Below are 144,179 nucleotides of genomic sequence, written 5' to 3' on the forward strand. Positions count from 1 at the left end.
AAACCATGAATAGTGCTCTACGAGCATATTGTATGGAATACTCTGAAGATTGGGACAAAGGGATTCCATTTGTATTGTTTGCCACTAGGGATACTCCCAATGAGTCCAGTGATCTTAGTCCATTTGAGTTGTATGGTTATCAAGTTCTAGTTTTGTTACCCCTACCTCAGGAACCGCGGAAGGATACGTTTAGTGGAACATATCAGGTGGTAAAGAAAGGTAACGATGTAAGCTACCTTAATAGCACACCTGATAATAGGAAAACTGAGTAGGTCACATTAATATGCTCAAGAAGTACAATTCCCGTGACGCAAGTCAGTCAGTAGCCGTGGCTAGCACAGCAGTACATCATGTAGAGGAAAGTGGTAAGCTGTCCACTACATGTACTGAGTCCAAAGAGCCAGGTAGCATTCATGTTAACTTGTTAAATCCTAAGATGGATAACTCAGATGTGTTGAGCTATTTAGATGAAATGTTAAGTCATCTTGCTTAAAGTAAGAGAGAAGATATTTGTAAGCTGCTCAAGACTTATCCTAAAAAACGTTCGGATATATTAGGTTGTTAATGCTGCAGTACATGATGTAGATGGAGGAGGGGCTGTATCTATCAAACAGCGCTCCTACAGAATTAACCCTACAAAGTTAAAGCTCGTTAACCAAGAAATACAGTACATGTGAGACAACGGGATTATAGAGCCTAGCCAAAGTGACCTGTGTTCACCAAGTGTAGTTATCCCTAAGCCCGATGGTTCTATACACGTGTGTGGATTACAGAAAGATCAATGCTGTAACCGAAACGGATTTTTATCCTATTTCTCGTACTAAAGATCGCTTTGATAGAGTCGGAAATGCCAAGTTTGCATGATCAGATAGTTGTCAGTCAGCTCTTGACAAGTTAAAGGGCATTCTATCTAACCCTCCTATTTCGACAGCTCCAAATTTTATCCGTCCTTTTAAGATGGCAGTGGACGATAGTGGCATCTGAGTAGGAGCTGTTTAGCTCCCTGAAGAAAAGGATATGATAGAACAGCCTGTGAGCTACTTCTGTAGAAAGTTAAATAAACTTCAAAAGAATTATTCCACCATAGAGAGGGAGACATTAGGCCTTGTGTTGGCTGTACAGCACTTCGAGGTGTATTTGACCAGTTGTTCTGGTAATGTCAATGTGTATACTGATCACAGCCCTTTGGTGTTCTTAGAGAAGGTTAACAACAAAAATCACTATTACGATGGTGTTTGAACTTACAGCCTTATGCTGTGGAAATTGTACATATTGCTGGTGAGGATAACATTGTGGTAGAGCTTGATTGACATATATGCATGTATGTTTCTTTGTATATGTACATATATCTCTTGTAACATCATTTTGTCATTTTTGTATGTATGTGCTATATTCTGTGATTGTAAAGATCACCGTACTTATGCAAAGCTACCTTTTCTTAGGGCGGGGCGTTGGGAGAGGAAGTGTTACGAACTCCGTCCTTAAATATTGTATTATATTTTTTATTTGTTCTGGAGTCAGTGTCTGACCTACATTTTTCCTTTTGTGTACGTTATAGCCTGCGCTGTAATTCCATCGACCCTTCTCGAGGCATCGGTGTTTATCTGTTCAGTGTCATTGTATATAGCGAATAAATTCTGGAACTATGTATTGCCGTTGTAAGCCATCCAGAGTTTTATTTACGTTAGTCTATAAATATGAGCGGTGAAGATGTAAAGTTAGAAGTCATTTCTTCAAGTCCACTTGAGAGTCATATTTACTGCCAAGGATTCTACCGGGTTTGGAACTATCGGTTGTCATGCCATCATTCATCATATGTACTCCATTTTCTGCACAGAGCCCGTTGTGATTTTTTCACCACTTGCTATATTTTTTGAGAGTTATTTTGGAGCTCATTTTGGAGCTCATTTATTGCCTCTTTGTGCGATTATGTACATTTTATCCCAGTTCACCCTGAAAGTAACTTTGTGTGTATCTCCGAGGAATGAAACATACATCGCCAGCTCGGTATCACGAACGCTACTGTCAACCTGTCCGGCCTGAGACGTTACACCTTCACAGGCAGTTTGGGAAATAAACCATCTTCAGGGTGCCGTGTCCACTTCAGCTTGTCTTCATGTCATCCATCGATTGGGGAATTCCTCTTGACTATGGATTCTATATTTACGTGGACATACTTGCCTTTGGAAGCCGGAATATTCCATCCGGATTTAGACGCTGTCATCAGTGAGATATTATATATTTTGTAATTATTTGTATTGTGTTGGTATATTATTGTCAGCTGTATTATTTGTCTACTTTGTTAAAATATATGTACTGAACTTATTCAAGCGTCTTGGTGTTTGTTTGATCTTGTGTAAGGCCTATCGCCCAAAGTGCCACCCGACGGATATACCGTTTGGATATTTGGATAAACTAGTGGATAAAGCCTATTCCTGATTCCGGATTAATTCGATGTTAGGAAAGTATTAATTGGTTAGATAGATGAAAGTGGAATCCGTCGTCATTCACGGTACGATTATGACGGGCCATCTGTTTGGGTGCAGGACAGGTAATTACGGACTATGACAATCATGCCGGGAGTACCCCAGATCTCTTTGATATTGACAGATTGTTTCGTTCACGCAATCAGATTGAAGCATATCGTTTTCAATTTTTTTCTTTGTAGTTGTAATGGTGTGTAAGATTTTATTATGTACCAGGGGGATTGAAAATCGACCATTACTTCCTGGTTCGAAATGTCGTTGCCTAGTTTGTTAATTAGCGTGTTATGCCGAAATCTGAGTATTTTTGTAGGGAATGAAAATGACCAAATAGGATGTAATTGTCTGTCTCTAAGACACTGCGTAATGTTGTAGAGTATAGTGGTGGATACAAGTACATAGTATGCCATGGAAACTTTCCCACGACAAGGGGAAATACTCGCTCTCAAAATATGACAATATATAGGTTAAGCGAGTTCTATATCTCGTCAGGGAACAGTTTCCAGTAATGCTGTCAATTCCGTATGTGAACAAGACTTAAAACACAAACTCGCTGCTCTGGAAGAACTGCTTAGTGGTTACAGACACTGATGTTTTGAGTAGAGAAATTTTCCAGGCGATGGTTTTCTATGTCTACCATTTCTACTGCAGCAAGTGTTAGTGTTGGTTCTTCCAATACAAGGTGACCTTACGGATGAATCTTCTTCCCATAAGCTGACTTAAATCGTGCAAGCTTTGTTAAACTTTGGGAATTGAAATTTACTACATCGTTACTGAGAAGTGTAACAAGATTTTTCCCGGAAACTTCAAGCTTTATTAATCTCTTCCAGTTGATATTTAGTGCAGTATTAACGGCAAGTGGAAGGTGATTTTTTTAGGCAAGAACTAATTTCTTCCAGGCACGGTAGCTCCACTGCCACTTGAGTGGTTTAGGTCTAACCTAAAGTGAATGATTGGAGCGATAAAATGAATCGGTGCATCTGTTATTGACAAATGAATGCACCGGCAAATTAATGCAACAATAAATTAATGTACCAGCGATGGCTGTAGTTTTCGAAGTGGTAATGATCGACCGTTCAAGAAAATCTCAATAAGAAATACTCATTGCAAATACCAATGATGAAAAATGGAGAAACGAAAACGACGTGGTACATGTGGCTCTAGTTAGTAACGAGAGTAAGGACGTCCATCCATGGTTTCACAGTGGCATAGGTTCGATTCAGCTCCAATAGCTACCATTTTGAAACACGAACAATCTACTAACGTACATTTGTACTATGGTTTTCTTTTGGTGCATCTTACGTGTAATTGTTGGATGTGTCACATTTTAAACCTCTAATTTGAAAATCTCACTTTCTATACAATACCATAGTACAATTTAAAACTAATTTAAACTGCTTACATGACAAAAGATTTGAATTCTGTCGTGTTTGAATGGTCTGCGAATCGGTGCAAGTATTATTATAGCTGTGTAGTGCCGTGATTGTAACGGCGATATCTCATAAATCGGGCTTTCTTGATATTCCTCTTCGACTAAAACAGCTGCGGCTCGTCTCTTTCTTCACTTATATCAGCTGACTTTTTTATTGGCAGAGCGTTTGAAAACAGTAATTAAGGTTGAAGAATTTCAGTTTGCGTTATGAGTAAAAGTAAAAGTAGGTGATGAATATACCTGAGGAATATTGGAACGAAGTCAGTATACGGGGTTTTAATGCTGGATATTGGTTTATCAAGGGCATATTTAGCGCCCTTACCTACGACTGTGTATACAACAGAATATACAGTCCAATATTACAATATTTATTAATTTGCTTCTTAAACAGATTCTTATATGTATTATTCTTTACGACCAAAAGCATAAAAGCGAGTCACTGCATGTACCTGCCCTCTGGGCATATCCAGATGAAACATTATGATAAGGTCAGATTGACTGGAGCTAGACACGATTTTATTCATATCGAAGCCCTTTGTACATTGAATTTAGGCATTTCATACAGGTACAAATGACAATTCCCATTAATGTATCAGCCCTGAAAATTTAGTTTGTCCATCAGTTTTCACTGGTTCAGTACAAATGTTACTCTCTGGGTCTAAGTGAAACTTCCGGAAAGGACATGAAAAACACATATAATCCGATGTCCTGGTCTCAAGGTACTACTGTATATCTGGAATAAGGCCGAAGAAACAAAGAATTCATGAGAAGCTACAGCAAAATAAAAAATCAATTGTTACTGAGAATGAGATCTGAACAGAAACTTTTACCGGCTTAGGCAAATTATATACAAATGTATAATGACTACACAGCTCTGTTAATGACGCCATAGCTTAAATGTGTCACCTGCTTCCCAGGTACAGTATAATAGAAAGTGGTAATCTCAATAAGATTTGTCTTAGACAAATTATATACAAATGTATAATGACTACACAGCTCTGTTAATGAGGCCATAGCTTAAATGTGTCACCTGCTTCACAGGTACAGTATAATAGAAAGTGGTAATGATCGATCGTTCAAGAAAATCTCAATAAGATTTGCCTTAGACAAATTATATACAAATGTATAATGACTACACAGCTCTGTTAATGACGCCATAGCTTAAATGTGTCACCTGCTTCACAGGTACAGTATAATAGAAAGTGGTAATCTCAATAAGATTTGTCTTAGACAAATTATATACAAATGTATAATGACTACACAGCTCTGTTAATGACGCCATAGCTTAAATGTGTCACCTGCTTCACAGGTACAGTATAATAGAAATGACTGTAAACCTGATATGATATTAACTTAACCTGGCCGACAAGAAAATGTAATCTGTTTCATTACTGATTACCTACATTAAATGAAACAACGATAAACTTTGGGCGTGTAGGTACTATAATTGCCCTGCATACAGGTAGAGATAGTGAGGAACCTAAGGGGGAATGTCGATCCAAAAGTCTCAAGTTTTGTAAGCTATGTGTCAACCACAATAAAATCTATACAGACCTGTATACAATGAAGTTAAATAGGAGGCAATACGCATTACAAGCATGAGCTTAGGCTGACAAGCAATACATCTGGTCGGATACCAGAAATGGACGACTCTTCAAAGTTGTATTTGACAAAAAAAAAATGGACAGAAGGACAGTTTCTCACGTCCCGTCACTTCATTGGAAAAACTTCAGTGTAAACAAATCGCCTGATGGTATAGGAAGAAGACCTTTCCATTGATAAGATGCATTTCCCACGACAAAGAATACGTGGCGTATGTCTTACCAGTTCCCTGGAGAACTGTTTCAGGCCCTACACGTGGTGTTTGCGATAGGTGGTCCAGAATATGTCATGAATTCAGTGTAAGTTGTCACGTTGGTAGCAGCAGATGTATATTAATCAATACCAACAGAAACAGGAGACTGCTACCAACGTGACAACTTAAAATGCCTTCAATGAAACCCGTTGGTAACGAATTTATTGTCATTCTCACATAGCTGTACATAAGGTGGCTCCAGCAGTCGGTTAAGACATTTCCCAAGACTGTCGTTTAATGAGCTCTGCTAATTCTCTGCCCTCAATGCTCAGTGAACAAGGTGGTCAGGTTCAGTTGATGACTCCGCTTATACAGCACACCTGCGGGTCTCAAACTTCTGATAAACCCGAGCTTACCGCTCATTGTTCTCGGTGTGCCGGAAGTTGGAAATTAAAGGTTCTTGTCGAATGGAGCTAGTTTTGGATGTCAGGGCACACCATATATTTTTGCAAGGAGCTTTTGCAAAGAGCTCAGTTAAATGTATTTTTAACTCACATCATTTAAAACAAATCGTTTAATATTGACTTCAGATCCTTACCGAAGATTCTGAGCCTAACTAATCGAAAATGATTCGCTGTATACTGACAATCAGAGCAAAGCCTGGTTTAGCCCAGACACGTAATCCCCCGAGCGGGACATAAGAATGTTGTAGGAATATTTTGTGCGATACCATTCCGTTGATGTCGTATTCCGTCTCAGGCAATCTGCATAAGTTTATTCAGAATTAAAGATAACGAAAACGGCAGCAATAATAACACCGACGACAATGACACTGACAGTTATAACGATGATTTGATGATAAAGTTGATGTTTATAGTGATGCTCTGATTCATCTGTTACTTACCATCCAATCAAATGCACGCGAACGTGAATAGATTAAGACAATGTCGTGTGTAAAACAACAGAGAACAACTTATTCCTCGCTTGGCGTTCAGCATGAAGGGGATAGTACAACGACTGGTTGGCCCATATGAATATAATGGCTCGGGCGGAGCGCATCACTTGCCTTCGGTAAGCCGTTTCAATGAAGCAACACTAGTTAAAAGAGCGGTGGAACTCCGTCCTGCAACAAGGAGGCACATTACATGCACTCTAAGGATTCCTTCATCGTCACATGAGTGAAAAATTGTTGAGTACGACGTTAAACCCCAAGCATTCACTCACTCACTCTCTGAACTCAAAAAAGCGCTGACATAATTTAGTATTGGTTTAGGCTTGTAAAACGCCGTAATTTTATTTACAACGTCTTTGTTTGTTGCTGATTATGTCAGCTTTGATAGTCACGTTTAAAAGAAGATTTCAACTTGAAATTTATGCGTATTCATATTGCATGTCATGATATACTAGTATATCTTTCGAAGACAATTAAAGGCCGTTAGGTACTCATATGAAAACGTGCTGTTTTTGTTTTCCTTTTTCTTTCAATTTTGAATCATTTCATTCATTGCATCAAGGGAACAGAATATGTAGAAAACAAAACACGTCACAATGATTAGGTACACGATAAATCAACTGCTGGGTAGAAAATTATTATAAGCATACTGTTCACCAATTTTCCCTGATTTATTAAAACAGTCAAGTAAAAATAAGGGATTGAGTCAGAGTAGCAAAAGTATGAAAAAGTATGAATTAACTTTGTTTCCATTTTTCTGTGTGTATTAAATAAAATGACAACCGTACGTTTTGAGTAATTCTAGAAAAGCGACACCTAATATATGGCAATTAGCGTCAATGCATTTTTAATTAAGTATGCTCAAGCCATGGTACTAGGAGTCACTTAGATTCCTGTTTTCAGGCATTTACATGAACGGTTAGAAATGAACCCTAAATGAGATAAATAGATGAGTAGCCGATCTTTACGAAGAGTGTCAGACACGTTGCCAATACTTTTTGTATTTTGTAAATAGCAATAATCTGCACATGCTGGACCGAAAAATGTTCTAAACAAACTGATAATAGTTGACAGGATGTCATAGTATGTCATTAATTTTTTACGTAATTCTGGGGGTTGTATAATTTACTATTATTTAATCACTTACATGAACAGTTAGATAAAAACCCTAGCTGCCGAAAATTGACAAGAGACCATATTTTACCAGTAATGTTTGACCGCTTGCCAGCTATCACACAGTCGGCGCTGCTCCAAATAAACAGCATCAACAATTAAACCGATATAAAGTCAACCAAAGTAACCGAAACCAGTACACAGAGAATCAGAGTCTTACATGAGTTTACCATACCAACGGATCTGTAGAGTACAAACCTGAAAACGAGATTAGATAGTTTACGCAAACGCGGATTGTCTGTAGCAGTGGCATGTTGTACCTCACTACAACATGGCCACTCTGCACTGGACAATATTACATATTCCCTTTGACAAGTATAGTTAATTCCTCGGAGACACTCCTTTAAAAATAAATAGTCTATCACTTCTTGTATCAATATCAATCTTTCTACTTTACAAACACGCCGCAGGTTTCATATTAAGTCAGAACTGGGACAAAGTATGATTGATCGGGCAGACGTCCTCGCTACAACGTAATCCTTAAATTTGTGTGAATCAAAATCAATTTTCCGGTTGTTAGCATCGGTTCACGTTAAAAATGGCTTGTCTGTGTATTGTTTTTTGTTCATCATAACAAATCGTTTAGTATACATATAAAACAAATAACATTGTACAATCATTACAGATATTAAGTAAGATGGCGTCATTATTCCTGATGGTAGGATGGTTTCATTCAAATTGATGACTTCCAAAGAGTGCCGACTAGACAGGCTAGAGAACAGTTTAGATGTACACTTTTCGCAAGCGTTCAGGTACATGTACATACGTGATTTTCTCTACATTATTTCATGTACTGTGGAGCGCATGAAGAATGTTGCAGAATGGCACAGTTTAAGAACATTAATCTCACATTTTTATATAGCGCTTTGAATATTTCATTCAACACAGGAATAAATGTATCCTTTCTTTTAAACCATACTCAGTTTCATGTCCTTGTTGTGGTTCTCATATCTCACGTCTGAACAGATGCTGCAGCAAGTTTGATCTCACTACGTGATGACTGGCCAGAACGGCGCAATGACAAAGAAGAGCCTCACCAATGCAGCCGCTATGGGGCATCCTCTCCGGCCGTGCGTGTGAAGGTCTTCCTGCAGCCTGCGGATGGTCGTGGCTTTCCACCGGGCTCTGTCGGATTTGTCTCACCATAATGCTGGCTGCTGGCGTGTAAGTGAAATTCTTGACTTCGGCGTAAAACATCAATCAAATAAATAAATAAATAAACTTGGCAAGTGCCCCTTTGCCAACTGTCAATCTGTTATTGAACATGTGGATTAGCTCAGAAATTGTAGATTTTTTTTTATTATTATTGGAAAAAAGGCATTTTAAAGCTGATAAGTTTAAGATAAGTTGGTCTTAATTTATGAATGTATGTGTGTATATGTATGAGTGATATATGAGTGTCATCGTATATCAGCTTTTTACGTCACCAACGTATGGTATTCTTCATCGTTCATTTCAGCAGAAGAAGACGATGACTGTGAGAGGTTATTAGTTCTCGCTAGATATTTCATTTGCTACCTCCTCTGTTACGTTTTAAAAGTATATAAACTGTATACATTTAAACGCCATGTGTATGTATGACCGATTTCATTCCCTTCACCTTTGCTACTTAAATAAAACCCTAGATGATCATATGGGGATAAGTGTGACAACAAAAAAAATGTTATTTCACTGAAACCTAATAATGTACTGACATGTGACTGTTGTTGTTGCCATTAAAAGAAATCGGGAAGAGCAGCTGATAAAATGTTTGTATTTGAAGTGACTTGGGGTAAAAGGGATGCCTTTTAGTGTAAAATACTCACTAGGAAGGAATAAAAGATACCGAGGTTTGGCACAAAATTATTTGAAATCCCTCTCTTTTCTTGTATATTTATACGATGACGAGCATGAGGCGAACGAGTGTGAACTGCTGTAAAGGATTGGTTGGGGCAACCATGAGGAGCCCTAAGAAAACGGGTGCTTTTTTCTTACTTGCCACAGGGTTATTGTCCGTCTGCAGTTTTGTAATGCAATTATTGTAGCGAGTGCAGCCAATACCAAATCCATTCCAAAATAATGTCTCCATAGATTTTGACGAAAAATCCCAAAATGTTGTGTTGAAAGTCTTACATGTCAGCAAAAGTCTCTTGAGCAAAAGCTTAGAAAATCCCCTGTTCTTTTTTGCTTTAACCCGTATACATCGAACTAAAAATAAAAAATGGTCGACCTTGAGGCAAAATGTACATATAGTGTGAGGATTAGCCTTCACGCTACAGCGATGCACGTAAGTTCACGGTATAGAGCAGCATCTTTTAGTACTCAACACGTTAGGCCGACTACATGTGGTGGGGGTGTTAGGGCTTAGGGCGTGTATTTACAGGGGTTTATTATCACTGATAATCCAACACCATAGCGTAAAGAGAAACCACAAAATTTACTGTGATATGATTATTGTTTATTTTTTTATTTATTTATTTATTTATTTTTTTTGCATATTTGGAAAATGAAGCCGATTTTTGGAATACAACACAGGCAGGGTTCTCCGCTGGATAAGGTCAGAAAGGCATTGTTTACTTCTTGCACTCTGGTCTCTTCCACTTGGAAACCTAACCACCGCCGTATAACGAAACAGTGGTTGTACTAGAGTTTCCTGATATATTTTTTAAACCTAGGAATGTTACACACACTGTTTCACTCTAAGTAAACTTTAACATCCATAACAGTTTGTCAAAATTGCCATGTACTAAAAATAAGACAAGATTCTTCCGCATCTCTTTCACACAAGTCTTGTCTGTATCACCGTCTTCCAGTTCATATTTGATTTCCGGTCTGGCGCCTTGGCTGGAGGACACAAACGCCCTGAGCACTTTGTATGGACACAGACCCCCATTACAACTTCCGTTTTTCGGTAGGGTTGTAGTTCTGTCTATTTTAGGGTGTAAAGTCTTTTTTGCTGCCAGCCTGCCATTTTTGGTGTACAGGTGCATGATTGACATCAAAATGATGGAAATTGCCTAAGCTTTGGGCAGGTATGAGTTTTAATGATGAAAGTTTGAAATTCTGGGCGAGAGGACACAAGGAGACAGGTTGTGATGAGGCTGCGACTGACGTCCTCTTGGCGTTGCTAGGCACCCTTCCCAGCTGCCGGCATAGAAAAGTCCAGATTCTGACGGTCAACTTTTGTTAAGATTTTTATGGCTTCTTTCTCACAGGCTGGGTCAGGCATGCACCAAAGCTTATTGGCCACGGAATGTTTGAGACTGAGCTACAGCGCTAAACATTAACATTGTCCCTTATGGAAAACTAATGGGGGTCTGCGGCCGTATGAAGTAAAATGTCAGGCTATGGGATTGAGGGTTAAAAATAATCTTTAGTCTCTTGTGATGCAGAACTGTTGTACGATAGGGATATGCCTTTGTATGGTATGTACATATTATCAGTGAAACCCGTCCATCGTGTTTGACAAAGTTCTTCAGTCACTTGCTAAGGCGCAATGGTTTTCCTGGGGCTCCACCTGTAAGTGGAATGTCGTCCAATAAGTAAAATATCTTTGGGTACTAACTTAAACACCAATCAATTCAATAAATTAACTAACACTGGCCACTACTAAACTTTAATACTTGTCCATGGTACTCCGTAATGTTTCATGTACCGAAATAATGTTCGATAGAGTACAAGTAATGACGTCATAAATGTGTCCACTGATACTTGCATAAGTGGATGTTCCTCGTTACAATCGAACACTAATCAAGCCTCAATTAAAACTACATCTATGATGGAAATTAAACACAGGTATGTTGTAATGCGAGAAAAAGGATGACTTAGCAATGAGATCGTTTTTCAGTTCAGAATTCGCCCACATAATAATTTGGCTACGTCGAAAACATGAGCGCCTTCGTTTTTTTATGGGATTTCCGCAAATACGCGGAAAGAGAAGGTAGTTTGTTTATTCGGCTCTGATCCTCCATGAGCCACCTGTGGCTGTAGGTTCTAAAGTGGCACACCCAAGGCTTTGTGTTTTCTGGGTTTTTTTTCTGTTTGCAGTCATTATATCTAATGATGGTTACCACTGTGATGGAAAATCATCAACATGCCAGAATGACAGGTTTCCAGTGCAATCTCTTCATCAGTTAGCAGCTGTGTATGAGACAGACGCACTTTCTGTTGATGTCATGGTTTGAGGATGGCTAACACAGGATGGTTACAACTTCTGGTTTGATTACTGCTCTCCTAAGGCTCTGGTATCGGACTTTCTCTTCAAGGTTTCTAAAATACCTCCCGGAAAATAATCATTCTTGTGTGCCGAACTGAACCTGAGCAGCAAAACATACCTTCGTTCCTTAACAATTATTGCCGAACATTTTTACGATATATTCACCCACATTGATCTTCATAAAAGATACATGGGTTTAGAGGTCAAACTCTAAAGCACTTTGTGGTTAAATGGGCTGTTTCAAATGAACATAGAATGTTACGTACTAATTTCCGATTCAAATATAGAGTGGAAATTGAAAGGCATGTTTGTGGCATTGCTTCATTACAGTGGGATATAAAACTATAATTGCGAGTGTTTATTGATGGGATCGTTACGCTGAAGCGGAAAAGATTCAATTGTTAGGAAGGACGTCGAGGTATTATTATAAATATATTGTATATTATTTATATATGATTATCTGAGCATTTCTCGTCTCATATGTTGATCACATCTTGACGAACCCGAAGGCAGTATATTTGGCTCGAGAGGTGGGGGTAAGGGGTGGGCGGGGTTGTCGGTTTTGAACTCCGTGGCCGAGGTGGTTGGCACACTAGTGCGGCGCAATGACCCAAAACTTCTGACCAGTGTGGTCGCATTGAGTTCAAGTTCGATCAATTAGTTTATGGGGTCAGAGGATAAATGTCAAACTTCTTGGTCCAAGGGAGTGAAGAAAAGCAAAGGCTGTAAATAGTAAGCCCTGTAAAGTGTTATCATTGAACTATACTGGCAACATGTTTGGTTTAACCTGGCCTTGTTTTTGTTTTGAGCTCAGTGTTTCCGACTCAAAGTGGCAACAAAGAGAGACTGTGGAATCTGTGTTTGATTTGTTTTCCTGTTTGATGAACCATACGCTTAAAGTTTCTATATGTTACAAAAAGGAAAGCACAACCTGTACCTCAACTGATACAAAGTTTATCAGCGACACATACAATGGAAGAAATAGTGTAAACCGTAAAACGTGGTGACCGGATATTAGGTAAACCTTACAAGTAACGATACTTTCCTCATGGCCACAGAGTTTGATCATTTCTGGCTTTTTCACTTGTGTGGCTACACAATCAGTTCACATCATTCCAGATCACACATTACCAATGAATTCAAAGCATTAAAAAAAAACAGCAGTAACGGTTATTACAAGTAATTGTTGACGTATTATTGTTTTTCATGACGTTTAGATATTGTTTTGTTTTACCAATAGACTTTAAATCATTAAATCATTTAACAGCTTAAAAATGAGTTAGCCCAATTTTGCGAATGTGACAACATTATTGTTTGGCAGTTTGCGATGCCACCGTGGCAGATTCAACAAACGTTGTGATTGTTTTTAGTCTGTTTTCATGAAACCCCGTTTTCATGGACATAGAGATGTGTATACAGCCAGACGTCTATAGGCGCTGTAGCAACTGTCATTGTACTATGTTCTTTATGTCGTGTTTAATAATCCATCAAACCGCACAAAGATTGTACACCACCCCAAGGTTCCCTGATCGCAAGCATATTTAATCCTTCTCTACACCATATATAGTTACAAGTTCAGTGTATCAGTGGTTTGAAAACAACAAGGATCAAATTCCGTGGCGTCGAGATGATAACTGGTAAACTTTTGTGAAAAAAATAGACAAGTGCAAATAAAAGCAACCGCAAAACGTTATCCACGAACTATATTGACAACATGTTTTATGTAACCTGGTTTTGTTTTTGTATAAAACTTAGAGTTTCCGTCGAGATTGTTTTGCCATGGAAAGAAATATAAGCTTTGGGTTTCTATGTGAATGTTTAGAACTTGACGTTGAAGAAAAGAGGACTACTGATATTGTAACTGATAGTTTTTTTTATTTAAACGCCACAGTTAGTTTCCGGATATAAGGTGAACTGTGCATAATAAAAATATTACCTTCATCGCCAGAGAGGTGACTGTGTTCATTTTTCCTTGGACATGGCAACAAATGGAGGAGAATGCATGTAAAAGCTGATAGTTGGCTGGCATATTACCAACCCACAGAGAACAATAACAGCAACAAAACCGGTAATGCCAGAAGCAACTGTCAGAAAATCAGTCAGGGTTTGTTGATGTTCGTTGAGTACATGTGATGGGTCCTATCACACCACAGCTAACTTGTTTTAACGGGTACAATATGCTCTAAAAACAATTCGAAAACTACGTCTCAGAGTTAGAGTCTTAAGCACTAGGAATACACATCTTCCAGAAACAAAGAAAACATAATACATTGACGGAGGCCTAAATCCAACAGGTTAACATTAACAGCATCTTTAGTTTACTTAACTGCTATGTGAGACAGGCAAACACCTACAGGTTACATTAAACAGTTTTGGCTTTGGTTAAAAACGAAGGGATTCTCTCATTGAATTACAGAGAATTTCTGTACCTATTTACCTTAGTTTTATAAAGATTATATTATTTCGTGGGCTATCATAATGCTTTGGTTTATTTATTTATTTATTTGGTTGGTGTTTTACGTCGTACTCAAGAATATTTTAATAGAATATCTCATGATAGTAATATATATATTTTGGAAAGAAATAAGCTCAAAATGATTGCAACCTACATTACGTACTGTCAATTACGGAACATGTCCCGGTGCCAGGAGTGTTTGTGAACTTGAGAGAAAATGATTCCTTTGCGGCTTACGATAGGGAGTTTATACAATGATTTATCGTTTCAACTGCTTCAATGTGAATATTTACAGTTTTCTGTCAAGAGGAAATGTTTTGAAATGTTTAATTACAACTAATGTTGTAAACGACCATCTGACTTCAATGTAAACGTTATGTGCGACTAGCGTGTACTGCCTATCACTCGTAGAATATCAAGTCGATGATCGAAAGACTCATTTCCAAACCAAACTAGAACATCAATTACCAAAGTAGCAGGTGAGAACTAATTATATTATCGGTAAATACAGCTGCTGGCATGCAAAAGATAAGCAGCCCTGAGTTCCAGTGATTCAGGGAGGGTAGTTGATTTTCTTGGCGTTGTAAGAAAATATATCATATCCAATTAGATATATCTGCCTTTTTTTGCTACATTTTTTGCTAAAATCTAGGTAGTCTGTGGAAATAAATTTTGAAAAAAACTTGTGGAATGCCAAGGGTGTAAAACATTCACACAAACCACTCTCGCAAGGAAATCACGTGCTGTCTGGGTTCCGTAGAGATGCCTACCGAAAACCGGGGAATTTCAATACAAGGTAAACCGTCTTCAAAACTCTTGTTCTACCTTGTTCTTTGTTATACCCAGTTTTCCCATGAAGCATTCTTGTCTGCTCGTAACCGTTGTCGATGAATATCATTGACCTGACAGGGCTACACTACTTCATATAATATCCTGACTTAATCTGTGTGGAAATGATGCAGAATAGTTTAGTTTTACAGCCTGTTACATTCATACTCAGGGATTGTTTCATGTATATCAATCAAAATCAGTTCGTCACAGACGGCACAGTGACCAAGTAATTAGACCGTTTTCTAAAGAAAAGTAATTACAGGACTTAGACCAAATGGTCCTTAAATTCAGAAGATCTCATCGCAAAGAAGGCCAGTCACAGTATGCTCCAGTCCTGATGCCACACTCACCTGATATTTACATCTGACGCCATGCTTACAGTTAACCTCTTGGCCATGCTACAGGGAGTCGAGGTTTACCATTGTAATGGGATTGATGAGACATGGCGTCAGTTTTGGAAGGAAATACTTCTTGCGGCTATTAAGAACCAGCTCGTCTTTACGTTTTTCATGTGTTAAATCGGTTCAACTTGATTTTTTTGTCTCGTGCCAAAATTGCAGCAATGTTTTTACTGCGCACTTACTTTAGACATTCTCAAGATGTATAAGAAGCTAAGGCAACATTTGTATTTCTTCCTGACAGCGATTACCATCTGCTTTACAACGTCTTAGAGAGCATTTTTTTTTCACCTACGGCTAAATGTTTCATCTAAAAATTAGAGTTGAAATTAATCTATATCGATGATTGTGTCCTATCCTGACACTAAAACTTAACGAATGTGTTAATATGTTAGGTAACGAGGTTTATGTATTAAACCTATGTGTTATGTGTCATCGACCAATTGCGTGTTGACTGTTTAGAACCAAGAAAACGACCCACACAATAGCTTTATGCCAGATGCATAAACACTGTGTGTTCGATGGAACATTTATGATTTAACGTGCCTACAAAAAATATTTCAATTCTACAACTAGGGTGGGAGACAAGGCATTGTATCTTGCGTAGTGCATTTCAAATATCCCGATTTAAAATCGCGGCTAAACCAGCCCACAAACAGAGATAGGAATGTAAAGCGCAGTAAGCAGTAATGGGTAAAGAAAATCGGGCAAGCCCTACGGGAAACCATTTTAGGTAAATTCTCTAATTTAGAATCGCACTTAATATAGCCAGATGTGAATTCAGCACCCAACCTCATGAATTCAAGGCTGACGCTTTTAGTGGTCTCGAGGGCCTAGATGAAGTAATTTCAGTTCTCCAGCGGGTCAGGCTCTCACTGACACAAAAACCTTGTATCATTAATGACTTTTGAGCTAGGATGTCCTTGCTTGATAAACACACATACCGACAATATCCGGGAACTTTCCGCTTTCATGGATTTTATATCGTATCCAGATGACGGCGTGATGGTTTAAAGATGCGAAACCGACTTCATGCTGAACAGTCTTATCAAAAAAAGCGCAACCACAATTTGAGGTATTTTCTCAGGTGATGGTGTGAATGAAAAGCTACAGAGAAAATCAGCACCGACGTCATGTAGAATGTAATTTAAAGAAAGACTGCTTATGTCCCCATGAAAAGAAAGTACTATGTTTAGGGTAGTTGTAGACAGTGTAAATTAACATCAGTTGATGAGATGTACGTTCTCTGACCCATTTCCATCTTTCGTTACCAAAGGTTGGTTGTAATTTAATTCGCCAGAATTAAGATAAGGTTAATCTACAAAAAACAAGCTTTATGTGTCGGGCTTCCAGAAAGATTTTTGCAGCGGTGTTTTCCAGACGTTCCCCAGGGAACAGTTTGACAGGCATGCTTTTTTCAAGCGTCGATGACACATCATTCTTGAGTGACTGTTCACAACACGAAATCCCAGTACGTGATAATTACGCTGTTAAAACATGTTACGTTCCATAGATCCACACCAACGACGGTCGCCCACTGCCATGTATGACTCCTACCTTGTATTCTCAAAAACATAGCTGAACAAATTTTAAGGTAAAAGAAAACTAAAATATGAAGTAAAGTTCATCATTTCATCTTAAAACTGAAAACTATGCCTAAAAATGCTTTCATGTATTTTTCCGATTTTATTAGAAGGTTAATAGGCATTGAAATATTTGAATACTATGGTAGGCTTTATGAGCCATACAGACGGTATCTAAGAGCTCTGGCGTCACCTCACCTTTTATTTTCTGATTTTCAAAATAAGGAATGAATTTTTAGGAAAATCATTTCAGTAATCTTTTACCTATGGGTATAAAGAGTTATTCTCACTTTCGGTGTCGAGATTACAGTTGGAAAAAATTCTTTTTTCCTAAACTCTGATAGCATGGGCCAGAAAGCTCACCTTTAACTCTTTTCTCAAAATCTAAAACAATAATTGAAAGTAAGTATATTTATGCATTGTTTTTGCAGGCCTGTTTAGTGATGTCTACTTAGATTTAGAGATCTTTGACTCTATGGGAAATCTCTACAGGAAGAAAACAAGTACAACAGAAAACATGACAGAGTACCCAACTGCCAAACCAGCGGAAATGAGATGAAGGCACTGTTTCAACAAATGAGTGGTTAACTGCTTTTTGTCACGAAAACTGCGCCGTCCATGGCCGGGACAAAACCAACAGCTTGTTTCCCCAATTGACTGAAAGACTAAACGAAATTCAGATCGAAAACTGATGGAGTTGCCAACATCACAAGTACAGGTAAATACTGAATATGATACTAGTTACTACTGTACCTTTAGAGACTGAGGGTTTGTTCCCGCACACTATCACATATTATTTTGGATAACAGTCTTAATGCTCCCCGACAAGGAATTTCCTGACCATTTCATCGTTTGATAATTAGTATATTACGAAATACCTGGCGCAGATATTTGAGTAGCTCGCTTTTTGTAGCTCACGGAATAAAACTGATGAAACAGAGGGATCTGGCGTGTCTATACGCCACTGGCTACATGTAATGCTGTAGAATCTGCCGGTGAATGCAAGTAAAGAGTATACGAACCAACCCTCCCAAAAACAACACTTTCTGTACATACCTGGGAACGAGATATTATTACGATACATATTTTAGGCAAAAAGATATTTAACTCTCAACCGGGAACGCTTTTCAGTAGCGTTGTCAATTCTATACGTCAACAGGATTTCAAACACAACCTCACGTCTCTGGAGGAACAACGGTTTGGCGCGCGATATGAACAATGGAGTAGTGGTTACAAGCGCTGAATTTCAAGCAGAGAAACCATCACTTCGAAACAGCTGATTTTCTACATGCATATGTACCAAGAATTCTATTAAAACAGGGAGACTCGAATTATGATTTTCTACTCTAAAATGATGTAAATAGCATAAGTTTTGTTACGCTTTAACAACCGAAATTTACTGCACCATTAACGTCTAGAGACGGACTTTTTCTTTCAGCAACTTCAAACTTGGTCAAACTTTGAAATTTAGTACTCCAATAAGGGTATTAAAGTGCCACTGAATTTTTTTACGGGAACAAATGATTTCTTTCCAGGCATGGTTGCACAGCTGTCATCGGGAGCATCCAGGATTGACCTAAACAGAATGAATGATTAGAGAAGGAAATGAATCCGTGCAACTATCATCGACAAATCAATGAATCTGTAAGATAATGAAGCAATGTATTATTGGTCCAATTATGCCAATAATGGCTGTGGGAATCAACGTGGTGAGCAATGGCCGTTTGTGAAAGCTTAATTAGAAATATTCAGCATTACCGAAGAAAAAATGTGAAACGAAAAACACATTGACGGGATTTGCTCGTTACGCTCGCTGATTTACAGCTTAAGGATCTTGATGAGGAAAAACTGCATAAAGGCATTCATCCTAGAACTTACATAGCCACTTAGTCTCGGTCAAAAAGGCGCACAGAAGCATATCACCTGGACTTTCATCCAAGGCGTAGGTTAACACTTTGAAAATCTGCTGACAAAGTATGGTTTCCTTTTTGTGTCTATCATTTTTTATCTTGGACAACGGGACACCCTATGGATTGATTCAATCCCAGACTTGACAAGTACATTTTCTTCATTCATCTAGCTGCCTCCACTGTTTCATGGATCTTGGTGATAACAAACAGCGATAACTTGCCCTTCATCAATATAAACGTAAGACTAAGGCTGAAATGGTTTTGTGAGATATAACATAGAATCCGTGGGTCCCTTGCGAGAGAGTTTATCTGTTTCTGGCGCTAGCCAGATGGTTCACTCCGTGCACCTGAATTCTAATGTAACTTATCTTCCTGGCACTGGCCAGGTGGTTCACTTCGTGCACCTGAATTTTTTTTTTTTGTAAAATATAATATTTTGCCAATATTTATCGACAGCTCTCCATTTTCAGGAATTTATGACTTTGCCATGTTGAACAGATTTAGCAGCAAGTGGAACGTTCAGATTTGTTGTGGGATACAGAATCCAAAAATGGTCGACCATATGTTTCTACGGTAAAATGGAGTAAATCACTCAAGCTTTGATAAGTTTTGGAAATTTAAATTTACTACATAATCAACGACAAAAGCAACGGATTTTTCCCCCGACTACTTCAAGCTTTGTTATGCTTTGTCAAATGAAATTTACTCCACCATTAACCACAAGAACACCGTGAAGTATAGGTGGAGAAAGCCGATTTAGTGGCAACAGAATCAGGTGATGACTTCGTTTGTGTGTGTTTACCTTCTGGATGCTTGCCGTGCGGTAACCAGAATGTAACACGAGCTTACAACTGACACAACTTACAATTGACACCCTCTTACACGAAGAGGTCCGAAATTACAATCGGGTTGACATTATTGTGAATATTTATAATTGCTCCAAATGTACAAATATTTGCCTTAGGTGGACTGTTAGTCAGTAATTTCGACAATTCAGTTATCTCAAAACATGTCACGATGATTTTTACAGGTTGTTGTTATTTGCTGAATCATTATGATATAAAACTCATCTCAAAATGAACTCAAGAAAAGTTACTGACTGTGTACATTTTCCATTTATACAGACGACCATTATGTACAAGTTTTTCCTACGATCGCGATCGTAACTCCGAAGAGTTACAATCATCTCACAATCCCCTTGTGCAAGGGGCATAACTTTCTTTTAATTACAATTAATTGTTAGGTCAGTTGTAGGGTGTGAAGTGGATTGCAGCTAGAAACTCTGTCTGCAAGTGGGCCCAGGCCTGCTTGCATCTGTATCAGCCTGTACAGCACTTCTATATGCTTAACAGCATAAAATGGCAATTTTACATGACGCATACATCACAGCAAGATCGGTAAATCGCTCAAGAATATGAGAGTTACTTTCCTGAGAAATTAGAGTTTAACCGAACGATGAAAAATCGCACTTCATTATGCTGTGGCTAGGAAACATGACACCTTTTCCTTGAATTTGACATTTGACAAGGTAAAAACCAAGAAATAACCTCCAATAAGGCCTTAGATATATGTAATCTTTGGGTGACTCAGTGAGTAAGGGGTGCGAGTTTTCGTGACGACACACCTGAGATGCGGGCTTATAAAGGCCTTGAATATGGAATGTGTATACTTACCTGCTGAGAGAGTTCAAGAGGTTGTATTTCACCGGTTGTGTGTTACCAATTTATAGGTGGGTTTATTCCACCGAGTTGTCTCTCGAAAATTTGTTGCTAGGTACACTGTTTTAACAGGTGGGTTCGTTTACAGACTTAAGAAAATCATGTGCTTTTGAGGCAGACAGGATTGGCTGATGTTATCAGGCTGAACCAGTGCGTATTTTGCTTTAAAATTTGTAGAAGAAAATTAGGACCTAATAAGGAAATTAAACAATAAACAAAAGAGCGAAACAGTTTATTATTTTCAACAACAGGCGCGCAAGTCTAACATAAAACCATCTACTTACACATGTTGTTAAATTCGCGTTTGATCCTTCCTCAGTGATTACTCACTGGAACATATTGTTTTCCATATGTAAGACATCAAAAAGATACACACATATATGTATAAGCTGTCATCTACACATTCACATTAAAAGGGTCCTGAAGAACAAAATTCAAAATATTACATGAATTACTTTTATTAGCAGAAACACTTACGACCTTAGACAAACGATGTTCACACAAAATGACTATACAGTTCTGTATATGACGTCACAGAAAATATCTCATCTACTTTACAGCTGCAGTGACACAGGTCACTGATAAAAACATCACATAGTGGACAATATGAATTTATTTCGTTACCAGTTGAGTATAGTAAAACTCATTTCTCCAAATACAATGCGTCTTTGTGTACATTCCAGAAAATTATTGTTTAACAGCTGCGACGCAGTCCTGACAGATTCAACTGTTTGTCTTTTTGGCTGCTTTTAGTGTGACAATTTAACATTTGTAATGAATTTAGATGTGAGACAAAAACGAGGCTAGCAATAGCAGCCATTGGCAGAGCAGCTCTGTTTTCATGTATTCAGAAGTGCATAGTGCCAGATTCCTATAAACGCTGTAGTAATTCTCAATATCTGATATTCTTTGCCTGGCGTTGATTCCATATTGTAAATGGAATGATACAAGATCCCCAGATCACTCAAGCATGACATATGTATGTATTTCATGACATACAAGCCGAATATTGCAAACTCTAACCCGGCCCGCGGTAGAGCGGCAACATAACACATCATACATACTCACTACAATATATACAACACACTCACTACAAGACACTTTCGTACCGAAACTCAAGAAGTACCTTGTGAAGGATCTCTCGTTAGTGTTTTTGTTTCTCTAACGTCCCACTAGTAAGAAATATTTTTTTGCGATCTTAACGTTTAAACAGCTGATATATTGTGTACAGGTAAATGTAAGAGGAGAGGCACGGAGATGTAGGAAGGTGTACTCGTGTGTTTGCTATTTCGTTCCATTTTTTTCTGAAATCTCGTTAACTCGTGCTCATATATTTGGCAGGAAGATTTATCAAGGGGGAATGTCAAGTGTCGATATGTCTGTCTGAAAAATATTCGTTCAGACCAGTCTCCTGAAATACTCCCCTGCTGTTTCGGTTCTATACGGATACCCAGCACTAGCCAGGGGAAATGGAAAGAAGATCAAGCCGTCTTCGGGAGCAGAGTGTTCTTTTTGGACTGATCTGCATTTTTATTATGCCCAGTCATCTCATAAATCTAGCCTTATCAGCTAACTAAGCGTTCCTTATGAACATCATTGACTTGACAGCAGTTATACGTTGCGTGTATCTCGGGTTAAGATGACATCACATCAGATAATCTCCTCACTTAAGCTGTGCGGAAACATCGCAGTGGTTTAATTTCGAGACCTACCGTATTGATATTAAAGCACCGTTTTGGTAAAGACGGTCCAATAGCCAGGCAATCAAGCCTCCAAGGAGTTACATGCGCTGACGCAGACAGGACGGTCGTATTGAAAATTTGATGCACTGATAATCAGCGCAACTAGACGGAAAACGGCTACATGGAAAGTCATTAATTAATATACTCCCCTGAAAGGTAATGATCCAACTACCTTCAGCTGATAGACTGCCAACATCATTCTCCTTTTTCCAGCAAAAAGTTGAGCAGTGGCCTGAAGAAAAAAAGATGACGTATTTCTTACATGTATATTGTCATTTACACGAGTACAAAGATTCTCCACAAATAATAATGTATCTAAATTTTAATGTCTCATTTGTCCTGTGCTTAGTTTCAGAGGATCTCTATCCAGTAAACACCAGTATCTGGTGTCCCATTTACAGTTAAATCTGGTTCCCTACTCACATCTAACCTTTTAACCACCCTACCATGACTACGGGGGGTGGGGGTGGGGGCTGATGAGAACGGACAACATGGCGTCAGTTTTGGAATCCCATTCCCCATGCAGCCACTAAGAGCCAACATGTCTCTGTGCTTTTCATTGGTTAAATCGGTTTCTACCTTCAAATTTTTGTCCCACATCCCCAAATTACAGCAATGGTTTTATTTCGACATACTTACCTTAGACATGTACAAAAAGCTAGGGTCGATTCCCCGCCTTGCCATACAGGGTCCTTTAGCTCCTGCTCTAAAAGGTCTTCGAAAACAAATGTTTTCACCCACGTCTAAATGTCTTCTCTAAACGTTCAAGCTGAAATTAATTTGTGTCCTACAAGGACAATAAAAGTTAAGGAACGTGTTAAGTAATGAGGTTTATATATTTAATAAATTAGATTCATGGCCCAACTGAGTGTTCAGTGTTTAGAAGTAAGGAAAGGCTTATACGTGTACTGTAGCTTTATGACATGTACAGCATTTATGTGGATAAGGAATCTTTGTGTCTCAACCCATTAGAAACCATGTAGACCAAATTACTTTGGTGGCTGTTGTTGTACAAACATTGTGTACTTGATTAAGCACTTACTCTTTAAAAGCAAATGTGTAAAAAAAATACACAGAAATTGTAACAAAGGACCTGGTATGGTAAAGACTGGCCTTCTGTTAAAACCTTTGACACTTTTCCTGCTGTGCGACATAAGATTCATGCGAGCATGCACTGTAGCGAGTCTATATCAGGGTTGGCGATGTATAGGCCGATATCAAATCAGGATGTAGCAGTACTTATCAAAATTTCACATATACTATTTGTGGAGTCTCTGGGTTGAGAAAACAAGGCAGGCCCCACAGAAAGCATTTTAGGTACACATTAAATATCCTTATTTTTAAGTCGGAGTTGAACTAGCCAAATCTGGATTCCAGCACCCTACTTCATAAAACAAGAGGGCAGGGGTTGGTGGGAGAGAGGTTGACTCTTTCAGTTAGTGAACCAGCAAGGGCACCAAATAAAGAATCTGATCAGTCAGACTAAGTTCAGTCTACGTTTAGAAGGCCGGCTGGTCCAGGGCCGAGGTATGTGCGCACGACGCTCAGCAATGCAATGGGCTCTGAAGTGAATTCGGCGTCAGTCTGTCCTTGACACGCTGTTTCACTGATGGCTTCTATGGATGTCTTCGTCTGATAAAACACATACCAATATTTGGGAGTTTCCCGGTTTGGTGGCATTTGTATTGTATCTACATGGCAGCTTGATGGCATGTGGAAGTTTTAGAGCGGAGAGAAACACACTATGCCCAAAAGTACTACGTTATTAACGTGCAGACTTTTTCCAGATGTGGTATGATAGACTTAGCTTTGGTAATTGCTCACAACACGAGGTTGCAACTTGTAAGATCGCAGAGGTAAGTCCGCTGTGGGAATATCTTGTTGTGTCCTACAAATGTTGTATGCTGACAGACATAACCCGTGTTTTGTATTCTCATGAAAGTTTAGTGGAACAAATTTTAATAAAAAGTTCTAAAATAAAGAAAAGAAGTACGTGGACATTTATTACTAAACATCCAATCACAGAGTACAGTGACAATTACAAAAAAGTGAGGGAATTCTAGAATGAAATTCGTCATGTGCGAATGCATATGCTCCTAGAAAGATTCATATTCGCCAAGTCATATCTTGTTTTCAACCAACACACACGGCCACACGAGCGTTGCTTGCCGCGGATTGTGATCAAGGTCCTGCGAAGACTTTGCTGCGCAAGGCCGCGGTTAAATCCACCCTTTGTTTCTCCAAACGAGTGTCACAATGAAATTCTAGTCGAAAACAGGTGGAGTTATGAACGTCATAAGTACACGTAAGTACTGAACATGAGACTCATGCCAGATCCTTAGATACTGATAGATTGTTTTGCGCACGCTATCAGATTTAATTACATACTGTTTCCAGTTATCTTATTTTTTCATAGTTGCAATGGTTCCCACGATCTTTTTCATAACAGCTTTATCGCTTCCTCACAAGGAATTATAGTTCATAATTTGTTAATTAATGTATTACGTGATCTTGGCCGCAGAAATTTGAGTACCTCGCTTTGTACGGAATCAATCTCATCCAACCGAATGAAGTGGCGTGTCTGTAAGCCATAAGGTACTGTTGTAGAGTTTTAAGGTGTATAGAAGTACAGGGCATGCACGAACAGCGTTCTGTTACGAATAGCCTACACTGTGATTTATTCGAGCGTTCTCGAGGCTACCTTGTTTAATTGTTATTTGACCTGGAACTCATTCATGGACTACGAATTTGAACATTGAAATGGAATTCATGCCTGGAATATCAACTGTCTGCCCGACATCATTGAAAACTGATGACCGTTTCTCTCTTGTGTGTTACGGGCTTTATTTCCTATTTGTATAATTTCTTACACACCTTTGTCTTTGGGAGCTAGTGTTAAACGTTGTCTTGGAAATGGATCTTGCGATCTTGGAACGCTCTTTACGGACTACGAATGGTATACGAATGTCGGACATGACGCTTATATATATTCAGGCCCACATGCTTGTTAATGAAATTGCATCAAGTTTCCCTGTCCATTTAAATGACCACTGCATCTGCGTGACCACTGTGGTGTATAATAGGAGGAAGATATCTAGTCCATGGTTTACGGTTCTCAGTTATAATACCATAAAACCAATTTAGAAGGATGGTTGGATTGTTTATAAAGCCAAAAAAAAAAAATTAACAGCCTATATTTTGTATATATTTCATGTACGCTATTAGCTGAATATTCAGTTGATCTGTACATTTAAATGTAATACTTGCAACAGTTTACCAACAAGTTCTGTTATTTACGCGCTTTATTATAGTGAGTGAGCGTAGATTAGCTCAGGTAAGTAAACGTTCGTGACATTTCTTTACCTTTGATCTGTATGTCTGATAACTAGTGTCAGAGCAAACTTTTGATCAGATTTATTGACTTTCGATCTACAATCCTGCTGATTGAAACTTCCGCCAAATACTAAGATAAAGGACTAAATTGTTCCGTAATATTCGTTGTAGAGAGAAAATGTCTCATTTGAAGTTAAAGACAAAAAAAGAAGGAAAAAAAAGACACTATCATGCAGTGTATGTCAGACAACATAATTTTCCTTTCAAATATTTACAACCTAGTAAATTGCTTTTGAAACACTGGACATTTGATGTTATTTATTGTTTATTTGATTGGTGTTTTACGCCGAATATTTCACTTATACTACGGCGGCCAGCATTATGGCGGGAGGAAAACGAGTCCGGGGGAAACCCACGACCATCCATAGGTTGTTGACAGACCTTCCCACTTACGGCCGGAGAGGAAGCCATCATGAGCTGGACTTGAACTCACGGCGACCGCATTGGTGGCTGGATATTTGAGTAGCCTTTTCTGATTATATTGCGAACAGTGACGTCACATAAGGTTTTTGTCACCTGATAAATGCAGACTGCTCAATTATTACATTAAAATGCACAGACATACTTGTATAGAGTCATGAATGCATTAACTGAATGGACTCTAAGCAAACTATTTCTTACTGGAAAAATCCTTCGTTGTTGAAAACACTACTATGCCAATGGAACCATTCATAGCTTCGATAATCAATGAATCCTTAATATCGCGGGAAGATTGGGTTTGTGGAACACTCAGGCAACCGGGGTTGAACATGAACAAATTTTAAAAATGTAACATGATTGCTAGTGCAGTAGCATTTTTACCAAGATACAGACTGGACTATGCTATCCAAAACTGCCTGTGATTAACCTGTAACTACCATTTGTAGAAGATTTGCTAGGGGTACATCAACTACTTCCAGAGCGTTCCACCCAAAACGTTTTTTTTGATATATCTCAACATATTCGCTCTTCAGGGATGACATTGTGCGCGCACGCTATCCCAGCAGTAAAACGAAGATGTCTCATGGATTATCATGCAGATGTAGTTGTTCTGTAATAGACAAAAACAAATGAGCCTCCTATCCAGTTTCCTTAGCTTGGTGCTGATGGCAGCATGCTTAGAACATCAATGCAAAAATATGCCCAAAGAATCTTTGACCCAAACAAGACGGACCTTGAATCTGCATTCGTGCATTAGAAGCTCTAGGTTGTACAAAAATAGGAGTCTTCCTCAAGAAATAGCGGCGTTAAGCCATAATCATTAATTCATTCCCCAGAAGGAGTGCAGGGGAGGAACAGAAACAGACTGTCTAGGAGTTAATGGAAACAATCATTGAAAAGCCCTTCCTACAAGGAATGTTCGCCTTCTAAATCAAAAAGGGCTGCGCTTGGCAGGTGTAGAATCAACGTCAAAACGTCCACAAACATACTTGTTTCAGAGTGAGTTGGATGAATCACTTTACTTTGTTTTTTGGATGAGAAGACAAATCTTCTCCTCTATCCTCTATCCTCTAGCTTGACCATACTGCCCACGAACCAATGACTGCCAATACTCAGGGTTTCGTAATTAAAGCCAATGTTCAAAAAAGACAACAAATTAAAGAGCAAAGATGTCATTTAGCATCAATGGCACCAGCTGACAGATAAATGAAAATGTTAAAGTTCCTCTGAAAGAAAGAAATATCATGCAGTTTCCTCGAATTTGAGGTTTGAGGTTTGGGGTCATGGACAGGCCCCTACTGTGTGCCATTTGGAATTTACCATTAGGATATTTAGACTTCCGTCAACAGTTTATTGTTATACACATCCACGATAGAATGTCATAAAACCTTATAAAACATGAACTTTGTCTATACATATGAGCTAGCACATTGAACAATAAGTACCTTTATTAAAGGGGGCATAACTCATACAAAGTTACCAATCTGCTAGGGCTCTCATATCAAAACATGAATTAACGACATGTACCAGCTTAAAAATAGCAAAGAGATTTGACCACCACGGGGCCTAGGCCCATGAACTACTCGTAAAAACCATTACTTTATTCTAAACGCTGAATATCCTGTTGAGTCGCCGTACTAATTTATTTAACATGTTCGTCCAGTTTTAGTGTAAGAGTAGGACACAATTTAAACATCACGCACACAGATTAATTCCATTTTTTTGTTTAAACGAATTAATCAGAATTAAATCAGAAAAAGATCTCTATGTGACCCGTTTCTCATCAACCTTATAACAATGGTAAAACTAGACCCCTTGTAGCATGGCTAAGAGAATAACTGTGAACATGGCGCCATAACGTAAATATCAGGTGAAGGGGGCACCAAGATCGGCGCCTACAGATACTGGCCTATTCTCAGTTTCTGGGGAGGTTTTCTGAAGCTATGAAGGCGGCGTGCAACACATAAAACTAGCCACGTTAATACTCGCGGATAATTTTTCCCTGCGATTTCTTGTTAACTCTCAGGCCACTACTGCCCGAAGAAGAACTGTTGCCGGGGGATCAACTGAAGCTTGGTTGAACAATTTCTTTGTCGGGGAGTATATTAATTATTGACTCGGTCTAATTCTGTCCGCATTATCAGTGCACCAAATTTTTATGATGACCATCCTGCGAGAGTTAATTACAAATAACTGTTTTTCTTTGTAAAGCGGCCCGATTACCCGATCACTGGAGCATCTTTACTGAACTGAGTTTAACTGATATTTGTGAAACAATCTCTTCATATAAAGCGCAATAACCTGCGAAATTAAACCATTTTGCGATGTTTCTGCACAGATTAAGTCAAGAAATTTGATGAAGTGGTGATAGGTCAGTCTGTATAGGCATCATAACCTCTGTCAAGTCAATGACGTTCATAGACAACTTGTACGAGCTGATAGGGCCTGGTTTTTAGGAGAACCCTGGGTGAAACAGAAATTCAGATTGTGTCAAAGAAGAACAGTCTGCTCTCGAAGACAGCTTGACCTGCATTCCAATTTCGGTGGAACCCGAATAGCACGTGACTATTTCGCGAGAATGTTCTGAACGACTATTGTCCCAAGTACAATATTCCAAATTTACTGGCACGGGCAAAACGAGATGTATGGGAAAAATGTAGCGAAATGGCAGAGGTATACCTCGCTACATACAATATAGATAGGTCCAAGTCCACAAGGATACTGCGTGAGTTTCAATACTGACTGGTGTAGTACTGAAGCATTATGTATGATATGCTATGGGAACATTATATCCCGTGCTCCCGTAAAACACGAAGCAAATAAATAAATTAAGGAAATATTCCTAAACATAAATACTCTGTTCCTGAGTTGACTGGGGGTTCAAATAGCTAAAATATAACAGGCTTTAAGCATAGAGAGCAAAACCAGAGCATCCGCGACAGTGATAGTTAACAAATTGTCAAACGTAGCCAGTGAAATGCTGCCTATTATCATTTTACCTCAGTTAGGGTTTTATTCTAAGTGTTATGTAAATGCTTAATTAGTAGCAAATTACACGCCTCCGGAGCACAATCCTTTATGCAGGGTTATCCACAAAAATTGCTTGGATGTTACTTGTATTTTATAAGACGTCACCGCTTAAGAATAGGTTTTAGTCACACTAAAACCAACCAGCAGAGAGGTGAGCTTGTCTTTGAAGTTCTGGTTACATAAGGAATTGACAATTTTAGGGAAAACCATTCCCTGTTGAATGATAAAGCTGTGCCGTCTTACCCTACGCAGTCTAGTTTTCCGTGAATCAGTAATCTAATATATCCACACCTCTGTATAGGAAGCACTGTTTCTGGGAAGGTATGAGGATGCCACTATCGGAGAGTAAAGATGATAAACAACTGGCTTGTTTAACTCCCAGGTCAGGACGGACGGGTTGACAGTATCGTCCGTGATGCCGAGCTGTTGATGTATATTTTACTAGGAAATATACACAAAGTCACTTTCTGGGTAAACTGGGATGAAATGTACCTAATGGCACAAAGAGACAATGAGCGATACAAGCTCCAAAATAACGTTTAAGAAAAATAGCAAGTGGCGAAACACAAGCTCACAAAGGGCTGCGTACAGAAAATGGAGTACAAAAGGACGAATGTCGAACGGCGAGAAAGCCGATATATAAGTATGGTGATCTTTACAATCACTAACTATAGCGCATATATACAATAATGACAAAATGATGTTATAAGGGATATATATACACACACTAATGTTAATCAAGCTCTGGATAGCATGCCAGCCACAGAATTTTTGTTCTTAAACTTCCCTAAGAATAACAAAGGGTTGTGATCAGTATACACAGTGACATTACCACAACAACTGGTCAAATACGCATTGAAACGTTGTACAGCCAGCATAAGGCCTAATGCCTCCGTCTCTATGGCGGAATGATTTTTTTGACGTTTATTTTGGAACATTTTTTTTAAGTTTATTTAACTTCCTAGAGAAGTAACTGAGCTCCTACTCCGATGTCACTAGCGTCCACTCCTATCTTAAAAGGACGGCTAAAATTTGGAGCTTTCAACATAGGATGGTTATATTGAACGGCCTTTAACCTGTCAAAGATGACTGACCACTATCCGACCATACAAATTTGACATTCTTTTAAGAAAACGAGTCAATGGAGCAGCAACATCGCTGAAATTAGGTACAAACTTTCGGTAAAAAGCCACACACTGCAAGCACTCCAAGAATGTCTTTGTTACAAGTAGACACTGGTAAATCCAGTATGACCTGGACTTGAATGAATGAAGAACAACCTGTCCTACGCCAACCTCATGACCAAAGTATGTCACTTGTCCTTTGGCAAATTCTGTCTTCTTAAGATTAATCACTAAACGTAATGGAGACAATTTAGAGAATATTTTCTCCGGATCATCCCACGTGTCACTTACAATAAGAATATGATCTATATAGGTTGCAGTGAAGTCCAGCCCTTATACAGTCTTGTTGGCTAAGGTCTGAAACGTTGGTGCACTATTTTTCATGGCAAACGGTGTGACACGAAACTGATAAAACCCCGAAGGAGTAGCAAAGGAAGATATCTCCTTAGCCCTATCTGTTAATGGTACCTGTCAGTAACCTTTAAGAAGATCAATCTTAGTAATAAACTTGGCATTTCCCAACAAATCAATACAATCCTCAATACGGAGAATAGGATAAAACTCGTCTTGGTTACATCATTGACCTTTCTGTAATCCACACATATGCGTATAGAACCAACGAGCTTAGGAACAACTGTAATCCCGTTGTCAAACATGTACTATATTTCCTGGTTATCAAGCTTTAACTTTGCAGGGTTAATTCTGTAGGGGTAATGTTTGATAGGTACAGCCTCTCCTACATGTACAACATGTACTACAGCACTAGTACAATTTGGTACATGCGAACATATCTTAGCATAAGTCTTACAAATATTCTGTCTGACTTTTAGAAAGATGACTTAACACTAAATTGTTCAATACACCTGCGTTAACCAACCTAGAATCCAACAAATCAACTTGAATGCTACCTTTTGGACTCAGTACATGTAGACAATTCACCACTCTCCTCTACATGATTTCATACCGTGCAAGTCACAGCTACTGACTGACCTGCGTCACGCGGAATTGTACGTCTTGAGTATATTAATGTGACATACTCAGTTTACCTATGATCAGGTGTGCTAACGATGTAGTTAACATCGTTAACTTTCTTCACCACTTGATATGGCCCATTAAACTTGGCCTTCAACGGTTCATGAGGTAGGGGGCAACAAAACTAGAACCTGATCCCCAGGAGAAAAACTTTTTGGCTTAGCCTTCTTTTCGTAGTACAGTTTCATTTTCTCTTGTGAGGCCTTCAAATCAGCACGAGCTATCTCCCAGGCTTTATACAACCTGTCCCAAAACTGGGAAACATACTGTAATAAGTTTCCTTCTTTCTCCTGGGCCAAAATGCTCTCTTTCAGTAAAGCTAAAGGACCTCTAACCTCATGACCATACACCAACTCCAATGAACTAAACCCAGTGGACTCATTGGGAGTATCCCTGGTGGCAAACAATACAATTGGAATCCCTTTGTCCCAATCTTCAGGGCATTCCATACAATATGCTCGTAGATTTAGTGGTATATTTCCAAAGCCCCTTGAGATTGAGGGTGATAAACTGTCGATTTAAGCTGCTTAATCCCCAGCTGATACACAACTTCCTGAAATAAGCCTGACATAAAATTTGGCCCCTGGTCAGATTGTATTTCCTTACGTAGACCCTTCCTGGTAAAAATTATGGTAACAGACTATTAAATATCTGTGGAGTAGTTATCTGTTTTAGTGGGATAGCTTCCGGAAATCTAGTACCTGTATCCATATTAGCCAAAACATACTTGTATTCTCACTTAGTTATAGGCTATGGACCAACGTAGTCAATAAGTACCTTACTAAAAGGTTCACCAAAGGCAGAGATTGGAATTAAGGCTGCAGACCTTACACTATACTGTGGTTTTCCTACCAGCTGACAGATGTGACATGTCCTACAGAAGCTAACCACATCCTTGCGAATCTTAGGCCAGTAAAATAGCGACTGATCTTACTTTCTGCCTTTCTAATACGTAAATGTTCACCTACTAGAATCTCATGAGCCGTCCTTAACTTTAAGGTAAGACAACTTTATTGCCCAATCACCCCCAGTCGTAATAGAAGAATTGTCTTTCTTCTCCCTAGCTGTTTTATGTGACCTGGTAACCACACAGCAGGGAAATATACCTGGAAACTACTTATGTAGGTCTTCTGTGTTTCCGTCCAAAACCTGAGTACTACAGACTTTAGGACACGCCATAACTAAGTCATTACCCAGCAAAAAAGGAAATACCTTCCACAAGCAAAGTATTAACAGTTACAGGTACTAACCCAGTAACCAGAACAGAAGCAAGGGTAACCCCCAGTAATGGAACAGACATTAACTTTCTATTAATACCCGTGATCAAAACATGACTGTTTGCATAATCAGAATGTGCAGGAATCACATCGACCCACATCAAAGCCTATCTTACCTCTATTTGGTATACCCTAAGTATACGAACAGGGGAGGTAAATGCATTACCACCAACAGGCATGTATCCCCAGTATGTCTCTGGAGTCTGTCCCACCTCCTTAACTTGTGATTTAACGATAAGACTAACACTGCTTATCTCTACTTGTGGACTCACTGGTTTACAACTAGTGTTATCAAACGCCGCTGACTTTCACCCCTCTTTCCTTTTCAGTACTAGACACGTGGACAGAAGATGTCCTGTGGCTTTGCAATAGTGGCAGGAAGGTGAACTTCCATCTTGAAGTGTGGACTGAAAGTTCTTCTTGTCACAAGAAAAACTCACACTTAACTTATGTCTCTCACCGGTCTGCTTGTAAGTACTGAAAGTCTTCTTACCAGAATTCCACTTTTTCTGAAATTTAGGCTGAAACTTTTGGCCATTAGTCTAATGATTCAACTCATATTCTTCAGCCAAACTGGTTGCGGACTTAACGTCCTTGACCTTCTGTTCACCAAAATAAACTTTGACCTCTTTAGGAACACTGTTCTTAAATTCATCCAAGATAACGCCCTCCCCCGCCCCCCCCCCCCCCTCCATTAAATTCTTAAAAGACCTGATTTAACTTCAGAGCCCTGTATCAGCCATCAAATAGTGTTTCTTTACCCATGCCAAACTCCACGTAAGTTTCACCAGGCTGTTTCCTTAACTGTCTGAACTTCTGTCTATAGTCCTCTGGCACAAGTTCATAAAAAGGACAAGATCACTGCCTTAACTGTGTTGTAATCTGAAGACTGATCCACCGAAAAAACAGAATAGATCTCTGCAATTTTACCTTTAAATGTACTCTGCAGTAATATTGTCTAATACCTTCCAGGTCACTCCAAGCTAATTTCCACTTTCTCAAAGAACAGAAAAAAAAACTGTTTTACATCCTTATCACTAAATTTGGGCACTAATTGAATGTTTCGTGACAAATCAAATCCTTGGTGACTTCGACTTACAGCTTCATTATCACTTATTTTAACCTAGAATTCTTTCAGTTTTAACTCCTGTTCTAATTTTTTCTCTAACGCAGACTCTTTTCTTCTCTTCCTCTTTTACTTCTTCTCTTTCTCCTTTTTCTAACTTAGCCCTTTCCATCTCTAACTGAAGCTTAACTAATTCTGTATCACCACTTAGGCCCGTAATAAGTATTATATCTGTCCAAGTGATTGCTAACAGGATCCACCATTTCACTTTTTCTAAGACACTGGCTTAAGTCTAATTCAAACTTGTGAGATATTTTCTAGAATGTATATCCTATGTACATTGATACTAAACTTATAAATATAAGCGCCATGTCCGACGTTCGCATACCATTCGTACTCCGTAAATGGCGTTCCAACTCTATAATCGCATGATCCATTTCCAAAACAACGTTCAACACTAGCTCTCAAAGACAGAGGTATGTAAGAAATTATACAAATAGGAAATAAAGTCGGTAACACCTAAGAAGAAGCGGTCATCACTTTTCAATGATGCCGGGCAGAAAGTGGATATTCCAGGCATGAATTCCATATCAAAGTTCAAATTCGTAGTCCATGAATGAGTTCCAATTCAAATAACAATTAAACAAGGTATCTCAGTCGCGCTTTGATGGCAAGTCTTTATAAAGGCATCATGCAGATGAAATGAGCATGGCTGCCTTTACAGCCCCTGGCCACAGGTTAAGCACTATTAGATACAGTTCGAAAATGACGAGCGTTACAGACCTTAACCGAACAGGTTGTGATTCAAAAGTAACGGATGATTACGGCTTTCCTGTTAACGCGTAAGGATTTCATACTAAAACAGGCGCCATCTATGATGTTACACATGATATGCTGGTCTGTATAAAAGTTCTCTACAAGATGGACTGTTACACTCAGCAACCAGTGCCATCTATGTTGTTAGATACCATGTACACGATAGACATGTACATAAGGATAACAGCGCCGTCTATGTGGTAGATCACCAAGGAGATTCTGAACGCTCTGTCAATACCTGCCAACGAAAGTGTTATACTCATAAGATAATAATTAAAGATAATTTACAATATCAAAATTGAAATTATCCCTTTTGTCGTAAAAGCGGCGTGAAAGGAGACCTTGTTGGTCTTTGTACAGATATAGATCTAAATAAGATGTACCATCAGGACTATCTGTCGTCTCCTTTAAATCTAATGAAGTCGCACAGATTTCCTTCACCGCTTCAGCAACATGGGGGTTATTTAACGCAAGTAGATCATCAATATACCGCTTGGTGAATGAAAAGGATCAAGCTTTAAAGATATGACTTTTAAGTAATTTCTGCATATAGTCGTATTCATATGAAAACAGGTATAGGCCTGTCAAAAGAGGCGCACAATTGGTACCCACTGGAATACCTATGCACTGTTGGTAAATGGTATCCCCGAATTTCACATAGACGTTATTAATGAGAAATTCAAGTAATTCAATAAATAATGTAACATCCCATGAGTGGTAACCTTTATAAATAGTAGAACTACAATAAACCTTATTGCTTCTGACGTTAATGTAACAGTGGCCTGTTTTAGTAAATACAGAGACAATTAACGAAGATATTCTTTCAATAAGATCTTTGTGAGGAATTGTAGTCTGGAGAGTAGAGAAATCCCATGTGGATACGTCTTTATACGGTATATGCATATGAGCATTAAGTTCTGTAAGACGTTTGGAGTTGTTAAGAATTCACATGCAGTTGACACCTGAATTTTTTGTTATGGCACAACAATACTTATTCCAAAATGACTTTACTTCTTGTAACTCACTCGTAAGTAGGGATGACAAGAGTTTGGTGGTACAACTTCTTGAACCCGCAATAAATCGAGCCTTGTATGGGGATTTATGCATTTTAAGGATCCGGTGACGTATTTCTGTATGACGGGTAGTTATATTTAGGCGCCTTTCTTTAACAAAGTTTTTGTGTTTATTAAATAGTTCCTCCAGAGTACATGTGGTAGCAGAATACACGGATGTTGTTGTAGATGTACATAGCTCTTGAACAAGAATTTGATAATAATTCTTGCAAATAAACATGACATTATTACGAGCCTTGTCTGCTACAGTGATGACAAATTTACTATGAAGGTCAGCGGGTGTTTCTTGCACAGTGGGATCCTTCAAAACCTGTTTAACTCTAGGAAGAGCATCAATGTCTATGCTGGGTATAACTAAACTAACCTTCTTTTTGAGAATCTCAAGCCAATCGTTAAGTACCAAAGAATCCACTTTCTCCCGTTTTGACCATTTTTTAACATATTCCTCAAGCACCGAGATGATATTTTTTATGTTGGATCTAAGGTTGACATTTCTCTTTACTCTTTACTTTGGACCTCTCACAAAGAGATTCCGAAGATCATGATTGTTAATGATATTTAGGTGACCAGTCAGGACATATTTACATTAGACTTAGATAAAAACTGAGGATTCACAATCACAGTTATAGCCGCCAGAAGTATATGTCGCCAAACCGAACTGGGGATAATTGAAATATTTAGAAGCGATAGGCTTTGTATTCTTATAGGATATGCAAGGGGGCTCTTGGATATTAAAATAATTAGGCGTGGCACTACGAACATCAGGTTCATTAAAGATGAGTGGTAGGTTAATTAAATCAAGGCCTCAGTCTACGTACTTTATCTTCAGGAAGAGTCGATCGTGTTGGTTTTCAATTGTAGTTACAGGGCGATAAAATCGAAAATACGATAATTCTTGGCACAGAAGTACAAGGTCAGGTGGAACATTAAACCTGTGTATGTTACTGGATACGTCTTGAACTGATTGTTTTAGCAAATTAAATGGCAGTGCATATAATACTGTGCTTAGAGCATGCATGCTATTGTTGTCATACGACAATCCTACTAAATAGCTAACAGTAACATGTTTGTGAATCTTCCTCCTACCATGACTGTGAGGTCGATGTTTATGGTATTTGAATAAATTTGTTATGATTTGTTATGAGTCACGTGGTTGGCTAGACGTTACATTACCGATTCCCATAACGTTATCATTAGCACCTTCCCATAGCGTTATCATAAGCACGTTGAGGCTATTATTATGAAAACATTGTGTATTTGATGAAGAAATTAAAACGGGCAGTACGGAAAAACATTGAACCTTGAGTGGCACATTTCTAATATCCCGATTTTATGTCGCAGCTAACCCAGCCAAAGCTGGATTCCAGTACCCGAACTCACAAAACAAGGGTCGATGCATTTATCGAGTGAGCCAGTAAATGCACGAACTAAAGAATAAGACCAAATGATAAGACCATGGCTGGCTAAGTTCAAAAAGCTTGTAGCTTAGAGCCCAGTTAAGTGCTCGACGCTGATCAACAATGATCAGCAATGAGGTGCCAGGGAAGAGCTTGATGTTGGGTGATTTTGAGTTTCTATAACCCGAGAGACACACTTAAAATTAAAACACACACACACTCTAGAACGCTGTGAGCAGTCAGACTTCTTCCAGATGTGAGTGACAGATTTGTCTCCAGGTTTTGTTGACATCATGACATTCCATGATCAAGAATCCGTGGTCGGAAAATGATGTAATACTCCACTGTCACACAGTTGCAGATAGTTTGTACCCCCCAAAAAGTAGTAGGACAAATGGCAGGTGCGAGATGAAGTCCAGCATATATGAGTGCAAAGACATATGCTCAAAGCATGTAGTGGGATGACATTTTCTCCAACGGTTTTTTTATTCAAGCCACTCCCATTCCCCAGACTTATCAAACCTAAGACTTTAAAACGGACTACATCTGCTCTTCCTGTCTAGCGCTGGGAGTCTAGCTAAGCAATGGGTGGCAAGGTGTCAGTGTACTGTGTACTGGATGATGCAACATGGCGTTACGGCGCAGCATCTTGACGTTCAAATTGGCCTGGTGCCAGGAGGCTTTTAGGCCGCGCCAGTGGCCATTTGTTCATATGAAGACAGCGTTTGATTTATTTATTTATTTATTAATTTTTTACTTTGTCAACGGTGACTTTTGTGGGCTCAGGACACTGGGATGCCTGGAATGAACCACCGACATTTATTAAATTATTGACGAACTTTTCGTGTTCTTCATACTGGTAGGGGACAAGGGATGCCTGCCTATTATCCTCACTAAGGCCGGTAAATGGCCAGGATTGAACCGACACTTTGTGGGTTCTAGCCATTGAAAGACAGCAAAAAGCCGGTGCAGTGATGACCACCGTGCACAAGTACTGGTAATCACTAAATCACTGACACTCATTACAGGAGTATCATCATGACAGTTAGAAAGTGATAGATTGTCTTACACGCTATCAAAGTGATTGAGATCGTCTTAAATATTTTTTAACAGTTGCAAGATTTGTTTGCAAGGTTGTTTCCAACTGCTGGATTGGAAATGTTGTTACGATTTCTTAATGGCTGAATGTCGCTGTACAGGATTTTAATTAATGCATCACTTGACGTCCGACGTAGAAATTGGATTAGGTTTGGACTTGTTTTTAATAGCAATGCTATAACAGCGTACACGGAGTAAAGCTTCACAGAAACAACATTTCCAATACAGCTGTGCGGACACATCGGAGTACTTTCTCATGGAATACGTGATTGTAAAGGTTAAGTGAACCAAGTTTATCTTTCAACCGGGAACACTTTTCAATATCGCTGTCAATTCCGCGTGTCAATAGGACCCTAAACACAAACTCGCCGCCTTGGAGGAACAATGTCTTCGCGCAAGGATGAACAACGGCTTAGTGGTCACAAACACTAATGTTTTGAGTAGAGCTTCTTCTATTGCAGAAGGATTAGCTGGGTTTTTTTTCAATAAAGAAGTTAGAACAGACAATAATGAAAAATCATTCCATATTGCGTGGTACATTTCTAATATCCCGATTTAAACAACAACTAAACCAGCCAAAGCTGGATTCCAGTACCCTATGCCTCATAGAACAAGGGCTGATGCATTTAGCGAGTGAGCCAGTAAATGCAAGTAAAGAATAAGATCAAATGATTGGACTAAGACAGGTTAGCGATAAGGTAAATCCTGCCACTTGGGGGTTGACAATTGGGTCTAACATTTTCTTGTCAAACAATTATTGCCGCTGTGGAAAATAATGTTGTGACAATCCAAACGACACAAGTGAAAAGGTTTTTTTTGCAACACAGGTGTGATAAGGAATCAAAAGTTTTTTACAATCTGAACGGAACACTGTCCGCTGAAGCTGAAGGATAAATCTGTCCTTGACACAGACCAGCCGCAGCATTAATGGCTTCTATGGTAGGATGCCATCGCCTGACAAGCACCCATACCGGCAATATACGAGGGTTGTCCTATTTGGTGGCTAGTGTATCGTACTCAGACGACTGCATGATGGCGGGGAAATGAGAAACAGACTACTTGTTGAAGCACCTTATCAAAAGCACTTGCCACAATTTGAAGTGTTTCCTGAGGTGATCGTGGAACTGACAAGCTTCATACACATAATGGGCACTGACGTCAGGTATAGTGAAGTTTAAACAATAAGTGCTGATGTCCTCACCAAAAGGAAGGGCCCTGTTTAGAGTAACTGTACACATGGCATAAGTCGATGGCATAAGTCGATGGGGGTGTTCGATATCAAACGGAATTCCATCTTTCGAAAGCACAGTTTGCTTGTTATTTTACAGAAGCCTTCTTCAATCGAACACGATAAGGCAATCCCTCTGTTATTAGATAGGGTTGGATTACAAACACAGAATGCACCTGTTGGGCTTTCAGAAAGACTTTTCCACCGTTTTTGTTTCAGGTGGTCTCCAGGAAAGAGCTAGGTGTTGGGTGATTTCGAGTGTCTAATACCCGAGGGACTGACTGAAAAGAGAAAACTACAAGGCTGTGAATAGATGTGAGTTACAGATTTGTCCCCAGTTCTTGTTGGCACCATGGCATTCCAGGGTCTAGAATCCGTTGTGGGGAAAATGATGTTATGTACCATAGCTTTATACCCATGATTGCCAGACGCTGGCAGATAATTTGTACCTCAAAAACGTACGAGAACAAATGGCAGTTGCTCAATGAAATTCGACATATATGAGTGCATAGACATATGCTCAAAGTATACAGCGGAATGACACATTCTCCTATGGTGGCTGATAGCGACCATTTTTACTGCGCCTTCCTCGCCTCCGCGGGGGGCGCGGAGATCGCCGTTCCGCGACCTCCGCGTCCCTACGGAAGACGCAGAGGGCACGGTTTTAACAAAAACGAGTTTATATATTCACAGATATTCACAGTTTCGCACTTGTGTATCAAAATTGACAAAGGGAGGAAAAAGGGCGCAGAGCAGGGTAGCTGTATCCCTGAAGCAACAAATACACCAGCCTTACCACTGACTTCATATATGACAAGACCTTACTATCAGGTGAATAGATCTTACACTGACTGTAAATAATCTGCAGATATCTCTAATATCACTAAATGAAATCTAACGGTCCCAATAACGTATGGCCTCTACCGTTATCACTGATGGTAAATACCAGTGTGTTACATTGTTTTTCACCGTAACTATCTGAATTACAGATATCATTAGACTATACTGGTAAAAAAAGTTACACAAGTATAACATGATGTTACTACATTATGCATTTATACACAGTCAGCTTACCAACGCAATCTAAGCGACAGTCACAAGTATGTGTCTCGTCCGGCATGCTATTCCACCAGTAAACACCTGTAGATACCCAGGTCAGCACTTCAAACAGGTCAGTGACCAGCATTCCGCATCAATAAATGATGTACAAAGTTCTGTGTCTAGCAGTCTTGTTTTTGTAATGACTTTTAAACCGTAACTAACAAATCTATTATGAATAAGGTGGATTAAACGACCAATCATCTCATGGCATGAACGGACAATAACACCAATTCCAACGTGACAATTATGTGATTTTCCGTGAACAGGATCAAGCGATCCGTGACGAAATAACATGAATTCAGAATTACTTCAGGTTTACGCTTTTAACAGATGCCTGAATCATGGGTAAACAAATGTCACTGATTATGACTTAAGCCGCATACAAATCGTTTATCAACAAGATTGGTCGGATACTCGTCCGCATCGGAACATTAACGATGATGGCGTCAATCCCAAAAACATGCTAACCTTGAGGTCAGAAAAGGCCAACCAATGGCTTAGACAATTTAATCTTACATAACGGTATACACAGGGCGATAACTCAAACTTAACACAAACATGGGAGCAGATTTATAACCTCTGCCCACATACAGAGAAGAAAGTAGCTGAAGAATTTAGGCAGAAAAACGGAGAGGGGCTTGGATACCACCGCAAGTGCTATCAACGTTTTACATGCAGAAAGCGCATTGAACAGGGTAAAGAGCACAAGGACAACGGTCATCTCAGACCACTGTGACTGAAATTAGTGAACATGAAAGCGAAGAACTATCTGTAGGAGCTCGTCCTATTCTCCGGTCGCAGTTACCGTCATCCTCATCAGTTAGACGGTCAGTTCATGTCCTACCGGAGATAAGGTTTCATAAAGCCACACACAACGTATAAATAAACTACCTACATGTACATGTGCAGGATATTATGTAAATATACACATACAGTTGTAATAAAGCTACACAACTACTTTTGAATAAACTACCTACGAGTAGGTGTGCCGGCTATATAAATATATACATAAACTGTCAACAAAGCAAATTATCATCTGAACCCTCACACACACAGTTCGATGTGTGTCTGTATTTTAGTTCACAAATCTAGGTATCGCTACAACCGTTAGTTAAAGCAGAATTTCTTTGCAACAAGTATTGCTACATAGTAGCAGTTTGACTACAATAAAAATATCACAATGTGGTAGATTCTCTTGAAGCGTTCTGTTTTTGACCGTGCAGAGAAAGCATGTTAGTTAATGCTAATTCTTCAATCGCATAACTCAGTGCATCAGTTCTAGTGCTTTTGAACAGTTTATGAAGGACTATACAGAGTACACAGTCATGGGGCCCAATGAGAATGCCATGTATGGATTATGGACATCATATCTTCAGATGGTTGAACAACTTTTGTTGTTTTTGAGAGCAACAAGAACTGGGAACTGGAATCTTCACCTGTCGGCAGTCCAGAATATGCTTCCGTGGTTTTTCGCACATGGTAGAATCAACTACTCCAGGTATCTTCACGTTTACTACATGGAAATGAGAGCCCTTCCACAAGCCAATCCATCCATTCATACTAAGCTTATAGATGAGGAATTTGCAGTGAAACGCCAAGATCACCATGGCTTTGACATGACAGCTTGTGATCAAATTATAGAACAAACATTTAACAGGAACTGCAACACAGGGTGGCTTGACCAGTATTACATTAATCAAGGGTGCTGTGCATCGATTGATTCTCAGCCAACCGTCCAGAGCTGCTATCACAAATGCCTGCTTTAGAATGTCCTCAGATACATGTAGGTCCTTGGCAACTTCTCGTAGAGAATCCAACAATTCGAGAGTGCAGAAAGATGAGCAAACCGTACAGGATGTTATGGAGACAATCACACAATTTACATACCCATTCTCCACACAAGAAGGTGATGAACTGGTAAACAAATGCTCTTGAAAGGTGGCTCTTGTTGATATTAAAGAAAACATACGGAGTCAGCCTACAAACACGGTGAAGAAGCATTTAATGTTTTCATCACAGAGCGTTTCCTCGATGGGAAGAAGGACATATTTGAAAAGCTTGTTCTGCCACGTTTTCTAACTTTCTATCACATCGACCAGAAAACGAAGTCAAAGATTGAGCTCTTATATTCATCAGCAAAAGAAGACCGTTAATTACCAACTCGAACGTTGATTGTAGCACAGGAGAAAGGGCTTGACTTAAAAGACGTTTTAAGGTATGCTTTAAGTTCCTCTCCCTCAGCCTTGGCAATCTTTTATGGAAGTATGGCACACACTAACAAGGCAGCTCTGATGCACGAGGTAGTAAGGAATATGTAGATATTCCAACGTCTTCAAACAACGTTCTCATTATTTATGCAATGACATACATACAACAACAGCGACATGTTCCTGAGACATTTGGACTGTTTGACTTTGTAGCTGATCGGTACCATTCCAAACCAACCAAACTCTATGAGAGGGAAAAAAGATCATCAAAAGGGACAGGCACAAATAAGAATTACCAGATCAGATCAGAAGATGCCAAAACAAATCTCTAAATTCCTTGCATGTGGCTGATCAACTTTCAGATGTTAAAGTTTACGCAACTGCAGGAGACACCTGTTTCAGATTCTACGTATCTACCTCCAGAACTGTTTGAAGTTCAGGAAATCATGCAGTTGAAATCTGACCAAGAAGAAGCTGATGCAAGAATGTTTCTGCATGATTACCACAGGGAGTCACAGGGAGACTCTGACATTGCCATTTATACTGTCGACACACTTGTGTTTATTCTTGCATTATATGTATCAACTCTTCTAAAGAATCGCACTCTCCTTCAGCTGCTCTCTGTATCTCGCTACAAAAACTGCAAGAGTACTTGGAAATAATGTGGTAGATGCTTTGATTGGGCTCCATCCATTCACCGGATGTGACACTGTCAGCGACTTTCAGGGTAAAGGTAAAATCAAAGCCTTAATGCTGATCATGAAATTCCCCACTTACACAAAGGCCTGTTCAGACCTAGGGAAAGTATGGCTAGTTTTTGATTCCTTGCAGAAGACGTTGGCAAAGGTTGTGTGTGAGCTGTATGGCTGGGTTGACTCGAACTCCATGAACACTGCACGTCACAACGTCTTCAGATGTGGGCAGGTCACTGATTGTAAATTGCCACCAAATGGAGACAGTCTATATTTACATGTTATGAGGGCAAATTACCAAACAAGTGTACAGATCTTTTTTGCTACAAAACAGCAGTGCTCTTGGTCCGACAGGTCATGGCTGGAAGATAACAGACTCCAACATCAGTATCTGTTGGTCGACTATGCCCGTAGCATCAGACCAGATTCGTAAGAATGTCAAACGTGGCTGTCAGAAGAGTTCTTGCGATTCTCATAAACACTCATGTAAGAAGGCTGGTATGGACTGTACGGATATGTGTCAATGTAGCGGATGCCAAAATCGTCAGAACTTTGATCTGCAGGAAGACAGTGACAGTGATAACTCCGCTGATTAGAACTCTTATTATTGCTGTCTTAAAAATACTGTTTATAAATTGTGTGACTGGTAGCATTTCAGTTCACAATAACTGACTACACTGCTTTTTTGTTGAATGTAGAATAACAGATGAAGTCTTCCGCCTTTATGAACATTCTTGCATTTACTTGACACGTTACTTTGAAACTAAGATCTTCTGTTTTTCAGCTATGGGTTTTTCCGGTACTAGTAATTAAGTTTTTGACAGTAAATTTTCTGTGTAGGGAAATTGATTGTGGCCATATGCCATTTTCCATATCTATCACTGGCTTGGATTAATGACAGCTAGGAGAGGGTCGTGGCCGCATGGTTAACGTGCTCGCCTTTAAATCACAATACCACATGAGACGTGGTTTCAATCCCATTCTCGGACAGGGAGCTTTCAAGAAGGGTGGTCTGTTGTGGGTGGTCTTACGTGCAGCCGTTCGTTGGACATACGCTGCTTTCCACCACTGTGACATACGCTAGTGTGTCAGATGTGGGAGAGTTCGTCAGTTACTTGCCAAAGGTCGACGGTTTACCATAAGTAAAAGATTCTTGAGTATGATGTTAAGCAACAATCAAAAAAATAAAAAGAGAAATGACAGCTAATGCTGTGAACTTTCTCTTACATGCTGAAAGCAACTATTTCATGATGTCATGAACGTCAATGATGCATTTATAATTCTTCAACAAACATATGTCCAGACAGGTGTAATTTACAAAATATATCGAAACTTAACCTGTACAGTTACTCAAGGGCTGTTATGTTTATAAACCATATGTTTCTAGGTACATGGCAGGTGAGATTCATGAAGTATTTGATTGGTGCACCGTTCAGTCCTGAGAAAAAAAAACAACTCCTCCTTGAATGCCTGGTTTTCATTAATAAACAAATATTTTCAGTCGAACATTGGTGAATGTAGACTTCAAATTTCTAAGCACTTTGACAGATTCGGCCCATGGCCTACATGTTAACAATTTATTTCGCCTTTATCCAGTCCGAGTGCGCAGACTCGTCAAACCTAGTACTTTAGGACGGACTTTATCATTTCTTTCTGTCTAGCGTGGGGAGGCTGGCCAAATAATGGGTGGCCAGGTGTCAGTATACTGTGTACTGGATGATGCAGCATAGCGTTACAGCGTACAATCTTGACTTTCGCATTAGTCTGGTGCCAGGAGACTTTTAGCCCGCGTAGATGGTCATTTGTTTCTATGAATACAGCGTGTGTTTGATTTATTGATTTACTAAATTTTTACATTCACGACAACAGTCACCTTTGTGGGCTCAGGACACTGGATTGCACGGGAATGAACCATCCACATTTGGTAATTTACTGACGAACTTTTTCATGTACTTCATTGTGGTTAGGGACAAGGGTTGCTACCCTATTATTCTCACTAAGGCCGGTGAATGGCCAGGATTGAATCAATCTTTTGTGGGTTCTAGCCATTGAAAGACAACCAAACGCAGGTGCAGTGATGAACATCGTGCACAAGTACAGGCAATTGCTGAATCACTGACATTCATTACAGGAGTATTCATCATGGCTGTTAGAAAGTGATAGATTGTCTTACAAGCAATCGGAATGATTCAGGCTGTTCTCAGTCTATTTTCATAGTTGCAATAGTTTGCAAGATTTTTTTCCCCCAACAGCACCGAGGAGCCTCTCACCAATATGGTCGTTGTGAGTCAAGTCCAGCTCAGGCTGGCTTCCTCTCCGGCCGTACGTGGGAAGGTCTGCCAACAACCTGCGGATGGCCGCGGGTTTTCACTGGACTCTGCCCGGTTTCCTCACACCATAATGCTGGTCGCCGTCGTATAAGTGAAATATTCTTGCGTTCGGCGAGAAACACCAATCAAATAAACAATTAAATAAAATAAATTTTCCAGCAGGTGGGTTGGAAATTCTATTACCATTTTTATTGGCTCTGAATGTTGCTGTACAGGTTTTTAAGTAGTATATTACTTGATGTCCGACGTAGAAAATGGAATAAGTTAATTTGTATGTAATGTTTTAATGCAATGTTTTAATAAGGTATACGGAGTAAAACTGCCCGGAAACAACATTTCGATTGCAGATGTACCGACTCAACAGAGTACTCTCTCGTGGAATAGCAGATTGTATACGTTAAGCGGCCAGAGCTTTATCTCTCAGCTGATAACGCTTTTCAAAATTGCTGTGAAGTCCGTATGTCAACAGGACTTCAAACACAAACTCACCGCTCTGGAAGAACAGCGTTTCGATGTGTGCATAAACAGCGGCTTAGTTACACACACACACTAATGTTTTGAGTACAGGTCTCGTCAGTCCCCCAGGGTATGGTTTTCTTTGCTACTGCAGAAAGATTAGCTGGTTCCTCCAATACAAAGGTGACCCCAAGTATGATTTTCCGGGAGTTTAGTCCAAGCGGAATGTCACAGATATTGGTAAAAGAAATCGATTAGCGCAAATGGAATAAAATTGTTGTTGTTAATTTAGAAATGCCCAAAACAATATCGTCGTCGATTTTTGCACGCGTAACGATTCAAATCGGTATTAAAATTCCTTAAACTTATTATAAATATTGAAAAATTATTTCACAATTTAGGCTCATTTTAGCACTATAAATAGTACAGCTGTGAGTCTGACATTTACTAAAACGAACTAATATGAGCTGTTTTTTGTAAATACAGACAATTTGATTGGTGAATATGGACCTTTTCCGGGTATAATATCTTTTAATTATCTTTAAAGATTGGAAGCTGGCAGATGAATTAATTTACTTCGACATTATCAGCAAGTGCAACTAGTGTCTACCGGCGACAAATGATTTCTTCCATGCATGGTTATACCATCGACACTTGAATGGTTAAAGTTTCATTGATTAGAGTGAGAAAACGAACCGCTGCACCTATCATCGACAAATTATGGCACCGTAAATTAATGGAGCAATGATTTACTGTACCAGCGATGGCTGTAATAGTCTAAATAGTGGTCATCGAGCGTGAAGGAGAGTTCCGTCAGAAATATTCTTTATTACCAAAGGAAAATGGCGAAATGAAAACACATTGTCAATCTTGCCTAATACCGCTGAGTGACATAAGATTTATGGAAATGTAGATAAAGTATATGGAATGTGTATATCGTCTGTGTGGACATCTGCTCCGGACTCGATCAAGGCATATTTTGCTACATCAATAAAACTATGAGGTAAGCTGACAAGCGACCGGAATTCACTCGTTACGTGAGACCCTTTGCCAGCTATCACACTGTCTTCGCTGCTATGGTTTCATTCCCTTTGCCGACACAGTGTTATTCAACCAATAAACCAGCTAATCATTTATTCAACCAACCAACCAACCAATCCATCAAACCAGGCGTAACAATAACGCTAAATCTAATCATGCAAGATCACTTGTCTTCGCCTTAACAGGCAACCTGAACGAGTTTATTACAGCTGTAAATAATAATATAGCTGTAACTTAATTGTTTTATTCCGAAACACCAATCTAGAAGAGCGTTTTATGTATAGTACATTGCACCAGTGAAATAGTCTATTTGCTGTAGTTTCGCTGTCAGCATTTGCGCACGCTTTGTGTATCAATAAATGACAGGGCGAGTATTGCATGTCAATGCATGTCGTAACACAGCACGCGATATAATGCTCCCTTAACACATCATACATAATGCTTCAGTAGAAGACCAATCCATATCTCACAGTACACTCACAACGTACCCTTGCAGACTGTCTCCTTTCTATTATGCCCGTTTTCATTCCGCACCGAATGTCAAACTACTTATTTATTTATTTATTTTTTTTTTATATGGTGTTTTATGTCGTATTCAAGAATATTTGACTTGTATGACGGCCACCAGCATTATGGTGGGAGGAAACCGAGCAGAGCCTTGGGGAACCCACGACCATCCTTAGTTTTTTTGGTAGATCTTTCCACGCACGATCGGAGAGGAGACCAGCACGATCAGGAATTGAACTCACGCTACTTAGAAAAAAAACTGAACAATTTTGACTTTAATGGACAGTTGGAATAAAACTGTATTTTAGGTAAATTGACAAGGAGCCATTTTTCATCGCTTAAGAGCGACAATTTCTCATCTATCAGTTTAACTCACACTACTTAGAACAAAAATTTCGACGATTTTCACCTTTAATTAACATATATTTTGTATCAATGTGAGTAAGGGATGTCGTATATAGCGAGGTATATCTCCGTTATTTCCCAATATTTTTCTCGACATCTCGTTTACCCGTGCCAGTAAATTATGGGGGAAAATCTACTAGGAACGCTATTCGTTCAACGTCCTCTTTGGGTTCGGAGCAGATGCTCACCACTAACAGGGGAAATTGAAATGGTGGTCAATCCGTCTTCGAAAGCAGACTGTTCTTTTTAGAAATTTCTATTACTCCCAGGCTTCTCCTAAAACCAATCCTTATCACCTCCTACTCCTCCTTTATGAACATCATTGACTCGACAGGGGTTATGATGTCTATAAACACTGACCTATGGTCGCTTCATTTAATTTCATGACTTAAGCTGTGGAGAAACATTGTAAAGTAGTTTAATTTTGCGGCTTGTTGCGTTTATATTAAGAGATTGTTTCAGAGATATCAGTCAAACTCAGTTCAGTAAAGACCCTCCAGTGACCGGGTAATCGGGTCGCTTTACAAAGAAAAACAGGTACTTGTCATTAACTCTCACAGGATGGTCACAATACAAATTTGGTGGACTGATAATCCGGGCAAAACTAGGTCTAATCAATAATTAAAATACTCCTCAACCTTAAATGGTTTAGCTAAACTCCAATTGATACACCGCCAACAAAGTTTATCTTTGGGCAGTAGTGGCCTGAGAGATAACAAGAAATCATGTTTTCGTATTGTTATATTGTCATTTAGACGGAAAATTTCTATTCTAACGTCACTAATGTTAAATGTTCCTAGCTTTTTCTCACTGAGAATAGGCCAGTATCTGTGGGCGCCGATTCTTATGCCCTACTCACCTGATATTTACGTCTGTCGCCATTCTTACAACCAGCCTCATAGCCACGCTTCAGCAGGTCCATTTTTACCATTGTTGAAGGGTTAATGAAAGAAGACAACATGGCGTCAGCTGTGAACAGTTTTGTTAGATACCCCGCTTTACCCTCCCGGACATTTAACCTCTGCTCTAAAGCAACACAGAAAACAACTCAAATCAACTTAATTCATTTAAACATAAAAGGTGGAATTAATCTGTGTGAGTGATCTTTAAATTGTGTCCTACCCCGAAACTAAAACTTAACCAATATGTTAAGTAATCCGGTTTGTAATATGTTGAATAAATTAGTGTAAGGGTGTTGCAGAGTAAAGATGAGAAACAACTGGCTTGTTTAACTCTGAGATCAGCGACTAGCCTTACACAAGATCAAAGAAACACGAATAAGCTTGAATAAGTTTAATATATATATATTTGAGCAAAACAATATATATATATATATATATATATATATATATATATACAGCGTCCAAATTCGGATGGAATATTCCTGCTTCCAAAGGCGATTCAGTCCACGAAAATGTAGAGTCCACAGTTAAGTTGAACCCCTCAATCTACGGATGACAGTCCGATAAGTGGTTTATTCCCCAACTGGCTGTGAATGGGTAACCTCTTAGGGCGGATGAGTTGACAGAGATGTGGATGTAAGTTTCCTCGGAAATATACACAAAGTCACTTTCTGGGTAAACTGGGATGAAATGTATCTAATGGCACAAAGAGACAATGAGAGACACAAGCTCAAAAATAACGTCTCCAAAAATAACAAATAGCGAAACACAAGCTCACAAAGTGTTCTGTACAGAAAATGGAGTACAAATGTCGGATGGCGTGAAAGCCGGTATCTGCAAACCCAGCAAAATCCTTCTCAGTGAATGACAGTAAATATGACTGCTTTCAAATGGACTTGAGTAAATAACTGCTCACAAGTGGGCAAGTGACTGCCCTTAACTAACTGCGAGCTTCTCAACTCCGTCGATTATATTTATGGACTAATGTACAAGAAAATTATGTATGGTTTACAACGCTAATTCATGTTTCCAGAATGTATATAATATACCCTAAGTACAATGACACTAAACGCACGAACACCGAAACCTCGAGAACGTTGGACTGAATTACAGTGCAGACTATAATATAAACAAATCGGAAAATTTAGACCAGACAATGACTCAGGGAGAAATAAAAAAATATAATACAATGTTTAAAGAAGGAGTTCGTAACACGTGGACTAACATGATGGTCAGCGTGTAAAACCAAGCGGCGCCTTATACGAAAACTTCATGTCATTATACACCGTAGTGGTCATTCAGATGCAACAAATAGCTTTTAGCTGGATAAAGAAACTTGCAATTCCATAACCAAACATGTGGTCCTAATACTTTGGGGCTATAATTGTACACACATTGTGTATTTGATCAAGAAATTAGGACATAGAATAAAGAAAACCAATTCACCTTGTGTGATTCATTTCCAATGTCCCAGACAGCCAAAGCTGGATTCCAGCAACCAGTCCAACAAAACAAGGGCTGGTACATCTAGTGAGTGAACCAGTGAATGCATGAAATAAACATTACGACCTAATGATTAGACTAAGGCAGTTTAAGTTCAGAAAGCTTATGGCATTGAGCCCAGGTAAGTGCTCGGCGCTCATCAACAATGTAATCAGCAATGAGGTAAATTCAGCTCTCCTGGGCGTCCGCAGATAGGCCGAACATTTTCTTGTCACACAGTTATTGCCACTGTGGAAAGTAATTGTCGCAACAATACTTTCACACATTTTAAACGTTTGTTGTGACGTCACGGTATGGTCTAAGCAGTTGATTATTTCACAAGAATCCGCACTTGGCACTTTGTGTTCTGAGTGGTGATGGGTGACGAGTGTGTCTTCGTTTGGTGTAGGTGGAACGGGATTCGGTCTGTCAGCTACCTGCGGATGGTCGTGGGTTTCCCCTGGGCTCTGTCCGATTTCCACTCACCATAATGCTGGCCACCGTTGTATAAGTGAAATATTCTTGAGAACGGCGTAAAAAGCCAATCAAATAAATAAAATAAATACAGATCCAGTGTATGCTCATGTAACTTATCTAGAGTGCAATTGACCGGACTTCTCGGGACTAAAAGCTCTAATGCTGTTGCACTTCAAGTAACACCGTCACGAATGATCAACCATGGTACGTATTGTTTTCAAGTATGAAAGTAAATGCGTCTCAGCCGTCACAAAAGAACATTCGTTGACGCTAATTATGATGTAACGGTTTTCTTTTTATTTGTTTGAAATGACACCGCGCGATTCTTGAAAATGAATCGATAGTTGCTTCATTAGTACAAATACGTTGAAGAAGAAGAAACTCAGAATCAACTATTGCTCGTTGTTTCTCCATTGCAGAATCGCTATTTTATCAAAACGACTCAAGTGAAAGTTATTTTATGAAACCGAGGTGTGACAATGAATCAAAAGCTTCCTGTAATCTGAGCGGAGCAGACATTGCGCATTTCCGCTGAAGCTGAAGAGTCAGTCTGTCCTTGACACAAAACCAGCGCAGCATTAATGGCTTCCATGGTAGTATGCCATCGCCTGCCAAACACACATACCGGCAATATCCGAGAGTTCTCCTATTTGGTGGATAGTGCATTGTTCTCAGACGACATCCTGGTGGCATGGAAATGAGAAACAGACTACCTGTTGAACAACCCAATCAAAAAGCACTACCAGGTAGTCTCCATGGAAGCGCTTGATGATGGGTAATTTCGAGTTTCAATAACCCGTGAGACACACTTAAAATAACAAAACTCTACAACGTTGTGAACTGGCTGACTTTTTCCTCACGTGGGTGACAGATTTGTCTCCAGTTTTTGTTGACATTATGACATTTCAGGATGAAGAATCTGTTGTGAGAAAATGATGTTGTATTCCACAGCTTTATACTCACGATTGTCAAACGCTGGCAGATAGTTTGTATCTACAAAGCGTACAAGAACACGCTTTGATTGGTGCCTATCGGGATGGAGCTTGGCCAAGTAATGGGCGGTCTTGCGTCTTACTTAACAATGTTTCAGTCACATGACGACAGAGGAATCTTTAGAGTGCATGTAATGTGCCTCCTTGTTGCAGGACGAATTTCCACCGATCTTTTATCTTGTGCTGCTTCACTAAAACCGCTTACAGAAGGCAAGTAAGCTGCCCCGCCCGAGCCATTATACTGATCGGCCGCTGTACCAACTGTGCTAGCGGGGCCGGTAGGAGATATTGAGGTCGCACAGGTAGTTACTTGTTTATTTGAACAGCGTGTGATTTATAAATTAATTATTTATTTATTAACTCGTTTGTTAAACGTCATACTTAAGATATTTCCTTTTTAAGATAACGGTCACTGTCAGGGCTCTCGACACAGGAATGTCCGTAATTAACCATCGACCTGTGGTAAATAACTGACGAACTTTTTCGTGTACTTCAGCTTTTTGGAAATTAGTTAGTCTTCAACGAATGATTACAATCACACAAGCATTGTCAGTAACTAATGCCCTTAAAGTCAAAAACAGGTGCGGTTTTGAACACCGTGCAAAAGTACAGGTAACCACTGAATCACCGACATTCATCACAGGAGTATTCATCATGACTCCGTTCATCGTGATGTTAGATGATAGATTGTCTTACACGTTATCAGAGTGACTGAGATCGTCTTAAATCTTTGTTCATACTTGCAATAGTTTGAAAGATTTTTTTTTAACAGCTGGATTCGAAATTTTGCTACCTTTTCTTAATGACTCTGAATGTCGCTGCACAGGTTTTGAATTCGTGTATGACGTAGAAATTGGATGAGGTTGATTTTTATTTAATAGCAATGTTATAACAGCGTACACGGAGTAAAGCTTCCCAGAAACAACATTTCCAATACAGATGTGCGGACACACCGGAATACTTTCTCATGGAATACGATATTGTATGGGATAAGCGGACAGAGTTTATCTCTCAACCGGGAACGCTTCTCAGTATTGCTGTCAATTCCGTATGTCAACAGGACTTCAAACACAAACTCACCGCTGTGGAGGAAGAATGTCTTGGCGTGGGGATAAACAGCTGCTTAATGATTTCAGGAGACTCATGTTTTGAGTACAGGTTTCGTCAGTCCCCCAGTGTATGGTTTTCTTTGCTACTGCAGAAGGATTAGCTGTTTCCTCCAATATTGTTCTAGCGCCAAGTACGACTTTCTATGAGCTTACATGTTGAGAGATGTATCAGGGAATTTCGATAAAAAATAGATAAGCGCAAAATATTGCAATAAAATTTTTGCTATTAATTTAGGAAGGCTAAAAAGTCACCGTCGTTTGTACGCGCGTTTACCTTCAAAATCGGCATTAAAATTCCTTAAATTTATAACAAATAATGAAGAACATTTTCACACTTTAGACTCATTTTAACACTATAAATAGTGTGGCTACATGTCTTATATTCACTAAAAGCATTGATTTGAGCTGTTTTTGGTAAACACAGAAAATTTAATTTGCGAACATGGACATTTTTGACCAAACTTTCCGGTATAGTGCCTAAGTTTTAAAAATTGAAATTACTCAGTTGAATTAATTTAATATGCCCTTATCAGCAAGTGCTCTTAGTTTTTACCTGCGACAATTGACCTTTCAAGGCTTGGATGTACCACGAACACTTGAATGGTTCTGATTTTAACTGATCAAAGTAATTGATTAAAGCGAGAAATTGAATCGTTCTATCTATCGTGGACAAATCAAGGCATCCGTAAATTAATGGAGCAATGAATTACTGCACCAGCGATGGCTGTGGTGTTCTAAGTAGTTATCGTCGACAGTTACAAGAAACTTTAGTCAGACATATTTACTATTACTGAAGAAACAAATGACGAAACGAATACAGCTTGGCTAATAGCGCTGGCTGACGTAGCACTTGATGGAAAAGTAAATATAGTAAGTAGAATGTGCATGCTGTCTGTGTGGACTTACACTGTTGTTATCGACCAACGCATATTTTGGGTCATCAAATATAAGTAGAACAAAACTGTGAGGTAAACTGGTAAACGAATGAAGTTCACCGTTACGTAAGACCATTTGCCAAATATCACACTGTGAATTATCGTGAATTTTTGTTTCTTCATGATAAACACGAAGCAGCGAGTCGGCTACTCACGCCTGAGCTCTTTTCGACTGAAGAAATGTCTTCTGATATTGTTACGTACATTCTCTTTCTTTTGTTTACCGTGATGAGAATTGTTGATCCGAACCAAAATGAGAGGACAGTCTGCGAATGGCATTGTTCAGAATTGAATTCCTCTAGAGCCGGTTTCAAAGATATGTGTTCAAACATTGTTGCCTTCATAATTGGCTTATGTATCAGTCATTAATATTTGGCTGTAAAGGAGACCCTAACATTCCCAATGAATCCTTATGAACCTAAGATCAGTCATTAATATTTGGCTGTAGAGGAGACCCTAACATTCTTAATGAATCCTTATGAACCTAAGTTGGATTTTTTTTCTGAAACCTTGGGCAAAAAAAAAAAAAGACGAAACACAAATTACGGATAAGCTTTCTTTCATGTTGGTACTATCTTGTGTAGCAAATGCATTGCTACACACTAAAAAGCCTTCCATGCAAGAAGCCCGTCAGAAAAAAAGTCCGCCACAAAAAAATAATCTGTGGGTCTGTAATTTGTGGGTCTCACCAATGGTCCAAAGCTTTAATGATGTTCTCTTATCTAACAATCAAGTGCATAATTCACGCATAGGATGATATTCAATTACGACCGGGTTATAAATGTCATTCAAGGACGACCTAAGCATCAGTCCCAAATAGAGGGTAACTCATCAGAGAACACACAGGGCGTTCTTATCGTTACACTGTTTATTTATATTTTTTTTCATTTTCTCTTCTGGTCCAAGAGAACAGTTTCGTCAATCACTTTTTAATAATTTATATATTTTGATGACAGTAGTTCATTTGTTTGTCTTTTTCCAGAAAATCTGCCTCAGATTTGTTCTGTTATATACCAAAGGATTCATGATTTCACATAAACTTGTACACGTACTACGTATACTTATAGCTATATAATGCGTTAAACGTAAAAATTTTGTCATATGTAATGTATGGATAGCTGAATAACCCTCTCCAATACCACCAATGTTGGAAACTGGAAACCTGTAGAAGTCTATTGCATCCTTTCACAAAACCATGTTGTCATCAGACTGGATGGGATAAATTCACTTTTGAACATCATTTCCCAGTGGGTCATGTCCTGACGTGATTCCGTCTAACAAACCGATCTAAATGAGCAAACGTATGCGAAGCCTCAGAATCATGCTGTTTGGTCATAAAATGTACACAGTTTTGAACTCAATACGTAATGCCATTGACGTGAAGATGCCATTGACGTAAACCAGCCACACAAGCAAGAATCTTTCCGTGCGAACAAAGATGCACGAAGCCGAGAATGTAATAAATGTTTACAAACCTTTATCATGTGTTTGTATGCACCTTTGAGTTTCAGGGAAGGGGTTGATTTAGGAACTTTCCGTTGATTTTGATGGATGGTAGCACAGAAGGTTTAGAGTTTTACGCTCTGCTCAGAGCTAACCAGTTAGCCACGCTACAACTGGTTGAGGTTTAAGATTTTCATGTGTTGACGAGTGCGGTTAACAAGGCGTGAGTTTTGGAATGCCGTTTCTTAATTAGCCACTGAGAATCAGCATGTCTCTAGGTTTTTCATTGATTAAACGTTGAATGTTTTTCCCTTTTGCGAAAATAACAGCAATGTTTTTATTTCTACATACTGTAGATATTCCCAACATGTATAAAAAGCAAGCGAAACATTTATATTTTGTTCCTGGGGCCAATTCCCCGCCTTGGCACTGAATCAGTGACGTTCATGACAGAAGTATTCATCATAACTGTTACAAAGTGATAGATCGTCTTGTACACGCTTGAACTGGACGATTTTTGAACCTTTTCAAAGTTTGCAAGAATTTTTTCAACAGATGGATTGGAAATTTCATTACCATTTATTGATGACTCCTAATGTCACTCTTCAGGTTTCAATTAGTGTACTGCGTGACGACGAATATAGAAATTGTATTACCTTGTTTTGTATTTAATAAACATGTTGCAAAGACGATGGAAATGGCGTGTCTGTAAGCAATGATATAATGTGTGGAGTTTGTTGGTGAGTACAAGTGCACGGCATACGAAGTAAACCTTTTCCGAAACAACATTTCCAATACAGATGTGTGAAGACTCTGGAGCCTTTGCTGACGGAATACGAGGGTGTACATGTATGTGGGTTAGGCGGGCGGAGCTTTATCTCTCAACAGGGAACGCTGTCAATTCCGTATGTCAACAGAACCTCAATCAGAAACTCGCCGCCCAGGGGGAAGAATGTCTTGACCCAGAGATTAACAACTGCTTAGTGGTTAACGACATCAATGTTTTCAGTAGGTGTTTCGTCTGTCCCCCAGTGTTTGGTTTTCTTTGCTATATACAGCTGAAGAACTGACAATGGAAAGGAGTCCAAGAGGCTGTACGGTAGATTATTAAGGAAAAAATTCAAATACTATCGACTTTTTGCTATTATTTTCGAACTGCTCCCCCCCCCCCGCACAATCCGACACCACCAAAAATAAACGTTTCCAAAAATATCAGGTTTTAATTTAAATTGATACATCGGGTTGCATTCTAACCTTTTCAAAGTTTATAGTCATTTTAACACTATAAATAGTACGAGTCATATGTTTACTGAGAGGTAAGAAAGGGCTATTCTTTATACACGGAATTTGACAAGTGTTCAGCCAGCTTTAAACCTTTTTAAGATTCAACACACCATTATCAGGAAGGGCAACGGGAAGTAGGGTAGAAACAGTCATTGAAGTGAAAACACATCGTCAAATCTGGCTGGTAACGCTAGTTTACTATTTATTTTATTCATTTGTTTTGTTCTGTTTGATTGATGTTTTATGTCGTACTCAAGAACATTTCACTTACACAACGACGGCCAGCATTATGGTGGGACGAAACCGGACAAAAGCCTGGGGAAACCCACGACCATCCGCAGGTTGTAGGCAGACCCTTCCACGTACGGTCGGAGAGAAAGTCAGCGACCACATACTTCATGCCTTTTAAAGCTTTGTTAATTAAAGGATAAATGCCATGAACGTGGATAGTTTTCCGTCGACGTCAGATTTGTTCTCAGGCATCGTTGTAACAAAATCAACTAAAGACGTAACTAGTTTTGGCCCCCAGCTTTGTTCAAAATGTTCCACACGAAGTAACAAGAACGTTGCACGATCCAACGGTACCAGTAAATAGGCCCATACATACACTAGCATTCCTATCATTGTATTATACATTTAGCAGCAGAATGGCATAAAAAAAAGATATTACAAAACGCGTTCTGGCGTAAACACAGAAGGGAAAGAGCGCGAGAAAATGTGACTTAGTTTCCTGATGAATTGTGTTTGAACTCCCTTAGCAACGCTTCAGTTTACCACATCTTCAGCGCGTGGCCTAAGCCTTGGGTTTGGCGTTTGACATAACAGCGTGAACTGACCTTCGATAGGTTCTTTCATTTCTACCACGACTGTTTGATATGGGACTGTTTGATATGGGACTGTTTGATATGTGACTTGTTTGATATGGGACTCTTTGATATGTCACGAACTTTTCGCTCGCCATGATGTTGAAGTCAGTGAGGTGCGTGGTTTCTAACCACGAGACAAGTGGGATGCGGGTGCAATACCGACCTTGAACAGGAAATTTGTAGGCTCTATCACTGCCCGCTGTCCTGCAAGCGAAAAATGAAAAGATTGCATGGAGTTTAACAGCAATTGAATCAAACATTTTTGTGCCACCGGCCGCTTACGCTGATTTTAACTGGCACGCATCTTCTTAGGCGTTCTTTTAGCCCTTGTGGCCAAAAGAAGAACAGCAAAACATATTTTGAAAAACAAGTAGATTTAAATGGAAATCTTTATACATGAAAGGAAAAGTGATAATGTACTTATGTCTACATATCAGTTTTTCAGTGCTTTTTCCATGTGACATGCAGTACCACATAAGCAGCCCTGGCTTTCCTCTAGATAGCTCGATAACGTGTATCCTGCCATTTACCATCCGACGGACGGCTTACATATCCGAAAGTACTAAGTATCTGATGTAACTTGAAAGGGTCTTCTCATGACAGATTTAAATCAGTGGCCATCAAGTCTCTATAGGCGCGTTCACACCACAGAGTGCTCTAAAACCTTATAGGCTGCTTATTGGTTTCATTGTGGCGCGAGGGGACGAAAGAATGTGTATCATGTGACCTTAAGCCACATCGAAATTACTAACGTCATGTGCTTGAATCTGTGCGTGTTCTATTTAAAACGTTTTAACGTTCTCGGTACCAGTATAATTTCCGCTTATGTTTTGAGCAAACGGCCACCCAATAGGCCTGCAGTAGAAGCTTGTAAGGAATTACTTCCTGGCCTAAATATTTCACCGACGCCAAACACCTATGCGTCTTTCATTGGCTATTCTTTCCGTTAGACCACACCATTCCTTTGGGTTATCAAATTCGCAGTAGTTCTATGTGGGAAGACAACATTGATTGTTGCTTGGAATGGTGTTCTTCGTCTTCCACTTGCATCGCTGCAAGTTACCGTCGTCTTTTCTTTTCTTTTTCGTAGTAAAGAGAATTTCTGACCTGTACGAGTGAGTGAGTGAGTGCTTGGGGTTTAACGTCGTACTCAACAATTTTTCACCCATATGACGACGAGACCTGTACGAAAAAGGGATCAAAATCTTGGATTAACTTTGACCACAGTTGAACACCATTAGGCTACTATTGAATGTAAATGGAATAAATACGTTCTGAAAATATTACTTTGGGGATACTATTCTTCTTGTTCTTCGTAGAGGGGTGCATTTTTGAAACACGCATGCGTCACATCTTGTGATCGTCATCTTCTCATATTTGTGTTTGATAAGAATTGTTGATGTGAACCAACATGACACGAACATATGTGTCAAAACATTCGTTTGACATCCTTATACGGATGTTTCAAGTGAATAACCGCATGGTCAATTCCCAAACATGCAGGTCAGATGTGATCGCCACCATACGTCCCCCACCCGATCCGGTTGCAAAGAAATTTGTTCTAATATTGTTGATTTGACCTTTACTTTGTATATCAGTTAGAAACTTTAGGTAGAGGAGACTCTAATATACCCAATCAATTATTCCCAATTTAAGGTGGATTATTTTTGAAACTTTGGTTTAAAGAAAATAAGACGAAACACAAATTGGTGATAAACTTTCTTTCATTTCGGTATGATGCTGTTATTTTTGTGTAGTAAATGCATTTGTTCAATTAAATGTTACTTGATTGTATGTGAGCAATTCTGTGTAATCGTGCTTTAATAAAACTGACAATATTACGTAACAGACTCGTGTAACGTGATACACACTCCATACAAGGTGCCCGTTAGATAACAAGTCCGCCAGCTTAATATGGCTGAACACTAGGGCCAACTCAATTACTGAAGCTTTAATTATGTCCCTTATCTAACTATCTAGTTTAGAATTCGCGCGTAGGTTGATATTCAATTACGACCGGGTTATAAATGTCATTCAAGGACGGGCTGAGCCTCAGTCTCAGATAGAACGTAATTCAATCGTGCTGCCCTTTGTGGTCGGATTGCCAGTCGTGAGCTTGCATCGGCTTTACGGACAACGCCTTAGCTCAGGCGGCTAATATTGCCTAAGGTGGTTCGCTGGGAAGCCGGTAGATGCAGTATCTTTCTATTAATTGGCCCCTGCAACGTTACAAGTGAGCAGTATCGCCGTTAGGCGTTTGTACTTCACTGTTATTTCATTAGTTATTTATCAGTTAATCAAAAGTGATATACATGGATCCAGCCGCCTGGGTGAGAATGAACAGCTGTACATGTGGCCTGCGCATATCTTGTCAGACACTAACATTCAAGCCTAATTTTGAAGCGTAACATTATCAGGTATTACTCTGTGTATATACAGATGTAGTTAAAGACGTACAGTGTACATAATATACTGTGGGAACATCCTAGGCGGTCTTGCCATTACATTTTGTTTGTGTGTTTTTCATTTTAGCTTCCTAACCCAGAGTTTCTATCTTCGTATGTTACAATTTCGTGAATTGCATTGGTGAAATTACTTTCTGATAATTTACATATTCTGGTTATAGCATGATTTTTTAAAAAAGTTTTCATTTTTTTTTGTTTTATTTTCGCACACCTTTTACAGTTTCGCATGGATTTATACATGTAACTTTATAAAGCTTTGAATGTAAAATAATGCCATGTGTAATATGTAGAAGCCGGGTAGGTGAAATGTAACAATAGAAATAGTAAGGAACCAGGGAGTGAGTGAGTGAGTGCTTGGGGTTTAACGTCGTACTCAACAATTTTTCAGTCATATGACGACGAAGGAATCATTAGGGTGCATGTACATGTAATGTGCCTCCTTGTTGCAGGACGGATTTCCACCGCTCTTTTATTTAGTGCCGCTTCACTGAGACGACTTACCGAAGGCAAGTAAGCTGCCCCGCCCGAGCCATTATACTGATACGGGCCAACCAGTCGTTGCACTATCCCCTTCATGCTGAACGCCAAGCGAGGAAGTTACAACTTCCTCTTTTAAAGTCTTAGGTGTGACTCGATCAAGGATTGATCCTGGATCTACCGGTCCCGAAGCGGACGTTCTACCAACTGTGCTATCCGGGCCGGTCGGAACCAGGGAAGTGGGTGTTCTCTTGTGACGCTGTAAATCCTGTTCCCACCTATATCCTTCATCTATGATCACATCGCTCCCCTTTTCCAGCATCGCTAGTCGATGCTCGGACCAGACCTATTGGGTATATCACCACTCGATGCGAACACCTTCCCGTGATGCTCCCTCGACTGTAAACTACGAACATATTGGATTACCTGCATGATACAGTTTTCAAAGAGACCTATCGTATCCACATCACAAGCCAGATCTGATTTAATGGTATACATATGCATTTTTTCCCGTCATTCCCTGCCACTAGATGAAAATGGAAACCTGCAGGAAACCAGTTTATCTCATAAAGCATCCTTCCTCAAGACGATGCAGTCATCAGGGTAGAGGGGATAAATTCGCTCTTGAACATCATTTCCCCATGGTTCATATTCCGACGTGACTCCGCTAACAACCGATCTAAATGCGCATATGTATAAAGTGTTGTCTCAGAACGATGCTTTTTGGTCGTAAGCTGAAAAGAGCTTTGAACTCAATATCTAGGGCCACTGTTGTAAAGTGAAGAAACATGTAGCACAGTCTTCCCTGTGAACTGCATCCGTTCGCCAGCCTAGTATGGAATAAAGGCTTACATCAGGTCACAAACATTTATGATGTTTTAGTATACGTCTTTAACTTCCGAGAAATAGGTATGATTAGAAACTTTTCGCGGGAATTGATGTATGGTGGCACAGTGGTTTACAGTTCTACGATCTGCTCACATATTCGCCTCTTTATCATTCCATGATTACATTTACAGTCTGAATCTGAATGGTACATTTTTTTCTTGCTTCGCTGTCTTTGCTGTTCTTACACGTACTGTGAGCAGCACAGGTAAAGAAATTCAGAGGTGTGCAGCACATTGCCTTTAGTAGATATCATGAATGTTGGGAAGCACATAAGGATTGAGAGTGTGGAGCCCAGTGTCTTTGGTGGATGCTGTGAATAGCACATGGATACTGGGCGAGACGTGCGCAGCATAATGCGTTTGGGCAGATACCGTAAAAAGCATTTGCATTATGGTTAATAAGTATGCGGCAGATTGCCCATCTTGAATACTGTGAAAAGTCCATGTATAATGGTATAACGCTTTTGGATGCATACCGTGCAAAATACAGGCATAGCAGTTGAGAAGAGTGCATCTTATTGGATTTGGATAGATATAGCACAGTTAAAACGATTCAGAAGTGTGAAGCATAATGCACTTTGTTAGATATTGTGATTGTGGAAGGGATCTAACGGTTTAGTGGGTTTATATTATGTACAGGTCGGTCCTTCATACAAAATATTTGCAGTATCATGCGATTTATTTAATGCTTTATTTCAGAAATGAGAGCACTGCCCGCCTAAGCCAGTCGGTTCCACGCTGCACAATACACATCATTTTCTGCAGTTACGTTGGTGCTTGAAAACTACTTCGTAACTTTTCAAGTAAAGCCACTCACAAACTGTGTCGTATTACAGCTTTGCTTTACAAGTAAATCTAAACAAAAACTGTGACGTATTTTCAGAAAAGAACGAAACAGTACAGGGCTTGGAGTGATTTGTTTTAGATGGGCAATGTTCTCGCATAAAACGCTTTTGTAGATGGTACTCAGTGTACATCTTTAGATGAATTAGTCGCACTCCATTTCTGGAGAGACATGGTAATAATGACTTTAGGAATTTCTTTTAAAATTAAATATTAAATAAACAATACATTTTGATCATGGTCGAATTCCTAATGCTTACCATAAGACCTTGTTTACCGACAATAATAGTTTGTATATAATAGAAAATGGATGGAGTTAGCATGGTATTCTAATAATTTTATGTGTTGAATGAACGAAAATATGTACTGAGTACTCAAGAATATTTCACACAGACGGAGGTGACCAGCATTATGGTCGGAGAAAATTGGTCAGAGCCCGGGGAAACGTTGGGCATGCACGACAAAAGAGGAAGCATGAAAGAAAATAACCCCTTCAACAATTTAGCTATATGAGAATTGTTTGAAAGGAGGCATGTTTAAAAAAGCAATTTGAAATTATGAGACGTATTTTAATATTTTTATGACTAGAGCGTATATTTTGTCTTTAAGCACAAAATACTCCGAGGATAACTTAATAAAACGTGTGTGACACAGTTCATACAAATTATAAATGATATGCATACTTCCCCTCAGAAGATTTGTTGAGATGAATGCTCGTTGTAGAGTTCATAATTACTACTGAATGATCAAAATGCCTCGTCCACACACCCTGATATTACTGTCAAGGCTTTATGTTGCTGGAGGCTCTTCTCTGCAATGAACGTTTGCGCTTGCATTACGGTTTTCTAACGACTTCACCTTCGGCATTTTGTGGTTGTCTTTTCCGAGGCTTTTTCTGTTTTATGTTTTGAAGTGAAAGGATGTATGTTCCATTTGCAAAATGCATAGGACATTTCATTTTCATAGGTTTTTTTTAGATTAGTGTGCGCAAAATATGTCTATTATTCTCGTCAGGTTGTTACAGGGTCAGAGAAACAGATATAGCCGGGATAGAAAGTTCCCGTAGGCTGTTGTTGCTCACTAGCGCACTAATCACTGCATGCTCGACTCCACGCTGAAAAGACTAAAGGTGACTTGATTAGGCAATTCATCAAATAACTTTATTTTTCTGCCGATGACAGATAGCTCGTCACCTATAGCTACCCAAAGCAAGGATTTGCCTGGGACAACATTGGAGACTCTCAAATCCTTGTCATTAGCAGGCCGGAAGTCACGTCAAGTTGCTACTCTCGTTACGGTCAATGCTCCCGGGTTACATTAGGACACTCCAATTCCCAGCGCACACGGGTCGGTGTTTAATAGCAACGTTTCATCTACGATGACTGGGAGTCCCATCCAATCAATCGATCAATCAATCAATCAATCAGTCAAATGAAACAAACAAACAAATCATTTCATAAAGAGAACACAGGAACTGTGCATTCAATACTGACATACATGTATGCGAAAACGCAATTTTTTGGCAAGTTTTGCCAAGCATAAATGCTGAGCAAGCACAGCAAAATCAAGACAGTCCAATATTTTCAACATCTTCGTTGTATATGATATATTACAGAAACTCTGCATGTCACAATTTAATATTTCGCACGGAACTAGTTGGGTTTTCTCTCGGGATTTTATTTATCACCAGAGACAATGAACTGTTTGTTGTCACTGGCCTTTTAGGGACTCCTGCCACTTAAGTGAGAATCGTTGTCTGGGGTGCCAGCTGGCTGTTGGGCGACATCTCAATAGAAAATGGCATAAACGCTTCTCTAAATTGCGTTTACTGGCACATGTTTATACCAGGTGCGGGGCATATCAAGAGTTTCAAGAATAACATCGTCAATTCCTGGGTTTTGCGCAAGCATGTTTACAGGGGAATACTCTGGCCTCTTCACTCTAATAAGTAGCAAGCACACTGCTTAGCTAACCTGCGGTTCTTACCCTGAGTAATTAAAGTCTGGGCCGGGTTGATGTGCACTAACAACAGAGAGCTGCTGCCGCCGGTCACCGAATGGTTTATGATCAGCAATGAGTAAAATATCCTGTCCATAGAAACAGAACCAATTAAAATACATTAAGCACTCCATTCCAGCTAGGTGGTCACTGACAGAAGAAATAGTGAACGCTCTTGAATGAGTTCTCTTTGACAGCATTGAACCATGTCTGTTATAGAGCAAAGGATCAAAGTGGCCTAAGAGTATTCTAGATCAGCTCAGCCTCCTAATGGGGTCTGTTCATTTACCTATATTACCGTTACTGTGGGTGCATTATGCTTCGATGTATGTTGAATAATGCACAACTAATCTCGGTAAGATAGGTAGGGTAAAAGACTACCGGAGTTACGACAGGGAGGCGCGATGGTCCGCGGAGTAATTACCCTGGCACAGTTGGTCAGTTCTGGAGAGCCAGGTCGTTCAGGAGCACACAGCTCTCCTCTTCTCGCTGGCTAAGATAATTAACCAAAGATTTCTGGCGTGTATCTACTCTTCAATGCTTTGCTAGGAAAACACAGACTATTCTCCGGAAAATTAAGGGCGACAACAAATTACCGGTCTTGGAGAGTTTGTGCTCAACCCTCTTTGTTCTTGAAGCGATGAGAGGCAAAGATGTGAAACGTAGTGAATGTATAAGGAAAAGACGTAGTCGAGTGAGCTTTAGCGGGGCCTAGCGAGATGATGCGGCGGGCTGTCAGCACATCGGGCGGTTTATCAGACTGGAGAGCACGCGCGACCAACTCTATCCAGCGTATTGATGCCGCACAAGCCTCACAACACTGTTAGCTGAAATACCTGTTCAGTTGTGCAGCTGACCATTACTGGTTACACTGTTTATACGATAAAGGGGCGTAGAGTTGTCTTTATTTGATTTACTTTACATCCTTTTACTGCATTTGTTACAAAGAAAAGAAGTGTTATAAGAGGAAAGGGGATCAAAATATGTGAATGAATGAAGTTAAGCTGGACGTGCCTTACCTCCTAGGGACCTACCAACAAGAGTGGCCCGGTTAAAAGGTGCTGTTGGCAACCATATGCCAGTAATGTCAAGTTTGAAGGTATACCTGGAACATCTACCTTAAGGGTTTCACAGTGGTGCAAAAACCAACGACCGTCTACGCTAATTTCAAATATCATGGGTGGAAACGGGTCTGACAACAGCACTGACGGGGGTCTTCAGTCAGCGGAATTAAGCTGGGAGATACAAATCCCTTTGTACTGTTTAATCTTTCTCCTGGCAGTGGTGGGCAATTTCTTAGTTATCATCACCATCATACAGAACAAACGGATGCGAACTGTGACGAATGTGTTTCTGCTCAACTTGTCTATCAGTGATCTTCTGCTGGCGGTATTCTGTATGCCTTTCACATTCGTCCCGATTATTCTCAAAAATTTCATCTTTGGAGCTACGATGTGTGTTATGATCAGATATTTACAAGGTAAGTAATGGTCAGATTTAGTTTAAGACATTAAGTAGCCGTATAATTTAATACATGGCTATCACCATTTGTGCAATAGGATTACTTTTGGGCATCCCACAATTCTGTTTATCCTAAGGCCTGCAGAAACAAGTTTTTTTTTTAAATTTTGTAATATTCCCAACTCTTTCATTTACCTAGTGCCGATTTTCTAAAATCTTTTGTCATATTAGATTTCAATATTGCAATACATCTTAAGATTAAATACCATATTTCAAGAATAATCATGTAAAGCAAAGACTTTTCTATTGTTTTTTTTTTTCTTAATAAAGAAATAAATGATATCAATGAACGCAAACCCTTCAGGACTTAAGCACGAACGTGCAGAGATAAGATTGTTGTGTATACAAAAGCTTCCCAAGATTGCAGACAACCGGATCAAGTCTGACAGTTAAGCCAGTGATCGAACGGTGATAGGTTTCTCCGGACTGTCGAGCTGATGCCACGAGGACAGGGTAGGAAAAATGAGCCTAATAATGATCACGGGCCGTGACTCGGACCACTGGCTCTCTATTAGCTAAAGGCCCATTTTCATCAGATCTCCATTTGATGTGGACGCCAGCATTAGCCGCACGATGACCACGACTGCCCATTCATTCGTCCGAATTACAAATTGCCGTTGGACTTTTATTTCGTACCGAAGTGTATGAGGGATTGGGCTTCGTTTCCTTTAACCAGTCCGATAATAAAGTGCCCCGGCAAAAGTGGGTAGATTGCGATCGCTGCACAGCCAGATATTGGTCTAGTGAAAATCGTTATCTCGTTACTACCCACAAATAAAACCATTTGAGAAAAGCCGTCTGTTCAGCTTACTCATACTGGCTTTAGTAGGTCATGCGTTTACCTGGTAATATTTGCATAGCTACGAAAACTCCATTACACTTGGAAGCAAACAAAAGGGTCCTCTGTAATGAACCAGGGAACCAGTTAATGGTGGTTTGTCTCTTTTGTCGAGAATTCTAATAAAGTTTATATAGGGATGAAAATACATTCACATTCTGTTTCGATCGAGCAGTGTATCTTTACTTTTCTTCCGAATTGTGTGTGAGGAGATAGTAGTATGGGAAATAAGAGCAATTGATTTCAATTGATACCTGTATTTGACGCATCTGAACATATGCCATTTCGAAAATTCAAAAGCAGTACATGAAATATGAATTCCCAATACAACTGGAACACATTCTGCAATATTTTACACCTTATTAAGTCTCTTATTTATATTAAAATTTGTTCAAACAACTTTATAGGGGATTCCAGATTGCTGTTTAAAGTGTTGCCTGAGCGTGCTATTTTTTCTGCTATTCATTCTGTATTTTTGCTTCACCTAAACGTCGTTGTGGTCTGTAATTTAGAATCCAATAGGACCTACAAGATCATCCAATTTTCTTGTAGCGCATAAAACTTTAAATGACGTTAAAGCAGTCTTATCTTGTTACTGCGCTGGTTGCAAAATAATGAAAGCAATTCTGTTCACATGTATTTTGACATTTGTCGTTGGATTGAAGAACGTCTGCACTGAAAACCGTTTAGTAATCGGTTAAATATTGCACTCTGCGGGCTACTACATATACATGTACCTTATAACCACTTACCTGCGTTTGTCATTTCACTTACTGCTGTGGTGTGAGGATGCGGTGACCAGCTATACGAGAGTTGCACACAGGCATCACGAGGCTGCTACTTACATAGCAGTCGTTGGCTAGCTAATTTGCCTGGTTTTTGAGGTGCTTGACTTAAATCAAAATGTTGACATTTGGAGCAGTAGAGCTGGACATACTGTAATCTCTCTCAGCAATGCATTTCCCAGTTTAGTCATGTTGCAAAGAGTGATTGCTAATTAGATGTGACAAGATGTGTTGGTGGTCTAAGTTGCTTCATATATTGTGCCCTTACATGGACCGAATAAACTGACCGGATTTCACCGGTCACGTGGAACAATTTGCCATTTATAGGCAAGGTAACCACTGCTCTGACTTTACTCGGTGATCACAAGCGTCCTTGAAATTGGTACTTTTGCATTGTTCTCATGGGATGGGTAATTAGATGTGAAGACAACACAACATTTCAAGACCAGTGAGGTCTAATAAATTGCATTGGTCACCAGAGCGCTTTTTACCATAATTATTTATTTACATGGAGTTTTACACCGTGTTCAAGACTTAAAGTACTTCTACTTAAGTCATAGTGTTGCGGCGTGTTAGCTGTGATCATTTGCCACCTATCACACTGTCGTCGCTGCTCTGGTTTTTCTCTCTACGCTGTACGTCTTAAGTATAACGTGTAACAATTTGCCAACGATTGGCTTGGTTTCCCTCACTATAAGCTGTACATAAACCAAGATTTTGATGATGAACAAGCATTCCTGAGGCCTAGTCCTTTGTGTTGTGACAATGCGAGTGTTCATTAAATGTTAAAACAACGCAGCATTTTGAGACCAGTGACCTCTAATAAATTGCAATGAATATTAGTGCATTTGTTAAATTTAATTCTGTTAATGCCGTGGTTCTACTTTCAATGCATTCACGTGGACTGTTAGGATAAAACTCTGTGATATAAAATGACAAGAGGTCTGATTTTACCAGTCACTTGTGACCATTTGCCAACTCTTGCACTGTGGTCTATGCACTGGCTTTACTAACTATGATGTGGTGTTTTATCTTTTATTTTATGTAAAATTTCTGTTTACCAAAACATTCAGAATTGAATATTCGTTCACCCTGCTTCGAATAAGTTTGAATTGCCCCTATATCCAAATAGGTGATGACGCCCTACACCCACAGCTGCTCTACTACATGGTGAATGGGTGCTATTATTACTATCCTGGTCATTTCGGTACATATGCAAGATTTTTTTCACGTTAAGAGTAATTTGTAACAGCGAGTTTAGACAGGACATATAACTAATCCGATACCGGTAATGTGCACAAAATATTGATACACCATGTATTCACCATGTATTTCGTTGATTCTCTTTCGTTGTTTCATTGAATTGATTGAGTAGGCATTAAATTGTGTTAGCTTTAGACGTATGTAACACCACAATATCATCAAATTCTCGAATGCCTCAGTTCGCTTAAAAATGGTCCAGCGAGGATCAAATAGAATTGTATCACATGCGCGTTAAAACAACTATCATTTTATAGAAAAAGACTCTTTTTGATCGACCGGAAATTGATACTTTAGGATTGATCGTAGAAATCCTCCCTTACTGGAGAAATGGTGACCAGGGCTATTGTTCGTCATGGCTGTTAAGAATAGAGCCAGGCAATCACAAATAATTGTAGATGAAAGCAGGCAGTGTGACGCGCTCCAGGAGATAAGAGAGTTAGTACGTAACGGCTCATATCATCTTAACCAGGGGTTTGTAATGACCAGTAATGGACCTAATCAAGTTCATGAAAGATAATCTCATGCAGCTGTCCACAAAATCAATCGATCAAGTTTCATGACAAGCTGATATGTCAGTGATTAGCCGGATTGTGGCACGGTCTTGCGATATTCAACCCGAGGACCCTTTTACAGTTCAGCTTGTGCCCCCAAAGCTTACATGCATGTTGTATCCCTCTTTTATTCGTATCCTATATGTATGCTGGGAAAGGGATCGACCCCAAGAGCTCATGATGTTACGTTTGCATGTAACTATTCCTCTAGGTTACTCTCCACATTGCAACTCACCATGTTTCTGGATCCCCTCACTGATAGTTTTGGTGTTAGAGGTGCTCCAAGCATAAACCTGTCCAGTATTTAATGAGCAAAGTATCAGCGAAGTATTAGCGAAGTACGGCGAAAAACATTAATGGACTACTTTAAGAAAGATGCAATGGGGACCTGCCCAACGCCAGGCAGCATGACCTGGGCGTCATTTTATTGACGTCAAATGTTCCTTTCCCAGCTATTCATTATGACGTCACAATAAAGACAGCATGGCTTTATCATAAAAACTGATACATTGCAACGATGTAGCCGTTACGCTACAATCCTTTTTTCACGTAACAATTGATCGTCCAATATGCACGTCCAGTTCTTCTTCTCGATTTAACGCCATGTATAACGGAATAGAACCGCCCAAACTTTATTCCCGCCTAACAGTCATTTAAAAATTTGTTTATAACCATAAATGTTTATACTAATATGTTCTGTATTATATCTTTGTATACCTCTGTATTCTGTTGGCGAAAAAATAAACAAAACCGAAAAAAAAGTCCTGCTTCATACTAACATCACCTCACGGGATTAATATGTATGCCGCCTCTCCATTACGGCGATATTTATACTAAATATGGAGAAAAAGAACACTTGCTATGGCAAAAGCAGGAATATACCACGGAATTTTTAAAGTGATACCTATTACACATGTAGATGATGATAGTAATCGTTGTAAACTGTGTAGTTTTTTACTTGGTGACCGTCCATTTCGACATCGGAATCTGAGGATAATTTTAGGGATTCCCAGTGAGGCACTATTAGAGCGAAACATCATAGCAATTCAGTGTTATTTGCCACCGATAATATGTGATCGGAACGTTCAACAGCGACCTAACAGATTGGGGAAAATGATCAAAGAAATTCCTCTGTTCCCTGGTGACATTCTTGAAAATCGGAACGGTCGTTAGTGAAACAACAAGGGAACAAACTATAAAAGGAAATGCAAACGAAAGTGTGTCTCTGGCCTTGAATTTACCCGGGATAAATTGCGTTCAGAAATTATGACCTTTAAATAGTGTTTTCCACATAATGGATAGATTCTCAATCAACGTCGTAATCGTATTAGACCGTCTCAACAGGAACTCTTTTGACTCAAGTTGAGTGACGTCCCTGACACCTCTTCCCGGAGATTTTCTTAACTGGGATTTCCTCGGAATGCGGCTATCAACATAAATCCAAGGTTAATTTTTTTCTTCACCTTCTCCGAAGCTCCCAAGACTCTAATTGAAACTTCGGATTCACATTAGATCCTGTGCCAATTGATTTTCAAGGGTTTCTTCAATTGCCATCATTTTAAGTTCACTGACGACAAGGTCGACTCTCCGAATACGGGACATCAATTTTAAACTCATTTGTCTCTGATATGGACTCACTAGGAGGTGGTATCGATTTAGTAATTAGTCACTGCTGAGTTATCGTGTTATAGTCAGACACGAGGACAGCAAACAAGACAGGGAAAAAAGACTCCGTAAATAACTAGATAGTTCTAGTGACTTCGCGCTTTTTTGTATCAGTGATAAATATCCTCTGTTGCAAACTGAGTTGAGAGTTATAGCACAGCTTTTCGCTGACGAGGACGTTGGAAAGCGAGAAGTTACATATGTCTGTCATAGATAGGATTCAGTTATATCGTTTATTGTTTCGTCGGTTTTCTGTGAAATTTGTCTGTTTCTTTTTATCTTATTCCGCTTAAGCCATGGTGTTGGGGGGGGGGGGGGGGTGGGCGTGTAATGTGTTACTATTTATGCATTCACATGACCAGTTAGAATAAAACTCTGAGGTAAATTGACAAGAGGTGTATTTCACAGGTTACTTGTGACCATTTGCCAGCTATCACACTGTCGTCGCTACGCCGGTTTTTCTCACTATGCTGTACTTCTTACTTCAATTTACTACGCCAGAGATAGAAAAGGATGAATAGCAAATAAACATTTATCTTAAACCTCTTTACGGGACCTCCGTGGCTCATGCTGTCTTTCTCTCCGGTCGTGCGTGATCTGACAGCAACCTGCGGATGGTCGTAGGTTTCCCCCGGGCTCTGTTCGGTTTCTTTCCACCATAATGCTGTGTAAGTGAAATATTCTTGAGTACGGCGTAAAACACCAAATAAATAAATAAATAAACCTCTTTAGAAATAAAGCAACACAAGCATTCCATAATTCAGAGCATGTATCTCAATACCTTTCTAATGTGTAAGCTGCAGTACAGTTGTAAAGCAGGACACCCGGTACATTAGCAAGAACGATTACAACGTTCGAATGATGGGCATGGGCCTCTAGGAAATGTCGTCTTATCGAATTTCTACGGATTAATTTTCCTACATATGCATATGGATACAGAAATTTTATGTTATTTCAACTGACTAATCATTGGAGCTAAGATGTAATTGCATCATTTTGTGTACGGTATGTTGTCTCACTCACAGGGATTTGTATGTAGGCTTATGTCTTACAGTTCGTACGCTCTGAGGAATGTGTTTCTAAGTTTATGTCTCACATTTCGTTCGCTCTGAAGAATGTGTTTCTATATTTATGTCTCACATTTTGTACGCTCTATGGAATGTGTTTCTACGCGCATGTCTCACAGTTAGGACTTTATAGAACTCCAAAGAATTTGTTATTTTGGATTTAAAATAGTTTCCAACGATCAAATACCCGCAAAAGATTTAAGTTGAGATGGGAGTTTCCAGGAGGTTTTCATTTCTTAAATCCTTTTCAGTAAACTAATTTATTGTTTGGTCATTGGATGAAGTGATGTGAAACTTTCTGAGGTGCACAGAAAGCTTCCTTACTGGTTCGACCTATTAAAAAAAAGCTTTACTGATGTGAACTCTTCTGTGACATGCTTTGAGCGGTAGGGACCTAATTATGTGCCGCTTTACTCAGTGTACCAGCACTATTATATCCATTCATATTATCGCACTTCTCGTAAGGACACTGTAAGGAGGGATCTTTTAAAGTGAAAACCGGAGATAACCCTGGCGAAATCAATTTCATCACGATTTTCAGCAAGCACTTTGCTTGGAATCTTATCTATTTTGGAAGACATGAGGAGAAGGCTTGACATATTTATATCTTCGTCGAGTATTTGTGATATTAACTGCCCGTATTGACAGGAACTGTGGCTCGACAAACAAAGAAAAGCAATCTTTCATTTTCGGTTAAAAACGCAAACCTCTTCACAAAGAAGACAGATTGCTTCATTCTGGCGAGCATACAGTTTAGTTGAGAATTTCTTCTGCACAAAGAATTCAAACATATGACATAGAACCAGTCGTTTATTGCCGTCTAGCGTTACAGATTTTTTTTTTAAATTCTAGTATTGCAGGTAAATTGGTCAGGTGTGAAGAAGTGTTGTACAAGTGAACACCCCATACTCAGATCTTTTGTGTTCTCTAATACGCCAAATGGCGCACATTCCCTTTCAACTTCGGCTGTTTAACAATGAGCATGTATTGTAATGCTTTTATATAGCTGAAAAATGGAAAAATGAAAAATGTACAAAGATAAACGAAGCCATTTATCTCTGGTGGAGAAGTCTAGCCCAGCGCCACAGCAAACGCAACTACTCTGTGAAGCGATGAGACGAATACAAAACGCGGACAACGTATCGACAGAACAGTGAATTTACATTTAGGTTCGGAGTGGCGAGACGCTGACTGGCTAGCTTTCGTCGATGAAGATGAACTAAAAGCGACGGCGATATACACAGAGCTCACAGCACCAGCACGTACACAGACGCTTGCTGTGGAAAGGTTTCGTATAATAGCATATAGCAGACGGTTCTAATTAGTATAACCAAACACCGTAATTGTCATCCCGTGTAATCCTACAATTTACCAAATGTGTGATATACACATTCATATATTCTGGTCACTGAAAAATAATTAATAGCAAAGAACAAGCATTTCATTTTGCGCATGGAGAAAAGCCATGTTTTCAGCAGTATAGTACTGCATATTTTTGGCTGAAAACAGTTGCTTGGCGGCCACAGCTGTTCTTTCATATGAAAAGTTTGAGAGCGGCTGTCAACTGATGCTCTCTTAAAACACAACTGAAGTGTTTTTGTTCTATTTTTAACTCGCTGACAGAAAGCCAATTATGTTTGGTTTTTTTTCGACTCTCAACTACTTTAGTCCTGTCAAACATAGCATCAGTCGCGATAATCCAAGGTCAAGTTTTATTGCATGAATTATGCAGCATGTAAGTTTGGGATTACACTTTCTGCTTAAGGTCTTTCATTTATGCAAAAGGAATCAAAACCTGGATTTGGAACGTGTTACTCCATCAAACATGCAGTTAGAGACGGATTATACAGTTAATGTGGACTTGTGGAGTCGTGCGCAAAAGATGGCTTTTGAAACTGGCTGGCGTTGACTGGCTGTTAGAGCGGTAAATTTGTGTTAAGGGATGGCGTCATTAAATGTCAATATCCTAGTTCGGTAATCCCTTTACCGCCGAGTGTGTAAATGTGGAACAGTATATGTGTACAAGGGTGGCTTATTATTTGTGCCATTTCCTGCAAGGCCAATGGAAGCCTATTTGCCATTATATCATTAACCAGACGTGTACAATTATTAATTATGGCAGATACACCTCAATAGAAACTGGAAGTACTTGTATCAGGCTCATTGTGGCACAAAATTTTTTTTGAGAAACAAGTGCACAAATGTGACCCCTGAATGATGGAAAATTTTCCAACGTGTAAAAGTAGTATTTTTGGAAGTGTTCTTCATAATCTACCATGGCATCAAAATGGCCATTTCGTTTGTCTCCTAGGAATGTACCGACTTATATATGTACACTTTATTACATGTGGCCATCTAAATTTCATGAGGGATTCGGTAGACGCAATGACATTGAATGACACTGAATGACATAGGAACCTCTCACCAATGCGATCGCTCTGAGTTCAAGTCTAAGTCATGCTGGCCTCCTCTCCAGCCATTCGTTAAAAGGCCTGCCGTCAAACAGCGGATGGTCGTGGGTTTTTCCCCCGGGCTCTACCCAGTTTCCTCCCACCACAATGCCAGCCGTCGTTGTATGAGGGAGATATTATTGAGTACGGCGTAAAACATCCCGGTTGCCGATCCATAATAACTAAGCCCACTTGGAGGTTGATTCTTGACTTCACTGACTTCGACCCTCTATGCCGCAAAAGAGACTGAAAGCCACAGTAACTGAAAGTTCCATCTGTTTAGTTAAGGGCTATACTTATGTCTCACCCATCCTAAATGAAGAAGAATGTCCATGCTGTGGTGAGTGCGGTGAAGTAGAAAGTTATTTAACAAAAATCATAATTAAACCCATGTATCATTTATCACTCGCAGCGACTTCCACAAAGCAAGAGTCATATAAAGAGAGTATCGAGTGTATCAAATTTTTCATTCACTGATAAAACGTTATTGAAATAAGAACAATGATAATGTTAGTATTTAAAACGTGCTAAGGCCCTCAAAAGTTTAAACTCACCTAGAGAGTATTTGGATATGATGGTGGTGTCAAATATTTCAATTTCCGGTTAAGGACATAATTTTGTGGACACTAGATGTCCAGTTTAGCGAATGAATGCTGATGTTAAAATGTCAGGCACTTAAATCAAGCTAGTCTGACTCCATAAACTAATTTCCAGCCCTTGCCTAATGATAGCCATAAAACCCACCAGTCTCCGGGGTATTTTCTTAACTGTTTGCAGGGCTTTAAAAGATTACCTATGCTTTACGCCGTTGATGCCGGAAGGCACAGAGAATTTAAGTAACCTCCAATTGGGCTGTGTATATTGTCTGGCTAAGGTGGGAATCACTGACGTGAACAGCACTTCTGACAGGGATTTGGCGAAACTAAAGGGCAAATGTTCGAGTCATTAGCTTCCTCACATTAACTGTGAGAAAGGAAACTAAAAATTGATTTTCTTCTTCAATAAGTTATAGATTTCCGCTGGTTGGCGTGAAAACGTGACAGCCTTTTTTACTCCTGGAAATCGTTTGTTTTTCCTCATCGCCGTTACCCTTTGAAGAAGTTCTGGCTACATGGTTGAATGACAGGATAGCGCCTGGTCGCCGCTGGCTCTTGTTTTTCCTGTCGATGTCGCCAGAGGAAGACGTCCGCCAATCGGTGCGTGTGCGGGTAACCAGAGACGGTTGAACACGCTTGACAATAGAGCGAGAAGCCGGCTCTATACTCGCTACCATCGATTACCCACCGTTTACTCAGGCGTGGCTGAGGTAGTTCAAATCTCAGCTCCTGGTGCTAACACAGAACGACTGTCCACTTTTATTAAATCTTTCTAGGGTGACAACTCAAATTGCAGCTTGCAGCTTTGTGGAATAAGACTTCAGAAACCAGACTCTCGGATGTCTTTCTCTTACCACATTTGATTGCTCAAAAGATTCTTCGATGAGTTTTGTACATTCAGTATTGTCCATGCATGCGAAAAATAGGATGTTTTTCCGTCCTGCACAAGCCAGACGGTTCTTTCCGGAAGAAAGCATTTTATGTAAAACAAACAATATCAGATATAGACACTTTCCCAGAGATAGACAGCGGAACAAACAACAACGCTGTGCCCAGTAGAAGCAGTCTCTGGTTTGTTTAGGCCGATTATTTCGTGACTTTATTGCATAAAACCTCAACTCAGCAGTGCACATAGGCCGTAAATACGTGGCAAAATCTGTAAACGACATGTACGTGTAAACAAGGTGTGTTTTACTTCTTTCAATGGCATTGAGACTTTGAGTTGGATAACCAAATGAATATATAGATAACTTCTCGGCCGTTACCACTAAGGGCCATCGAGCACCAGAACTCAATAAAATTCCAGGACTATAAATCTGTCATATCAGACCATATTAAGTTTAATACCCGCCATACGATTGAATGGTCAAGTGCCAGACCCTTAAAAACTAATATTAACGAACACCACTTCAAGAAATCTGATGGGGGCCATTCAAATACGCCCATCAAAGCCACATATTAACCGAGACAATAGACTCCTAATTCTCCCAGCCTATAGTGACCTTATCTCAGCAGACAGACCCCAGACTACCACCTCAACCTGACTGACGCTTTTGCCCACAGTTGTCCAAGGCTATTGTTTAACTGATGAAGTATGTTTCGTCCATTGTTCAACGGCTCAATCAACAATGCCACCCTCTCGTCAATCTTGTTAAACCGGTTTATGTTTCTTCTTTTGTTCATGTCTTCAAATCAACAACTTATCTCTTTCTTTAGTACCCATTGCTATAACCAATTGATCATTATGCTTGATAACGGTACCTATACCGAAACGTCGCTCACTGAATAAATAGAAGTTGTTATCCGTATATTCGTTTTGTTAATGTTTGTTTTAGCACCGTAACCAACCGAATCCGTAATATCCGTTCAATGAACCAACAACTGCGATCACTTCAGTGTTTTTGAGACTTTGCAGACTTTGTCTTGTGTTATCATTTCTTATTTCTGTAAGCAACAAGTTTCTACTAGGCACATAAGCAGATTAACAATACATGCCATATGGTCAAATACAACTTTATCCATCGTCGACTGACATATTACCTTTTGCACTTATGCTCGTATTGCTCTAGGCAGTGTCTGGCTTTGTAGCTGGTTTGACTGCTCTAAGGTGCCACTGTTTAACAGACAAGTAATGTAATGAGTTCGGCTCGGCTAATGGCTGCGGTGTAAGGTGACAGGGGAAAGGCAGATCAGGTACTGTGCTGTATTTCAGAGAGTGGTAGAAATCAAGCTATGTCAAAGTCGGGAAGTCACTGAAGACATGGGAGATCCGGGGCTCAATCCAAAATCACGTCATACTGCACGGTTTAATTTTGACAATTGTTGTTCTATGCATAGCAAGTATTTAAACCAATATTAGCACTTCTTTATCTTCGTATGTTGTGATTTGGTGTAGGACTAATTGCAATCGTCTTTAGGGAATACATCAAATAGAGGTGCCACCATATTCTGAGAAATGAACATACAAAACAAGTACAAAATTCTGTTAAAGTATGGCAATTAGGAAATGTTTTCTTATATGTATGGACGAGGCGCACTGTGAATAGGAGAACCATTCCTGCCTAAAATAGGTCGGACCTAAGCTGTCGATTCTTGCTGATGCGCTGAGGTGGTCAAGCTGGTAACGTATTTCCTCTCTTACTAAATGAGTACTATTAATACATATGCTATTGGTTGGGAAACTTTCCGTCTCCAGTATAATATATCATCTGATGAATGTTAAACCTTGGCGTGTGAGTGGTAAACTGAGTTTTGTCCTGAGAAGGTTCAACATGTGTTTATGCCCTCTGCCTTCAGGCGTGACAGACATCATGGGTTTCCAAATACAGCTGTACAGGCACTTTGGATAGAAGATTTATCGCGTTGACAAACGGATCTATGGAGGCAATTTTCTTCTCAAGCTGTAAAATTAACTGATAATTTGACTGCGTCTTTCTGAGGGAGACCTGCTCTTTTCCTACGAAATGAAGAATGCAAATTCATGTAGAGATACAACTGGGTCTGTTTTCTTTGTCATGAACGATCTTATTGTCAAGTTCTATTTGGGCAATAATGCACAGCAATGCACTATGCTGTACGTCTTTAATTATACTGTATTAAATATTCTGCTGGGTGCTGTGATAATTGTACAACATTTTGAGTAATTCTAGACAAGTGAAGCTTAATAAATTCCAGGTAAAATCACTGCATTTTTTTTTACCTAATTCTGCTTAAATCATGGTGCAAAGGGGCGTGTGATTTGCTACTATTTATGCATTTACTTGAACAGTTCGAATAAAACCCTGACTGAGGTTAAATGACAAGAGGCCGTATTCCAGGTTAAGTGAGACTATTTGGCAGCTATCACACTGTCGTGGATGCTGTGGTTTTGCTCTCTATAATGTATGCCTTTAACTATATTGTGGACTGCTGGCAATGACATCGACAGAAAACGTTAGCACAATGTGTAAACACTTCGTAAAGTAAACACAATACCAGGTTCTATGTAGAATTGGTAATGGATCAGGTATCTGTTGTGCAACCACATGAAAGTCAAGCGCCGGTGATCCGACTGGTGTCAACCAGTATCAGTGTTTGCTAGTGTACTCGCAAGTATTGTCATGGCGTGGCAGAGAAGTATCGGTGGTAAGATACTTTCGCTTAGAATGAATACCGCCAAACACACAACAGTAAGCTTTCCTCTGGCATACATTCCGTTGGTTATTTTTTTTTCTTTAAACTAGCTATTGTGGCCTCGTGGTGGTTAGCACTACAGCGCGGCGCAATGTCTCAGGAGACTCTCACCAATGCGGTCCCTGTGAGATCAAGTCCAGCTCATGCTGGCTTTCTCTCCGGTCGTACGAGGGAAGTTCTGCTAGCAACCTGGGGATGATCGTGGGCTTCCTCCCACCATAATGCTTGCCGCCGTCGTAAAAGTGAAATATTTCTGGGTACGGCGCAAAACACCAATGAAATAAATAAATAACAAGGCGTTCATTTGAACTATATATGTATGAATGACACTAAGAGAAAACCGAATTTCCAAAGGAAAAAAAAATTTTTTTGTGACAGGCCAAAATATGACCTGAAAATTAGTTGAAATGTCATTTTGTTCTGGAATATAGTAGCGACCATATGGCTTGGCGGCACAAAGGCATTTCATTCTGAAAAAAGAGATATACATATACCTAAATTCTAGATGCAGATAACATCTCCAGTACCCTTGGGCACTGTGCTCTTAAACATTAGCCTAATTAGGGTTCGGACCCACGGATTGTATTATACAATCAATGTGATCATAATGACCTTCTGGGGGATTTATAATTGATACTAAATCCGATTTAAGTCTTTAATTAGTCATTTAGAGCGCCAGCAGTTACAAATTGCTCATCCTTATATTGATTTAATTTACGCTAATGAACCGACTACACAAGCATAACTACTTCGCGAATAGAGTTGCCCTGTTAAAGATAGCAATATTATGAAAGAATGACAGTAATAAGCCAAGTCAGAGTCTGGGTAACACCTGTGCAGCCTCGAACTAGAAAGCTGTTCTATTTAACCCCCTCCGACGCTGTATGAGTGACTTATTCTTGAGTGCGGCATAAAACACCAATCAAATAAGTAAATGAATAAATAAATATTTAAATATTTAACTGCCATTGCAGATAACAGTTTTATATCACCCTCAACGAATATGGAGAGGGGAAAGAGGGTATACTGGAGTCTGTCCGTCCGTGTGTCTCTGTTTTGTCCTTGCATCTCCACCCAAACTATACCAAAACCCAAACAGGTTGTCTATCCATCGAACCTGTGCTTGCTTGAGTTTAATGGCAATCGGGTAATTATTTTCATAATAACCCCCTTTTTATGAGTTTGCGTTAATAGTGCTTTTCCATGTATTCAGATTTTGTCCATGTAACTTTTCTTAAAGCACTTTTTTCCATAAAGCTTAGCATATATACATCTTCCCTGTCACCTAACTTGTGCATGCTTAAGTGTAATTATAATCGGGTAGTTATTTTCATAATTACTTCCTTTCATGAAACTTAATACAATACTTGATTTTCATGGCTACAGATTTACTCCATGGCCATCTCATTATCTGTTATACATTTCATCGACATGCTTAATAACAATGACAGTCTGATTGTTATTTTTGTTTTCATTTTCTTTCTTTTATTCTTGGACGTGTATGGCGATGGAAGGGGCTAGGGAGTATTTCGGTTATATCCGAGTTCTAGTTTAATTTGGTGTCTAATGATAAATGTGCCGTAGGTTTGTTTCCCTGTTTGTACTGAATGGCCATCTCATTATCTTCTGTATTTAAACTCAAACTTCTAATTTTATTCTTATCTGGCCTATGTTATTAGGTCCGCAAGTGCGACAGGGTGTAGTGGAACATTATCAGCTACAGTCCTAGAATTATCTGGCTTCTATGTTAATTTCAGTAGTTTAGGTTTCAAGCGAGTATGTACAAAAAAATCTAATCCATCTTGCATATCAAAATAGCATGTGGTGACATTTCATCACCAGTTTTCTAATCTCGTCACATGATTTACAGATAATGATTATCCATTATTTGTCTAATGCTTCTAGTTTTATCGGGAAAAAATTCTAATACAAAGTAATGATATGTGTGTGGTATTTATTGATGTAAATACACACGATATGTCTACGCCGTATGTCTGGGGTAGCACTTTGAAGCAATTTCATGTAGAACTCATCAGCGGTGAGCACGCCAAATAACGAGAATAGCAGGAAAGTCTGTTATTAATTAAAATATGGCCATTTAGCCCTTATGGTTAAACAATTCGCTCTTTCTGATCTCTCTTCATGAGGCGTGTACAAGCCTGCCTGGTGATGGATTCATCGGGCCTGTGCTATACGCCACGTTTGGCACTTAAAACCTACAAACATATATTTTACTTGGCAGTACATTGATGGATCAGACTGACAGAAAGCATCGTTAAACAGGCAACAGTCCTCATGGTGGATGTTCTGTTGTAAATGTTAATTACATGCGGCATGTTGAAGAGGTGTCCGCTGTTGACTGATGAATGCGAATCTAACAGTTGGCATCCGGGTGGATTCTTCAGTTGAAGTTTACGTTCTGTTCACCAAGAGACCATACAATACAACTATATGAGAACAAACTTATCTGTATATCCAAGCCCGTTTTAGCCCTTTACCATGCCACGGAGGGGTTGAGGCAGGGGAAAGAGGGGTGGGGGTTGGAGGCCTTGAACACATGTTGTATAGTTAAATAGCTTCATATCTGTGATATATAAAAGTGGTACAAAATGACAAAATACTTCTCGCAAGTCATAGTATGTTTGGCGGATATTAAGATCAAATCGGATCAGATACGTGCATACTTAACTACGGTATGATTAAAACCGTCCGATACCGTTCGGTACCGAAAGGTATCTTTACGTATGACTAAAACCCGTGCGATACCGTTGAATACCGACAGGTATCTCTTAATGCTCTATATAATAGTGCTAGTACCATCCTGCAAAACCTAGAACCAGTTTCTGCTTATTAAATCCTTCAAGTACACCTTAAGTCCATTCAGCTAAGCGCTTTACTATTCGACCTATAGATAGAATTTTTTGGGCAAGTAGTCTGTTTTGGTACGACTTAGATGAGTATTGTGCAGCTTTCAGTTCTGTAGGATTGCAGTCCTACGAAAAAATGTTAGGCGGGACCATGTCACACTAAATGACAAAAAACGCACAAAAAGTTATTTAGAATAGACAACGGCTGAAGGAAATTGAGGAACTGAACGTTTGTGAACGTGCCAAGAAAAAGAGAATAGAGTGCCATCTGTGACTCTGGAAAACGGTGTGACAAGTGATAGAAAAATTAATGTCTGCATTGGTGGCATAAAATCCTTATAAGTGCCATGATATGCGACGGTTTTTACCTATGACAGAAGGGTTCGATCTCCGAAGTCCCCTATTGGTATGTTCTGGTACAAAACAGATGACCTACTCCTGGTACATGTAAGACTATACACACTTAGTTTAATGTTGAAAACTTTTCTGTGCCACATGGTATATAAATTATTATACATAATTACAGAATGCACAGAGCTATATATTAATGAACTACCGGCATATGAGAACAGTTTGTTGCATAACGGTGACAAAGGTTTGTTTCATTTTCTAGGAATATCAACCAGATGACTGACCTAGGTATCAAATCTTGCTTACATAATTACCTGTAATCTTCATAACACCATTCCAATTGTCAAATTGGTCACAGCGAAAGCCAATCAGTTATTAAAAGTAACAGGTTTAATAAGTATTGAAACATAAAATAGTGAGTTGAAAACGTGACAGAGCTTATCAAGCAACGCCTTTTTCTAACATGCCAACTAGATGCGGTGTCCATTTTCTGTTATTCAGTATATTTATCTGTATGTAATTTTTCCCTAATCCGACTGGTAAATTTGAGGTAGTACAAAATCCTTCAACTTACACGTGCACGCCTTAAACTAGACGGTGGTATTATACAAGATACCGTTCTTAGACTTCATTGAAATAGGCAGTGATGAATATTATCGACGAAGGCCAGCTGGTTTCACATACGGGACGATTAGCTAAGAAGTGCACATCGACAGTTTGCTCTATCACTGATATATACACAGAATCACCCTGCTGTTCCCTGGCATCAGTGATTTATCTACTAGACGAATACTGTTGATTCTGACCTTTGTCAGTGTCGTTGCATAGTAACTCGATGGACATCCCTTTGTTTTGGGTCGGTCCACATGTGGTCAGTACATACAGCCTGATAATGTCAGTCTGCTAGGTGCGTATTTGTATGTTTAACGACCATAAGTGATATATCTTTTGCGTCTATTCATCTACATGTATGTATGTACATAATCCCACTGTTCCTTCCACACAACAAAACATGACGGTTGTCGTATAAAGTACTAATTCTTCAGCATGACGCCAATGAAACAAATTCATGTACATGTAAACGTATAATTGCAGAGTTTCGAATTCGAACTCTTTCATCACTAAAGGTAAAAAAGTCCTACTAAACCATGTGACCTGTCAAAAGCGTTAGGCGGGATCACATTTACAATAACATGCGTCTGAAAAACAAGTTATTTACAGTAGGCAAAGAGGAAAAGAGGTGTCATTTCTGCCTCTGGAAAACGGTGAGAGAAGTGATCGGAAACCATTGTCAACATAGGCTGCCTAACATTTTTCACAGGTCACATGATACAGGAGGACTGATTTTACCTTCAAGGACAGAAGTGTTCGATCTTGAAACTCCCCTATTAAATTCTGAAGTGTACTGCCGTCCGTGTTTACAAAAGAGCTAGATTTGGTATAAGTTTATTCTTTGCATTTGTGTACTTCTGGTATTTATTTATTTGGAGTTTTACGCCGTACTCAAGAATGTTTTACTTATACGACGACGGCCAGCATTATGGTGAGAGAAAACCGCACAGAGCATGGGGAATAAATAAAAGCGTCACGTCCGACATTCATATATCATTCGTAGTCCGTAAATGGCGTTCCAAGTTGATAATCGCAAGATCCACACTACCTCCCAAAGACAAAGGTATGTAAAAAATTATACAAATAGGAAATAAAGCCGGTAACACAATAGAGAAGCGGTCATCAGTTTTCATTGATGCCGGGAAGACAGTGGTTATTCCAGGCATGAATTCCATATCAAAGTTCAAATTCGTAGTCCATGAATGACATCCGGGTCAAATAACAATTAAACAAGGTATCTCAGTCGCGCTTTGATGGCAAGTCTTTATAAAGGCATCATGCTGATGAAATGAGCATGGCTGCCTTTACGGCTCCTAGCTCCAGGTTAAGCGGTATTAGACACAGTTCGAAAAGGACGAGCATTACAGACCTTAACCGAACAGATTGTGATTCAAAAGTAACGGACGATTACGTCTTTCGCGTTAATATGTAAGAATCTCATACTACAAGAGGCGCCATCTATGATGTTACACATGACATGCTGGTCTGCATCAAAGCTGTCTACAAGATAGACGGTTACGCTCGGCAACCAGCACCATCCATGTTGTTGAGTATGCTATAGATATGTACATAAGGAAAACAGCGCCGTCTATGTGGTTGATCACAATACAGATCGCCAGAGATTCAGAACGCTCTGTCCATACCTGTCAAAGAGAGTGTTATACTCACTGTAAAATTAGAGAAACTCAGAAAGAAGGCGTTTGATGGAGTATCCTTGACAAACTAGCTTTTGAACTAACAACTTGTGACGCAGATTAAAGTCATCATAATTTACGCAAGATCTAATAAATGCTACAAGACGAGATATGTAACCTATACACCATATGCAGGACCCTTTGGTATATTGCTATCCAAATAAGGATAATTTACAATATCAAAATTAAAATAATCCCTTTTGTCGTAAAGGAGGCGTGAAAGAAGACCTTGTTCTTCTTTGTACAGATATAGATCCAATAAGATGTACCATCAGGTCTATCTGTTGTCTTCTTTAAATCCAGTGAAGATTTCCTTCACCGCTTCAGCAATATGGGGGTTATTTAATGCCAGTAGATCATCAATACACCGCTTGGTGAATGAAAAGGATCGAGTTTTAAAGATATTACTTTTAAGTAATTTCTGCATATAGTCGTCTTCATATGAAAATATAAGTCTGCCAAAGGAGGCGCACAATTGGTACCCACTGGAATACCTATGCACTGTTGGTAAATGGTATCCCCGAATTTTACATTAAAAACCCACGACCTTTCACAGGTTGCGGCGTGACCTTCCAGCGTACGATTGGGGAGAAAGCCAGCATGAACTGAAGAACTCACAGTAACTGCATTGGTGACAGGCTTCTCGGTCATTGTGCTGGTGTAGGCCTATATGCTTTAACCGATTCAACTATTTCATAATTCTAGATATGTGATGACACCATCTTCTCAGATCTTCTATTAGCTTCGGAAAAAGAAATGTACGGCTTTCCATCGAATTCATACTAAGACTAGAAAGTAGAAAATTTAGTGACCGTTTAAACAGTGCTGCGTAAGAACTTAAATTACATCGTTAATTTGTTAACAAAATTACCACACACGATTTAATTCGTCTCCGATCGTACGAGTGAAAACCTGCTAGCAAACTACGGATAACCACTGTCGTGTCGTAGAAGTGAAGTCTGTTTGATAATCGCGTAAAACCCAATAAATCAATGAAAAAGCAAGAAAATTTGTACGACTACCTGGAAATATTTCTGTTCTTGAAACCACTTCTGAAGATTAATTTAAATAGTATTCATAAAGATCCACAAAAATACGCTGGATATTTGCAACGCAAAAATGAAGAGCTAAAGGAATTTGTACATGTAGGCCTATCACAATGACTAGATACATGACGTCCGAACCTACACTAGAACATTTCGTCAGGGTGTAACCACTCTTTAAGGGAAAAGCAGTACTTTATTTTCCTATATGATCGTTCCACTCCACTAATCGATGACAGACACGACCTGTTACAGAGAGATCCAATTCATCTTGCTGTAATCTATAAAGAATCCCCTAGATTCTGAAGAATACCTCTTTGAACAAAAATGTCAGCAAGAAAAAGTCACAAAGCTCCGGTAGTTGCGTTGCTAAGGTATTAATCGTTTCGTTTCTATGGGAGGCACTCCAGTGATCTGCTCCAAACATACATACAAACGTAAGTCTATGTCTTCAGGAAAGGATTGTTGTACAGTCAGTTGACATGGGGTCATAAACAATTCACAATAACCACACTAACAGACAAAAGTATGCAATTTTTTGTGGCTGTAATTTTTTAACGCCGAGCATAAAAATTTCATATTTTTATGATGGCGGTTAGGCCTGTGGGTGGAGGAAACCAGTCTGATATTAAACCACCGACCTTCGCCAGATACACTCACATTGACTGGTTTAAGGCTGTAACAGTAGGCCCAAGAGATGGATTCGATGGCAACCTCATTGTTAAGGGCTTGATAGTCGAAGCGCTCCTGCGTTTTATCATCAGAACCAGAGAGGTTCCTTTAATAAAATACAAAACAGCTGCGTAAAAGTACCTTTATGTAAATGTAGTGATTTGCTTGCTTGTTCAGATCTCATCATCCAGCTGGCGTTTGTCTGGCATAATCATTAACCTGGTTTAAATCCCTTTGGGCACTAGTTAATTCCAAAGTTTCGCAGTGTATATAGCCTTACAAGATTTTGGCAAAATCTCGGTTACTCTTTAAGGTTGTTAAACAGGTTGTTTACTTACTGAAATCTTGTTTATGAAACCCGTGACTACAGCGTATTGCACTTGCTCACACTAAGATGTGCTTTAGATGTTACGTTAATGTTTGCCGAGATACCAGGTCTTGCAACAAACAGCCAAATAAACTCAAAGCACAATAAAGCCTACATGTATGAAAAGTAATCTCTATAAATGGTGGTATATGTATAGAATATGAAGTTTGCGTTCACACTCCAAAACTCTACTGAATTTCATGGGATCCGCTTCTGGCACTTTTTGTCACTTTTTCCTTAGTAGCAATGCTTAGCTTTTAATTTTCCCCTCATCTGCACACGGGAACACGCTACATTAGGGTTGTTTGGTTTATTAGGTTGGTTGAGATTATACGAAGCTGTTAGTTTATTTACGTGTTTCGATTCAGCGACGGAGAAAAAACAATTTCAGGCCATAAGTTAAATAGCAGGCGACGGATCTCTGTGAAATAGATCACCGTCGTTACTTTATAACTTGTGCAGTGAATTCTACGAGGCGGTAATTAACGGTACCAGTCTTCAACCACACCTACATATACGTCGAGGTGAGGGTGGACTGCGGTACTCATACCTACCAAAAAAATAAATTTGCGTCATTCTGGAAAGTTTTCAAATCACATTGCAGGGGGCAATATATAGATTGCACGTGTATACCTCAAGTATTTATCGTTGTGCGCTGTTTGCCCCTGGGTGATGCCCCAAGACGTAACACTGGTTCATTACCCTTTTGATCTCGCTGAAGGGTTTGACAGCCAAAACAGGAGTTTGGGCCGGTGCAGCAGGCACTTAAAGCAGACCAGCCATATATCATTGGAGATAAGTTCCCAGGAGGGAGGGAGACAGATATAGATGTTTTCCCACCTATGGGCAATTAAGTTCAAATTGAACGTGGTAGTAAACTGAAGCTGGTCGTTCTTATTTGCTATATGGCCTATAGTTGACGTGTCTGAAATACGAATACGAAAGCGATACTTCTGTCCAGATAAAAGCCAGACAAAAGATAAAAATGCCATTGAGTTCACCATGTGAGAGTTGCCACTTATGCAGTCCACATCCGTTTGTAAACCTAAAAATCCGCTCTGAAAAATGTATGAACCTGTTTTAAATATTACAAAAAATGTATTGCGTGATTGAATTTTGTTCATTGTTACCTTAATTTACAAAAACCGAATAATCCGTAACGTCTATTAAATTCGAGCGAAACTAGAAGAACAGAACAACAAAGATAAATAAACACTGTGTCTGGGTTAGAAACGAATATTAAAAGCATAGCTTTAAAAGCTAACTTACAATACGAATCAGACTTATGGTTCTCACATATGAACGACTAGTTCATTAGTGATACTACTAGAAAGTTTCTGCACTACATCACCACTCTATGTCCTTCATCTGGTCAGGAGGCAGAGTTACTGAATTGTGTGAATTTCATAACCAGCCAGCCTTGCACTCCGTGCGCCATATATAGAGACTATAGCATAGAGCGTAAAAGCAGGGCAGCGACAAAAATGTGATAGTGGGCAAACGGTCACGAGCAGTTGTCAAGTTACTTCAGTTCAGTTCTGTTTTTTTTTTTTTAAACTTTATATTAAATTGTAGACTTCCCCTGATATAATAGCTTAATCAGAATGAGGCAATAAATACAGTGATGTGTTAAATACCATACGATAGCTTTACTTGTAATGTGACATCAACACATAAGCAGACATTGTTTAGTAAATAAAAAGTCATCAGATACTTCTTGCATTTGATTTACTTTGTTATGTTCATTAAACTATGTGACATAATTATCGCAGTCATCGATTAATAATTATCCTCCTCACAGAGTTCGAACGTGGTCAGGTGTACGCATGCGCATGCAATCCCCAAACTCCTCACATTGTTTCTTTGTAAATGTATGCCTTGTGGCAACCTTTGGGACAGTTTATTGCTTTTTTCCCTCTAGGCACCGTAATTTTCCGTCGAGCTCCGCATGGTAATGAGCAACAGGTCGTTATGAGGCCTGGCTTGACGACAAAGTAATTTCCAGCTGAGCACATAATTGCGCTTTCTAAGGTCAATCGGAGTATACAGGACTTGACTATGCCCTAAACTACCTCAGTGCATAATGCTAATTGCTTCCATGTAGATTACTTGAATTTCTATGACTGTGAAGACGAGAAGTTGCATATCTGATAGAAGGATAACAAGCGGACAGTACCTAAGGTTTAAACTTTTATGGCGTGCTGATTAGAATCCAATGTGTCTTCGTTAAAATCAATCAGGAACGCACCAACACTTTCACGAAAAACTCTTCATCAAGCCCGCTTACTGGATGATTCGGCATTAAAAGTCACCACCTTAACAAAGAATGATATGTACTCCACTTCGTCAACGTGTCAAGAACAATTAATTAAGTTTTCAAACATAATTAATTTTCTTGGTTTCCTCGGGCTCTGTCCGTTTTTTTCGACCATAATGCTGACCTTCACTGATAAGTGAAATATTCTTAAGGTACAGCGTTAGCGACAAATCAAATAAAGCAATGTCTTTGAGCAGGTGACAGTGTTAAAAAGCTAACAGTTTGCCGGCTTTGCCTGAGTAGCGCATGAAACTTGCGTTATTGTTCGCTGTAATCATAAATTGGGTTCCCTCAGTAAGAGTTGTGTAGAAAACGGTTTGCTGACAAAAGTAATCTAAAGCAGGCTTAATGTTGTCACATACGAGTCTTAATAATCTAGCTGGGTTCAAATTTCTCAATATACCATAACAATCACACAGGTGTGTCTCAGGTTACCAAAGTGTGGATCTGGCAGGCAGACACACGTTGAGACCCAAAAAAATCTCATAATATTTGTAACCTCAGAATATCTTTACTCCGACCCTGCCTTAATACGATTGCGTAACATTAATTTATTTGCCTTCACTGGATATTTGATATCGTGGTTTGTTGAAACATCTCATTAACTATAAGAAATATGTCAGATACTCCCTAAAAACGATTGAGTGCAAATTTGCACATCAACAATGACATGTGTTTCAGCTGTACACACACATATACACAAGTCGATGTGGATGTGTTAATTGCATTACACACGTTGTGTACTGGTGGTACACAAATTTATGTGGATTTGCATTTTTTTGCCACAGCACTGTGTAGTTTATAGAGAATATGAAATTCTTGTATTAAATTAATTCAGGTATGGCTCGGATTAGTTGTTGCACACAAAACTGGTGTTCCCCAGGAAACAGCTTCGCGGAAATTTGCTCAGGGCTTTGCCATCAGACAGAGTGACACGACACTGCAGGTTGGGTACTATGCCATTTGATTTATCAACCCTTTTCAGTATCCGACACCTGTGCCTTACACCATATTAGTGGACCGAATTAGAATAATGCCAGGATGTTTTATGTTGAGGAAACAAAGCCTACTTTATGTAATCATCTGTTTAAGGAGATTATCGCGTTGCGAAGGAAATGTACCTGATGTTTGAAGGCAGTTTCGTACGGAGGCAAATTTTGTCAGGTTTATGTCACAGAAAAAGAAAGAAAATCATTAATTTATGTATTTGTCATGATGCTCGCAAATTGTTTAAACGCGCGTGTGGGAGGTTTGCAATTCAGTTAAAACATGTTACCGTTAATTTAATGGAGAATATCGATATCAATATATGGACTACAGATATCAATAAATAAATAAAATATAATCGATAAACATTTATCGATAAAGATTTACTAATGTCGATGAAAGATTTATCCATATCGCCAGTTTGTTTATCCATATCTGTAAATAACATGGCAAAAATTTATTCATATCGCTAATTTATTTATGTGTTTTAATGCAGCTTACTGCGCAATGATTTCGACGAAAACATAGTCTAGCAAATAAGAACGACCAGCTTCAGTCTAACACTATAACACCTGCACATAAATTTTAATTAGTTTTTACTGAGTTCCGGTAAAATTTTGAAGCTTCCAAGGTTAGCATCTCTGTGATACTGTTTTTTCTGAGCATATCTGCAGGGTACAGGGCTAGCGGTGTGTAACAGTATGCGTGAAGATGCTCACATAAGACAAGTTAGAATTAAAGATGGCATAAGACATAGATGTTTTGCGTTCAATTAAGCCTACCTGTACGTATAGCGTTCTATGATTTCGATTTTATAATTTCATTCCTAGGATATCCAAGGTTTTTGCTGAAAGGATTGAAAGTCGTGAAATCCATGGGTTATTAGTGTTAATATCTCTGTGTGAGCGGAGGATAGGAATGCTGTAAACATACTACATTCACACTATATGATGCTCACATAAAACTAGTTACAATTATAGATTTAATAAGACATAAATAGTTCACATTTGGCGCAGGTATGGAGTTCTGTGATATCGATTTGATAATATCGTACATAAAACTTCCCCAGAGTTCTTCCCAAGAGCGCTGAAAACTGCCTTCCTCAATCCATCTAATGAATTTTATTACATAAGTATTTATTATGTATTCCTGAGCAGACGGATGCCACGGAAATTCTATTATCGATGCACAACGTCCTTGTTATGTCGAGGAGTGATATAACAATGTCGGATTTGGCACCTGGTGTCAGCAATACATAGGCCAAGATCATTTACTACATGCAAACACCTCCTCAAAAGCAGAGAGAATGATGTATTCTGGTTACTGATAGTCTATGTTTATGATCATCATATTCAAAGACCGCATTGGTGCGCATTGTACACATTATTTAGGAAACTAATTGGCACTATTTCCTTCCCTTAATTGGCAGATCGAACCTTTGACCATAAGTTACAAAACAATAAGTCTAGTTTAAACAGTAACCTATGAAGGATCATAATTTTAATTAAATTTCACTGCCGTGTCCGTAAGTGGGAAGGTCTGCCAGCAAACTACGTAAGGCCCTGGACTTCCCCCGAGCTGTGCCCGGTTTCCTCCCACCATAATGCTGGCCGCCATCGTATACGTGAAATATTCTTGAGTACGGCGTAAAACATCAATCCAATAAATAAATAAAATGAATGAATACTGCCATGTAACTTTAAGCGTCTTGCACTGCCCATACTGCTTTAAAGATGCACACTTATCTCGTGTCGTGGGATGTTAGTATTAATGTTGGACTCTTGAACGTTTTAGATTTGGCCTGGACTTTTACAACTGACCAGACTGTAAACTGCAGATAATGTCTTACTTTACGTTATGTTTCTCCCCATAGCAATTAGCATTAACGGTGGCCTAGGTGATTAGCAGCTCCAGTCGTCCTGCTAAGGATGACAGGTGCTAAGCCATCGTCGCATCCAGCACTTAGATTTATTTATATTGTCAACTACTTATCTCCCAGATGGAATATCGAGCTATAGCATCAATGTCCTCCACTTTCAACCGTGTCTGTTCTAAAAGCCCTAATGTGTATATACATTGTTTACGGTGAGGAAAGGGAAAAATCAATCGCCACGTGACTGACCGAGTGATCGCACACGTTCACAACATGAAGAAACTGAACATTCAACCGCGTTTACAACATGCAGTAACGCCACAACAAAAGAAACAGACTCAACAGACAAGCGTAAGAAAATGTAGCAGCGTTCATAACGTATACAGCCACATTCCTACCATGAAGAAACATTCAGAAAATTTAACCACGTGCACAACACAAGGAAACAGACGCAACATAAAAACGTTAGAATATGTAGCCCCGCTTCCAACATACAGCCATGTTTACAACATGAGGAAACAAGCAGGACACAAAAACGTTACTGTATGTAACTCCGCTCACAACATATAGCTGTGTCCACACAATAAAGAAACAGATACAACACAAAAATGTTACGATGAGTTACTCTGCTCACAACATATGGCTCTGTCCACACAATGAAGAAACAGATACAACTCAAAAACATTACAATATGTATACAATATATAAATATAAATTGTGGAGCTTTATAAAACAATCAAAACGAAGTAATTTTGGCGTATTAGTTGCTCTTCATTATCTTAATTATTTTCATTATGCACAAAATGAAAATAATTCGCTTGTTGGTGGGTGGAAAATAGGATAACGTTAGTGTTAGGAAGGTACTTTGTGCCTTTTTTATGAAAGGTTTTAGTCAGGGTTTAGTGACCATTAAAATTGACAGGGTACCTCTTGATTTATAGGATAAATCATGTATCATACAGCTGTGCCCTCTATGTACATATGTATTGTATGATAAATAACCTTGGGCGTATCATTTCCATGTATTGTCACGTTGTACACTATGGTTATAGCGATGAAAACAACGTGGATACGAAGCATGACCTGAAAAGTATGGGGTGGACGGCATCAGATGTTTACTATACATCACGATTAGCTGATCACATCGCAACTATAAACCATTCAACCTTTGTCTCGAGCTGGAAAATTCTCTCCACGATAGCGTGGGTAGTCTATGGCGTAGGCTGGTCCCGTTTGCCCTTCTGAAACGTGCGTTTTGGCTTCCATTCAAACCACCTGCCGCTATGCACCATAGCTGTGTGACATTTCTCTTTTGTGTTGGTTTCATCGTCAGTCAACTCCATTATTAAAAGATCGATCAAAAAACGTAAACGTTTAAACAATGATGACTGAATGTTGTCAGTGTTACTTCACCGATTGTTTTTAATACAATGATAGCAAAAAAAGAAATTAAAACCTGTAAGGGCCTAATTAATCTCAGCCAAAGCAAGCTATATCTAGAAATGAATTATTTACACAGCATTTGTGTTGCCTAATTCCTAATTCTGCATAACCCAAGGTGCCATGGGGTGTCTATTTCGCTGCCATTTCCAGCTTTTACAGGAACACAGAATAAAACATTAAATGGTGTCAGCTAATAAAAAGGCCTGATTTCACAGGTTATGTGTAACAGTTTACCATCTATCACACTGCCATAGCAGCTGGCAGAACATCTGCTTCGGGGATGGTAGAGCCAGGGTCAATCCTGAGTCGGGGCACACCCGAAACCTTAAAAAAGGAAGTTGTAGCTTCCTGACTTGGCGTTCAGCATTAAGGGGATAGTGCAACGTCCGGTTGACCCGTATCAGTATAATGGCACGGGTGGGGCGCCTTACTTGCCTTCAGTAAACCGCAGCACTATCTAGTGAAGCAGCACTAGATAAAAGAGGGGTGGAATTCCGTCCTGCAACAAGGATGCACATTACATGCACTCTAAGGTTTTACAGTCCATGCTATAGTATTTCTGGTCCAGTGACTGAAGACACACAATACGTCGTCTGATGAATTAAATGTTTGCATATACCAATGTTTTGTTTTACTTCTATTACAGGGGTATCTGTCGGTGTCAGCTGTTTCACGTTGGTCACCATTTCAATGGAGAGGTACTTTGCAATTTGCAGGCCGCTAAGTTCCCGAAGCTGGCAGACTTTATCTCACGCTTATAGAGCTATCGGTGTGTGCTGGATCGTGGCCGGTGCCATCATGATACCTATCGCTGTCCACACCAGATACGGCCCCATCAGGATTGGTTACGCCTGTCGAGAGATCTGGCCTAACAAAGACTACAAACTCGCCTACACAGTCCTCATTGACTTAGTCCTTCTGCTGTTCCCTTTACTGATTATGTCCCTGGCGTACGGGATGATCGCCCGGACTCTTTGGATGGGGATACAATTGGACAAGAAGAGCGAGAAAGGTAACCGTGGGGACCCGTGTTATTTCAAACAACCGCGACCTCCACGTGTTCAGTGTTTGTTTTGATCCAGCCGTTTCTACGTTTCATCAAAATTCACAGTCAGTTAATGTTAAACTGTACTGTTCTCATAAAACAAGCTGGTACCTTCTAAATGCATTACAGGCACATACAACCTTGAAGATTCATCTTTTTTCTGCCATAATTATATTTAGTCACAAACAGTTTTTATTTATTTTTTTCTCTCTCTTTTCAAACAGTTTAAACTTACGAAACTGCTTGGTTCACATAGCTAAATGCTGTCTTCCTCCAACTGTCAAGCCCGTGAGCAATTTTTCTTTGTATCTAGCTTTCTCTTCCTCAACCAGGGCCTTAAGTGCTTTGTGCTGTGAGTTCAAGCCTAGCTCATGCTGCCTGCCTCTCCGGCCGTACGTGTTAAAGTGTGCTAGCAACATGCGGATGGTCGCAGGTTTCGACGGGGTTGCCTCTCATCATAATGTGAGCCGCCGTCGTATAAGTGCAGTATTGTTGAGTACGGCGTAAAACACGAATCAGATAAATGAATGAGTAGGTTTGGCAAGTATCTGTTGATGGGCGGCAGTTTACCTCCGGGTACTCCCGTCTATTCCGCCCATAAAGCAGATCGCAGCCACACAGGTGAAAAACTCTTGAGCACCAACACCAATCACCACAAATAAATTTTTCTCATTATAAATTAAAATAGGGAAGGAAAGCTATAATAGTATGTAGTATTATAAAAGTAAGAAACCTCACAGACCTCGTAAACATGAAATAAGTATGAAATAAGAGCAATGAATGCCGAGTTAGATGATACCGTAATAGAAGTAAAGGATCATGTTTGATCTCGATTTAAACCTGAGAAAAACAGCCTCATTTTGGAATTTACTACACTAACCTTCGCCTGAAGACGATAATAACACTTTCGCCATTGATTTATTTATTTATTTGATTGGTGTTTTACGCCGTATTCAAAAATATTTCACTTATACGATATTATCCAGCATTATGGTGGGTGGCCAGCATTATGGTGGGTGGAAACGGGGCAGAGCCCGGAGGAAACCCACGATCATCCGTAGGTTACTCACAGACCTTTCCACGTATGGCCGGAGAGGTACGTTATTCATTTGGTATAATTAGCTGTAATTATGCGTTTTGAGTTCAAGAGTATACAAACTAATCTCTACACTAAAGGCTTAAAATTTGCGAAAGTGGCTTATTGGGAATGTGTGCAGATGTTTTTTATTCCTGATTTTCCGATTGTACCTGTATCCCACGATAGATAACTCTAACCATTTGGTTTTCATGTCATGTGCTATTTCAAACTTTCTCATCTTAGTTTTTGCGAGACAACATAAAGTATTTGTTGAGGAAAAACGGTTCATTTTGCGATGGAGAAAAAGCAATGCAAAGTAAAGAGAAAACCCGATAAACTAATAAGAAATCAAGCAACTAGCCAATCCCACAATCAGCTTGTCCAATCAGTAAGCCGTAGGTCTGTGTTGTTTTTCAGCCGCGAATGGAGGCCCATCTGAAGAAGATCAGGAAACGTACATCATGCAAGATATGAAAAATAACGGCGATTTACAACAAAGTAAAAACAGACGGAAATTTGATTACGGACGAGGAGTTCGCCAGAGTAACGCAGAGAAAACCCGAGCCTCCAAAAAGAGAGTGATCCGAATGCTGTTCGTGATTGTGTTGGAGTTCTTTATTTGCTGGACGCCGTTGTATGTGGTCATTACATGGAAGGTGTTTGATTACCGGAGTGCTCACCAACATATCTCTTCGTTCGGAGACTCTTTTATCTACTTGCTGGCTTACGTGTCGTCCTGTTGTAACCCCATTACCTATTGCTTTATGCATAAGAAGTTCCGACAGAGCTTTATAACCACGTGTAAATGTGGGAAATTTTGTGTGAGAAAGAGCTTAAAACGGCGAAACCAGTTTTCCATATCTGGCCAGTCATCAATCAGAACAGGTACGGTCCGAGTGAGTATATATGATAAAATTCAAGATTCCGACGATGCTTCAGAAACGAACCTTTAGCCTGCAATGTTTGCTTTTACGTAGGCTAAGGCGGGATTAAACGCCTCATGTACCCACACACCCAATGATAAAAATTGACGTTTCTTCAAAATTCTTGTTGTGCAAAACCTGTGTGACTGGTGATATTATCATTTCCTTCTTTATCCGTGTGTAATCACGGATCTTATCGATGCGTCAGCATGGACACAAGGTGTTTTGTATGTCAGAAATGCAAAGCTTGGTTTCCTGGCTGTAGACAATGTTAACAGTATTAGATCACGGCCCAGTGGAAATGCGTCTTTTTGGGTTTTAAAATTTAGATTTCCGTGTATTGACGAATCTGATACAAATGAAAGACTCTCAGTTTAAGTTTTAAAATAAGTTTAATCAGATTCACAACGGTACTTTTTCAATCAAAGATGGTGAGCAAACGCTCATTGAACTATCTACTTATTTGACTGTACATCGTCCTCTACAAATTGTACCATTTTACCTGCCTCTAAAACAGCGCCCTGTTTATCCAATTGAAACAACCCTCTCCATGTTATTTTTAGAAAATCATTTATACCTGCCTGCCTTTGTAAAACATCTTCCTTCACCTGTAGCTGTTATACCTGCGTGTATACCCCATACCCCTTCATTAGCATTGTTTACACTTCGCCGTGCAGATCATAGTCCTTTATTTGGAGTGCTTACATCTCGATCAATGTTCAGATTTGTACCGGTCTCTTTAGAATTACCTCCTCTATATGAACTCAGACAATAATGAAATGAATTCATACAATCCTCCTCTATATATGGCTGTATCATTACTGTGGTATTGTAATCAGTGTGTCATCCATTCGTTTTATCAATCAATCAATCAGTCAATTAATTATTTGTGCAATCATTTCATTCATGTATATATCCTCCACCAGGTTATGTTCGTACCTGTCATGCAATAACTACGCATACTTGTAGTGTCTATGCTTGCCACCCCGTTTAGAACGTCTTCCATTAGTGAAGTCATTATTCCTCCCACCACACAGGCAACATCCTTTTCTACGCGTTATGTTCACACACAATAAACCTCCCATCCCATCCTCCAGTACTCGCAGCGTTTATACCTTCCACCACATATAACATTCTCCTCTACCTGTAGCCTTTATGCCTTTCACCACATAAAGAACATCTTCCCCTACGTGTAGAGTCTCTATCTGCCACAAAAAGTGGAACATCATCTCCTACTTATAGTGTTTACATCTTCCTTCACATACAGAACATCATCCTCCACGTGCAGTGTTCAAACCTGCCACCACATAAAGAACATCCTCACGTACGTACCATGTTAACAGCTGCCACCAGTTACCAGAGTATTCTCCTGCAGGTGTAGAGTAACTACCTTCCACCAAAAACAGAACATCCTCATCACGTGTAGTGGTAATACCCGCAAAGATATAGAGTGAGTGAGTGAGTGCTTGGGGTTTAACGTCGTACTCAACAATTTTTCAGTCATATGACGACGAAGGAATCATTAGGGTGCATGCACGTGTAATGTGCCTCCTTGTTGCAGGACGGATTTCCACCGCTCTTTTATTTTAGTGCTGCATCACTGAGACGACTTACCGAAGGCAAGTAAGTCGCCCCGCCCGAGCCATTATACTGATACGGGTCAACCAGTCGTTGCACTATCCCCTTCATGCTGAACGCCAAGCGAGGAAGTTACAACTTCCTCTTTTAAAGTCTTAGGTGTGACTCGACCAAGGATTGATCCTGGATCTACCGGTCCCGAAGCGGACGCTCTACCACAAAGATATAGAACATCCTTCTCTATGTTCAGTGTTTATACTTGGCATGTCATCCAGAAAATACATCTGTACCTGTCACAAAATTCTCCCCTACGTGTAAAGTTTATACCCGTCACTACATACTAGTATAGGATATTCTCCTCTACGTATAGTATTTATACCTAGTGTGTTATATTCTTGTAGTGTTTACAACTGCATCACATATAGAACATCCTCTTATACGTGCAATGTTCGTACTTGGCACAACGTATAGAAAATCCTCCTCTACGCGCATTTTTCATACTGGACATCACATATGCAGCAGATAGAACATCTTCAATTACGTGCAGCGGTTATGCTTGGCATCATATATAGAACATCCTCCTATACTGTAGTTCCTATACTTGACACCACATACATGTGTAGAACATCCCTCCTGCACGTGTAGTGTTTATACCTTTCCTCAACTATAAAACATCCTCATTTATGTGCATTGGGAATACCCGAAAACATATATAAAACTCTATACTCCTTCTCTATGTTTAGTACTTATACTTGGCATCACATCCAAAAAATCTCTCCCCCCCCCCCCACCCACACACACATGTAGTGCTTCTCACTGCAACTTCATATGGGACATTCTCACCAATATGTAGTGTTTACACCCATCACTATATACGCGTAGTGCTTGTACCTGGCACCACATATAGAAAACCTCCACTGCGCGCATTCCTCATACTTGACATGGCGTATGCAACGTATGGAACATCTCCATTTACGTGCTGTGCTATACGTGTAGTTCCTATTTTGGACATCTAGGTGTAGTGTTCATATCTGGCACCACGTATAGATTCTCCTCCTCTATGTGCAGTATTTGTTCCGGTACTCTCCTTAACTTGTAGTGCCTATACACTGCCAACAACAGCGTATACAACATCCTTCTCAACACATGTAAAACTACATGTAGCGTTTATGCCCGCCGCTGCATTTAACATCCTTCTCTATGTGCAGTTTTACTTCTTGCCACTACATATTAGAACATTCTCATATCTGTCAACATCTATGAAACATGCATACACGTGCAGTGTGCATGTCTGCTGTCCCATGTGTAGTGTCCTAAACTTGCAAATGCATGCAGGAAATCCTCATCTACGTGTATTGATATACTTCTCACGAGGCATAGTTCAACATCCTCCACTACGTTTAGTGTTTACACCTGGCCTCACAAACATCCTCCTCTCCATGTAGTCTTTACACCTGTTGTCACGTGTAGTATTTACACCTGTGTTTAGAGCATACTCGTCTACATGTAGTATTTACGCTTGCCATCAAATACAGAACATCCTCCTCTACGCGTAGCGTTTACACCTGTCATCACGTATAGAACACCCTCCTTTACTTGCAGTTTTTTTACGTGCTGCCACATAGCACATCTTCCTCTACGTCTGCTGTTTACACCTGCCATCACAGATAGAATATCCTCATGTATGCGATTATATCTGTCTCTACTTATAGAACATCCTCTTGAACGGGCAGTGTTTACACGTGCTAACACATACCACATCTTCCTCTACGTGTACCGTCTAAACCTCAGACCACACACACAAAATATCAACCTGAACATGCAGATTCTCTATCGGTCTTTACTTACAGTGGCCACGGAGACAGGAAGCCTGGATGTGTCACATGACAATCAATGAATCACCAGCCACGTGATATGATTGAGTGAGACAAGTTTTATTTGTTGCAAGTGCATTTTCTGTTTGAACTCTCTTCTATTAACGAAAAAGTGTTTATATCCAGTATGGCTGATGGCTGATATACGAATGTTTGTTATGACGCTTATATCCACGGTATGCAGAAACAACTGAGGCGTTCATTTGAATTGTTTGTGTTTATAAAAAGATGTTATCAGATTATTCTAACATTTTAAATATAACAACTGTTGTTTGCTTTTAAATTAACCGACCAGTTCTGTTGGACGCATTTGCATGTGTGTGTTTGAAATCGATACGTTATGTCGAATAAAAACGTTCTAAATAAAGTTTGAATAGTTTGATTTTCCACAGCACGTAAATGAGGATGTTTTATGTTCCTCTCTTGTGAACATCATATAACATAAAACACCTGACTGGAGACTGACGAATTACTGTGTCAACATAATATTTCAGTGAGTTACAATACTATTGCCACGTGTTCATGAAGCGGATGCAATTGAATGTTTTTTTTAAACAAATGTGTTCTTTTGAATCATAATACTGACGTCAGAACTTCAAGACCTAGACTTCTGAAGTATGGTAACTACACGGTATTTTGGACACGAAGTCATTATGTAGGACATGTGATCTGACAAAATTGTAAAAAAAAAAGTGTGCCCGTCTGTTTTCATGACATGTGTGTTGATGGTGAATCACATTTTACTTTGCCATGATATTATCCCAGTATTCAACAGTAACACACGACGACGCACGCTCTGGATACAATAGTCATGTGTACATTCGCACCTTGCCTCTCTGTAAACATTACACTATGATATGAGAGAATATAACCATATACTAACTGCAATCTGCATAGTTCGGAATTCTTGAATACACTATAAACATTATTTTACGTTAGAATTTTTCAAATTTTGCCCAAATGCGATAGTGGATATAGGTACATAAAGCGAATTTCAAAGCTGTAAAGTCCATATTAAATTTATTGCCCAATCCGAAATATTCCTACTCAATCCTATGCGCGAGTCTACCGAAAAGTGAGACCACCTTGAGTTAGTTGTTGGCGAGTTTGTGTCAACGCAATATAAACTTCAGCGACAGAATCGTAAAAACGTCGATAGACTCGTCAGATAATATTCTAAACAAGTTTAGTTAATACAGGTAGGTTGTCTTATTCACATGTAGCGGACAGTTTGGACATTTTTGTGATCGAAGGGTATACGGTTTTTCATGCGTTTGCGAAATCCCAGTTTACTGAAAGCCACGAATTTAATACTGCAAGGTGAAATTCGATGTGAAGTTTGAGCACCATGTGTGCACCCTTTCATTTGCTGAAATACTTGCTTGATTGGTGTTAAAAGCTGTACAGGCTAAGCTTTGACAAGTAATAGTTCTGTCTTAAGGTCTCGGGGAAACTTGTCAGAAGAAAAACATGCGATTAATGACAAGGAAATACACAGAATGCAAAATACTGTCTGAAAAACTAAACCCGCTGCTTTTCCACATATGACTCTTGACACGCACAGGAAACTTTTGGACCTTGACATCATTCAGCTGAAAAAATGGTTATAATCTTTTAACGCATTCCAACGCTATTATAACCAGTGACATGAACGGTAATGGGCCTTGAGAATGTAGCCCAAACTAATAGCTGTACGTTTCAGTCCATCACTCAAAGATTTTAACAAATACTTAAAAACATAAGCTGTTTTTCACAGTTGAGAACAATCCACTACCTCACACATAAATATAGCATTGACATGACATTGAGCAAAATGTCATCGGTTGCTACACTGCTCGATATTTAAAAAGTAAGTTAATAAATTAATGAGATATTTAATTGGCACTGCCTTTAGGAAGAACTAGTGTGCCGTAAAATCAAAGCGAATGCCTTTGTCACAAATTTTTTTTCCTGCAGCTCTTACTCTCACTATGTCGTCATACGGTTAGGTTGACAGATCTTTGATTGTTTCAAACCATATTCGCAAACGACGTACAGTTCCACGATCTGTTTATCTATTACTTCTGCAACATATGTGCAGTTTTGTAATCATATCGAGACAAATGACAGCTCGGCACCTTATGAGGTCGCCAGTCGGCTCTAGGAAACAAATCATAGACTTTTGTAGCCTCCCACGCAAATTTCCCTCAGGAAGCATCCCGGATTCAAATCTGACACGAAACAGATAAAATGTAGCTAAATGAGTCCCATAGGCTTGGTCCCGTTGTATTGTTATCTTCTTTATTAAATGTGATGACAACTCAGCATTTGAGTAATAGTGGACCAATGACGTCTACTTCATAAACAACTAACATCTTTTATTTATCTTACTAATTCTACTTTAGCCATGTGTCAGGGTTCCTGAGGACTGCGAGTTGGGGTGGTCTGAGTTGCTCCTTTTAAAGCATTCGCATGACTATTCTGAATACAAACTTAACTAAGGTAAAATGATTAGGTTTACTTATTTCTGGCTACTGGTGTCCATTTGCCAACTATAATACTGTAGTGCTGCATGTCTAACCTAGACGTAGGCTTGAATACCGTGAATGTCAATCAAAAGACGGGTTTTCCACCGTGTTACGACATAAATGTTGAATTTAAGAAGGGTGATGACGTAATTCGATTATTTGACTACTTCTTGGTGTATAAATACAGTGTAAATGACAAAATTACAGCTGATATTTCAATTAGGATATGACTTTTGATTGCTAGAACAACTGAGTTAAATTCTGGGAGCACGCTGATATACAATCCAATCATCCATTCTTTTTGTGTATACCCAGAACAGTTATATTGCGGCACTGGACCAGGTTCTGTTTTCCATGACAATGCAGACATTCTCATCGGATACATTGCCGTGTTGTGTTCACCAGGGGAGCTATTCAATCTCAAACAGGTTTGTTATCCCTTAGTCATCTGTCTTTGGACAGAGCCAAAAACAGATTAGGACAGCGTTTCCTCAATCAAAGAGTGTCTTTTTATCGTGTAGAACGTGACCTAATCAACAGCAAGGACATTCAAGAGCGATCCAATCTGACTTTTATCACACGGGGACGACCACTGTGTGTCGGTAGATAGATGAATGGTTTTGTCAGGCAAGGATACATGGAAAGCAGGGACGATGGAGTCCTTGCACTTGGTGATGGTAGAGATAGAAGATCATGACACCGCCTATAGCTGCTTTGTCATCGCCGGGCCAAAGTGACTCTTGATTATACCTTGAGAGCTTTGTGTTGGAACAATAAAGCTGCTGTTTTACACCTATAATCAGATTTCTCCCTCAAGATCGGGTTATGTTTGAAGAGGTTAGTACGGTTTGTAGATTGAAGACAAGCTGCAGATAGACAAGAAACTGCTTATAGACTAAAGCGTTGAGAGACAGTGATGGCAGACGCAGCTGTTCGCAAGATGTTGCTCGTTCTCTCTTTCTTCGTTCCGGGGAAGCACATTACACGCGTCCTTCGCTAACGGTTAGCCCTCGTGGCGAGAATCTATCCAAGGGGTGTACAACTGTAAACAACCAGGCGTGCATGTCACTGACAGAGCTAAGTGGAGCGCTCGTATTTATAGACAAGACAAAGTGCGTATATTCCCGAGGCACGGAACTGCCCTATCAGGAATGTACATGTGTACCCAGCATTCCTGACGTTACGCGCTGACGTTTGAAATAATGAGTTAATGGATGAAAGGTATGTGGTCCACGTAACACAGACGAACATGGGATGAGAGGAAAGAAGGTGAAAAAATGGCACGGATATGATAGTGGATGTCGGGCTGATGAATTGATGAAATGACGTGTTACGTAGGTTAACTGTGGTTAGCCGTATTCCTACCTAATAAGAGAGTCAGTCTCGGCTAAATGTTGACTAGGGTTTCTAGGGTGTGTCATTTAGCCTTCAGCTGGCTATGAAGCCCACACAGAGGCTAAGCAATATAAACTGGCACAATACTAGTATAAACACTTGCAAAAGTTTCAAGGGTTATACAAAGGCCCAAACACTCAAATGCGTCTTTCATGGGTGGGTTATCATTTTTCAATGAAATTTCTATAATATGAATGTTTTCATGTACCTAAAGGTGACTCTCGACCAGTTGCTATTTGCTAAGAACTCCTTTAGCCTGCACCTATATAACCCACATTTGACCTGCAAGTTCCCAAACGAAGTGTGTTTAAGATATGCCTATATAGAGGTTCATACCGCACTTATAATGTAATGCTCTGACCCTACCAAAAATTCCACCCACGAAAATATCCAGAGGGTGGTATACACCCGAGGTGTGCGGATAAAACAATGCCTCTGCTACAGCAGCGGTGGATATGAATGTGTTTGGAACATTACCAAATATCAATGAACGATTGAAATATGCCAGGAAAGGTCAGCACACCAGGTGGAGCCACGTGACAGTAGTGGATACTGCAACAAATGTTATTCCTATATTAAAGTAATTTAGAGGATGACACTACTTGTGCACGCAGTAAAATGAAGTAGTTGGCCATAAGCTAACGAACAATTCGCCCCCTGGTGTCGGATCGGGAAACTAAAGACGTCTTTCAATTAGCCTTACCAGAGAGTATAGTATAGTATATATAATTTCTAAGATATAGTACTTACTTAAATATACTTATTACTCCTTACTTACTATACTTAAACAGAATCAATGTATGCTTTGTGGACAGCCGTTTACATGTTAACTGCTGGCAAATCCCACATAATCGCGTGGTCCCCGTCTGTGGACGGGTACGTGTGTCGGGCAGTGTGCACACCAGGTTACAACCAATGGATCCGCCATCTGGTAGCTGGTCCAATGATCGATATACTCTTGCTGTAATAAGACTGGGCCAAAGAACAACTACAGCCATATGCCGCCATCAGATACTCGATTAGGCGTGTGAATCGATTCGAGTAATGATGTTACTAGGCTATTTTTGCCGCTTGTAGCCTGCTATCAAGCACGGACAGAATCCGTTTTTCTAACAGGACACTTGTTTGCAGTCTTGTTTTTTTTGTCCAAATTACTGTGACTTCGGTATTTGTGCTACGTGAAAAAAGGATACTTTGATTATGCACCGATGATATTTACCGTTAATTAATCAAGCTGAGTGTTGACAGTGTTTTTTTAGTTTTTTGGAAACAGATGGATACAAACTCAACGTCCTGTGTGTTTTTTGCTTAGATTTATTATCTGTCTTTTTTTATTATTAATTACTTCTGCTTCATGTGCGGTTTTCTGTAGGAATTTATCACAAAATAATGAATCTCACTGAAATAATATCCTTTTATGATTAGCTCTTAAACCCAGCCAAAAACTTTTTGACAAGCCAGGTGAAAAAGTCGATATTATCGGAAACGACATTTTGCCTTCATGTTCAAGAGATTGCGTCTTGTGAAAGGATTGTTTCCTGTATTTGCAAAGATTTTTCGTAAAAACAAGTTGTTTTTCCAACGTCCAACTATATCAAATAGTAATGTGTGTAAAAATATTTCAACTAATATGTCAAACCAAATGTATCGGTCAGACAAAATAAAACCTCAATACGTTGTACTGATCACATTATACTGTTATACTGTTGAAATACAACTGGTATCTGCCGGGCCTGTCAAGACTTTGTCGGTGTATTGATAACGATACGAGATACATTAAAACACCTCAGGTGCTAAGGGCGTGTAGTTACACGCATCATGTAGTTTTCAATTTCAGATTTTTGCGAAGGCCACAAAATATGGATAGCATGACCATGAGAGATTACATAAACATCGTAGTCAAACGCTAAAGAAAGTAGTCGTCCAATTAATAAGAAGGGAATTATTATATTTAAGCGTAATGATGTCATTATCCAAAAGATTTTAATATTTTAATATAGGCATGTAGAGACAGGAACATAATTTTAATATTGTTTGGCCTAATGAAGTTGTAATGCGTGAAGTTTACATATCCACATGTTTATGGGCAAGGTTCATTTACTCCATCTCTGAAATAATCTCTTCTTACAATATTGCAGAAGTGATAGTGACCGGTAATTCACTCATCCATTCAAAACAATCTCGTATATCATCTTGTTCTAACAAAAAATGTTCTCTGCATCATTTTTGTATTGATGTCTAGAAAGACGGTGTGTACTCCAAAAAGAAAAGTAATATATAAGAGCAAGCAAATGGTATTCTAGTTTGAAGCATTTTCTAGTACATATTGTCTGGTGACGAAACCAATTAACAATCTTCTTTTCCAGAATCACTGCACAAATCGTGCTCAAGTTTGGTCTGTTTCGGAGCATTAAGACATTTGCAAATGACGTCGAATTCCGATGAAAATGGTTTATCGTTTATTTTTGAATATTAACTGAATGGAAATCATTGCCCCTTTCAAGCTGATAATTAGTCGGCGGGCAGATAAACTACGGCTTTTCAGTTTGGTCCATTTTAAACACTTTGCTACAAGAGGTCGTTAAGGGGTGTACAATGCAGTAAAAACTTGTTATATCCATTTATACATTTCATCAACAACAAAGGGCAGCTATAGAAGGTGGTTATAGCCTACCTATAGCCACATGTAGGTTAGTGAGCTGTATATGCGCTATTTGTATGCCAAAACGTTTGAGTTATGTTGATAAATTAAAGACTTGTACAACCTCCAAAATTGCTAAACGGCATATTTCCTATATATTTGGCACATTTAAAGGATCATGCTGTATTCATGCACACTGATGGTTTGGAAGGATATATCCGTTGTGCATAACTCTCTCAAGTCATGGAACTGGCTTCCTCACCGGCCGCAAGTGTGAAGGTCTGCAGCAACCTGCGGATGGTCGTGTGTTTCCCCTTGGCTCTGCCCGGTTTCCTCCCACCATAGTGCTGGGTGCCGTCGTATAAGTGAAATATTCTTGAGTACGTCGTGAAACACCAATCAAATAAATAAATAAATCGAGTCATTGAATCACGGTTATGCCACTTATACCATTTTCTCTAGTCAAACAGGAAACGCGACAAAAATACATTAGTTGGTGCAGACATCCCCGATAAGCGGCGCTTGGCATTGCACGTTATGTTGGAAGTGGTCATCAAAACAAAGAAAATCGTAATAACCGCCAAAACCTTGATAAAACAAGAAATTCTTTTTTTGTAGTTAGACTGTCGAGAATCAACTTCTTGCATGTCCAAAAGAGTAATGGTTGGCTTTAATTATATGCTCTACGCAAATACAGTTTGTTGTACAGTAGAAGTGTCAGTGGCCTTTGTACAGAGTACATCATTAGATCACTATAAGCTTCAGTGGTGTAAATAGTCTGTACCCGGGCTCTTTTAGTATGTCGTGATTTAATCCTGATTCAGTGGATGAAGAAACACACACTGTAATTCTTCAATACAATATCTTTTCACCCTCTAGTATCGAAATTATGTGGTACATCGCACTTTACCTTTCCATGCAATGGTTTCTTCCAACAGGAACTTTGATTTACGCCAGGTCAATCAAATCAGCTGACCCGTATTTAGTCTCTGTTGATTGATCTTTTCTCAGGTGGCTTTCTTCACGGATGCCTGTCATTACAGGGCGTTTTCAGCAGACTACTCTTTTTCCTATCTCCCTCCTCAAAGCATCGGAAAAACACACATTATCGGCTTAAAAAGCCATTATATGTTCTGAAGTTATTAGCGTCTTACTGTATGTTGTTATTCACTGATGCGTCTTTCATATGCATTGTATCGGTTGTACAGAGAATCCAGGCCTACAGAACTTGAATAGCAACAGAGATCAGACGAAAAATGGCTGGTTCCTTTGTATTTGTAGATAAAACATATTTTCAAATTACTTGTCCACTAAATAAACATAAGCGCATTTCATTCATTCAGTGTGACAGAAAGCTCATAAGGAGATCAGCAACTGAGATGTGCAAAAATCATACTTCATTTGCTAAGGAAATAGAACATTACATTCATATACATATATGATATACCGGTGACAAAGAACGAGGTCTTTTAAGCTGTACCATCGGCTCTTACTGTTTGTGTTTTTTTTTAAACCTTAGTCAATCTAAACTACCACTTACATGAGATCGTTTGAACTTTAAACATTCGAAACCTGCGTCGTGGGTTTCACCCGGGTTTCCTCCCACCATAATGCTGACCGTCGTCGTAGAAGTGAAATATTCTTGTGTATGGCGTAAAACACCAATCAAATAAATAAATGAAACATTCGACAGTACAATACGTCAACCAGACACGTCATTAAGTAGACTTCTACAGACCAGAAAAAAGAAACAGGACATGAATTGGTTAAATGTTAACTAATGGCCAACCTCACAGACATGATAATCGCGTGTCAACGTAGGTGCGCATGTCACGGCATTACTGTGGGGGACAACAGCAGGTTACAACCAAGTGATTCGCCATCTGGGTAGCTGATCCATTGATCGATATACTCTTGCTGTAATAAGACTAGGCCAAAGAACAACTACAGCCATATGCCACCATCAGATACTCGATTAGGCGGTGAATCGATTCGAGTAATGATGTTACTAGACTATTTTTGCCGCTTGTAGCCTGCCATCGAGCCAGGACAGAACCAGTTTCTAACAGGATGACATTTACCTTTTATTAATCAACCTGAGTGCGGACAGTGCTTTTTAGTTTTTTGGCAACAGATAAATATAAACTGAAAGTCCTGCGTTTATTTTTTTTATTTCCTTCGTTTTTATTATCTTTATTTTCCTTGTTGTTTATTACATCTGGCTCCTTGACGGTTTCAGTAAGACTTTACGTACAAAAATGATAAACCTCATAGAAATAGCATGCTGCTATAAATTCCCTGAAAAAAAGACAAAAAAAGTCGATGTTAAACGACATTTCGCCTTTATGTTCGAGAGATTGTGTCTTGCGATTGGCCTCTTGTTTCCTGTATTTACAAAGATCTTTCTTCCGAACCACTTGTTGATTTCGTCCACCCTTCAACCGTATTAAATAGTAGTATCTGTTAAATTATAAAGATCGCATTATACTCATTAAAAAGATCAGGATGGGTCTGATGCTAATGTGCATCTATGGATGTATGTTTAAAGTTGGTGTGATACAGCACAGCTCTCAGGATTATAATAAAAGACGCCGAGTAAATAGGCAGACAATATTCCATCAGGATATGGTAATACAGGGCTATGAACGTGGACTGAGAAAACAGATAGACTTTCATCTGAGGTGACAACTACTTGACATGAAATCACTTGATGGGTTTTTTTGGTTTGCCCTACATATGAACATATGAACAAAAAATATCCAATACAACTGGTATATAGTGCCCTAACAGGATTCTGGTCGGTGTGATTATAGTGATACGGAATACACTTAAACAACCTGATGTTAAGGGCGAACAATTGAAAATATCATACAGTTTTCGATTTAAAATTTTTCTTTTAAAATAAATTTAAAAAATTAATTAAAAAAAGTATGGAGTACATGTCCTTGAGAGAATTACAAAAAGCAACATAAACAAACGTTGTACAAGCAGTCGTCCTTTTATCAATAAATGAATTATTGTATTTGGCATAACAATGCCATTATTAAAAGATTTTAACATTCTTCTCCAGGCTTGTGCCCATGGAAGTCCACCGCTCTACCAGCTGAGTTAAAGGGAAATTTCCAGTCGCTACTGCTAGCATCGGCACTGAAAAGCTACTCCCAATACACTAACACGGAAATGTACACATCCTTATGGTGAAGGCAAGGTTCACTTAACCCATTTGTTAGCTTGGTTCCAACCTAAAAACTGAAAGCCTATTGTTTTTGCTCGGACGATTAAAAAAATGTTCTCTGCATCCACTTTTTTTTAATGATTTCCAGAAAGACGATTTGCGGTCGAAAACAGATGTAATATGTAATCGTAAACAAATGATATCCCATGGTTATCAAGTTTTTGTAATGTATTGTTAGGTAACAAATGAGTTTGGCCAGCTGAAGTAAAACGGAGAAAATTGTGATTTTTGTCCTCATTTTTTAACGTCACATGACTGGAAATCATTGCAGCTGTGAAGCTGAAAATTTTTACTTTTAAAGGATCATGCTAAATGGGTGTACGCCTTTTATTAATGAAATTGTGCATGGCTCTCTCTAGTGATCGAATTGCGCTTGTGCCACTAACCTCCCACAGCCCCACCCGTGATACACAAGGTACATATAACCTTTCTATTCCATGGTCAGTGTAGGTTTGCGCAAGTATTTCCAATGTATAGTCTTGTTCTGTACACACCTCGTTTGCTTTACTACAGTTTAAGCAAGTTCCTACATGAAGCTTGACAATATTTGTCAAGATCTTGATCTTGATCACTTGTCAGACAAGGATCACTTGACAGTGCAGTTACAACATGGTGCCTGATCAAGAAAAACGCGGAGAAAGTCGCTACCAACTGCGAAAACCCTGACAAAATAAGAAAGGAATTCTGTAGTTGGATTGTCGCGTCGAGAATTTTCTGATTGAGTTCAGGTATATTTTCTACCCTAATACCGTGTTATTGTGTAAGTGTTAGTGGTGTGTCAGCTTCACTAGTCTTTCATTCTCGTGGCAAAGAAAACTTTATGCAATGGATTAAGATAGACATGAAACAGTCTTGGCGAAAGTATATGTAAACTGTGTAATGCCAGTTTAACCCAGTCTTCAACGATAACTAATCAAGTTGAATTCCTTAACAAATTAACATTTATACAACATTTCCATACTTAATGTGGAAATGTACAACATATCACAGCGCATAAATAGATTTTCTCAGTAGAAAGGTGAACAATGAAAGGTAGCAAAACATCATTATAGAGAGAAAATCCATGTTCACTCTTCAAAAACTATATATTGAAAAAATATATGAAAGTATGTAAAATTAATTTGTAAACAAAATAATTTGAACGCAGCCTTTCTTAGTGCTGTGTCGCATAAACCAATAGTTTAATAATAGTGGGGATCAATACACATTGATATGGAAGCAAAAAAGGCAATCCTTGCTTAGGCTTGGTAGCTTTGCACTCTACATGTTTTTAAACGCAATAGCTTTTCACTCTCTAATATCGATATTATGTGGCATAGAAAAACGGCCTAGATGTTTTCAGGAAAAGAAACAATAAAGCAAATCCTGTTCTGATTGCCTTTAGATAGATGAATGATTGCCACAACATCTCATGGTTGAACAAGTATCTGGTTAAACTCTACTGATGCTTAATGAGCCGCACTGTCTTAGGCAATGTATTCACGACGTTCAAGGGGCCATAACGGTATCTCATTCATGTAGCAAGAATTAACAAATCGATTAAATGACGATACAGTAAATACCTCAGAGGAAAGGATGAATCACAATGTTGCAATAGAACTATTGCCCTTTCCCTCTATCTGAGACAAGATGATTCAACGTGTCGATACATTTGCCAGTATGACAAATACTACTTATAAATTGCTTAATTGGTGGCTGCATATGATGACTTTCATTGTCACAATAATAAACGCGAACTGCCTTGAGTGGATTTTGTTGATGGTCAATGCCTCTCACCATAGGTTTGATTAAACAGTTTAATAGAGTAATATTTTTAATGTATCCAACAACAGTATCATGCCAGAACTTAATTGATTTATTTGATTGGTGTTTTACGCCGTACTCAAGAATATTTAACTTATACGATGGCGGTCAGCATTATGGTGGGTAAAAACCCGCAGGTTGCTGACAGACCATGAGACCAGCATGACCTGGTCTTGAACTCACAGCGACCGCATTGGTGTGAGACTCCTAGGTCATTACGCTATGCTAGCTACCACAACAACTATACCACAACTTAGTAATAATACAAATCTGTACGTTGAAACAGACATTTCGTATACCAGCCTTAAACCCATAAGGGCGTTCCAAGTGAATAATCACAAGGCAAATTCCCAAAATGGCGTTTAACACAAAAGAACGTATATAAAGTAGGACGAAAATAGGATGGAATCATGCAGAGAGAAGCAGTCAACAATTTTCAATGTTTTTTGAAAGACGTACGTTATTTTCTAGGCGACTGAGTGAAATCAGTCTCTTGTGAAATAAAGGAATTAATTTTTAAGTTGTTTTATATTGCAAAAGGCCAGTAAAATACATACTGAATATATCAATATATATTGATAGGAAAAGGATGATTAGAACACTAGCAGGATCTGTTTTTCTGCGTTAAGTTTTTAGAATTTTTCAAGATTTAAAGGGCACAGCCGAGCAGGGAAGCCAGGGCAGCAAACGTTTAAGCCAGTGTGACAAGAAGAGAAACCAGGGCAGCAAACGTTTAAGACTGTGTGACAAGAAGGGTAGCCAGGGCGGCAAACGTTTAAGCCAGTGTGACAAGAAGGGAAGCCAGGGCAGCAAACGTTTAAGCCAGTGTGACAAGAAGGGAAGCCAGGGCAGCAAACGTTTAAGCCAGTGTGACAAGAAGGGAAGCCAGGACAGCAAACGTTTAAGACAGTGTGACAAGAAGAGAAACCAGGGCAGCAAACGTTTATGCCAGTGTGACAAGAAGGGAAGCCAGGGCAGCAAACGTTTAAGACAGTGTGACAAGAAGGGAAGCCAGGGCAGCAAACGTTTAAGACAAGAAGGGACGCCAGGGTAGTAAACGTTTAAGACAGTGTGACAAGAAGGGAAGCCATGGTAGCAAACGTTTAAGCCAGTGTGACAAGAAGGGAAGCCAGGGTAGTAAACGGCAATAGTACGAAAAATCTAAGCTACTCAAACAGAGGATATATTGTAGCAAGCAGAACGTTTTAGCTTATTGTTTTAATCTAAATCTACTAGAGTAAAAGTGAGCGTTTGCCGGATTTCGTCATACAGACTTTTGGCCTTGTCCTGAAATTATCACCCAACGTATCGATAAGAGATTAATTTGTTAGCCGGGTGGGACCTTACGAGTGCTCAAAATTGGGTGTACGTTAACTAATTCAGTGAAGTTAGCGAGTCGGCTGTTCTGGGAATGTCGCTGTCATCACCGCTTTACTCTCAGCGAAGTCGGAAATGAAAGGGTATCGCAGAAACCTTCCGTGCAATGGTTTCTTCCAGCAATGACTTTGATTTACGCCAGGTCAAGCAAATCAGCTGACCGCTTTTAGTCCCTGTTGATTGATCTTTTCCCAGGTGGCATCTTCCTGGAAGCCTGTCATTACAGGGCGTTTCCAGCAGGCTATATTTCCTATCTTCCCCCTTAAATCATCGGAAATGCACACATTATCGGCTTAAGAATCCATTATAAGCTCTCAAGATTATCCTCTATTTAGCATCCTCAACACTGAAAGTACACTACGTGAGACATATCATAACACACACTTTTATACAGCCACATAAAAAACATTGCCCGTCGATGGGCACAAACAATCACTGAACATGAATGGGAAATTTCAATTCCACAGCCCTCAAATCTCGGTAGTCAAAATTCAGTGGCTTTAAACGTATAAAAAAAATCACAGTGCACGTGGATTCCAAGCTATCAATTCTTAAACCAGTGTTAAAAAAGAATTAACGGATCCACAATCAAGCATGTGGTGTATATACAACAGTATGATAACTTTTGCACACTGTACGTATTACCTGTACGTGTTTTAGCAAGTTAGTTGTTTAAACTGCTTTGTTGGCGAACAACAGCTCGTTTATTTCACTAAATTCAGTGCATCGTTTTTCTTACACCAACGTTGTTAGGGTAAGGCCTAGGAGGCCATGTTCAATATCCCAAATGACCTCAGGCCTAAGGGAGATTGAATAGATGGATTTTGACATAACTCAACTCCATGTCCTTGAAGGTGACCTGTCACATGTATTTCTTTATTTATTTATTTGACCTTTTTATTTATTTTATTACTATGGGTGGAGAGAATTGGTGCGTTTTACAAACCACCTGCACATTGACAAGTTGTTGACGAACCCTTTCATGTTTGACGTACACACTGGTGCCAGAGAAACAATGTTCAGCGAACGGGAAAATGGCAACACGAGCATGGTCGAGAAGGGAAATCTGGAAACCCATCTCCAAACGGTAGTGAGTGAGCCTGTACAAAGATACTCCCTCTGTGTCATAGTACAGAATTTATTTCCACCAAGAGGATTATCAAATGTGTCCTTGTTCAGTTCACACAAAATTGCCCTAAATCATCCGAATTCTCCACTATCGCAGAACTCAATGGGTGAAGGTAAGTCATGACACCAGCGAGTGTACCTATCTGTGAGATGAGAGAGACTAATACCCACAACCAAAGTGGATCCTTCATAGATTTTATTACTTCTCCGCTTCTCTGCTTCTCCGCTTTTATTGCTTCTATCTTTCAGCGAATAACAGTGTAATTAGGCAAACGAGGTTGTGGTAGTGCCTCTTGACACGGTAGTGTTACATTACCAAAGTTTCCATTCCAATGCTTTTCAATTATGTGGCGACCGCCTCAGCGTGTCGTTATGATATGGTTAACGATGCTTTATCATCACGACCGCAGACGAAGAAGGATCAAATAGGGCGGTTAAGTAACAAGCGATATTGGCCGTATAAAGGCTACGTTACATTAATAAAAGACCAACTGTCACCTTGGGACTTTTGGGTTAGGACTATGTGCTACATTATCCTTCATAACTTCTACTATGGTAAACGTCTTCATGTACCCCGAGAACAACCGTCTGGTTGACACCGTCGTGAAGATGTCCATATATTTATTGATCTTGGAGCTGAACGGCACAAACAACCTATTATTGCTCGGATTTAGGAAGGATCAGACAACTGGCGTAGATTAAGAATTACAACATGACAGAGTTGCAAAGTGACAAGTTGCAGTTCTAAATGATCTGACTGTTCTTACTCTCTCTCTTTGAAGAAGCCATCTAATTTATAGACACCTCTGAGAACACTTGACTCTTCTTAAATCTACGTACCATTTTCTAAAGTTACAATGTATAGGTAACACATGGCAATTGGCAAACAACTGCAGGCAGCTGTTTGGTACAACTTAATATTTGGTATCGTTTTATTCAAGAACTGAAATAAGTTTCATACACTTGTAACTCTTCGGTCTACATATTTCCTAAAATTGGAAGTTATAGGCCTGATGATCGGCCCTGGTTTGGTATCTTTAGCAAAACTTGATTTAACCCCTTTAAACCATATCTGCAAACAGTAATCCAGTTGCTTTGTTGACGGATGGATTTATCTTCCCTGCAAAATACTGTTAAAATACTGTCGACAAGCCTTCGTTCATTATTATATTTTACTGATTTAATCGATCGTTATTTCACGCCACATTGATGTTTCTTTTCTCATTTTTACCCCAGGGCAAGGTAGATGAAGATACCCTGACCAGAGAGTGTTATTAAGTACACTTGGGATCATCGATCAAGGTTTATTCAGCTTTCATGAAACTGCACTCAGGAATTGGACCAGCGAAAGTCTTTTAAATGAAATCAGGGGACTTTATTTGCGCAACAGCAATTGTTTTTGGGTATGCATATTTTTATTGGTGGTGATCCCAACGGAAAAGTTCAAGTGTGGACAAACTGGTGTATTGTTCACAATGGTTTCGATATTAAACCAGAATGACGGCGTCAGTTTTCTTAACAGGACTCTATGAAGAGATTTGCATATTATATGTTGTCAGGTGTATATTATACACCAGTTATATTGCAACATCTAGAATAAGGCTTCATTAGTACAAGACTGAAACTTGATAAGGTGCTATAACCCCTTGGATATCAATGTTGTACATCTGCCCGTACAAATGTATTTTGACAGAAACATTTTGAATATTGACAGAGTGATTTTACACATTGAAAGAGAACATTTACACATTGAAAGCGATGGTCGTTGGTGACACGTAGAAAATCATAGCTATGATTTTTTCTGAGAATATATGCACTATCACAAAGCTGGTGTATGAATATCTATATTCTTCTGGTAGCCATACTTTTTATTCAGCTATTCAGAGAGTATTACGGTCAGCCGGGATAATTGAAATATGGAAATGAATAATATGGCAATGCAAGAAGTTAAAGGCCTGATGATCGGCTCTGCTTTGGTACCCTTAGCAGCTGCTGTAGATTTCATTGTGCAATATGTAGATTGCACTGTCCCACCTGATAGTTGCCTTTATGTGTACTTTAACGGGGTTTCTCCACTTTGCCTGAAATGCTAATTCAGAAAATGAGCCATTGAGATCGTTACTAAAATAAAGTATTTTTCAGTAATTTCCTGTCACTGGATGATCGTGGAACGTCTAAGTTTACGTTACAAACAAAAGGACTGCCACAAGCTTTGCGCGGGTTGGTACTTGTCCCAATGAGCACATGAACAGTCGCAGTCAGAACCTTCATCATCGGCCATTGAGCACATGAACAGTCGCATTCAGAACCTTCATCATCGGCCATTGAGCACATGAACAGTCGCATTCAGAACCTTCATCATCGGCCATTGAGCACATGAACAGTCGCATTCAGAACCTTCATCATCGGCCATTGAGCACATGAACAGTCGCATTCAGAACCTTCATCATCGGCCATTGAGCACATGAACAGTCGCATTCAGAACCTTCATCATCGGCCATTGAGCACATGAACAGTCGCATTCAGAACCTTCATCATCGGCCATTGAGCACATGAACAGTCGCATTCAGAACCTTCATCATCGGTCATTGAGCACATGAATAGTCGCATTCAGAACCTTCATCATCGGCCATTGAGCACATGAATAGTCGCATTCAGAACCTTCATCATCGGCCATTGAGCACATGAACAGTCGCAGTCAGAACCTTCATCATCAAGTGATTGTCCAACGTATACCTTTAGACTCCAAGCAGACATGACGTGTTTGTCTTCCACACACGGGAAAGCAACATTTCTTCTGATCTCGCTCAAATCACCCGTCTATAAAACTAGAAACAACCTTTAGGAGCCATCCACACCATTACGCACTTTGATTCCAGCGTTGGCTTTAAAATAAATCGCACAATTGTTCCATTAGATGGGAGAAGAGTTTTTCCTGAAGCGACCAGGCTGGAATCTGTAGGTTCATCAATCACCTCCTCACCACCGACCCGTTCTCTGTGCACGTGTCACGGTCAGGAATCACCGAGGGCTGTCTCGCTGTCAGTGAAAACGTTGCCATTATAGTGCTCTATTGTTCACATGTTGGCTACATTACCTTTCATAGCCAGAAGTCCGCAACATCGTGTTTAAAGTGTTTCCTTTAACCAGTCGCCTATGTTCAGCTGTCTGTAAAATCAGTCATGCTTGTTGCCAAAACTGCCTTTAGTCCGTGACATGTAACAACACAAGCTCTACACGTCGATGATCAAATTCTTGTAAAGAACGTGAATTTTTATCGACGGCACATACTCATTGCCCCCGGTGACGTCATAATTATTAAAAACCCAAGGCATGCTCTTCAAAATGTTTTGACGCATTACGAAACCAGTTACCTAAAATGTTATCGATTTTACTGTAAATTTTATTTTTGACCCTGCCACATTTGAAATGGTTTTGCACCAATTTGTATAGCATAACCTTAATAAATGAATCTGATTTTATATTTTGTAGTATATGATTCAAAAACAATTTTGGTAGTGAGTATGCAGATAGCCGAATATAGGCGATTGGTTACCGAAGGCAGACTATAATATGCTCAACTGATATACTCTACATGAAAAACCAGCGTACAATGTGGGATAGGTACCAATACGTTTACTTTTTCGAGAGTGGTAAAAACGTACCCACATTTGAGCTTTTGGGAAGAAAGTACAGTTTTGTTTTCCCATGAAAATGTATTAAGTGATCCTTGTGTAAAGTTAAAGCAAGACAAATTTCGTGAATATAGTCCAAAGTCTGGATTACAGCCTGTGCCATATTTTATGTCTATATGCGCATACGATGTCCAAATGTGACGTAAATATGCCAAACAGACAGACGTCCAATAGTTATGTCCCTTTTGTGGCGCTGATAAATGTAGCTATACAAGCGTACGTTATGGCGTGACAAAGCATGCTTTTCAGTATGTTTATTCTGTTTCCCACAGTCAAGGAAGCAGTGATGAAATAGATCAAATTCGATTTTGGTTTCAGATCTGCGCATCTGTGACGGTGTTTTTCTTATGAACAGTAAGGTTGGTGACTAAAACTTGATTTAACCTCTTTAAACCATATCTGCAAACAGTAATCCAGTTGCTTTGTTGACGGATGGATTTATCTTCCCTGCGAGATACTGCTAAAATACTGTCGACAAGCTTTCGTTCATTGTTATATTTTACTGATTTAATCGATCGTTATTTCACGCCACATTGACGTTTCTTTTCTTATTTTCACCCCAGGGCAAGGTAGCTGAAGAAACCCTGACCAGAGAGTGTTATTAAGTACACTTGGGATCATCGATCAAAGTTTATTCGGCTTTCATGAAACTCCACTAAGGAATTGGACCAGCGAAAGTCTTTTAAACGAAATCAGGGGACTTTATCTGCGCAACAGCAATTGTTTTTGGGTATGCGTATTTTTATTGGTGGTGATCCCAACGGAAAAGTTCGAGTGTGGACAAACTGGTGTATTGTTCACAATGGTTTCGATATTAAACCAGAATGACGGCGTCAGTTTTCTTAACAGGACTCTATGAAGAGATTTGTATATTATATGTTGTCAGGTGTATATTATACACCAGTTATATTGCAACATCTAGAATAAGGCTTCATTAGTACAACACTGCAACTTGATAAGGTTCTATAACCCCTTTGGATATCAATGTTGTACATCTGCCCGTACAAATGTACTTTGACAGAAACATTTTGAATATTGACAGAGTGATTTTACACGTTGAAAGAGAACATTTACACATTAAAAGCGATGGTCGTTGGTGACACATAGAAAAGCATAGCTATGATTTTTTTCTTAGAATATATGCACTATCACAAAGCTGGTCTATGAATATCTATATTCGTCTGGTAGCCATACTTTTTATTCAGCTATTCAGAGAGTATTACAGTCAGCCGGGATAATTGAAATATGGAAATGAATAATATGGCAATGCAAGAAGTTAAAGGCCTGATGATCGGCTCTGCTTTGGTACCCTTAGCAGCTGCTGTAGATTTCATTGTGCAATATGTAGATTGCACTGTCCTACCTGATAGTTGCCTTTATGTGTACTTTAACGGGGTTTCTCCACTTTGACTGAAATGCTAATTCAGAAAATGTGCCATTGAGATCGTTACTAAAATAAAGTATTTTTCAGTAATTTCCTGTCACTGGATAATCGTGGAACGTCTAAGTTTACGTTACAAACAAAAGGACTGCCACAAGCTTTGCGCGGGTTGGTACTTGTCCCAATGAGCACATGAACAGTCGCAGTCAGAACCTTCATCATCGGCCATTGAGCACATGAACAGTCGCATTCAGAACCTTCATCATCGGCCATTGAGCACATGAATAGTCGCATTCAGAACCTTCATCATCGGCCATTGAGCACATGAATAGTCGCATTCAGAACCTTCATCATCGGCCATTGAGCACATGAACAGTCGCATTCAGAACCTTCATCATCGGCCATTGAGCACATGAACAGTCGCATTCAGAACCTTCATCATCGGCCATTGAGCACATGAACAGTCGCATTCAGAACCTTTATCATCGGCCATTGAGCACATGAACAGTCGCATTCAGAACCTTCATCATCGGCCATTGAGCACATGAACAGTCGCATTCAGAACCTTCATCATCGGCCATTGAGCACATGAACAGTCGCATTCAGAACCTTCATCATCGGCCATTGAGCACATGAACAGTCGCATTCAGAACCTTCATCATCGGCCATTGAGCACATGAATAGTCGCATTCAGAACCTTCATCATCGGCCATTGAGCACATGAATAGTCGCATTCAGAACCTTCATCATCGGCCATTGAGCACATGAACAGTCGCAGTCAGAACCTTCATCATCAAGTGATTGTCCAACGTATACCTTTAGACTCCAAGCAGACATGACGTGTTTGTCTTCCACACACGGGAAAGCAACATTTCTTCTGATCTCGCTCAAATCACCCGTCTATAAAACTAGAAACAACCTTTAGGAGCCATCCACACCATTACGCACTTTGATTCCAGCGTTGGCTTTAAAATAAATCGCACAATTGTTCCATTAGATGGGAGAAGAGTTTTTCCTGAAGCGACCAGGCTGGAATCTGTAGGTTCATCAATCACCTCCTCACCACCGACCCGTTCTCTGTGCACGTGTCACGGTCAGGAATCACCGAGGGCTGTCTCGCTGTCAGTGAAAACGTTGCCATTATAGTGCTCTATTGTTCACATGTTGGCTACATTACCTTTCATAGCCAGAAGTCCGCAACATCGTGTTTAAAGTGTTTCCTTTAACCAGTCGCCTATGTTCAGCTGTCTGTAAAATCAGTCATGCTTGTTGCCAAAACTGCCTTTAGTCCGTGACATGTAACAACACAAGTTCTACACGTGGATGATCAAATTCTTGTAAAGAACGTGAATTTTTATCGACGGCACATACTCATTGCCCCCGGTGACGTCATAATTATTAAAAACCCAAGGCATGCTCTTCAAAATGTTTTGACGCATTACGAAACCAGTTACCTAAAATGTTATCGATTTTACTGTAAATTTTATTTTTGACTCTGCCACATTTGAAATGGTTTTGCACCAATTTGTATAGCATAACCTTAATAAATGAATCTGATTTTATATTTTGTAGTATATGATTCAAAAACAATTTTGGTAGTGAGTATGCAGATAGCCGAATATAGGCGATTGGTTACCGAAGGCAGACTATAATATGCTCAACTGGTATACTGTACATGAAAAAGAAGTGTACAATGTGGGATAGGTACCAATACGTTTACTTTTTCGAGAGTGGTAAAAACGTACCCACATTTGAGCTTTTGGGAAGAAAGTACAGTTTTGTTTTCCCATGAAAATGTATTAAGTGATCCTTGTGTAAAGTTAGAGAAAGACAAATTTCGTGAATATAGTCCAAAGTCTGGATTACAGCCTGTGCCATATTTTATGTCTATATGCGCATACGATGTCCAAATGTGACGTAAATATGCCAAACAGACAGACGTCCAATAGTTATGTCCCTTTTGTGGCGCTGATAAATGTAGCTATACAAGCGTACGTTACGACGTGACAAAGCATGCTTTTCAGTATGTTTATTCTGTTTATGCTAGTTTCCCACAGTCAAGGAAGCAGTGATGAAATAGATCAAATTCGATTTTTGGTTTCAGATCTGCGCATCTGTGACGGTGTTTTTCTTATGAACAGTAAGGTTGGTGACTAAAACTTGATTTAACCTCTTTAAACCATATCTGCAAACAGTAATGCAGTTGCTTTGTTGACGGGTGGATTTATCTTCCCTGCAAAACACTGCTAAAATACTGTCGAAAAAGCTTTCGTTCATTGTTATATTTTACTGATTTAATCGATCGTTATTTCACGCCACATTGATGTTTCTTTTCTCATTTTCACCCTTGGGCAAGGTAGCTGAAGAAACCCTGACCAGAGAGTGTTATTAAGTACACTTGGGATCATCGATCAAAGTTTATTCGGCTTTCATGAAACTCCACTAAGGAATTGGACCAGCGAAAGTCTTTTAAACGAAATCAGGGGACTTTATCTGCGCAACAGCAATTGTTTTTGGGTATGCGTATTTTTATTGGTGGTGATCCCAACGGAAAAGTTCGAGTGTGGACAAACTGGTGTATTGTTCACAATGGTTTCGATATTAAACTAGAATGACGGCGTCAGTTTTCTTAACAGGACTCTATGAAGAGATTTGTATATTATATGTTGTCAGGTGTATATTATACACCAGTTATATTGCAACATCTAGAATAAGGCTTCATTAGTACAACACTGCAACTTGATAAGGTTCTATAACCCTTTGGATATCAATGTTGTACATCTGCCCGTACAAATGTACTTTGACAGAAACATTTTGAATATTGACAGAGTGATTTTACACGTTGAAAGAGAACATTTACACATTAAAAGCGATGGTCGTTGGTGACACATAGAAAAGCATAGCTATGATTTTTTTCTGAGAATATATGCACTATCACAAAGCTGGTGTATGAATATCTATATTCTTCTGGTAGCCATACTTTTTATTCAGCTACTCAGAGAGTATTACCGTCAGCCGGGATAATTGAAATATGGAAATGAATAATACGGCAATGCAAGCAGTTTTTAACTCTCAGCAATTACTTAGCGGCATTCAGTGTCTGTTGTTTTACTACTGGACAAATATAACTGTCGATGATCGATATTTCATTATGCTTCCATACGTGTCATTGCCACCAATATTCGTCACTTTAGTTTAAACAACGTAGAGTCGTAAGCTCGATTTGTTTTTTCTTTTTATTGTTTGTCAATCACTCACTGTGGTGACAGGGCTTTCTAACCCAGAAATAATGGGTTGTGGACAAAAAAAATTAACACGCATCGAGTTATGAAATAATTATTGGCATCTGTTTAATTAATTTCAAGCTAGGTGCAATACATCTTCCTCGCCGTCTACACACATCCGGACTCCGCACCGCTTTCGAAAATTTCAGTCATTTCACTTGATTGAACAATTTCGTTTTTCAATGTCATATGAAATTCCAGCATGCATTGCTTCAAAAATGCACCCATTAGTAACACAACCCCACGTTGACATACGTCAACACAAAAACACAGTTTGTGCAAATCGACAGGCAGTTTAACGGGTACTGGTTTCGAATTACAGAGATTACACCAATACGACCTGATGCAATATGTTAAAACAGACATTCTTGTGTTTTACGGTAAAATATCATATTTCATTCACAAATGTTGTTTTATACTGCTGGTGCCAAATTTCTCATACGTAATGGGGTTGTGGACAATATAAACTAATAAGCAACAAATGTTTTTCCCGAGAAGATCATGAACTATATAAGAGAGCAAAAAAGCCAACCACAAGGCCCAGGCCAGACCAATTTTCTAACGTTAAGAGAAATTCCAACTGGTTCCGATCTGAGATACACAATCAATTCCTCGGACTGTGTTCACAAGCACTGAAGATTAATGGTTCGCAGTAAAGACACGTTTATCTTGTCACAAATATACTATTTTTTCATTAAATGCGGCTAGAAATAATTGTATGTTTCCCATGTTTTCTTTTCTGTAAATATAGACAAACCAAGAACTGTTAATAGACAGAAGTAAAAAAAAAATAACATTCACTAACATTGATAGTATGTCAACCATTGTGCTCGTACAGATTAGCTGACGTCAGACTGTGGGCTCCTCATCCGGAATGCAGCCAGTGCGTAACATCAGTGCATCGCACCTGGTCCTTAGCTATTAGTCACTCCATGTAACGTAGTTGGTGGAGGGGTTATAACATCTGCCCTGCTCGTTAGCGGGGTTCTGATTCCGGTAAAGCTTCCTGTTTATGTAGCAGGAATTCATGCTCATGCTCGCACGTTATTTTAAATATTGTTCGGTGTCGTAGAATCACAGCAGCCCTGCTTGCTCCCTTACATTTGCAATTCTTGCTATACATACAGTTTGAGGTGGAGTTCAAACAGCCACGCCTTCTACTGTATGTTGACTGTAACATTAGTAACAATTCTCGCCATGGTTTACACGCCATTTAGTTCTTTTCATTCAACCCATGAAAAAAGAAGACATGATTGTCCAAATATATAATTATGCGTAATTATCTAAAAATATACAATTCTTTAGAAATTTGGATGGCGTGATTTAATCCCGGAGCATTACGTTAGATAGCTAAATCTTCTTTAATAAGTGTTCCGGTGGTTAGCTCTGTCAATTGCCTAAGTACTTGAAATAGCTCTTATCATTGTATTACTCTCATAAAAGATTATTAAATATTTTCACAAATATTAATGTTACGTCAGAGTTTTCTGCTACTTACAACGTTGTTTATCAAATCCACCTTAGAATTCAAACACAATGCATTTAATTACACTCTAATATGCGTAAAATATGAGTAACAACTGTGGTCTGTTACTTCGATATGGAGCTAACTTTGCCTTTCAGAGAGTCGGCCATGACTGCTGTGTACACTCCCCTTGATATGGATTATTCGTTGGTTGTGGTCAACAATTAGGTAAATTATCTCATGAGTAACTGAACTGCTGACTCAGTATTTGATATCTGCATCATATTTCAAATACTCCAGACCACTGGATATAATTTTCAGCGAGAAACCTGCTGACCGCATCATTGGACTCTTGTCAAAACCTGATAGCAATGATTGGCTTTATTGCACGGGTGAGAGTACGTGACGACGGCCTTCCAAGCAGGGAGTTATTACTTCAACGTGGACCTCTGTCTTCTTCTACAGGTAATCGCGTTCTTTGAATGCGTAAGGTAATATTGGTGGTTTCACCTTTACCTCGAAAATGGTGGTGAATATTTAACCTGGAGACGCGGTCAGATTATACAGCTGACAACACATTATCAGATTCTCATCAGATGACAGAATTAGAGGTAATCAAGTTTGGCCCTCCAACTTGGTATAAATCAACAGAAGGAAAACAGTATAATACACACAGACTGCAGCATAGAGCGTGAATCTATAGCTGTGATGATAGTGTGATAGTTGGTAAATGGTCATACATGACCAGTGATACCTGGCCTTGTGTGAATTAATTTTCGCTGTTGTCCACACAAAATGACATTAAGGAAACTGAGCGCTGCTTAATTCAGACAAGAATCAGAGATTCGGGCAAATTTGTGTGTGAACAGGCTTTTGGAAGGGATGAGTGGTGCAGGCAAACATATGCCCAACACAATCTCATCTTAGGCCTATGAAGTAAGCTGAACACGCCCCACATCCACCAGCACAACTCTTTCTACACGGTGCCTTTGTGTCTTTCCTCTCCAGCCTATGGCAGGTAAGCTGATATCTGGCAACTCGATGGACTTGATTTCAGTTTGATACTCGCTGGTCGCACCCAAACTTACCGGCACTAAACATAAACGTTCAATTCATGCTCTTCTGAGTTGGATTAGAAGATTAGAAGTTGTTTTCGTACACGGCATTGGAAATGTAGTAAAAACCAAACCAACGGGTAGGTCACATGACATTTGATTTCATCTCATGAGCCATGAGTGGAAAGGAGATGACAGTTTGAAATCCGCGCCATGTATTTTAAAGGCGATGAATGCCGGAATTATAAAATAGCAAAAACAGTCCATCTGGATAAACTATATTTGGAAGTGTAAATTAAGATTTTCTGTGCAGTGCTTCAGGTATGTGCGTGAAGAACGACCTTATTTTATATCAGAGAGGATGTCGACGAAAAAGCGTCATTGATGGCTTTGCCTTTCAGCTGTATGTATCCTGGATCTTGGTGTAAAGCGGCGCTCAACTTACTCCAAGGTTCCATTTACCCTGGGGCCTCCGTTACTATGTGGTTAGCGTGCAGCACAATGACTCGGGAGCACCACACCGATGCCGCCGCTGTGATTTAACGTCCAGCTCATGCTGTCTTTCTCTATGGTCGTACGTGGCAAGGACTGAGAGCAAACTGCGGATGGTGGTGTTTCCTCTGGGTTCTGCCCGTTTTCCTCCCAATCAAATAAAGAAATCAAATAAATCAGTTTACCAGGCTCTACCTTAGAAGGACAAAGGGGAGGCTAATGGTTAAGCATTAATGGTTACATTTTGGTTTACAGAAACAAGCAATTCAACCAGTACTAAGCTTATCCGACATCCTTTTCTATCTTAGGTGATACAAATTTTACACTGTATTATATAGTATACTCTCATCTAAAAAAGAGAGTACACACTGTCAAACCAGACGCCTGCTGTCAATACCTGTGCGACGATAAGTTATCTGATCAGTATTGCCTATTCGTTTTTCAAGACAGCTGAAATGAGCTAAAGCTTCCCTGGTCACCTGAAAGACATTAGTGCACTTCTTTCAAGCGTTCAAAACTAGTGAAACGAACCGCCGCATACATGTAACCCACCGTGATAATCCTGCCATGGAAAGTAATGGGATATTTACTACTTAAATAGGTTTGTTATATTCTCAGCAGATAGATTTGTTACCAACACACTTCTTCCCGAGAATCTTCCCGAATCTTCCTTATTTTCTTCCCGAAGCATTTTACCATCACACATTTCTTACATCTGTTCTTGTGAATTTGAAATTATTCTGACGGCTAGATGAATCTAAAATGGCCATGGGCACTCGCTGACTTTGAAGAAAAATTCTTTAAAATCTGTTTGAGGAAATGTGGTCATTTGTTTCCACCCATGATTCCCTTTCCTTTGTGTTCTACATGTCACTAGGGAAGATACCCCTTTTCAAAAGCCACATGCGAATGTCCATAAAATACCAAAAATATCTGTGACACGTATGGAGGAATAATTTTGATTTGACTTGCATATATTTCCGCAATATTTCCTCTACACGCATAACGATGGAGAGAAAATCCATTAAAACACGTTGAATGAGATAGGAATTAGTAAATTAATGGGTGCATGCTCCATAAGAATTTACACAGGGAGCAACTGTGAAGCATTCAAAGACGAATCCGTCGAAAAACTGTAGGAGATGGGACAGATTGACATTCGGACCGACTTATACATTTATAACTCCATATTATGCGCTAATTATTACATAAGTTATATAATTAAAAATATCCTAGTATGTATACCTTTTTATTCCATGAAATCGTCACTGTATCACAAATCTATGCCCAAAATAATATGTCAATCAATCATTCTTCGCGGAAATATGCGGGTACAGCATAGGAAAACTTCACTCTTTTCCAAGATGACAACGTAGACGGTCTTAAAACCTTCGTGGCCGAGGTGGCTTGCCTCCCAGTGCGGCACAATGGCCCAGCTTGCCTCCCAATGTGATCGCTGCGAGTTCAAGTCCAGCTCTTGCTGGCTTCATCTCTGATCGAATGTGGGGAGGTCTTCGAGCACATGCGGATGGTCGTGTGTCCCCCTCGCGCTCTCCCGTGTATCCTCCCACCATAATGCTGACCGCGGCCGTATAAATAAAACATTCTTTGAGTACGCGTAAAACACCAATTAGATAAAAATTAAATGGACGCCCTTACTGTGGAATTATTGGGAATTGATTATTTCGGGAGAGACAAAAGTCCCCGGAACCCCTACACTGAAGGCTACAACAACTATGACTGGAGGCCTCCTGTGGCTCAGTTGGTTAGCGCGTTAGCGCAGCGTAATGACCCAGGAGTCTCTCACCAATGCGGTCGCTCTGAGTTCAAGTCCAGCTCATGCTGGCTTCCTCTCCGCCCGTACGTGGGAAGTTCTGACAGCAACCTGCGGATTTTCGTGGGTTTCCCCCGGGCTGTGCCCGGTTTCCACCCACCATAATGCTGGCCGCCGTCGTATAAGTGAAATATTCTTGAGTACGGCGTAAAACACCAATCAAATAAATAAATAAATAAAACTATGACTGTTGTACCGTACGTCAAACTGCACTTTTTCAGTCCCCCCAACAAGACCAATTAGGCACTGTTATTCGCTGCCTGTAAATGCAACACACACTGAGCTATCCGTTAAAGAATTTCAAACGAATATGCTCCACTTGGTATCTTCCTGCTGTATGTTAACACTAGGAAACCTAACATTCTCTTATGGCGTATCACAAATTCACTGCATCGGGCTACAAATGGTCTTTTCATAAAGAATACGTATAGTCACGCTAAACAGAATACATCACACATCATGTTATTCGAGCCCCATGATATGTCCGTGAAAAAACCTCTCTTATCAATGGTTTTAATGTTATTTATTGCGGCGTACCGGTGTAATCCGCATGTTCTCTTGCAGAGAGTGTCGATGGGTACAAAAGGTAAAACTGATACGTGATGACATAAGGTGAAAAAATTACTTATTATTAGGAAGTCTGTAAAATTGTTTCGACCTGGAAAGTCCATTTTGGTGGACGGCTGGTACACGAATGTCCTTTTTTATTAGACTCCTAAATTTGGCCAGAAAATGTGCAAATCTGGAGAATAACGTCAGCGAGAAACGGGAAAATGTTATCTCATCCATCCGTTTTGCGATGGTTATTTTCTCCTTTTATGTTTAAATTCCCAACTGGACATCTGCCAGTGTCCAAAAACCAAAATGTAAAGGCAACAGAAATACATAATAACCTTATCCATGTTCTAATTCGTCAACACAAAACGAACATAAATCATTTGTCATTTCAACGTACACTTTATTATCTTTGGGAATAACCAGTGCACGCGTCCCTCCAGGCGTGCATACATGTGTGCGACAATGGCAAAATGGTACAGAAATTTATCCAACACAACACTGCTTAACTACAGTACCGGCCTTCTGTCAGCAAGCCTGCACCAGCCAATCCTTGAAAGAAGAAAGCACCATGTATACCCTACAAAAACAACAAAACATAAAAATTACCGTGCAAGCCAAGAGTTTGACCACTGATTGTCGATGATCATATACTCCACTGTGCCATTATATGGTCCAAAGCATTAGCATATTAGTACTGCCTCGCAGTGCTACAAACCACATATTGTGGGCATTCAAACAGCCGCTTAGTAATAGTAACCGCTTTAGCACCGATGACCTTTGCCAAATCACAAATATCAGTCACAAATCAATTCAACTGACCACATAGTCTGAATGTCAGTAAACGCTCCCGTAACAATAACAATATATTTATGTTCAACACAAACCAATCACTTGTCATTTCAACGCATGCTTTATTGTTTTTAGGAATAACCAGGGCTCACCACGCGCCCTTGGATAAACAAGGGCAAATTTATGTGAGGTATAGTCTCTGCTGTACCTCACACTGCTCTCTTTAATTATTGTTTATTATACTGGAAGATTTAAGGAAACACTTTCTCTGGTTTATGTGATCTTTAACATAGCCGTCTTCTGCTCTTTTCCCCGATTTCCAGCGCCAATGACGCTTAAATAATCGATCTTGGATTTTTCACAATTACCCACAAAATAAGCATTGTACTACATATTTTCATTTGCAAACGTCAAATTGGAACAACAAATATCAAAACTGACGTTGCAAGACCAGCCGTGGTGTAGAAATAGCACAATTTTTATGCCATTACACCGCCCAAATCTGATTAAAAAGGTCTTAAACATTTGGTAAACAAGTCTCAAGTCAAACCGAATGGTAACTTTGTAAAAGTAAAATATTTTAGCAATCTATCTAACACACAGGAAAAACCTTAAATACTTATACTGATTTTGGACAAATATCAAAATGACTTCAGATAAAATATGAACATATAAGCATGAGCCTACAAATAGGCTAAGGCATAGCGCCAATCCTCAAATTTAATTTTTCTTTTCATTACATGATCGGATACATAACGTAAATCAAGTATCAAACTTTTCTGAACAGAGACCGATAGGGGATTTATAACATTTATAACTAAATTCTAAAATACAACTATTCCGAAGAAGGTCAGAGATCGCTTGCGAAACGAAATCTGGATGCTACTGTACTGACAAATTGTCCACAAAATACCTCTTCTCTGGTATGGAATTGAAAGGAATGACATATATCTATTGCTGATGGTATTTAATACAAAATCACTCGCTCCGACATAATGCAAATATTGAGGGCTACCAGATAAAACAGTTTTGGAAAGGGACAATTCTTGGGTTCAGCTATCCTCGTGTTGAAATTAAATTGGTTGCTATCTCCGGTATACTGAAAAGCAACGCCATCGGTTTTTCGCCTTTTTGATGACTAACCACACCACTTTTCATGAAGTGCAGACAATTTTCGATCGACGTTAGAACAGAACTGATGGGAAAAGATCAGACTGGACGGGCAATTGTAACGGACAGAACCCAAGGTTTTGAGTGCCATCAACTCCAACATGGTCTGAAATTTCGTGAGAGTCCATGCTGGAAAAATGGGTTTGGCCTCTGACTTTCGATGAGCATACACTTCCAAAACATTTGAATGTCAGTAAACGCACCAATACCAATAACAAATATAGATATTCCATTGTTTTATTTATTGGACCGCGGCAAGCATTAAAGCGTAAAAGTGACATGGCGGAAAAAAAGGTTTGGAAGAAAAAAACATTACATGGTGAAAAAAAACATTTTTTTAGAAGAGAAGCCGGGTCCCCGAGATTAAAATTCAAGGTCCGGAGATTACGAGTCTGTGCCTCGTGTTTACAAGTCGGGGCCCCAAGTTTACAAGTCGGGGCCCTGACATAACAGATCAATCATGAAGATTACGCTATAATCTCATCTACATATAGGAGCTACTGCCCGATTGTCGTTACCATTATGCTTTTGCAAATTAACTTTTGTCCGCCTTGCAAAGTATACTTTCTCAGTCCCAAAATGTTCTTTTATACGACGATGAACGCTAACACAATTTATGGTATAACCTCCAACAATCCGGAATTATCATTTAAGGAAAGAAAATTTAAATATCAAACAAATACTATTTGAAAAGATTATGCATTTCCTCGCAGGTGCATGCCATAAAATTCTAATATGTACCTCAAGTTGATATAATATAAATAACGTCAGCGCCAAAACCCGCTGTGGGCGACTCCATTTTGCCTAAGAACTAGTCCTGAAGTCTTCTGTGTTAGGAAGGGAATTGCCGTCGGAAAGTGTGAAGTGCAGTTCGTACATTTCCGGTAGAACTCTTTTTCCAAAGAGGCAGCGAGCAGTACAGTTCCTTCTCCCCTTAACGATCGGGAAACCGGAATGTTGGACGTAGGTTCCGAGTTTACACGAACAAGCCGGCAGTTTTAACAACTCTCATAGGCTGAGAAGCAACACACTCCCAGCGTAAATTACAGGGAGTTAAAGATGAAGGACGCGATGAACTCAGCGATTTATGCCAGCTTTGCCATTTTCAGACCTTTAGGTGTATGATGAGGAAAAAATCGCAAAATAATGCAGCAGGCACCACAACATAGAAAAAAATGTGCTCTATTCAGCCTATTGAGTCATTGTTTTAAGTTTTCTTCTCCTTTAATAAAGTAAACATTCAACCAAATAATACGATAAGATTAAAACCATACAGACGTGTGTGACATAAAGTCTTTGGTACTAACGTATATATATACTGGATCAAGTACATGTATTCGAATAGTGTTTCATATATAGCTGTTGCAGTTGAGATTGAAAGAACTCAAATATGCTTTATAAAGGCGGGGCTGCACGCTGTACTTTGTACTTACATTTTTACTTACTCCATATATGTCTCTTTGAAATCAGTTTATTTGTAAGGTACTTCGTTGATATATAGGGAAATGTATTGCCCGCCTACAGTTGGTCTAAAGCGGTGTGCTCTTTTATTCTTTCAATAGAGGTGGGTCACTGTTTCTGCGTGGACCTAGTCGTGCCCGTCAAACAAAGTCGTACTTGTAGCCTACATAAAATTCACAAGCACTGCAGCGTGGCAGCTCAGAATTTGTGTTTTTAAATTGATTCGAGTTGACTTGTGCACGGGGTCATACCCATTGTAATTCTTATTCTTGATTTAAAATAGAAGCTCTTTATCTCATGGTATTTATTTGATTGGTGTTATACGCCTTACTCAAGAATATTTCACTTATAGCCCGGGGGAAACAGCAGGTTGCTGTCAGACTTTCCCACGAGGAAGCCAGCATGAGGTGGACTTGAACTCACAGCGACCGCATTGGTGAGAGACTCCTGGGTCATTACGCTGCGCTGTCGCGCTATCCAACTGAGCCACGGAGGCCCCCGTATCTCATGGTAAGACAAAATATAGTCAAAATATGTAGTTATCAATGAGACATGCTCGTCTGTGGCTGCCATATTGGCTGTTTGAAGGCAAACGACCTGTGATTGGCCAATTAAGTCGGGGCCCCGGCTTCTAAACTCGGGGGTCAAAAAAAGATTTTCTCTTCCCTCAAAATTTTTTTCACCATGTCATTTTTTTTCTCTTCCAAATATTTTAATTTCACCATGCCACGTTTACGGCTCCGTAGTCCTGAGTGTAAGGCGACATCAGCTTTTTGTGCGTTTTGATACCTACTGGTAAAACACACCTGCTTTGTTAGAAATATGTGGCAGCACTGTGTTTATGAAGACATTATCGCAATACTACTGAAATAAAATCAAAATAACGTTAACTCGTTAATCAAGTAACACTTAACCCAACTCACCCCACACATCAACCGGAATTTGCAGTTCTTCTCATGTTGTCAGTTTTCATCATGTCATAAAACACATCCAAATGCCAATAGCACTATACTTAAATTCAAGTTAGATTTATAAATTCCTTCACTTCATGTTATGTGTTTGCGCAGTGTAAATTCCTTCACGTCATGCCATGTGCTTGCGGATTATGAATTCCTTCACTACATGTTATATGCTTGTGGATTATAAATTCCTTCACTTAAGAAATAATGGCAGGAAGTGCCCATTGCGGCCGAGACCTAAAGAGAAGCCACTAATAGGCCTACTATTCTAACACATCGCCCCTTCACATGTATTTTACACTAATTTTCAGTTTTTACTCCCTTTCGATTTTCAACCTGATACCTGTTCACCCCTTTATTTTGATAACACTTCTGTTGCGTCCGTCGCTCCATAGAAGAGTCCACTTTAAAAAACTACAAGGTCCACATGTCAAGAACCAATGAGAATACCGCATTTCGCACATGATATGTCCACGCTGGTTCTGTTGGATTAGTTTCAGACATTCCTAAAGTAAGTCTTCGCACGAAGATTTTAGTCCAGAGTGTTGAGATGTGGAAATAAAACTAAGAAGAGATCGACAGGCGCCCTAAAGTTAAACACGTTTAAACTGTGTGCCGTATCAACATATGCTCCCTGCTGAACGCTATGACGTTACTCCTCTACAACAGAGTTGGGTCGCGTGAAAAAATTAACTTCATACACCGTCCGATACATGCAGTCGAAGTCCCATGCTCCTTGTAGTACGTATTTGGCAGATGTATTAGAATACATGTTATATGCTTGCGGATTATGAATTCCTTCACTTCATGTTGTAGGCTATGCTTGCGGATTATAAATTCCTTCACTACATGTCATATGCTTGCGGATTATAAATTCCTTCACTTCAAGTTATATGTTTGCGGATTACAAATTCCTTCACACCACTTTCATGTTTGCCTTAAGCACGCTCGTTGAGGGGGAAAATCCTGCGCAGAATAAAATTATGATTTAATGGTCCGAACATCTCCCTTTAAACACTGGGATTTGAAAGGAAAAGCTCACGCAACTGACATCTTGCTGAACAGTGGAACAAAGAAGATTATGGTTTAAAAACATGAAAGACAAGGACTCCACCCAAATCAATTCAAACAAGCCGGTATCATTAAAAAACATACCGGTTTCGATACATTTATCAGTGTTCGTTTGTGTTCATTTCTATGTAATAGGTTGCTCACATATAGACTACACGGAAAAACGGAAAACGAAAACGTTTTCATTAATATATTGATTGACTGATTAATTAGGAGACTGACAGACTGCCTGACTGGTTGATTGATTTATTGATTTGTTTATAACGCCGCACTTAGGAATACATCACGTCTACCACGACGGACGTGATGAAAGAAAATGGAAGTGCTTTGAATCTATATCTGTACAAAGACGAACAAGGTCTCCTATCACGCCGCCTTTACGACAAAAGGGATAATTTCAATTTTGATATTGTAAATTATCCATATTTAGATAGCAATATACCAAAGGGTCCTGCATATGGCGTATACATATCTCGCCTTGTAGCATTTGTCAGATCTTGAGTTAATTGTGATGACTTTAATCTTCGTCACAAGTTACTAGTTCAAAAACTAGTTTGTCAGGGATACTCCATCAAACGCCTTCATTCTAAGTTTCTCAAATTTTACAATGAGTATAACACTCTCGTTGGCAGGTATGGACAGAGCGTTCAGAATCTCTGGCGATCTGCATTGTGATCAACCACATAGACGGCGCTGTTATCCCTATGTACATATCTATCACCTACATGGTATTTAACAACATAGATGGCGCTGGTTGGCCAGTATAACCATCTATCTTGTATGTCATGTGTAACATCATAGATCATAGATTGTTGCATGAGATCTTTACATATTAACGGGAAAGACGTAATCGTCCGGTACTTTTGAATCACAATCTGATGGGTTAGGGTCTGTAACGCTCGTCCTTTTCAAACTGTATCTAATACCGCTTAACCTGGAGCTAGGGGCCGTAAAGGTAGCCATGCTCATTATATCAGCATGGTGCCTCTATGAACAGTTGCAATCAAAGCGCGACTGAGATACCTTGTTTAATTGTTATTTGACATGGAACTCATTCACGGACTACGAATTTGAACTTTGATATGGAATTCATGCCTGGAATATTCATTGTCTGCTCGTCATCATTGAAAACTGATGACCGCTTCTCTCTTGTGTGTTACCGGTTTTATTTCTTATTTGTATAATTTCTTACACACCTTTGTCTTTGGGAGTTAGTTTTAAACGTTGTTTTGGAAATGGATCTTGCGATTATCGACTTGGAACGCCTTTTACGGACTACGAATGGTATATGAATGTCGGACTTGACGCTTATATTTATATTGATATTAAAATCATTATAAATGTAGCACATGCGATGTAGAGCTTCAGTTAGACTCAGCAAAATTACTGAACGCTTCGGTGGCCGAATGACTACAGTGCCTGCCTTGAAGTCGGTGATACCAAAGCGTTTAATAATGTTACCTGAGCTGGTCGCTTAGCACTGAGAGGTACGATCAAAGAGAAAGAGGGCTTGTTGGCCCGTTGTTAAAGTAATGTTTCTGGATGGGGTGTTAAAGCCCAAGCATACATACATTTAACAGAATATCTAGTTTAAATCTTAATGTGCTCCAATCCCTTAAGTTAATCAAAGTACTCTAAATGATATAACCAGAGCAGCGATAATATTTTAAAATAGCATGTTTTAAGGTAAAACAGTCAATCCCGTGAATGTGCTGAAGCTTGTTAAATGACCCCTGCAACTAAATATAGATGGGAAAACGTCGTCCTGTCGATTGCAAACCTCCTAAGAATGACAGATCGTCTGCGAAAAAGACGCATGGGCTTTCGCGGTATACGGTTGACGTTGTTACGTGTTAGGTGTAGCCGATAGAATAGGCCAAGATGAAATATTCGTTGCTATCAACTTACTATATGCCGTCAACTGCCGACGATAATATCCCTTCCCGTCCAATGTTGGTATTTGAAACAGGTTTTGTCTGACGCATTATACTGTGAATATATGAGTCTAAAGGAGACATTTATTACGAAGCTAAACTAATAAACAATACCTTATAATACATAAAAGAGTTTTGCACGTATTTCAAAAGAGTCACACGCAGTGACTTTCACTGCTAAACACATCGCCGCTTTAAAAAATGTAGGTATTTACATACAGTAATATTTTGGATGGGTATTATTCATATGGCAAGTCCATTAATTGATGTGAACGTGCACGGAAACGAAGGCTAACAAAAATTATGTTTCTATTTTTGACAAAACATGCAGGGAAATACAAGACAAACCGTATAGGCTCTGCCCCCACAGAGAGTAAATACAATACATACGTAATTTAGTTTCTCTACGTAATCATTGAAGGTCCTCCGGTACACACAATTTACAGCACCGGAAGCCCTGACGAAGAATTATTAGATAGCTGTATTACAGTAACCTATCTGACATTCAATGTACCAGACCACAAAAAGCGGCTTAGACCTTGCCCGCCAATGGTCAGGATTACATAACCCTGTCCATCAACGTTCATGAACATTTGCTTATTCTTGTCGCTCGGAATATGCCATTGATTTCAGAGGTCGCTCTTTGTCCAGGCAAATGCTCAAAACTGCATGTATGCCAACACCATATTTCATTTCGAGCTCGAATACACGACTGTGATGACAGGCTATGTTCTAAAACTGTGTTGACTTAGTGGCCAGGTATAGGCCACTGCTGAATACGAGCTGATTCCCAATCACCAAAAAATATAACTGTCAAAGATTCCGAATCAACTGAAAAAAATAATTCCCAGTTTGTTGAAGGTATCAAACACGCTGTTACATTTTTCAGAGGTTATCATTAAAATCAAACAGCAGATTTGACCCATCTGCGGGGATATTAAGAATGACCGAAGTGACAAATGATAGTTTAATGAATCCTCAGGTGGGTTGTAAATAGAATGACAACTTTTCGCTGATCCAGTACCACACGATCTTACAATGTATCTGCAGAACAGTTTGAATAAACAGTGCTGGAAATATCTAGATAAGTTTATAACGGGCAATGACCATCGAACTTGTCCACAAATCCACGTTTGGCCTACAAGAAAACATCATCTGGAACCTTTTCGTGGAGTTCATGGCGGATCCTGAAACTTTTGACGTGTATAACAAGAGTCCAAGATTAATTCAATGAAACCGAAATCTGGAACTTTTCCTCTTGAATTTGCGTACCACAGCTTTTCTCAGATGCTTCTTCTGTCTTGCGTTGTTTGGCGGAACCTGTAAAAGACTTTTAGACACGGTACTTCAGTGCCATGACAGAATTTTGATTGATTTCTGACTTGCTTATTTTTGTAATGTCCATTACAAGAGGTGAACAACCTCACCTGAGAAATGTCGTTACGCTATCATTTTTCAAAGACTTTTGTAACAGATAAAATATTAGGCTGTCTACCGAAAATAAGGAATTATTTTTTCGGAAGCTGTCGCAAAGGTACACCTAGACTGTAAGTATGGGGACGTGTGTTGCCAAAAGAAATCTGCTGTTTTTTTGTTATCTAATATTGAGTGGGTCTAATGTAACCCGAAGCAGTATTTGGGTTTTCTGGGGGCTGGAGCAGGAGTGGATTACCAGACAGGAAACGCATGGTTTTGGATTCAAGCTATTTTATATATCCACGTTTCAAGCATGGCACTTACGCAAACACGGGAATATGACACCTTCACCGTACCAACTTTACAGACAACACATTTCTTAGGTCATTACTTCATCATCAATTTTGGATAACGACAGTAAATTAGTGAAGGTTTGTGGTTATACAATTCATCATAATTATAGCGATTGTATCATTAAGCAGTTGGCTTTAATTGTGTGATGAATACGTTTAATTTCCTCTAGAGTCAACTGAGGTTTTGAATGTTCATGCTCCAGCTAGTGGGTTAAAGGAAATAACATATTACTGGATTTGCGGGTTAGTTTCGAGCAGGTGTAAGGAATTTGTGTGGAAATCTGTTTCGAATTCGTTGTAAGCTGAGGGTAAATTGGTAGTGAATATTGTTTCATCAGATATGTACAACTGATAAGACCACCGAAAGTGTGTGCTTTAATATGAGCTCGTGGGATAAGGTTTGTCTGATAAAATCCCAGATATACCCAACCTTACAGTCTTTGCTGGTATTATCCATGTTTTTTTTATATTTTCGGTTTATTCTATTTAAAAACTCATTACATCAATTTTCAAACATCATTCATCTTAGTGTCAGCAAGAGTGTCTCAAAGATCTTGACTCAATAAAGAATACTGTGACAGACTTGTGCCAACTGCCAGGTCTCCACATTACCATAAACCACTATCATATCACTTCGATGAGACCGGAGATAAATTCCTGGGTTTGCGTTATCAAAATGTTTCTCCTGAGATTTAGCAAATGTAGCCTCTGTGGAAACAGCATCCCCTGAAGCCAATCATACCAGACTGTCTATTCATTTCCCTACCAAAGATTCATATAACATTCACAAACAGATTGGCGCTTTGTGTGGGAAGGTGACTTTGGGCACAGCGCTCAAGGAATATAACAGAGAACACAATCCAGTCTGGCGCAGGAAAGACAAATTACCGAACCCCTCCGCCCTTTCTGAGGCAGCCCCTGCTTGTGGGCAATTAGTACGGGGAACCTGACAGACGCCACTGGCTGATACAATGGGACAGCATTAATCTGGTCTCTTGTGATCGAGAAAAGAGCACACTCACAAGTAGATACTTTCGCACATACAATTGTCTGAGTGAAATCATACGTAGATTGACTCCGTCGTTTAGAGACAAGGATCTCTAGACAAGGTATACGCTGGACTATGTGTAACTGAGTTATAGGAAATTAATTAGTTCGGTCATACAACGGTGTTGTCTGCATATAGCAAGCTGGAACCAGTCAGGATAAATTCAGAGTGCTGTCTCACTGGAACACCATGCCGATAACATTCATGGATTTGATTACTTCTCAGACATACAAAGAATAACAACACTATAGTGCCTCTTGAGCAGATATTATTACAAAAATTTCCACTCAGATGCTTTCAAATGAAAAAATAATGTAGCTAATATCTGAGCGCCCTGTTGTTACAAGGTTAACAGTGCTTTATCGCCACGACCACAGACGAAGACGGATCAAATAGGACTGATAAGTAACAAGCGATATTGGCTGTATTGGAGCTGTATATCGTTGTTAGTGGCCCCAGAACCTTGAGACAATCTCGGTGTGCACCGCGTTGCACTATGTAGCTTGATATCATGGTGACTGTACTGATCTGTATGTCTCACTTGATTAACCATCTGCTAAAGTCCTTCATGCATATATTTATAGATGCTGGGGAGGAGAGTTTATTCTTCCCTTCCTGACAGCTGAACAGAACAGACAACTCATTAGTGCTTGATCTTGGAAGGCATTAGTGGACTGTAAATGAACAGTTACATCCTCGTATCATTACACTGTACAAGTTCCACTACCACGTAAGCGTTGTAATTCTCTAGCTGTCTGCCATTGATGCATCGACCGGCTTAGTCAATGGTACAATGAGCTGAAATATTCTGCAAACTGTCTAACACGATTTAAATCATTAAAATACAAGGTTACATATGTAACTTTGAACAAACATTCGGATAAGTCATTTGTTTGACGCTGTATATGTTAGCGATTTCTTATGTTTTCGCTAGATTCTTTAATCGATAGTGAAATGTCTATCGTTGGTTGTTTCCAGGTATATCATACTTCAACTATCGTCTACATGTGTGCTGTGTTGAAACAATCTGTACGTGTTGCATTCTGCAATGGTGATCCGTCAGAAAAACTGCTATAGCGTTGGCTGGTAAAATAACCGGCTTTCTTTAATTTCTTGTCATATAATTGTTGCCAAACCTTTAAGTAAATTTAATTACAATCAGACTAAAGGCTCAAGAGAAGTTTTCATCTCTGAAAGCTCTCTTCTAAACATGTGAAAACATACTTTCATCTGAACACGCTCAAATCGCTCGTCTGCAACGTTAGGAGCTATCCACACCATTACACACTTTGATTTTAGCCCTGGCCTTTAAAATGAGGCTTTGCTGAAACGATGAGACTGACATCTGTAGGTTCATCAATTTCTATACCGACCCATTCTCCGTGTACGTGTCACTATCTGTAGGTGGAAAATTGTTGTCAGTACAGGCCTGCATTGTGTACAGTTTTGCAGTATCACCCGTAACAGGCCGCAAAGTAGTATTTAATGTATTCTGTATTCCATGTGGCCTTATCGCTTCTTCTGTGCTACACAGTGAAAGACAGAATGCAATACAAATCAAACGGCACTTGTTTTTTCATGATTTGAAAAATATAGGTGCAAAAGAAGAATACATGGAAGGTGGTAAGTAAAACTGGTGAGTAAAATTGAGTCCAATATGTTCAATTACATCTGAGACCATATAGTATTACATGTTTATAAATCCGTTAAACGACTATTGTTAAGAACAAAACAAACTTTCCTTTTCTGTATCATTATGCTAACTGACTCTTCTGTGAAAAAATAATACAGCAAATACTCTATATCCGGTCTGTATACAAGTCTGTAGCATAATATATCCAAATATGCTCACAAGTGTACAATTATCGTGTAAATAAACAGACAGGGGTTTGGGCGAAACATAATCATATAGATTATTTTCAGACAGTTTTTGCTTTCTTGACAGTGGTACATAAGTGCATTAATGTGTCACTACGCCTGATACTGATACTTATTTTCATTTTTTTTTCTCTCTTATTGTTATTTACTGCTAATAAACTAACAGTACATGAAACAGTTGAATTGGTTTTTATGTTTGGAAGAGATGGGGCAACACACCGCTCTGTAACTCAAGCATTCAACTTCAACCTGGACGGTGCGCGACTTCTGGGACACCCTGTATAATATTTACGTTAGTTCAGTACATGCAAGAGAATCGTCCCGAAACAGCACGAAATCCCCAATGAAATCAACGATGGAGGTGTGGGCTATGTATGTGAACAGAAGAGTTGAGGTGCCGGGTGGCAAATTTACAATCCGTTGCTGAGATAAAATCTCAACGAAAAATAACTGCTAGCCTAATGATAGGGTCTCCTTTCCGTATTTCCGGATCACTGCAATGCTACTCAAATGTTAGCTGATTGATTTACTGATGTAGATGAAATGAACAACCCCATCCCGGAATATCTGAACCAAGGTTCATTTGCGTACAGTGGAATAACAAGTATGAATCGCGAATTCGAAAAATTGATTTAATGTGAATAATTATCAGTCTTAACTATCCTCATGTTGTTTCAGCTATCTACACTCTGACACAAATCCATGTGCAATTCGGCTGAGGACAAGCCATATACGGGACAAGACTAACATTAAAACAGCTGAGTGAGAAAATCACAATGCCCACAATAACCCACACGTCCCAATACATAGAAAAACGTCTATAACCCTATGGCTTTGATCATTTTATCTTCAAATATAGTATTATTAATTCATCCTCCAGACAATAATATTGTTACAAAGTCATTCATCGCTACATGTGGTTATGAAGAAAATGCCAAAAAAAACAGAGAAATATTACAATTAGTGAAGCGAAAATAGTACCATGACTCCAACTGCGTTATCCACATATTTTTTATTTGCTTTCTTGACTAGAGATTCGAGACTCGAGAGCTTTTGTATAACACTACGTGTTTGTTACAATACTGTCATCACACCCGCCATTTTACATTTTTTATCCTCAACGACACGCTGAGTATTCAGACGTTAAAACTTAGATATCGTAACACTCACTAAACAGCGATATGTTACGCAGTGTGGCAATTTTGGAAATAACTAAGCAAATGTTTTTCTGTTCACCTTGACATAGTTGAGTGGCCGACACGGTTCAGCAAAAAATCGGGTATAGTCCATTGGTTCTTAAGCTTAATGAGCCCAGTCTTCGAGACAAAGGGTTTCACATGTTCAAAAGATCAATACAACAACTTACTTATGTTTTGGAAAATGACCAAATCGATTACATGACAATATGCTAAGCACTAATATTGCAACAACGTCAATGTCCTTTTCTTCTTTTTGACGCATTAGAATTTTAAGCGTGAACAGATTTTCCCAATATCTACATTACATTGCGGGTGTATATGATGATATTAACAGCCACAATTGTGGAAATGGTCAGCCTCGAGTGGGTTTTGTTGAGGATCAAGGCCTCTCATCGCGGCTAGTGTTAAATAGTTGACTACACCATTTTGTTTAAAATAACCAACAATAGCACCATACCAGAACATAATAATGTCATGTCTCTTGTAAATATAGGAACTAATATGTGACAATTAACTATCACGGATTTATAGCACTTTTATAGTGATAAAGGTCGATGCCAATATACCGTATCACATTAAATATCAATAATTTGACTGGAACTCAAGCAGAGTTTATTTTCCTGTGCTTTCTTAACACAATTTGTCTTTCTTAACCTTTCAGAGTAGCCACCAATTGTACACACCATTCTTGCAGACAGACAAACCACTGTAGAAAAAAGGTGCAATGAAGCAAATACAAAACTGGCTGTGGCACACAGTAAACAATGTAGCAGATACTGTAGCAGTCGGAATGGCCACTTTAGCAATGATTTCAGCCCATGACAAGCAGTGAATGCAATATAGTAGGGGAATGACTATATCCAGTGAAAGCCCAGTGCAGCACTGCGAAAGCAAACGTATAAACCAGCATGGCAAATAGAGAAGCCAGAGTAGCCAGTATTTAAGCCAATGTGAGAAGCAGAGAAGCCAAAGTATAAAAGGCTAAAACTCAATGGCAAAAGTTAGTGGGAAAATTTCAAGTCAGTATAGCGAACAGAGAATCCGTCGTGGCAAGTAGATAGATTGTTTTATTAAGCAGTAAATCTAGATGATCGATTATTAAGCTTTTGGATTACGTGTATCTAGCCGAGATGTTTGTCGGTGTCAGTCATACACACACCTTTGGTCTTGTGCTGAATTTATCACCGGGCGTACCGTTAAGAGATTAATTCGCCAGCCGTGTGGAACCCTAGGAGTGACCTTCCGCGCAATGATTTCTCCTAACAGGGACTTTGATTTACACCAAGTCAAGCAAATCAGCTGACCGCTTTTAGTCGCTGTTGGTTGATCTTTTCCCAGGTGGCTTCTTCCTGGAAGCCTGTCATTACAGGGCGTTTCCAGCATGCTACTCTCTCAAATCATCGGAAAAACACATATTATCGGCTTAAAAATCCATTATATTTTCCAAATTGTCAAATAACTGACCTCTAAGTGCATACAGTTGTTCACTGGTGCATCTTTAATCTATATTGTATATGCCATAGAGAATTTAGGCGAGGCAAAGTCGAATAGACAAACGCAGATGGAGAATGGCCGCTTCTTGTGTTCTGGCTCTTATAATTTAAACGGATTTTTAAATTATGCATTGACTTACATGAATAATAACATTATATTCAACATCACATACAGCTCGTAGGAAGGAAAATATTTCGGAGATGCAAAAGAGCGTACTCATTTGCTTTGGAACGGGAATATATTCTTATTTTAAGTTCTGGTGATAAGATAAGATGACCTGTTTCAGTTTATTTCAGGAAAATGCACCGTTCGTTGCAAAAAGAACGCGCTCTTCAGTTATTTTGTCCGAGCTACTACTTGTGCCATTGAGTGCAGAGCAAAAATAATTCGCTTTCAGTAATTTCCTCTCGGTAAATGGTTGTCTAACCTGTTCGTTTTTCCTCAATGCAGACATAACCTGTTTGTCTCGGTCTTTGTCTCGGCAGAAAACGGTCTTTCACATGCGAAAAAAAAGCATTTCTTGTGATCTCGATGCAATCGCTCCTTCATCAAGGCAGACACCATCTGAGCTTTTAACACAGATACGGTCTTTGATTCTCACGTTTGCGTTAAAAAGAAGTCTTATAGTTCTTTCAATGGATGAGAGAAGATGCTTTCCTGAAGCGACAAGGCTAGAATGGGTCACTCCCGTCCTTGCTTTCTGTACGTGTTACAGTACGGAATCGCCGAGGAATTACTGACGTGAATGGTAATATTAATACACATCTGCATATGCTCCTCATTTTTACTGAAACACACTTGATAACCGGAAGTCCGTAGGTTTGTCTTCACATTTACGTTCTTCATCCCAAGGGAGTCAATCGCTGCTGCCACACTCCGGACCAGATAATAATTATACAGGTCAGGTATATTTGCTCATTTATTTATGTGATTGCTGTTTTACGCCATTCTCAAAAATATTTCACGCATACGGCAACGTTCAGTATTATGATGGGAACAAACCAGGAACAGCCCTTGACCATGTATGTTGCACATTTACTTCTTACAGAATGGAAAAAAATATCACAGCAATCTGAAAAAGCTAAATATTTTCATTTACATGTAACGCAATCCGTTATTGCCTTAAGGATTATTTGGTTAAGAATGAAGCAATTATATTTCTCTTTCCACAAAAATGTGTTAAACGATTCTTCTTTGAAATGAAAGAAAAACAACATTTCTGCATCCACGCCTCATTTAGAACCTGTACCAAAACACACTTGCTTGTGTTTTGAATAAATATTTTAAATAAATAATTTCATACTTCGTCCAAATATTATGTAAAAATACAGATACACAGACACATGATCGGCAAAATACAGCCATAGGCTAGGTGCGTGTATGACTTTCATACTTGACAGTTGTATTTAATTATACGTAGCCTACATAATTGAGTTACGAAATAAGTTCTTAAATATTTCTACACAGGCTTTATGTTACTTCACTATTGTCCGAGGCAACATACTGAATAGCTTAACATCCCGTTGGAATCATTTTTGAATCTGCGCTAGGAAGTTCCTAGTTCACATACCTTGTGGTGATGACAATACTGCAACAGATAACTACTTGGCTAAATCAGCAGTTCCCTCCTGATTTATGAAATCACGCCTCTGACTAAGAGACTGTCGCACAGGAAAGTGACGGTTTAATGTAGTTTCTTGGTTAAAGCGGGTTAAAAAGGCATCAGTCGTTCGCAATTCATTTCAGCCCTGGACATGGAGCTATTGGTCTGTGGTGTGTGGTACCCACTTAGTCCTGGGATTAACAGCAAGGCAAGGCCGAGCGACTACGTGTCGTACCTCGGTGACAGACCTCCGTATCTTCGGACCTCTGTAATGATACTTCCTCAGATACACCTCAGAGATG

General features: G+C 39.4%; 1 protein-coding gene across 2 annotated transcripts; it reads left to right on the forward strand.

Moving 5' to 3' along the window:
- Nucleotides 1-64,949: 64,949 nt before the first annotated feature.
- Nucleotides 64,950-104,399, forward strand: LOC135473741 (cholecystokinin receptor-like). Of its 2 annotated transcripts, XM_064753619.1 has the most exons (5): nucleotides 64,950-66,000; nucleotides 93,801-94,166; nucleotides 95,677-96,162; nucleotides 99,629-99,700; nucleotides 102,681-104,399. In XM_064753619.1, exons 1-4 carry the CDS (start codon nucleotides 65,697-65,699, stop codon nucleotides 99,673-99,675), a joined length of 1,203 nt encoding a protein of 400 aa, XP_064609689.1. In that variant the 5' UTR covers nucleotides 64,950-65,696; the 3' UTR covers nucleotides 99,676-99,700; nucleotides 102,681-104,399. The 2 variants fall into 2 exon arrangements, with proteins under 2 accessions (XP_064609689.1, XP_064609687.1); XM_064753617.1 differs by having other exon boundaries at nucleotides 95,695-96,173; nucleotides 99,629-104,399.
- Nucleotides 104,400-144,179: the final 39,780 nt, after the last annotated feature.

This window comes from Liolophura sinensis, chromosome 8 (assembly GCF_032854445.1).
Source record: "Liolophura sinensis isolate JHLJ2023 chromosome 8, CUHK_Ljap_v2, whole genome shotgun sequence".
Lineage (NCBI taxonomy): Eukaryota > Metazoa > Mollusca > Polyplacophora > Chitonida > Chitonidae > Liolophura > Liolophura sinensis.

What these genes read in the sequence shown, in the direction of transcription:
- LOC135473741 (XM_064753617.1), top strand. Translation starts at nt 65,697, where the DNA reads ATGGGTGGAAACGGGTCTGACAACAGCACTGACGGGGGTCTTCAGTCA. An exon ending in TATGATCAGATATTTACAAG is followed by an intron (nt 66,001 to 93,800) that starts GTAAGTAATGGT and finishes CTTCTATTACAG; the next exon opens with GGGTATCTGTCGGTGTCAGC. An exon ending in GGACAAGAAGAGCGAGAAAG is followed by an intron (nt 94,167 to 95,694) that starts GTAACCGTGGGG and finishes GTTGTTTTTCAG; the next exon opens with CCGCGAATGGAGGCCCATCT.